Source organism: Plecotus auritus (assembly GCF_963455305.1).
Source record: "Plecotus auritus genome assembly, chromosome: 1".
Lineage (NCBI taxonomy): Eukaryota > Metazoa > Chordata > Mammalia > Chiroptera > Vespertilionidae > Plecotus > Plecotus auritus.
In genome coordinates, this window is record NC_137770.1 from 73,586,758 (window position 1) to 73,700,660 (window position 113,903).

General features: G+C 42.2%; 1 protein-coding gene across 1 annotated transcript; it reads left to right on the forward strand.

Annotated features, from left to right (window-relative positions):
• Positions 1-736: 736 nt before the first annotated feature.
• Positions 737-108,976, forward strand: GPR176 (G protein-coupled receptor 176). The gene is made up of 3 exons (XM_080678303.1): positions 737-1,858; positions 100,331-100,583; positions 105,778-108,976. The coding sequence occupies exons 1-3, from the start codon at positions 1,687-1,689 to the stop codon at positions 106,898-106,900; spliced, it is 1,548 nt and encodes a 515-aa protein (XP_080534429.1). The 5' UTR covers positions 737-1,686; the 3' UTR covers positions 106,901-108,976.
• The last annotated feature ends 4,927 nt before the right edge of the window (positions 108,977-113,903 follow it).

A 113,903-nucleotide genomic window follows, 5' to 3' on the forward strand; every position in this document is an offset into this window, starting at 1 on the left:
ACTTAATTCTTATGAATTATTATTCTGGGACCGAGGCCTATCAGTTAATATGCCAAAGCCCTCAACCATGTCCTTTCACTTATTAAAAAAGAAACCCATAGCGGGGACTTCCATAAAGTCAAAATAAGCAAACCTTTATTTGTCTTTTCCTGTCTCGTTTCTCCTTTTCTTTTCCCCGATCCTTTCTGGGGATACTATACACGTTTCTTTTCCCACTTGGCTTCTCTTACTTTACCATTCCTTCTTGCTTAATTGGTTATCCCAGCTTTCCATCCTTTTGCATCAGCCCGCGATAAGTTGCTCCCTCCCAACTCTACATTCCTGGGATCCACCAGCCCTGAGTTATAGCGTACCTTTTAGAAATGAGACTCAATAAAAAAGGACCAAGAAACCGTGCATTGGATTCCTAAATTTCATCTTTCTCAAATGCACCTGCTACACCCCAGGCCTGACTGTGGAGCCGGAGTCTGAGCTCCCAGGCCAAGTGGCAGCGACGTGTAATTATAAGCCTCAGGCAGCCCCTGCGGATAAGGAGCAGCCACAGCAATAATAACGGGAGCGAAGCCTGGAAGAAGCCGCCAGCCTCGCCATCGTAGCGCTATGAGGATCCACCGCGCCTCCCACACGCTGAGCCGTAGTAATCACGCTCAGAAGTGCCAAGATGGCGCCGTCCCCGCCGCCGCCACGCCGTGGGGGAGGGGGGCGGGGCCGGGCGCGTCACATGACCCCGCCCCCCGGGGCCGCGCGCCCCCAGCAGCTCCAGGCGCTCTCCGGGAGTCCCGCGTCCGCGCAGACCGTGCCCTACCCCTGTAGGGGCGTCCTCGCTTGTGCCCGCGCGGCTGAGGGGCTCTCTCCCAGCAGCCGAGGGCCGGAGCGGCGTCAGGAAAGGGGGCGCTGTGCCGTGCAGAGGCAAAAGGGCTGTGGGACGGGTTCCGTGCAGCCGGCGCCGAGGCGGGTGGGGGTGGAGGTGGAGGTGGAGGTCGGGGGAGATCGCGCGGGAGTCCTGGGGGACCGCTTGGTGCTGAGGGCGAGGCATTTGGGGAAGATTCAGGGCATTCTGCCCAGGCCATGGGCGCCGTCGGGAACTCGGGGTTCCCCTCGAGGCTTCGACCACTTGTATTGGGCTTTTCACAGGTGTCCCATCGCCATCCAGCCTCGAAGCCAGCAGGATTGAAAAATGGCTTCAGCCAAATTGTCTCTTCCCTCTAAGGAGGGAGGCTGAGCCGGTCAGCCGAGGCGACTCGAGAGGGATGCCCCGACCCTCGAGGGCGTGGAAGGAGTAGAGGTTGGGATGGGCGGCGAGAGCGGAGAGTTCCCTCCTTTTACCATCAAATGCCTCCTTTAGTGTTTCCCTCTCCGCTAAGTGGGCTGGGCTGCGCTGACCACCCGGGAAGAGGGTCGGACCACGCTCGGCGGTTCTGACCGTGCCGCCTTCATGTGGGTGCTGACGGGACCCACGAGGGAACGGGCATGGGGCGCCGCCTCGCCTTTCTCCCTCCCCGCCTCCTAGGCGCTGCGGCTGGGGATGTGGAGTCGTGAGGGGACCCGAGGCTGCCCCGGGTTCTCCAGGACTCCTCCCGGCACCCGCGGGTCCCTCTGCGCCCGGGACAGGAGAGACTGACGCGGGGCTCCAGGTGGGCGGACGGGCGCGCGGGCGGCGAGCAGAGCCGGAGCCCCAGCCTCGCCATGGGGCACAACGGCAGCTGGGTCTCCCGGAACGCCAGCGAGCCGCGCAACGCGTCCGGCGCCGAGGCGGCGGGCGCCAACCGCAGCGCTCTCGGGGAGCTTGGCGAGGCGCAGCTGTACCGCCACTTCACTACCACCGTGCAGGTCGTCATCTTCATAGGCTCGCTGCTCGGTAAGCCGTCCGCCTGGGCGCCTCCCGCGGGGTTTGCCCCGAGGGCACAGGCGCCCATCGAGTCCCTATATGGCAAAGTGCAGGTAGTTGGAGGAGGTTTAAGAATGTCGGGGTAACTGCGGGGAACTTCAGCAGGGACGGTCCACTCCAGCCCCCCTCTGGAAGCCGAAGAGTTCTTCCGTGGGGCTTTCTTCCGGCTGAGGACCGTGCCCGGTCCAGGCGGAGGTCAGCCTCCCCATGCCGCCCTTGCGGAACGCTTCGGCATGGGCGCAGGGTCGTGCCCATCATTTCTTACTTTTCCAGTGCCAGGGCGGAGCGCTGGCCCGAGCTCTTGTTTACAAATAGCGGGGAACAAGGCTTCTGTTTTGTTGCTGATGAGGGATGTGTTTTCCTCTCTCATCTATTCCCTACATGTAAAATTATTTTGAAAGAGCCTTATTTTGCGTGTTTTATGGCTTGCTTCTTCGGAACATCGACCTGCTGGTAAACAACCCAGTGGAGTTAGACTTTGTTGCCTTCAGATATTTTTGAACACCAAAACAAATCTCAGTCTATTTCTCTACCTATGTTTTGTTTGAAATATAGAATAAAGACAGGATAAAAAACACAAAACACCACGTTCAACAGATTTAGTTATACTTGTTGGGAGAAGAAAACGCCACTGAATTGAAATGAGTGAAAAACGTTTGTCTCCTAGTGTGAGAGTTATCAGCACTTCTGGTAGCGACTCTTTAAGTAATAAATGATACTATCAGTATTCATTTCTGTTGAAGCTTCTTGAACATGTTGTAAATATGTGGCTTCCCTTCAAATGCAAATTCTCTGATGTTGCATTTATAATGATGTAAAAAGATTGTGATTATGTGTGATTTTATGGCCTGGATCAATCATAGATTACTTATTTGTAGACTGCTATGAATTTCCATGGAAACCAAAATAACTGACATAAAAAAGGCAATGGAAGAATTTTAAGTGTTTGAAATTTCCCTTCATAATTTCTCTGATTGTCATCATCCTGTCCCATTCTATCATAATATTTGTCTTCTACTTTTTGTTATGAGGGCATTTTCAGGAGTAGACCTCAATGTGACTACTGTATGTCTAGGTGTGTGTGTGTGTTAAAATGTGTTTTTATGAATGCCCTTATTTAATCTCTTTCCACATGGCACTTTGACATGCAAAAACTGCTTTTGTGGCTATCTCTAAACAGGAGATTTGATTTTCCCCTTGATCTTGGCTATGTCTAACTTGGCCTACTAGGAGGACATATTTCCCCCCCCTCCACATTACTTGGGTCCTCCTAAGAGAATTCCATTTGTTCCTTTTTATTTTCAGAAAAAAAAAGAATAAATATGTTTAAATGTCTAGAAATCAAAGATCAGAGAACTTGTGTAAAAGTGAAAGACATTTCTGATTTCCTTAAAAGCTTAGCTAAACATAGCCCTGTGTACTTGTTACTTACTGGTATTCTTGATTCATTGTTCTCTGAGGATTTGATGCATACAAACATATCTATGTAATTGAATCTTCCTGGTAAAGACAGTTGAGGCTCAGAGTTTAAGTTCCAAAGACATGTGCAATCAGTTAAAAGGCAAGTAAACTTGGCAAGTATAGTTTTATGAAGCTCAAAATATATGAAAAAAGCACATATTAGGAATAAAAAGATTTATCATGGAAGAATCTATAAGGCTGAAATATTAATGGAGGATGGAAGAGTATCTAGAATAGTATATGACTCTAATTTAATTTACTTGTTTTTCCCTGTTCTGGAGCATAGATGAATGAGTCCTTTTTTTTTCTTTAAATAAATTCAGATATACTTTCTTTATTCTCTAGAATTTTTCATTGAGATGTCCAGAGGCCCTCTATTGAAAATAATTCTGTGGGGGAAGGAGAATTTTTCCCCTCATTTCCCTCATAGTACTTCTGGCTGGTCTAATCAAATTGACATGAGACAGATGAATAGGACTAAATACCCAAATTTATTATGTATATACATACAGCGGTTCTATAAGAATAAGGGAGCTGAGGACAAATCAGGCAATTGGGGCGACGTGCCATCTTAAACTAAAGAGAAAGGGAGTAGTGATTTGGACTTCAAAAGAAGGTAGCTGAAGAGAACTCAAGAGTGTTGATTTCCAATGATGGTCCCTTCATGTAGGAAGACATTACCTGTGGACACTTTATGAAATTCACAGAGGGCCTTTATTTATTTACTAGAGGCCCGGTGCACAAAATTCATTCACGGGTAAGGTCCCTAGGCCTGGCCAGCGATCAAGGCCAATCAGGTTGGCGGGCCTCCCCACCTCCTCCTTCCCTTGCACCCTCAGCACCCTGCTGCTGCTGCTGGTTGCCTGCCATGTTCCATGCTGCCCCCTGGTGGTCAGCTCACATCATAGCGAGCAATCAAACTCCTGGTCTCCCAGTGGAACTCCCAAGGGGACAATTTGCATATTAGCCTTTATTATATAGGATTTTTTTTGTTAATCCTCACCCGAGGATATTTTTCCATTGATTTTTAGAGAGAGTGGAAGAAAGGGGCACACGCGCCCTATTGGGGCTGGGAATTGAGCCTGTAACTGAGGTACATGCCCTTGACCGGAATCAAATCTGGGACCCTTCAGTCCATGGTCCAATGCTCTATCCACTGAGCAAAACTGACTAGGACCACAGAGAATCTTTAATGAGCAAGGACAAGGAAAGTTTTGCTAATAGTGGATGGATGCTTCCTGTGCAATGTTAGGTACCCTTGACTTACCTGACAACATGGTTACTACCAATCAAGAATCTATTTCAGCCCTAACCAGTTTGGCTCAGTGGATAGAGCGTTGGCCTGCGGACTGAAAGGTCCTGGGTTCGATTTCAGTCAAGGGCATGTACCTTGGTTGCGGGCACATCCCCAATGGGAGGTGTGCAAGAGGCAGCTGATCGATGTTTCTCTCCCATCGATGTTTCTAACTCTCTATCCCTCTCCCTTCCTCTCTGTAAAAAATCAATAAAATATATTAAAAAAAAAAGAATACTACTTCAGCCTTACACTTATGCTGGGATTTATAGTTTATAACATATACCACATTATTCAATTATAATAACATCCTATCTAATAAAAGAGCAATATGCAAATTAACCATCACACTGCTACACCCACAAGCCACGCCCACCAGCCAATCAGGAGCGAATATGCAAATAAACCCAACCAAGATGGCTACGGCCACAGAGAGCAGGAGGGAGGCATGGGTTTCCGCGGCAATGGAGGAAGCCAAGCTTTCTGCCTGCCCTTGCCGGCCTAGCCCTCCACTCAAGGCTACAAAGTTTCAATGATAGAAGATACATAAAACCAAACAGAAATGGCGGCAGCCACGGAGCTAGAAAGAGCAGGAGGCTAGGGTTGCCCCTGGTGATGGAGGAAGCCAAGCTTTCCGCACACCCTGGCTGGCCCAGGCCTCCGCTTAAGGCTACAAAGTTTCAATTATAGAAGATACATAAATCCCCCCCAAAAATGGCTGCCACCTCGGAGCAAGCAGAAGGCTTGGTTCCACTCCAGGCTACAAAGTTTCAATTGTAGAAGATAAATAAACCCCAGATCCCAGGGCCTCCACTTGGGTCGCCAGGGGGCGTGGCCGGCCTGCAAACCACCACAGGCCCCTCTCCCAGGCCACCTCACGCCCCAAGGGAACCCCCACCCTAATCCCGGACACCCTTCAGGGCAAACCAGCTGGCCCCCACCCGTGCACCAGGCCTCTATCCTATCTAATAAAAGAGTAATATGCAGATTGACCATCACTCCAACACACAAAATGGCTGCCCCCATGTGGACACAAGATGGCCACCACAAAATGGCCAGCAAGGGAGGGCAGTTGTGGGCAATCAGGCCAGCAGGGGAGGGCAGTTGGGAGGGACCAGGCCTGCAAAGGAGGGCAGTTGGGGGCAACCAGGCCTGCAGGGAAAAGCAGTTGGGAGGGATAATAACTAATATACATATATACACTGAGTGGCCAGATTATTATGCGTTCAGAGATCATAATAATCTGGCCACTCAGTGTATATAAAAGCCTAAGCGACTGTTACAATCAAACAACTGGAATGACTGGTCAGCAGTCGCTATGATGTGCACTGGCCACCAGGGGGCAGATGCTCAATGCAGGAGCTGCCCAACCAACCTTCTCCGGTTTCTCCCCACAGCTGGCTGTCCAACCTCCTGCGGTCCCTCCCTCTGGCTGTCCAACCTCCTGCGGTCCCTTCTCCTGTTCTTCCCTCCTCACCCCCCGGCTGGCAGGCCCCAGTTGACCTGGCCCCGATCAGCTGGGCCCCAATCGGCTCGGTCCTGATCGGCCCTGATCATCTGCCAGGCCTAGGGATCCACCCGTGCACGAATTCAGGCACTGGGCCTCTAATTATGAAATAATTTAGGGACATTTTCTGTTTTTATTTTATAGCACACCCTTTTCCCCCCAAACGACACTGCTTTTCCCAAACAACAAGTGCACATTCACTGGCCAGCCTCCCTTCCAGTACTCATCAGAGTTCTTAGTTGTAAACAACAGAGCCTATTGTCAAAAGAAGGCATAGCTACAAAAACATTTAGTAAGAAAAAACATTTTACTTGCTGAGATGGACTGCAAGGAGTTCGGGCTTTAGAAGGATTCGCTTGTCAAATATAAAACAAGCATTTAAAAGAAAGCCACTGCAAGATTACAAGTTTACAGTTATTATGTTAGTTGTGGGGAAAAAGAAGCATTTAAATCACATTAGTGTTATAACCTCAAAGATTGTGTCATATCTTCAGCTATCAGCATTGCAAAAGTCAATAAAGTTAGAAAACAATAAAGTTTTTATTTGAAGTCAGTAACTTACAGAAAAGGCTCAAGATTTCATTTATTGTGAGGACCAGAACTAGATAGAGTAGTCCTGGGTCTTTTTAAGTAAATTCATAGATTTTTTTTTTTCCTTAGAGGATGGAAGGGAGGGAGAGAGAGAGAGAGAAACATCTATTGGCTATCTCCTGCACGCCCCCTACTGGGGATCGGGCCTGCAACCCAGGCATGTGCCCTGACTGGGAATCAAATCATGATCTCTAGGTTCATAGGTTGATACTCAACCATTGAGCCACACCAGCTGGGCCTGGGTGTTTTTAATGTGTCTTTATTTTGGGGAAAGAGCAGGGCTCAGAGACCAAGTGTTTGTTTTTCCTACTGTCTGTGGGACATAATGTGCATCTTTTTCCATAATGCAACAGGGAAAGGTTTTACTTCTACACCAAGTCTTACTTCTACACCAAACTAGCTGGTTTATGAAGAAAGAAATTTATTATAGGGTATTAGGTTGCTTTCAGAATTTATGGGAGAGCCTGGATGTCACGGAGCTAGGGACAGAGTCAAGAAATCTGTGTAATCATGCCACTGGCTCTAGCAGAAATCATGAAGCTGCTGTCATGTCCCACCAGTGAAGTAAGGGAGTAGACTCCAGAACCCTAGGACACAGCTGTCCCAGAAGCAGCAATGGCATCTGCCATCTCCCTGCATTTACGAGAAAACTTGATGATTGCACTCAGTCAACACCTCCCCTTAATCATGTCTGCTCTCTGATGGAGCAGCTGCTGGGCAGAACCCAGATCATGAACCTGTACTCTAACTGCAAGGCTGTCTGATAAGTAATATTTTTAGCTTTCCAGCCTGTGTAGCAGAGGGTAGCAGGTGGTTGAAAGATTGTGGAATGAATAGTGATTCAAACTGTAATCTACCTCATGTGGTTCCTTATGTGACTGCCCCACACAGTGCTCTGTATAACCCCACTCCCACCTCGAGAGATGGGGTAGGCACATGATCTAGACCTTGCTGGTCCCAGGATTTTGTTTCCTGTCCTCAGTGATTGGTCCAGGGATGGTCATAGAATCCAGGCTTGGTCAAAGTCCTTGACATAGAGATGCTGGTAGAGAAGCCCTATTTTTCCAAAAGGTCTGCTAAGCAGTGATAAAGGAAGCCAGGAGCTGTCTGCTTAGGAGAGAATAAGGGCAGAGAGAAAGGCAGAGGTGAGAGTGAGAGAAAGCAAGAGGTGTGGGACGGGGAGAGAGTGAGGGAGAGAAACCATCCTGATGGTATTGTTTGAGAGGTCCTGAGCCTGTATTTTCCAATTAGGTGAACCAAACCTCTTTTCTTTTTTTTCACTTAAATTTGTGTGAATTGAGTTCCTATCACACAACAGAAATATCCGGAGTGATATATATGTAGTATTTTTGTCACCATTCGTGTCCTGCCTTTATATAAACAAGTTAGACAGGGCCTGATGCAATGGAAGTCTGATGCTCAGGAATGAAAAGCAGCTGAAACCCAGAGCCCCAAGAATTGAGAGGAAGCTAGAACAAGCTGGTAACTGAAGAGGTGCTCACGGAAACTGAGGAGGACTCTAAGTCTGGCTGTGCAAAAGGTCAGGAGTGGGGGTCATACTCAGGCTGAGGGATGTGAGGGAGGTTAACCACCATAGGGTTGTCAAAAGCCTGTGCATTACAGGGCCCAGAGGAGGGTGTACTGGATTAGAAAACAATGGCAACTCTCCTGAATCAGTAGATAGCCTCTGATACCTTTTCTCTCTAAGGAAAACATCCTTTTAAAAATTATCAAGAGTCATTTACACATAAATAGTTGCTCAAGGTTAATAAATATGAAAACTTACTAGTAGTAACAACAACAAAAATTGAGCTGTGTTAGAAAAGGGAAATATTGCTATTGTTATATAGCCTCCCAGGGGATGATAATCTCAACAGCCTTTGGGTCATAAGCTGGTTTCCACTTTCCTGAGAGTTTGTAAGAGCTTATGAGAACTAAAACCTATCCTCCTCAGACTATTCCAAAAAGTTCGAGAGGAGGGAATACTTCCAAGCTCATTCTAGGAAGCCAGCATTACCCTAATACCAAAACCAGATAAAGACAACACAATAAAAGAGAATTACAGGCCAATATCCCTCATGAACATAGATGCCAAAATCCTCAACAAAATTCCAGCAAATCGGATCCAGCATTACATCAGAAAGATCATACACCATGACCAAGTAGGATGCAAGGATGGTACAATATCCACAAATCAATAAACGTGATACATCACATAAACAGATTGAGAGATAAAAATCACATAGTCATATCAATTGATTGAGAAAAAGCATTTGACAGAATCTAACAACCTTTCTTGATAAAAACTCTCAGCAAGGTGGGAATAGAAGGATCATACCTCAACATAATAAAAGACATATATGACAAACCCACAGCCAACATCATACTCAATGGGCAAAAACTAAAACCATTTCCCCTAAGAACAGGAACAAGACAGGGATGCCCACTCTCACCACTCCTGTTCAACATAGTACTGGAAGTACTAGCTATTGTGATTAGACAAGAAGAAGAAATAAAAGGCATCCAAATTGGAAAAGAAGAAGTAAAACTGTCCTTATTCGCAGATGACATGATACTGTACATAGAAAACCCTAAAGACTCCATCAAAAAATTATTAGACTTAATAAATGAATTCGGCAATGTAGCAGAATACAAAATTAATGCCAAGAAATCTATGGCATTTCTATACACCAATAGTGAACTTACAGAAAGAGAGACTAAAAAAACAATCCCATTTATCATTGCACCAAAAAAAAAAAAAAAATTAAGATACCTAGGAATATACTTCACTAAGGAGGTAAAAGACATGTACTTGGAAAAGTACACGACACTAAAAAAAGAGATAGAGGAAGACATAAACAGATGTAAGAACATACCATGTTCATGGATTGGTAGAATCAACATCATTAAAATGTCCATACTACCCAAAGCAATGTACAGATTCAATGCACTCCCCATTAAAATACCAATGGCATATTTCACAGACCTAGAGAATGAACTCTCCAAAAATTCATCTGGAATAAAAAAAGACCCTGAATAGCTGCAGCAATCCTGAGAAAGAAAAAGTAGGTGGGAATCTCAAAAGCAGATACCAAGCTGTATTACAGAGCCACTGTTCTCAAAACTGCTTGGTACTGGCACAAGAACAGACATATAGATCAGTGGAATAGAATAAACCCAGAAATCGACCCAAACCACTATGGTCAATTAATATTTGACAAAGGAGGCAAGAACATACAATGGAGTCAAGACAGTCTCTTCAATAAATGGTGTTGGGAAAATTGGACAGATACATGCAAAAAAATGAAACTAGACTGCCAACTTACACCATACACAAAAATAAACTCAAAATGGATAAAGGACTTAAACATAAGATGAGAAACCATAAAAATACTAGAGGAATCCACAGGCAGCAAAATCTCAGACATATGCCGAAGCAATTTCTTCACCAATACAGCTCCTAGGGCAATGGAAACTAAAGAGAAAATAAACAAATGGGACTACATCAAAATAAAAAGCTTTTTCACAGCAAAAGAAACCATCAACAAAACAACAAGAAAGCCCACGGCATGGGAGAACATATTTGCCAATGTTATCACTGATAAGGGTTTAATCTCCAACATTTACTGGGAACTCATACAACTTAACAAAAGGAAGATAAACAACCCAATCAAAAAATGGGCAAGAGACCTAAATAGATTTTTTTCGAAAGAAGACAGAAGGAAGGCCAAGAGACATATGAAAACATACTCAAAGTCACTAATTATCCAGGAGATGCAAATCAAAACAACAATGTGGTACCATCTCACACCCGTCAGAATGGATATCATCAACAAATCAACAAAGAAGTACTGGTGAGGATGCGGAGAAAAAGGAACCCTTGTGCACCGCTGGTGGGAATGCAGACTGGTGCAACCACTGTGGAGAACAGTATGGAGTTTCCTCAAAAAACTAAAAATGGAACTCCCATTTGACCCAATGATCCCACTTCTAGGAATATAGCTCAAGAAACTAGAAACACCCATTAGAAAGGATATATGCACCCCTATGTTCATAGAAGCACAATTCACCATAGCTAATATTTGGAAACAGCTTAAGTGCCCATCAGCAAATGAGTGGATTAAAAAACTGTGGTACATGTACACAATGGAATACTATGCTGTGGTAAAAAAGAAGGAATTCTTACCATTTGCAACATCATGGATGGAACTGGAGAGCATTATGCTAAGTGAAATAAGCCAATCAGAGAAAGATAAATATCACATGATCTTACTCATTTATGAAATATAATGAGCAACATAAACTGATGAACAAAAACAGATCCAGAGCCAGAGAAGCATGGCTCAGACCGTCAAACCTCAGAGGGAAGGTAGGGAAGAGTAAGGGTAAGGGGGAGAGATCAACCAAAGGACTTGTATGCATGCATATAAGCCTAACCAATGGACATGACACTAGGGGGGTGAGGGTATGAGTGTGGGGGGGGGCAGTGGGGCGATAAGGACACATATGTAATAACTTAATCAATAAAGAAAAAAAATCTAAAAAAAAAAGAAAGAGCTTGTGAGGAGGCCACCAGGTAACAACCTCACCACAGTCAGTTGTGTGGCACAGATTAAGTCCAGACAGCTGTCAGGTAGGTGGTTGGGGAATGAGTTGCTCATTGTTTTCTGCTTCAGATTTCACCATGGCCAGTGTCCATCTCTCAAGGTGGTCTAAGCAGAATATTTCTGGGTGTATTGGGGGGAGGTGTATATGTGTATCCTCAGCTGGTCCAAACACAGGGCATAGAGGGGAGAGCAAGAGCTTTGTCAGTACAAGGGCCAGACATCCAAGTACTGGAAGAACCTGGGCCAGACTCATGTGGGCTTTGCCATGTTAAATAGCCAGTGCTTAGGTAGAATGCACTAAGCAAGTGGTGAAAGGTGGAGAGGAGCAAAGCAGAGATATCCCCCGGAGCTTCCAAACCATTCTATTTGTTTAACATGTCAAGTTCAGTACCACTAAAGGCCATTGTTCTTATTGTTCTCTCTGCCCTGGAATGTTCTTCTCTAGATGCTTCTTGTGGCTGGCTTGTGTTCATCCTTTAAATTGCAGCTCAGATGTCACTTTTTCCAATACAGCTTATCTAAAGTAGTCCCTTTTCCACTTCTATCACATCTTCCTGGTTATTTCCTCTATAGCAGTTATAATCCCAGCTATTACCTTGCTTATTTGGTGTTCTGTCCTTCTCCATTAAAATGCAGAGCCTTGGGGACAGAGACTTTGTACTGCTGTGTCCCCAACCTCTAGAACAGGGCCTGGCATATAGTTGGTGCTCAGTAAGTATTGATTGATGGAATGAAATACTTGGGGGGAATGAAATAGAACAATTAATTAAATAGAACAATTAATTAAATTTTGATTTGCATAAGGCTTAAGAGCTTTCTGGAAATGAGCATGAATTTTGTCTATAGCCAGGATTCAGACACTCCAGTCATAGCCAGCAGCCTAGAGCATTGTTGACAAAAGCCAGATATCTGGAGCGACAGCTGGTCTCTTGATAGGAAATCCACAAGGACAGAAACTATAGCCTGATTTAAGTTAGAGTGAGCCTATGAAATGAGACAGGCAACATTTTGAACGCAGTAGCATAATGCGAATGGGGCTGCTTTTAGAGGCTTTTTGATCCTAGGCCAAGTCAGTTATTGCTAGAAGCAGCCTGAGGGCATGACCCTGCCTATGGGATAGTAGCTGAAAGGCAGTGTTGTCATCAGGGAGCTCCAGGTGGCATTTGGCTGCCTATCCTGAGACAGATGGATCCTACATGTGTGAGATCAGAGTGGTGCCCTTGAGTTTCTATCCTGGAAGCTCAGTGGTACAAGTAGGGATGTTGAATGAGGTCTGAAAACAACAAACAGAATATTTTAATTGTGCCCCCTAAAAGATATGTAAAAGTCCTACCCCAGTACTTTAGAATATGGCCTTATTTGGAACTAGAGTCCTTGCAGATAATTTACTTAAGATGAGGTCATACCGGTGTAGGGTGAGTCCTTAACCCAATGACTGGTATCCTTATAAGATGGCCAATAAAGATATAGACACAGGGAGAACACTATGTGATGAGGGCAGAGGTTGGAGTTACGCAGCTGTAAGCCAAGGAATGCCAAAAATTGCTGGCAAACCAACAAAAGCTTGGAAGAGTCAAGGAAGGACTCCTCTACAGGTTTCAGAGGAAGCATGGCCCTTCAACACCTTGATTTTGGACTTCTAGTTTTCATAACTATGAGACATAAATTTCTGTTGTTTTAAGCACCCAGCTTGTGGTACTTTGTTATGGCAGTTCTAATACACTAACACAGCCAACAAATATAGTGTGTCCCCAAAAGTGTGTACACGTTTTAGCAGCTGATAGCTCAATTTTGAAAATGAGATGTATTTTAATGAACACTGCCTTTATAATTATTCAAAATGTGTATATACATTTTTGGGGGACAACCCTATATTAGGTTGAAAACCCTGAGTTTTGTACAACTAAATGCAGTAGGTTTTACAAAAGATTCAAAGCATCTTCAGCTGATAGAATGTAAATCAGTGTAATAAAGGCTGATCATCACTTGTTCAAACCACTGGTGAACACACAGCTTTTGGCACCTTTTAAAAAAATGTACACTTTTTATTTTGTGATAATTGTAGATTCACATTCTGTTGTAAGAAAGAATAAAGAGATATGCTGTGTACCCTTTCCCCAGTTTCCCCTAATAGTACACGTGGCACCTGGTAGGTATGATGGGTACAGTGTCATAACCAGGATATTGACATTTCCATCACCACAAGGAGTCCTCTTGTTGCCTTTATATAACCACATCTACTTTCCTCTCGCACCCACCCCCTTCTCAGTTCTTGGCAACCACTAATATCATATCTATTTCTATAATTTTGTCATTTCACAGATCATTATATAAATGGAATAGCATAATGTGTAACCTTTTTGGATTTTTTTTTGTCCATATAATTTCCCGGAGATTCATCCAGATTGTTGTGTATATCCATGTTCGTTCCTTTTTATTTCAGTTTCATTAAATGACCTTGGATGAAAGTATGGATAATTCCACGGCTTCCCTGGTTATTCTTCAGTCATGAAACACTTTCAGTTTAATGTAGTAGTCACCCCTTATCTGCAGTTTCAGTTTCCAGGTTTCAGTTGCCCTTGGTCAGTTACCATCCAAAAATACAAAATGGAAAATTCCAGAGTAAACAGTTCATAGTTTTTAAACTACGCGCTGTTCTGAGTAGTGTGATGAAATCTCTTGTTGTCCGCTATGTCCCACCTGGGATGTGAATCATCCCTTTATCCTTTGTCCGGCATCTCTATGCTGTATACAGTCCCCACTTTTTACTCACTCAGTAGCCCTCTTGGCTATAAGATCGATTATTTTGGTATTGTAGTGCTTGTGTTCAAGTAATCCTTTTTTTTACTCAATAATGCTATATTTATATAACTTTTACTATGTATATTGTTATAATTGTTCTATTTTATTATTGGTTATTGTTAATCTCTTGCTGTGTCTAATTTATAAATTAAACTATCATAGGTATGCATGTATAGGAAAAGATGTAGTATATATAGGGTCTGGAACTATTCACAGTTTCAGGCATCCACTGGGGGTCTTGGAACATATCACCCACAGTTAAAAGGGGATTACTATACATAATATGTGCAGTCTGATGGAGTCAATGCACCAAACTTGATTGAAAATGAAAACTCCCCTCCGCACAATCCCCAGTCCAGGCCTGTTGCCTAGGAGAAGCTTGAAGTTGGGAAAGTCTGGTTGGCTTCCTTTCCCATCTTCAGCTTCTGGCCAAGGTTTCTTGGCCTTCCAGGGTGGAGCTAAGGTGGAGGAAGGAGATCGAGGGCTCGGAAATGCTGTACAAACTGATCCTATTGTAAGAAGCTTCAAGCTGTCTGGACGGTCACCAGTCTATCCCTTGATGGTGGTGCCCTCCTGTATTCCTGGTTAGTAGCTTACTTTGTCCTCAGCCCATGAATGCTGCTGGACCTCCAGCTTCTCCTTCCGGAGTGATGTTTGCCCCTGCAGGTGACCTCTTGGACAAGCCCTGATGTGACCTCCTGCCATTGGCCCACACCCAATGCAAGGGAACACACACACATCCTTGACTGGTAAATTCTGGGAGTAATGGCTGCCTGCTCTGGCCTCTTCTTTGAGCAGCTCATCAGCCCATCTCTTGCCCTTTCAGTTTCTCAGACCCAGTCAAAATTTACTGTGAACTCAATTGCTGGGGCTACACATCAAGCTGTCTGCATGGGCTTGTTGGTGCCCCCTTACTAGGCTTGCATGAAAAGACGGCACCTGTCCATTCTTGCCTGGGTGGGTAGGACATAGTGTCTACCCACAGCTCTCTCTATATTCTTTTATATCCTCCAGGTGGGTGAAGGTCCAAGTATTATAACCACTTGATCAAAACTTTGAAAAATTTGCATCTTTGATCTGACACCTTACTTTGGTGTACTCAATCTGTTGTATCTTGATGCAACCAGTGACACAATAGTGTGTTAGATTAGAACCACGTTTTTTTCTACTTTGAACTTATGACATAATTTTGTTCAGATTCTCCACATACGTCTTGACTTCAGCAACTGCTTTTGCTGGAAGCATTTTGGAGCCACCTCATAGACTTTTTTCAGGGCCCATCATCACTTCCAAGCTATGTGAATGAGCCACTACATCTTTTTTAAAACTCATGTGTGATGTGACCACTGAAATTTCAACCTGAGCCACAAGTAACCATTCTGATCTTATTAAAAAATATTTCTTGATTTGAGGGACAGAGAGAAACATTGATTTGTTGTTCTGCTTATTGATGCCTTCATTGGTTGATTCTTGTATGTGCCCTGATTGGGGATCGAACCGACAACCAGGGCACCATTCGGATTTCTTTAGGGGAAGTTTTCCCTATTTGTCTCATTGCCATTCACAAACACCATGACATAATCATTCATGGAATGTTTTTTAAAAAACATTTTTATTGATTTTTAGAGAGGAAGGGAGAGGGAGAGAGAAAAAGAAACATCGATGTGAGAGGAACATCAATTAGCCGTCTCCTACATGCCCCTCACCCAGGATGGAACCTGCAACCCAGGGCATGTGCCCTGACTGGGAATTGAACCAGCAACCTTTTGGTCTATTGGATGATGCCGAACCAACTGAGTCACGCCAGCTGGGCCATTTATGGCTTTTAAATAAGATATAAAATTTGCAGTTGTGAGTTTATACTCTCAGGAATGATGAATGATACAGTTGCCTCCTTTTTTACTTATTCTCTCAGATGACACTTATAAGAAGCCCAAAGTAATGTTGATTGAGGTAATTTTAGATAATTGTGCCTTCTCCAAACAAAATTCCAAATAAGTCATTACTTGTTTCAAATAAAGTAATTGAGAGAATGCCTTGTATTAAGAGTGACTTTGTATTTTCTGAGCAAGAATGTTTGAGGACACCTCTACCTTGTGTTAGGGGTATATGATATTTACTCTCTGGTTCCCTGGGCATCCCTGTGTGTGCTCATTTGCACCTTTAATTACAGCTACTTTTTGCTGGGGCCACCCGGGCAGTTTTGTAGGAGAAGAAACACTTCCAAAGGCTGCTAAATGGAAAGGAAAGAATGACTCTCTGAAGTCACCGTGAGTGTGAATTTAATTTCCAGGAACACAGAGTTCAAGCGAGACTCAAGCAGAGGCAAAGTAATCAAATTTCGCTTTCCAGACCCTTTCATTGATTGATGAGAATAGCACCTTTTGTATTTGTCCTGTTGTTTCTGTGGCCTTCTCCCAAGGCTACAAATCTTTAGCAACGATGATTCTACAAATTATCAGAAGCCCTAAAATGAAGCTTTCTGCCTCTGCCACATAAAAGACGGCAATAGGGACTAGCGAGTTAACTGCCTGTTTCTCAGCGGATGCTGTTAAGATTGGACAGGACTTTTTGTTGCAGAGTACCAAATCATTTTTCTTGTAACAAATCAGTGGACTCTAGCTGGTAAAGATCACAGCAGCCTCTTAGGAAGGGCAGATTCTAGCCTGGCCCTGCTGTTGAGTAGTGGGATGGTTGACTGTTGGTAAATCACTTTTCCTTACTTTGTGACTGTAATTTCGAGGCAGAGATTCTTAAACTTAGTGTTCATAAAAATCATCTGTTAAAAATGCACTTGCCTGAATTCCACAATAGAAATTTTGTTTCTGTGGGTTTGACCTGGGGTTTTGGAGTCTATATTTTTAATGAACATGCATGTGATTTTGATGCATGTGATTCACACTTTAACATTGACCTAAGGGATGCTAGCATTCTTTTCTTTTTAAAATATATTTTTCCATTGATTGTTTTTTTTAAGAGAGAGTGAAAGGAAGGGGGAGAGACAGAGAGAAAATAACATCGATAGGTTGCCTAGTAGATGGAGCCTGCCACCGAGGTACGTGCCCTTGACCGGAATCAACCCCAAGACCCTTCAGTCTGAGGGCCAGTGCTCTAATCACTGAGACGAACTGGCTAGGGCCCGGATGATTTCTAGTGTCTGTGGAGATGACAAGTGGTCATCTTCCAGGGAGTCAAGTAATGAGGGTAGATGTTAGGAGGATGGAAGGGAGAAGACTGGTTTTTTAAGGTAAGTGCTCAAGTCACTGCTCAAGCATTGCCTTCAGACAACTTATTCTTGTAGTGAGAGTGGTTGGGATGGGGAAAAGGTAGGAATTTAATTTTGGGGTTATTGGTACCAGTTCTTCCCATCTTTTAATAGTTAGTGTTGCTTAAGACTGAAGGTTGTATGAGACTAAGAATGATTAGTCAAGGCCTCCCTCTTCTCAAAACTGACTTAGAAACTTGCTTCACAATTTTGTGAATGAAATAACCTAATTTCCTAATTCTCCCCCTGTCAACTATCTCTATCTCAATCCTTATCCTATAAGTAATAACTAAATTATTTATTCAAAAAGGCAGGAGGGGGTTTCTGATGGTTGCCTTTTGAGTTATATCCTTTTATAAAAGGAGTGGTGAATTATGTGACTACTCCCCCTTATCTTTAGGTCCTCCTTCTCTACCTTTCAATCTAATATCTCATTATGGAGCTTCATCTGGAATACTTGACTGTCAGAAACATGATGGAACTGCCTGAAGCTACATAAATTGGAAAACACTAAGTCATCTTTCTACTTGATCTCTGCAGAATTTGTTAAAAATCACAACACTTTCATTGAAATTGAAATAAAAATTTTGGCAGAGTATAACATCTGACAGGGACTGGTCACATACCACTCCTACTGTTTGGGGTCCCGCTCAGCTATTTGGGTGTTCTACTTTCTTCTGGGACTTCTTGATACCTTAACAATTGTGGCCTGGAAATTCCACCCACTTGCCACTAGTATGGACTTCCCAGTGTCCCTGATATGCTTAAAGCCTAAATGTGTCCTCCAAATCTCCAGTATGTATGCAGTGACCCTCCCAAACTAAGAAACTAAGTCTTTATCAAGAGAGCCACAAGCAGTACACATAAGGTAGTCAAGGATCATTTTCATCTTGACACAGGGATCAGAACAGAGGGGGCAAGTAGGCAATCAGAAGGACCAATTAAGGGCTATTTGGTTTTGGGAACAGATGTGTCTGATTAGCATGCAAATCTCATTAGAATACAAATAAGGGAGAATGTGGGCAGTTTTAAAAGTACACGCCACTTCAATTTGGCCTGCTTATTAGGCCTTCTGATTGTTAATATCAGGCATCCTTAATTTTGACTATGGGATCTTTGTGTACTATCTCAAGTTATAGAAGGCAAAAGCTGGTTTAAATCTCCGCTGCCCCCTTTTAATCTTAACAGTTTTGTGTTGTTGGGAGTTTGGCATACAGGTTGAACTGAACTTACATATTATCCTATTGATTTCATGTTAACGTCAATATGTTGAGTCATACTGAATTAAGCATCTACTAAAACTCCTAAGGGTTTATTTCATGTACTGCTGTTATGCTTCTTTTTCATTATCCTTGTTTTTATTCAATTTAGGAGGTCCAGATTAGCACTTTAATTTTATAATCATTTCAATTTTTCTAAACTTAACTAAAATGATTTAGTTCTTTGTATCCATCTATTAATTTCTTTGGGGAGTGGGTTGATTATGCCATTATGTAACACTAGAGTCCTGGTGCATGAATTGGTGCACGGGTGGGGTCCCTCAACCTGGCCGGCAATCAGGGCCGATTGGGGCAGTCTCCCCCAGTCCCAGTCGGGGTGAATCAGGGCCGGCTGGCCGGGAGGAGGGACCACGGGAGGTTGGCTGTGGGAGCAAACTGACCATCAGGGGGCAGCTCCTGCATTGAGCGTCTTCCCCCTGGTGGTCAGTGCGCGTCATAGTGACTGGTCAACCAGTCATTCGGTCGACTCCATAATGGTCACTTGGGCTATATATATATATATATATATATATATATATATATATATATATATATATATATATATATATATATATATAATTGCTCCCAATGATACTAGCTACATCTCTTTTGTATCACCATCTGAATTATCAACAAGCCCTAGCTGCTTTGACTCAGTGGATAGAGCATCGGTCTGCGGACCAAAGGGTCCCGGGTTTGATTCCGGTCTAGGGTATGTACCTCGGTTGCAGGCTCCTCCCTTGCCTGGGCCCTAGGTGGGGCTCGTGCAGGAGGCAACCGATTGATGTGTTTCTTTCACACCGATGTTTGTCTCTGTCTTTCCCTCACTCTTCCACTCTCCCTAAATAATCAATGGAAAGTTATTCTCTGGTGAGGATTAACAACAACAACAAAATTACCAATAAAAAAGTCTTGAATAGTCTGGAGAAAGAAGGTTGTCACTAGAGATCTACAAATCTAGGTTAATTTCAATCCACTAGTCAAAACATTTTTGTAATAATTATTAAACCAATTATCAATGCATTAAATAGAACTATCACAGATTCCACATTTCTTGTTTACAAAATATTTTGAGACATATTATCAGATACTTTACTGAAACCTAGATGTCTACTGTAGGCTTACTGCTATAAGAAAATGAGAATCTGACATGATTTTATTTTTTTTTAGAGAGAGAGAGGAAAGGAAAGGGAGTGTGTGTGGGGGAGAGAGAGAGAGCAACATTGATGTGAGAGAAATATTGATTGGCTGCCTCCCATGTGCACCCTGATAGGGGATTGAACCTGCAACCTGAGTATATGCCCTAACCTAGAATCAAACTAGTGACCATCCCGGTGCCCAGGATGACACTCAACCAACTAATCCACACCAGCCAGAGCTGACATGATTTATTCTTAATGCATCCTTGCTGGCTTTTACAAATTGTGGTTATGTTTGGCCTTCCTGTCAATAATTTATTCTAGCATCAGGTTGCCAATATGAAGTTTGCTGTTATTTTTCTTCTTTCCCTTTTCCCCGTCTCCCATCTTCTGGTTCCTTTCCTATTCTCCATAATTCCTTACAGTTCTCCAGGGTTGTGTGGAATATTGCTTTTCAAGTTTCACTGTGTAAGGGTATCTGCTAGGGATCTTATTGCAATGCAGATTCAGATTCAGGAGGTCTGCGGTGGGGTCTAAAATTGTGCATGTCTAACAAACTTATAGGTGCTGTTTATCCTCAGACTATACTTTGAGTAGCTAGGAACTAGAATAACTGGTGTTCTAGATAGGAGATCTAGATTTGAGTGCTTCTCTGAAGCAGGAAGGTGGTCACTGGTGGATACTGTTCTCAAGTTCTTATTCCTACACTTACAAACTTATCAGCAGCCTTTTCCTCCAACAGTATTTCCCTGATTCCTTTATCTTCCATGTCTCTTGCTTCCACTGGCTCATTTGTCTCATCATTTTTGTGGTTCTCTCCCTCACCCCCAGCACCTTTCTTCTTTCTGTTTATAGTCAGGCTTCTTGGGAGAGCAGCCTTAAATCCATACTTCCATTTTACTTTCTCTCGATTATTCCTTATTCAACAACTCTGATCATGTCCCTCTCCTCTTTGGAACCCTTTTCTGGTTCCCCATATGCCGGGACTGAACAGCAGACCCTGAGCGATGGATGAATGGATTACTCTGACACACGTTTCTGTGAAAGAGAGGGCTAAGGGACTGCTTGGCTATAGCAACTAAGCAGCCCTGTTTGCCTGCCTCCTTAGGCTTTTATTGTAACAACTAGAGGCCCAGTGCATGAAATTCGTGCACTGGTAGGGTCCCCAGTGGCTGCTGGCTGCTGGCTGCCGGCCAGGGCTTCCCTCCCTTCCCCTGGCCAGCCCCGCCCCCTGGTCGAACTCTCAGATGACCTCCTGGTCGAGGGGACAATTTGCATACTATGCTTTTATTATATAGGATAGCTTGAACTAAAATTAACCTCTAGATACAATCATCAGGGTAAGTATCCTTGAGAAGACACATGCTTCTATGAGGTCGTGTCTAAGGACTAAACAGAGATTCCAGTAAAACACACAGGGGCTCAGACTTGTTTGGAGAAGTCAAGGCAGGGGCTGCTGCTTTCAACAAGGTCCCCCTAGAAGCCCCCGACCTTTCAGAGAATCCTCCTTATAGACTTTCTAACCAAGTCCTGTGCTTCCCCATACCCATAGTTCCTTATGGTGACATTCCACAACCTGGCTCCTGTTTTCCTATCCAGCTCATCTCTTGTAGGTCACACCAAGAAATTCCAAACTACCCATGGTTCTTAGAGCACATTATTCTCTTTCTAGTCTCCTTGCCTTAGCTTTTGTTATTCCTTTATCTATAAAAGCCCTTACCTGCCTTAATACCTGGCTAACTTCTCTCATTTGTCAGATATTCCTTTCACTCTGTCCTTAGAAATCAAAGTTCTATCTCTGCTTATATTTATTTGTATAACCCAACAATGATTGAAAGAAGGGGTGCCAGTGCTTTCCCCTTCCAGACTGCAGCTGAAAGTATAGAATTATTGTAAGGAGGTGTTATTCTGACATGATGGTGGTCATTCTTAGTGAAGGAATTTAAAGATAAAAAAGTCACTTGATAAAGTCACTGAAAATCTTATTTTTTAAAAAGGGGAGACTTAAACATCACTCTGTCAATGAAGAGGAAAAAGAATACATTTAATTAGTTCATCATTGTGTGAATTCGTCTAGCCGACCTATACAATATTCATTGTAGCTTCATGGGAATGAAGAAATAAAATAAAAATAATACTTTTTATCAGATGAGAATACTTTCACTAATGTGGTCCACAGAGACAGTGATGAATGATAAGGTTTTCAGATGATAACTCAGAACTCTGACAACACCTTGCATTGGCCACCCTTGGGAGCAGTGACAAGACAGGGTCACTTGTTGGTTTACAGAGTGGCCTCATGCAAATCACTACACTAATGGGAGTTTCTTGACAGTAACAGGGAATAGAGATGGAGAGCTGCCTGAAAAGATGCACACACTGAGGCCTTGTAATGGATTATTAGTTGATTATTTAAGCTATGGAGGCTTAGGACTTTAAATAAATTAAATCCCAAAGAAACTAGGCTGTGGCCAAATGAAAATTTTAATAAAATTTTAAAGTATTTCCCATAGCTGTAGGCATGATCTCTCAGACAACAAAAGTAATTTGTTATCAGATGTGTCATTGCTATTATGGCACTTGCAGATATGAGAAGGGAGGGCAAAAGGTGGAGGTTGAAGGGCGAAGAGACCTAAAACTTCACAAAATGTTCTTAATGTGTGTGTTTCAGAGATCAGTCTTAATCCTTTTTACACAATAGGTATCCTGTAAATATGTGGAATGATTATAAAAATGTGAAATATTTAAAATTCAATGTAGCACATACCTGTACTTTTATTAAGGAATTGGTCTTTGTAGTGCGGTTTTGTGCCTGCTGGATTACATTGTGTCCTAGATTCCTGTGACTATAGAGAACAGCATGCAAAAGAGAATAAAATTGTCACTTTCATTAAGGATCTAGCATGTGTTGATATAATTTCCTTTCCCCCAGGACTATGGAACTGTTGATGAATTACTTTTTAGCTGAAATGTCTGGAGTGGGAGCTCTGGTCTCCATTCGTTTTACTGCTTTCCTGGCCAGTCTAACTCTGGGTAGTGACTCTCTTGGTTTATGTTGCCTTTCAGCATAATACATTTGACTCAAACTGAACTCCTGACTCTTGAGAGGTTGCATCAGAAAAGCAAGAAACCACAACCAGAGCTAGAGGCAATATTTTAAATTATGAAAGCTCATAGTCATAATGGTCTGTTTTGTGAAATAGTACTAGATCATGACATAATTGTTCCTCTTTTGAGGATAATGTTCCTGGGATAAAATTAGGACTTTTATAAGATCAGTGTTGGGCAGTGGGCCACCGAGCTATAGAAGCAGATCATTCTGGGTGTAAGTCCTGGTTCTGCCACTTGCTAGCATTGTGTCTTTGGGCCAGCTTTTATTTTTTTTTTGAAAAAACTTTTTTCTCATTGTAAAATAGCCAAGAAATTAGAAAACATAGTTGTGAAGAAAAGAGTAATATTCATATAACATATGAGTATTTTCTCATATGAAACATGCTTTAAAGCACCATTTCATAAGTTTATATGGTATTTTATTATTTAATAATTCTTAATAGTTTTCAACATGGAGGGTGTGTCTTGATTAAGCCATGATGAACAGTGCTGTGATGAATATCTCTTAATTAAAAAATAATCTTTGCCCAAGTTTCTTTTTCAATGGGATAGTTTCCTAGGAAAGGTTTTGCAGAGTTTTGTTTGTACATTTTTTTATATTTGTTTTTGAAGCAAATATTTATATTTGACTAGAGGCTAGGTGCACGAAATTCGTGCATGGGGGTGTGTGTCCCTCAGCCCAGCCTGCACCCTCTCCAATCTGGGACCCCTCGAGGGATGTCCGACTGCCCGTTTAAGCCCGATCCCGGGATCGGGTCTAAACGGGCAGTCGGACATCCCTCTCATAATCCAGGACTGCTGGCTCCCAACTGCTCACCTGCCTGCCTTCCTGATTGCCCCTAACCGCCTCTGCCTGCTAGCCTGATCACCCCCTAACCACTCCCCTGCCAGCCTGATTGATGCCTAACTGCTCCCCTGCCAGCCTGTTTTCCCCTACCTGCCCTCCCCTGCCAGCCTGGTCACCCCTAACTGCCCTCCCCTGCCAGCCTGGTCACCCCTAACTGCCCTCCCCTGCAGGCCTGGGTGCCCCCCAACTGCCCTCCCCTGCAGGCCTGGTCACCCCTAACTGCCCTCCCCTGCAGGCCTGGTCCCCCCCAACTGCTCTCCCCTGCAGGCCTGGTCGCCCCCAACTTCCCTCCTCTGCCGGCTTGGTCACCCCTAACTGCCTTCCCCTGCAGGCTTGATTGCCCTCCCTTGCAGGCCTGGTCCCTCCCAACTGCCCTCCCCTGCTGGCCATTTTGTGGTGGCCATCTTGTGTCCACATGGGGGCAGGATCTTTGACCACATGGGGGCAGCCATCTCTTGTGTTGGAGTGATGGTCAATCTGCATATTACTCTTTTATTAGATAGGATAGCGGCCTGGTGCATGGGTGGGGGCCAGCTGGTTTGCCCTGAAGGGTGCCCCGGATCAGGGTGTGTGGGGCCTGTGGTGGTTTGCAGGCTGGCCACGCCCCCCGATGACCCAAGTGGAGGCCCTGTTATCTGGGGTTTATTTATCTTCTACAATTGAAACTTTGTAGCCTGGAGCGGAGCCAAGCCTTCTGTTTGCTCTGTGGAGGCAGCCATTTTTTTTGGATTTATGTATCCTCTATAACTGAAACTTTGTAGCCTTAAGCGGAGGCCTGGGCCAGCCAGGGTGTGCGTAAAGCTTGGCTTCCTCCATTTTCGGGGGCAACCCTAGCCTCCTGTTCTTTCCAGCTCCGTGGCTGCTGCCATTTCTGTTTGGGTTTATGTATCTTCTATCATTGAAAGTTTGTAGCCTTGAGTGGAGGCCTAGGCCGGCAAGGGCAGGCGGAAAGCTTGGCTTCCTCCATTGCAGAGGTTCCTCCATTGCCGGGGAAACCCAAGCCTTCCTCCTGCTCTCTGTGGCCGTAGCCATCTTGGTTGGGTTTATTTGCATATTCGCTCCTGATTGGCTGGTGGGCATGGCTTGTTGGTGTAGCGGAGTGATGGTTAATTTGCATATTACTCTTTTATTAGATAGGATAATTGAAGCAGAGAAAAGGGTAATTTAACTGTATCATAATGCTGAGAGGATTTGGGCTAATATATACAAAGCAGGTGGCACAATGACTAGCAAATATTGTTAAGATTTTTAGTCTTTGCTTTAATGTATCCATTGTCTGTACCGTATCATTAAGTGCTCAACTGCCCTCATTATTTCCTGAAAACAGAAAATAAACTTTTACTGAGTTGTATGTGTTTGTTGTGAATATAGAAGTTGTGTGTGTGACTATTTAGCCTAATGCTCTTTTCCTGACAACTACCTTAAAAACTGCCTGTATAAGGTGGAAGGTAGAGGAGAAAGGCAGTGCTGTATTTATTATGTTTATTTCTTTTGAATTAAAAAACAAACAAATAGGAAATTATTGCAGTCCATTGAAAGCTTGGCCCAACTGCCCATTGTCTCTATATTGATTTTTAATGTAGTGTCAAAGCTTGTAATTCACAACTGGGTGAATTTAATGTGTATTTTAGTTATATGTGTGTTGACTGATAGGAGAAGCAAAAGAGGCATATCAATATTCTCGATATGCCAGATTTTCAGTGTAAATATAATTTGAGAACTGTAAACCACTTCAAGAGAAGGCATAGCCCTGGCGGATGTGGCTCTGTTTGTTGGGCGCTGTCCTGTGCTTCAAAGGTTGTTAGTTTGATTCCCAGTCAGGGCACATGCCCCGGTTGTGGGCTCGCTCCCAGTAGGGGGTGTACAGGAGGCAGCTGATCGATATTGTGCTCTTACATCCTTGTTTCTCTCCTCTCACTTCTTCTCTCTTTAAAAATCAATAAACTATTTTTTTAAAGGCATAAAATGATAATTTAAATAAATGAATTAAGAAACAATGAAACCTTAAATCTGATTTTTTACATTTTCACACATTTACTACATAGAGCATGACTATATTAGCTTCTTGGGGCTTCTGTAACAGACTGCCACAACCAAGTGGTTTAAAACAACAGAAATTTATTCTCTCACAGCTCAGGAGGCCAGAAGTCTAAAATCAGGATGTTGGAAGGGTTGGTTCCTTCTGGAGGCCCTGAGTGGAAATCTGTTCCGTGACTTTCTACTTTCTGGTAGCTGCCCACATTCCTTGGTTTATAGCTGCATCACTCCAATTTCTGCCTCTGTCTTTAATGGCCTTCTTCCCTGTGCCTCTTCTCTGTGTGTCCTCTCTTCTTATAAGGACACTAGTTATTGGATTTAGGGCCCACTCTAATTCAATGTGACTCATTTTATCTTGATCACATTTGCAAAGATCCTATTTCTAAATAAGGTCACATTCACAGCTGGGGGTTAGGACTGAACATACCTCTCTAGAGAACACAATTCAACCCACTACAGTGGCAAATGCATTAAGTTCCAATAGAAACTCATAATTTCTCCTTTCTCCCCATACCCTGCTAGCTTTCTAAACCACAACTTTATCAAGTTGTGTTACGTAACTTAGTGATTTCCCTTTGCCTACTGTATTTTTGTGTAAGTTTTCTGCTTGGCTCTATCTTATCTACCCAAGATGATTTCTTATTGTAAGAAATCATTCTCCTTAACCTTGAATCTTTTTCTTCTCTCTTTGTGCTGTTACCCTTGCATGGAAGGCCTTTTTTTTCCCTCTAAGTGAATCTTCTCATTCCTAAAGGCAGAGATTGTGCTTTATACATTATTTTCTGTAGCACCTAGCCCAGTGTTAGCACATTTATTGTGCTCAATAAATATTTTTATTAACTTTCTGATAAAGTAAAGGAAATTGAAAAGCAAATTAAATAATGGTTTAATGTGCTTGAATTCCAGAATTCAAGTTGCTTGAGAATCTGTCCATCTTGATGGCTTAGGTTATTCAGGTAGACTGTTGTTTTCTCTTTCATTTAAAACTTCTACCTGGAGTATCAGCATTATATTTTAGCCATATTCTGGTGCTGTAGCCTATTTTGGTTCAAAAATAGCATAAGGAGATGCTCCAGGCATATCAGTTACTCTTAAGAAGTTTTTGTTATTTATTGTTGACACTGAGTTCAGGGTCTGGAAGGTAATTTCTTAATTGGTGGTATGATATCTGAACACGTAAATAAGACCAGCTTTGTAATTTGTTTTACTTTCTTTATTATCATCATTGTTACATAGCTGGAAAAGATTTAAAAGGTGACCTAATCTAGTCTTCTACCTCTTCAAAAGGGAGAAGGCCTATAGCAAACTGACTGCTTTCTCCCTCTTGGGTTCTATTGTATGCCACTAAAGTCCACAATTGTAAATTTGAAGGACATACTCTAGGGTACCAAATTTATTCTGTGGCCCTTACGGAGGTCTGGTAAAGCCCAATTCATCCATGTTCTGGTGGACCTCAGGTCCAGTTCAGGTTTCTTACCATTAACAAGCCCAAAGCCACTAAGTAGGTGGGAGCGGATTTATGTTTCTGGTTTTTCATGAACTAAAGGGCAAGAGCCAGTGGTTTCCTTTGTCTGAGTGGTAGTGAACATGTGTATGTGTGGTGTTTGTAGCTAGAATGAATAAATATTTGCTAAGCAAATTAACTGGTGGCTGGCACACAGTAAATGCTCTAAATGTGTTTGAAAATAAATAGTATAATTTATAGTCAGAATCAGAGTATATGATTCTATACTTTGCAGTTCAAAAGAGCTCTTTGCTTAGCATCTCCACATTCTCTCAGTGGGTTGAGACTGAAGCTCATCTCCTTAGTGTCCATTCACTCCTGTTGTATAATTCCTGTCTTTGCTCAATTAACTCTCATTAACTGTAACTTTATGTAAATGGAAATGCCTTCCCAGAGGAGCCCCTTCAATTTTCAGTGCAGTCTCTTTATAGAGCCCTCCATCTTGGAGTTGCAGGGACCCTGAGCCTTGCGGAGTCAGGAGCATTGGCACTGTGCTACCACAGGTGGGGGTTAAAAATCAGAGAAGGTAAGGCTCTTATTTGGAGTTCCAGTTTCCTAACTAATACAGAGGAAGTGACTATTGATTACAAGCCATTACTTGCCTCATTAAAAGTTAATGAGTCAATTAGAGAAAGACAAATACCATATGATTTCACTTATAGTATATGTGGAATCTAAAAAATAAAATATATTAACAAACCAAACAGAAACAAACTCATAGGTACAGAAAACATTTTATGGTTGCCAGATGGGAGGGGGCATGGAAGAAAGGGTGAAAAAGGGGGAAGAATTAAGGTGTACAAATTGCAGTTGTAAAAACAGTCATGGGTATGTAAAGTATAGCAAGGGACTGTACTCAGTGATATTGTAATAACATTGTATGGTGTCAGGTGGGTACTGGAATTACAAAGATCACTTTGTAAGATATATAAATGTCTAATCATTATGTTGTCCACCTGAAACGTATACTATGTCAACTGTAATTTAAAATAAAAAGATATTAAAAATAGTTAATGAGTTAGAAGCTTACAGAGTAGACAAGATTCTGGCAACTGAAATCATGTCAAAGAATTGTGGCCTATATCCCTAAGAAGGGTCAAAGCTCTTGATGGTAGAACTCAGAGAGAAAGATGATATTCATGTTCCTTTGGAAGAGAATTTAGGATTCTTAATAAAGAATCTCATATGTTTTCTATTGAAAATCACTGAGGCAGGCTTACTCATAAATAGTTGGTGTGATTTGTGGGGTAAGATTTTTCTCTAGAAAGGTAAGTTCTCAGGAAACTCAAAAGCTTTAGATAAGCAAAAACAGAAGGAAAGGAGACAGAGTTCTTTTTGAAATTAACTATATGATGCTGCATAAGTTCTGCATGGGGTTGCAGGGCTCTCCAGATCCTCTGCCCTGTTATTTTTTTACCTGTTGAATAAATTATTCATTCTCACACAGTATGTAATGATGCTGCTTCCTTACTCAGCATCATTATTGCAGCAAAGGTGGATTGAGGACCATTCACCTCTCTGTGTTTGTCTGGAGTATGCATTACTACGTTCTTGCCCAGGTCTTCATCTTCCTGAGAAGCAAGGACCTACACATTCATCATACTGGTTTGAATTTTAATTCTTGACTATTATTTTGAGCCAAATGAAGAAAACCCAGGCCCTTTTCTAGTATGAGGAGCCCACACAGCTGCTTTGGAATGACAGTGTGTCTCCAAGTATGGATTTTGGATTACCAATATCATAGTCATCTTTAAAATACCCATTTCTATACTTACCTGGCAGGGGAGATACCATGATTACAAGGAGGTTTTCACAGAGCGAGGCTTATTCATTGCACTCTGGATGTGCTGACCCCTGTGATTTCCCCAAATGAGGGGAACTCAACTGCATAATTTACAGTAGTGGGGAACTGCATTTGCAGTCTTCCCTAAGAAAATAAATTAAATACCAATTCTTATGATGTACCCCAAACCTACTGAACCAGAGTCTCTGGAATGGGACTTAGGAGTTTGCATATTTAATAGGTTTCTCAGGTGAGTCACAAGCATAATAAAGTTTGGGAATCACTGGTTTAGACTCATAGATTTTAAGGAAATAACCTCAGAGTTCCCTTGGGGTCTAACCTAGGTCCCATTGGAACAAATGCAGCCTGTCTGGCCTTGGAGGTCAGCCTGGGGAAGGTTTGGAGCCTCATTTTCCCCTTTAAATTAAGACACCACACAATCTGGTAGGCCAGTAAGGACAAAGCCCCTTCCCAAGGGTATTACCATTATGTGACAGGCTGCTGTTAGCAGGTCCAGGTCAATTAGCTATTACAGCTGAAGGTGGTTGCAATTATTTCGTCTTCAGTTTCTAAAGTTTAGTTCTGCTAACATTGTGTTATGAAACCTGGACATTTGCATTATAGTTGACAAAAAGATTAGTCTGAGTAAACACTTTTTGTGCCCTTGGCTCATGCCTTGTCACTCTAGTATCTGTGTGCCCAGTGTGGCTTTTCTCAACTCCATATCTTAAGAAATCATTCAGCCTCCACACTTAGACCTAAGTTTCCAGCCATTTGGCCCATTGTTAGGGGAAAACAACACAGACATTTATAATTTAGCCCAATGCTGTCATGTTATAGATGTGAAAATCAAGATTGGGGTTCAGGGGTGAAGTGACTTATTTGGGCATGGACAGGCTGTAACAAGATCCCAGATCTTGCCATTTTTTTCCATGAGTATCCTTTTCTTCTTGGGCTGCCTCCCAGTAGGAAGGATGTGACCCTGCAAAATTCTCTGCTGAGTCTTACTGTTCTTGGCAGATAAAAATAATATTCCCATTTCTAAGGATATATTGTGTAGTGTTTCCCTGTGAGAGCAGGGATATTGCTTTGAATTGTCTATTCAGCCTGAAATTTGGAGAAATTGTGTCTTTCCTCTGTGTCTTGTTCTACCTCCCTGAGCGCTTACCTTTTAGACGAGAGGTGCAGTCCTTGGCTGAAATAACCTAGGCCAGGGGACTGCCCTCAGTGCCTGTGAGGGCAGGTGTGGTGTAATTATCAAGTCCTGTGATAATTGTGCCACAGTTAATGAATTGGATGACTTGTCTCTAAATTACTTTGGAGACTTACAAGTGATTTATTTTAGTTAATGGGCTGGAGCAGCTGCCAAGGAGCAAGGCAGTGGGGGATGGGTTTAGTTTTATTTTGAATTCTCTGTTCCTCCTTACCCCCTCTTTACCTGATTTGCTTTGGAGACCATCCTGGTTTATAAAAGAACACACTCACATTTTTACTGTGGAATTAGCAGGAAAGCATTTACCAAACAGAGCAAGTACTAGAGGGTTTGTTGATTCCCTCAGAGGATGCAGTGACTATGTCTTCTTTTCAAATGCTCTTAGTAGTTGTTACTGAAGTGATGTTTCCTAGACTGGTCAATCCTTTGGGGAAGCGGTAACAGGTCAGTCAGGAAGAGTAGATTTGATAGGAAAGAATCAGGAACTTAGAACTATTTGTTAGAGGGAAGAAAAACCCTATCGTTAGTAGGCAGTTTGAAGTTTGAGTCAATGGCTTCTGACTTGTGAAGTTTGAGCAAAAACCTAAAATGTCCTTGCTCATGTAGCAGCTACTGCTTGTTCCCTACTTAGTATACATCCTCTTATTATTCCTCATTTAAAGGACTCTTACTTTGTCTAGGGCAACAGTATGCCAGATAAAAATACCTTAGAGACTCCCTTGCAACTAGGGGTACCCATGTTAACCCAGGTCTCACCAGCGAGTTGTAAGTGGAAGTTTACTGGGTGGAGCTCTGGGAATGCCATTTTTTCCATTGAAAAGGGACAGACAAACCTGTGGCTTGCCTTTGCCCTTGGCCCTGGCCCTTTCTGCCTAGTAAATTAGTGCCATGCCTAGGGATGGAATGGCCATCTTACAATTATGAGGACACAAGCCACGTGCTCAGATTGGCAGAGTAGGAAGCTAGATGTCTGGGTCCTTGCCTTGATGACTTTGAACAACTGTTCCAGTCTTCTTTTGGACCTCAGGTTACATGAAAAAAACAAACAAACAAGCAAACAAATAAAAAACCCCTTTCTTAGTTTAAGCTCTTGTAGTTGGATCTCTGTTATATAAAGTCAAATACAACTTTGGGAAACTGCTGGTTAGGTGGTCCTTAGACATGGTATTTGTAATTAAAGTCTAAGCCAATAGACAGTTCAACTTAAGAGTTGGACATTTTAGATACAGAGAGATTTCCATCTCTGTTAGATTTGCTTTGTTGGAAGATATAGAAACTTGCCAAACGTTGTTCTGCCTAGAGCAGTGCCTAGCAGCCGTCAGGGATTATGCACACTGCAGCCCAGTGTGGAATAAGGATTGCTTCAAAAGTAAGAGCAGTTAGGCCCTAGCTGGTTTGTCTCAGTGGCTAGAGCGTTGGCCTGTGGACTGAAGGGTCCTGGGTTTGATTTCGGCCAAGGGCATGTACCTCTGTGTTTCTCTCTTATCTCTCCCTCTCCCTTTCACTCTCTCTAAAAATCAATGGAAAAAATACCCTCAGGTGAGGATTAAAAAAAAAAAAAAAAAAAGTCAAAGCAGTCCAAAGCCCGCATTAGTGTGACTCCCTTGTCTTAAGAGGGATGAGCCCTAAGGGCATGACTGCTTTTTTCCTTTCTCCTTATTTTACTAAAATAGAAAGTACTTCTTTATAATTAGTCCATTAGGAGTGGCAGCAAATGTGTGATAAGTCTGTCAGTTTGGGAAGTTAGAGAATTTAAATTTAGATCGAACCTATGTCCAGAAATAATGGTGTGATTTCTCACCTGAAGAAAGGGTCAGTGTTGCATCAGATGCTAAGTCTACAATTTTATAACAATATCTCCCTCAAACTTGCCATTTAGTCTTCGCAAAGATTCTCTGTAGCTTTTTCTCAGTAATGCAACAGAAACTCTTTTGGTCCTGAATGAGAGGACCAAGAAAATCAGGATAATTACATTGCTGACATTTGCCACTTGAAACCATGGAGCTGCTCCTTCCTGACATTATCTGTGCGGATCAGGAATGCTTTGAAGTCTCATCCCTCATTTCAGTACTTTGTGTGAACATCTTGGCAGTTAGAGTACTTCTCAGGGAAACAATCCATCTAACACTCTCTGCCCATTTTTTTTGAAGAGCATGTTGAGAAAACAAATACTTAGCTGCAGTGATTTGATTCTGTCATAAACTTTTTTTTTTTTTTGCAACACTGGGTTAAAATTAGGAGGCATATTGTGTCATCCATTGTAGTGACTAAAGCAGTGTGTGTTTTGGTATAAAGGTAAATTTTCTTTTACTCACTGTGAATATATCAGTACAGATCTTAATGCACCTTTTCCAATTTTCATAATAGCTTCCCCAAAAAAAGTTATTAAAGAAAAAACCTTGTCTTTAGATTGGATTTTTGGTGATAGAACAGAGTTTTTAAGTACTTTTCCCTCTGATATGTTCCATTTCTAGGCTAACTGATATGCCTACTCTGAGCATCATTGATTTCACTTACTGTGAAACAAACAACATGCTGCTGCACATATGATTGTAATTATTCTTCCACATTGCATACCATTGGTGTGCAATGCCCACCATTTTATTTGTTATTAACCTGGTCGCTGGTTTTATGAGTTTTTTTGTAGAGTAATCTTTATTTGTTTTATATGAGGAATGCAACTTAGAGTAATGCTTCTGTAATTTTGGTCTATTTTCTGCCCTTAGTGAGAAAATAAGCCAATTTCATATGGGAAAACATTATTTTATATTTGTTTTGGAAAAACTTAGGAAGTTTGATAGGGAGGCTACTATGCAGTTTTTGAAATTCAGTTTGAAAATGATGTGAAAGCTTTGACTGCTTCAAGCTGCTCTTTGGATAGGGCTTATGACAGAAACACACTTAAAAATAGACTAATTGTCTAATATAATCAAAATCTTAGATATCCCTTGGCAGTTGATAGGACTTCCTTCACTTGCGTGAAATCATTTCCCTTATATATTCACATTCTTGCACTAGAATGAGGCTCATTGTTTCTATTTAAAATATTATTGAGTTCTCATATTTTTGTTGCTATTTATGCCTTAATGAACATTTTTAAACCATCTATTCATTTGTGTAAACTGGGGATAAAAGGTAACACATTAATAACAGTGAAAAGTGCAAATTTCTTTTTTTGTTGTTATTTTTCTTAATCCTCACCCGAGAATATTTTTCCATTGATTTTTAGAGAAAGTGAAAGGGAGGGAGAGAGACACAGAGAGAGAAACATCGATATGAGAGAGACACATCGACTGCTTGCCTTTTGCACGCACCCTGACCTGGGCCCAGGATTGAGCCTGCAACTGAGGTACCTGCCCCTGACCAGAATCGAACCAGCAACCCCTCAGTCCACGGGCTGAGGCTCTATCAACTGAGGAAACCGGCCAGGGCATAAGTGCAAATTTTATTAACAAACAGCAACACATAAAGGTGCCAAAATATGTTAGCAGGGACCGGCTGCACCAAGTATTGTTTTTAAGAGTATGGTGAGTGTGGAACACAGCACTATTATTAAGAACGTAACAGGAATGCCATGAAAAATCCTAATCACTTTTGCATTTCAAATTTGCAAGGCACATAAGAATAAACTCTTTTCTCCCAAACTGCCAAATTGTTACTAGACCATTTGAATGATTGATTGCCTAAGAACCCTATTAACATAGTAGCTTATGTCATGCCTTTTATTTTTATTTATTTATTTTTAAAATATATTTTATTGATTGTTTTACAGAGAGGAAGGGAGAGGGATAGAGAGTTAGAAACATCAATGAGAGAGAAACATCGATCAGCTGCCTCCTGCACACCTCCTACTGGGGATGTTCCTGCAACCAAGGTACATGCCTTTGACCGGAATTGAACATATATATCTATATCTATATCTATATCTATATCTATATCTATATCTATATCTATATCTATATCTATATCTATATCTATATCTATATCTATATCATCTATATCTATATCTATATCTATATCTATATCTATATCTATATATGGCCCGGTGCATGAATTCATGCATGGGTGGGGGTCTGACCAGCCTGGCCAGGGGGAGGGGACATGGGCGGTTGGCCGGCCTGCCTGCTGGTCGAACTCCTGGTTGAGTGGACAATTTGCATATTAGCCTTTTATTATACAGGATATACACTGAGTGGCCAGATTATTATGCGTTCAGAGATCATAATAATCTGGCCACTCAATGTATAGTAGTTTCAGTTTTGCAAGATGAAAAAGTTCTAGAGATCTATTGCACAATCAAGTATATATAATTAACACTACTGTGCTGTATATTTAAAAGTGATTAAGATGGTAAATTTTATGTTATGTGATTTTTAACCACAATTTTACAAGCCTTAAATTGAAAAAATGCCAATAACATTTTTGCTAATTAAATAAATTATTGAAACTGGTCACAAAGACCACTCTTTTTTTTTTTTTTTTTTTAATATATTTTATTGATTTTTTACAGACAGGAAGGAAGAGGGATAGACAGTCAGAAACATCGATGAGAGAGAAACATCGATAAGCTGCCTCCTGCACACCTCCCACTGGGGATGTGCCCGCAACCAAGTTACATGCCCTTGACCAGAATCGAACCTGGGACCCCTCAGTCCGCAGGCTGACGCTCTGTCCACTGAGCCAAACCGGTTTTGGCACAAAGACCACTCTTAATTCCTTGGCTCTTAGACTTCAAAGATGAGTGATACTATTCTGAAAACAACAATGGAGTTATAAAAAAGAAATCCACACAATAATAAATATGATTGAATGAACACTGGAGTGAACACATGATTTTGATAGTGGATGAGAGGATTTTTAAACAAAAGCATCAAGTCCTGGTAAAGTCTGGGATATAGTATGGTGAGTTTCAGGCTCTCCTTAGCCAAGAATTAGCTTCTCCAGTATGGTGAAGACTGAGGAAAGCAGGCACCTTTTCCTCCCCTGCCCTGGGCACTCCAAGTGCTCCTGCCTGGATGCATTCTCCATGTCTGTGTCAAGGAGAACAGAAACAAGGGTGGCTGCCCTCGTCTCTATGGGAAAAAATGAGACACAGGAGAGTTAAATGACGTGTTAGCACCACACATAGGGTCAACTGCAAATATTCCCAATAGAGTGTGTTCTCCTCCAAATTCCATCCCCTCTGTGATGTCATTTGGGGATGTCTGTTAGAAAATTACTTAATTTATCATCATTTTCTAGTAACTGACTACATCCCCTGTAGTTGGCTAAATCTGGGCAATAAAAAAGAAAGAGACCTGAGGGCTCAGAACACAGGCTTGCCTTCACATGAATAAGAAGCTGAAGGGGATTTCAGGATAATGCTTCCCTGTGTCCTGAGGAGCCTGGCTGACTCTGCATTTTTGTATTTACATTCTGTTTTTTACAATATTCCCAATGCCAAAGCTCTATCTGAAAATGAAACATAAATTCTTAATTATTATTATTATTACTTTTAAATATATATATATTTTTTATTGATATTTTACAGAGAGTAAGGGAGAGGGATAGAGAGCTAGAAACATCGATGAGAGAGAAACATCGATCAGCTGCCTCCTGCACACCTCCCACTGGGGATGTGCCCGCAACCCAGGTACATGCCCTTAACCGGAATCGAGCCCCGGACCCTTCAGTCCGCAGGCCGACGCTCTATCCACTGAGCCAAACCAGTTTCGGCCTTTTCTTAATTATTACAAGTACTGGACACTTTGAAATATCCAGAAATTGGTTCCATTTAGAAAGCAGGAACCAAGTGGATCAGCTGAAGGAATCAGTACCAATTAATTACCTTGAAGAAGAGAAACCCTCCTAAGGGACATTCTGATGTAGTCCTGATTGCAAGCATTCTGTTCATCGTGGCCCCAATAAATCCCTGAAATGTCCCAGGAACTCTATTTTCAGTCAAGTGTGACTGAATGAAGTCAATAAACTCTAGATGGAAATCCTCCACTCACCTTATCTAAGAAAAATATCCACAATCTCAACAGCTAGCAACCATGATACAATGTAGCCATGGAAGTAAATATTTTCAAGAATTAGATAGTATAGAGTTACTTTATGTATGATATAATTTAATTATAAAGTTATATGTGTCAACCTGACAGTAACTGTACCTTTAACAAGGCTTTGCAAAAGAAATATCTTAAAAAAAAAAAACATAGTGAAAAATCACCATTTGACACTCTGCACCCTTTATAATTGAGCTAAACAGTGTACCCAGCAGGAAATCTGACATCAGTTCACATCAAAGAGACATCGGTTAGCTGTCAGTGGGAGAACTTCTATTATTCACTTCAGAAACTTCTCATAATAATACTGCAGACATGTTTCACACACACAAAAATGATAACTGTACATTAAATCTTACAGGATAACTGTTGCAGATATTTAGATTCACTGTTGGGCATTCTCCCTTTGTTCTACGTAATTGTTTAGGACACTTTTCTCCCTGGAGGACCCTTTAGGAACTCACCATTCCAGGGGCTGTGCTATAGACTAAATGTTTGTGTCCTTTCCAATCACATATTGAAACCTAATATGATGGTATTTGGAGGTGGAGCCTTTGGGAGGTGATTAGGTCATGAGGGTGGAGGCCTGATGAATGAGATTAGTGCCCTTATAAGGGACCTGGAGTGCTCCCCCGCCCCTGCCGGTCCCTTCCACCGTGTGAGGACACAGAGAAGATGCCTGTCTATAAACCACAAAGTAAGCCCTTACTAGACACCAAATTTTCTGGCGCCTTGATCTTGGACTTCCCAGCCTCCAGAACTATAAGAAAGTAATGTATGTTGTTTGTAAGTCACTAGACCACAGTATTCTGTTATAGCAGTCCAAATATACTAAGATAGGCTGTCTAACTGCTGACCCTTTTGGCTTAGTCCCTATTTCTGGCCCTGCCTCTGCCCTTGCAGTGAGAATTCACTTCTCCTAATTTGACTCCCCTGTGTTTAGCACTTATTGCTCCTAGTTCTTTGGGTAACACACCCATGCCCTTAGAAATAGAGCACCTAACCTCGTTCTTCAAACACACACGCACCCAACACTGCATATGTGCATACACACACAATCTGAAACTAATCTTCTTTCCATATTATTTCCATACTGTTTTGTTTGGTGGGTTGGGTTGTTTTTTTTGTTCCATATTTTTTGAACATCAATTTTCATACCACAATATAAAACCAAAGGTAAAAAAAAAACCTCCGGAATTTGTAAAAACACTCATGTTTTGCCAGTCATTTTGCTAAATGTAAAAAGCTTTTCCTATAGGAATATAAGGTAAGAACTTTTAAACATGGTACTCTATCAGGTGATATTAGTGATGATGTTCTCCATGATAAGGAAAGCAGGTTCACTGGTGAATTTGCTGGTTCATATGAATAAAAAATCACAGAGGTGAGAATCAAATAGGTTCTAAGAATCTTTTCCAAAAGTCAATGAACCACTACATTTAGTTGCAAATCACAAAATTCTATAAATAACCCATCTGGTCTTCAAGCAGATGTAGCAGCTGTTGTGGTAAAATCATTCACATTTGTTTATGATTATTCAGTACTAATGAAGGCTCTGATATAATTTTTGTGATCATCAAATGAGAACTGATAAGTTTTACCACATTTGAATAAGATGTCTGATATTTATGTCTGCTCTTGAAAGGATATGAATAAAATCTCAATTGCCAAAATTTAATTTTAACCCTTAAATTAATTTTTTAATTTAAATTTTCAAAGATCCCTGAAAAAAACTGAACCAAAACTTGCTCTTACTTAAGGTTATTCAACATTATAAAGAGATCATAACTTGCAACAGATTTTCAACAAGCCCATACAAGATGAAGAATATTAAATTAGGGTCTAATGCAGCAGTCAAAAATAATTTTTGAGATGTTTATTTTGTAGATCTCATCTAGCATGATATCAAAGAGTAGGGACATTCTATAAAGAAAAAGTGGATACTGAAAAAACATTCTTTGTTAAGAGCCTTTCATCTCTTACTACCAAGGTAAGGTGGAGAGTGGAGATGTAGGAATATATTTCATTTCAAAGTACACACACACACACACACACACACACACACACACACACACTGAGTGGCCAGATTATTATGACCACCCCATCAGTACCATCAGTACTTCGTTGGGCCACCTTTTGCCGTCAATACTGCGGCGATTCTTCTTGGCATTGACTCCACGAGATGTTGAAAGGTGATGAGAGGAATCTGACACCATGCCTGATGAATAGCACTGTCCAGTTCTGTGAGATTTGATGGTTGTGGAACCTGATGGCTCTTTTAACTTCATCCCACAAATGCTCAATTGGATTGAGATCTGGTGATTGGGGGGCCACCTAAGCAAGGTAAAGTCTCCCTCATGTTCTTGAAACCACTCCTGCACAATACGAGCACTGTGGCATGGCACATTGTCTTGTTGGAAGAAGCCATCTCCATTGGGATATGCCATCAACATGATAGGATGAACTTGATCAGCAACGATACTTAGGTATGTTGTGCTATTCAGATGTTGTTCCACACGAATTAAAGGGCCCAAGTCATGCCAGGAAAACATGCCCCAAACCATAACACTGCCCCACCAGCTTGAAGGGCTGTATTCATGCATGTGGGGTACATGCTTTCATGCTGTTTCCGCGAAATTCTCACTTTGCTATCTGCATGATGCAACTGGAAACGTGATTCATCGGACCACATGACTTTTTTCCAATGCTTGACTGTCCAATCCTTGTGTTCCTGTGCAAACTGGAGACATTTTATCTTGGTAACTGCAGACAGCAAAGGTGTTTGAACAAGCCTTTGGCTTCCATATCCCATACGATGCAGTGTACGGCTAATTTGCCTACAAACGTCAGGTGGTCGTAATAATCTGGCCACTCAGTGTGTGTGTGTGTGTGTGTGTGTGTGTGTGTGTGTGTGTGTGTGTGTGCGCGCGCGTGCGCGCACACGCGCGCGCCTAATATGCAAAGTGTCCCCTCGGGAGTTCGACTGGGAGACCAGGAGTTCGATCGCTTGCTATGACGTGTGCTGACCACCAGAGGGCGGCACAGAATGAAGGAAGGCCTTGGCCAGCAGCTGGCAGCCAGGGAAGGGAAGCCCTGGCTGACAGCCAGCAGCCGGCAGCCGCTAGGGACCCTACCCATGCACAAGTTTCGTGCACTGGGCCTCTAGTTTCTGTAGAAATACAGTAGAGCATCCCTCCCTCAATGCAGGTCTCACTCCCTTTAACAGACAGTATGCAACAGGTAGTGTCCACCACATGCTAAAGTTACCCTCCTCATCACCTTAACCTCAGGCCCCTTTCCTAACACTCTAATGTGGTTCCTCACTGCTCTCTGGATAAATGCTTTAAACCCTTCTCCAAGCTTCCCTCAATGAAGCTTTCCCTTCATTTCAAGGGTATCTGCACAAACTCTTTTCTTTTTTAAAAAATATATTTTATTGATTTTTTTACAGAGAGGAAGGGAGAGGGATAGAGAGTTAGAAACATCGATGAGAGAGAAACATCAATCAGCTGCCTCCTGCACACTCCCCACTGGGGATGTGCCCGCAACCAAGATACATGCCCTTGACCGGAATCGAACCTGGGACCCTTCAGTCCGCAGGCCGATGCTCTATCCACTGAGCCAAACCGGTTAGGGCCAAACTCTTTTCTAGCTATTCAAATGTCCAATGCCTGGTAGAGTGGCACCTTTTTATAACATGATATACTAGAAACCAAAGAAGTTGAACTACCTGGAATCTAACCTATTGTGCTTTGTATTCAAAACAACTACATTCATCTAATATCAATACCATGCTATGTACTGATCCCTCCTGAGTTACCCAAAAGTGAAATGGAAAGGCACTCAGAAATAAATACTGATTAGCACTGCAAATGAGACTGCTGTCAAATGGGCAAGAGCTAATGAAGCTATAATTTATTTCATCCAATTCAGCATTTATTTCCTAAGCACTTGCAAATATACAATCCATTGAGTTGGGCTCTATGGAAAAAAAAGATTCCCAAAGTTAGAATATGATGGTGGCAGAGGCATGAAAACAACTCAGTAAACTGAGTTGATTTAAATATGTTTTTATTGATTTTTCAGAGAGAGGAATGGAGAGGGGGAGAGAGAGAAATATCGATGAGAGAGAATCATTGATCAGCTGCCTCCTGCATGGCCCCCCTTATTGGTGGCCCCCCTTATTGGGGGTTGAGCCCACAACCTGGGCATGTGCCCCAACCAGGAATCAAACCAGTCCTCTTGGTGCATGGCATGATGCTCAACCACCAAGCCACACTGATCAGGTTCGGTAAGCTCCTTTAAGGCTGGAAGAAATGCGTTGTATAATAGAGATACAAACCACACTGCAGGAGACGGTATAAAGTCTGACTTGGTGGGCCTTGAAGACTCTATACCTTCTCCTTCCTCCTGCAGAATAGATTAGGACAGATGGAATGTTCCTTCCAAATTGAAGGAGGATACAGTCAAATACAGAGAGAAAACTAATAGTGCATGATGTATGCAAGAGGGTGAGGACTATGAGAAGGGGGAGCACCGGCTCACTATTGGCACAATAGGACATCAAGTTGGCAAGGCAAGATGAGACCCAACTGTTAGAGGTTATAACTGACACACTTCATATAGGTAATAAAATACCAGGAAATTACTTTTTATTATGTTACTACTAGTAGCCCTGTGCACAAATACGTGCGCCAGTAGCTCGCTGCCGCCTTTCGGTAGCTCTCCACCTGCTGCCCCGCCCTCCTGTAGCTCTCTCCCTCCTTCTGCCCCCTCCCCTCATAGCTTGCTGCCCTGTCCCCTCCTATAGCTCTCCGCCGCCCGCTTGTAGCTTGCTGCCCCACCCTCCTGCTGATCCATGATCTGGTTGTTACATGGTTGGTTGTTACGCGTCAAGGTGTAACGACCATTTGCACGTTACATCTTTATTATGTAGGATTGCTGCTACTATTATGACAGAATGTGTGTATGTTTAATCATAATAGAATATAAATAGTGCTTTATTTTTTAAAAATTTGACGACAGTAGGAAAATGGTTTGTAGACAGAAAATATCAGAAAAATGAAAACTGTTTAGGAGTCCATTATAAAGATGCACATTCTGACAGCTAACACTTCTTCAACACTAAGCACTGTACTTGTATTATCTCATTTAACCTTCAAGTCAACCTCACAAGGTAGGTAAATGGTATCAACCTCATTTTCTAGCTGAGAAAAATCAGGATCAGAGAAGTAATTTGCCCAATGTCATAAAGCTAATAGGTGGGAGTATCAGGTTCCCAATTCAGGAGCAACTCCTGAGCGCAAGTTTTTACTCCATTATATCTCGGGTGACAAAGACTAGACCAGGGAGAGGAAGGTAATATGGAAAATATTTTTGTGGTAGAATCAAATGGACTTTGTGCCAGATTAGATTTTAGAATAGGGAAAAGAGAAAAATCAAATATGACTGAAAGATTTCTGGTCCAGATGTCTGCAGGTAAGAAGGTATAGAGTCTTCAAGGCCCACTACAAAGAAGATGACAGAGTAGGACTGAAAACTCCAACATTGGCTGCAGCAAATGCAAAGCTACTGAATTTCTGAGTCTCATGAGTCTCTTGCTTTGTACATTAGCACTTCACTCTGAGAAACTAACCAGCCAGGCGCTAATGTTTTTCTCACTAAGGATAGTCAGTGGAAGGCCTATCTCAAAGTGGACCAACCAAGTGGGATGCACTGACTTCTAAGAGCAACTTGTACCTGCACCGCCATCACCAGCCAGCCAACCCCCACAATTACCATTAAGTTCATTTAGTTTTCATTTTTTAATTTTCATGGTCCTCCTTTTGGCCAATCTATTCATTAACCAGATCTTTTATTACCAAGCAAAAAATGCAAAGCCAGATGGTGACATTTAAACTGATAAATATGTCCCTTGTTAAGTTGTTCTGATTTAAAGATTTTCCAGGCCAGATGTTAAAATTACTGGGGAAAATGAAATCTGGGAAATAAACTGGCCATGCTTTTTCTAAAACCAAACAACATGAGGAATTCAAAATTTACTATTTAAAGGTTAAGTCCCAAGAGGATATCCCAAAGTCCCAAGTGACATATTTAAGTTTTCAGTCTCTAAATGTGTTTCAACCAAATAGGTGGATGATACTTCAAAGCTTTAACACAAGTCATCTTCCTCTTCTTTTCATTGATTTTCCTTAGAATTGGGCATCTTTTTCTAAAACACATACCTGTAGTGGTAATAATCCCCCTTCTTAATGACTCCCCAAAAGTTGACAGCCCCTAAAGCAGGGGTCCTCAAACTTTTTAAACAGGGGGCCATTTCACTGTCCCTCAGACTGTTGGAGGGCCGGACTATAGTTTTTAAAAAGAACTATGAACAAATTCCTATGCGCACTGTGGGCCCGCGACGAGTCGGCTGCTAAGCAGGACAGGCAGCAGCACCTGGCGGGCTGGATAAATGTCCTCGGCGGGCTGCATGTGGCCCGCGGGCCGTAGTTTGAGGACACCTTCCCTAAAGAGTGACATCAGGCATTCAACAATGACTCCTCACATGGATGATTTGCTAAGGAGAACAGTCCAAAATCCTGTGAAACTATCCATTTTCACCAGACCAAGACTTCTCACGTCTACTAAATTAATATTAGGCTAATTGGCATTCATTTTTAATATTGATTGAACCCATCTTGAGTAACAAATTCCAAAGTTTTTCTACTTCAATCACTTTTCTTTCATTCTTTCAGTGTACTGTTAACTCCATAGGGATAGTAGTTGGCATATGTTATATGACTTTGTCCTTCAGAAACATCCTGGTGTCAAATGAGTTATCTCTTGCACACTTGCAGAATTCATCATTGTCTCTCTTTTTTAAAAAATCTTTATTGTTCAGATGATTACAGTTGTTCCTCTTTCTTTCCCCCATAGTTCCCCTCTACCCGGTTCCACCCAACCCATACCCTTACCCCCCTGCACTGTCCTCATCCATAGGTGTATGATTTTTGTCCAGTCTCTTTCCGCAGCCCCCACACCTCTTTCCCCCTGAGGATTGTCAGTCCACTCCCTTTCTATGCCCCTGATTCTATTATATTCACCAGTTTATTCTGTTCATCAGATTTTTTATTCACTTGATTTTTAGATTCGCTTGTTGATAGATATGTATTTATTGTCCATAATTTTTATCTTTACCTTTTTCTTCTTCTTCCTCTTCTTAAAGAATACCTTTCAGCATTTCATATAATACTGGTTTGGCAGTGATGAACTCCTTTAGCTTTTTCTTATCTGTGAAGCTCTTTATCTGCCCTTCAATTCTGAATGATAACTTTGCTGGGTAGAGTAATCTTGGTTGTAGGTTCTTGCTATTCATCACTTTGAAAATTTCTTGCCACTCCCGTCTGGCCTACATAGTTTCTGTTGAGAAATCAGCTGACAGTCGTTTGGGTACTCCCTTGTAGGTAACTAACTGTTTTTCTCTTGCTGCTTTTAATATTCTCTCTTTGTCTTTTGCTCTTGGCATTTTAATTATGATGTGTCTTGGTGTGGTCCTCTTTGGATTCCTTTTGTTTGGGGTTCTCTGCGCTTCCTGGACTTGTAAGTCTATTTCTTTCACCAGGTGGGGGAAGTTTTCTGTCATTATTTCTTCAAATAGGTTTTCGATATCTTACTCTCTCTCTTCTTCTGGCACCCCCATAATTCGGATGTTGGTACACTTCTTGAAGTTGTCCCAGAGGCTACTTACACTATCTTCATATTTTTGGATTCTTTTTTCTTTTCCGGTTGTTTTTTGCTTCTTTGTATTTCAAATCTTTGACTTGATTCTTGCGATCCTCTAGTCTGTTGTTAGATCTCTGTATATTATTTTTCATTTCAGTTAGTGTATACTTAATTTCTAGTTGGTCCTTTTTCATATCCTTGAGGATCTCACTATATTTATCAGCCTTTTCTAGAAAATTCTTGAAAAACCTTATAACCGTGATTTTGAACTCTATTTGCTTTCCTCCATTTCTTTCATTTGTGACCTGTTTCGTTGTCTCCGCATTTTGGCTGCTTCCCTGAGTTGATAGAGTGGCTTTGTGTGCTAGGTGTCCTATAGGGCCCAGTGGCTCAGCCTCCCCAGTTACCTGAGGTGGACACTCTTGGTGCACCCCTTTGTGGGTTTCACTAAATTTGTTGTAGTTAAGCCTTGATTGTTGTTGGTATCACTGGGAGGAATTGACCTCCAGGCCAATTGGCTGTGAGGATCAGCTGTGTCTATGATGGGAGAACTTCTGTGCTGAAGACACCCTTATGAGGAAGGACTTGCTTCAGTGGGGCTTTGGTGCTCACTGAGTCTGCCCCCTGAGTGTGTCCCTTATGGATCTGAGGAGTTGTAATCTGGATGGTCCTACTCTGACCCCTGGGTACACTGGCTCTTGGATCTCCAAGGAGGTGCTAATTTAGCCTCTGCCTGAGGCCACCCAGCAGGAGCTACAGAGAGATCTGCAGATTCCTCTGCTTTTTTTGGGTTTTGGAGGTGCCCAGATGAGGCCCAGCTCTGAAGAAATGCAAGCTGCTGTCCAGCCTTGGGCCTTCTTTTGGATGTTCTGGGTCTCTGACTCAGCTACAGTTTGTTAGGTAAGTTTAGAATTCAAGGGACCAGGCCATTCATATGCAAAAGCCTCTGTGCACAGATGGGTGGGGCGGAGTCTCAGGGCAGAGCAAACAGCAGTGACTTCCCATCAGCCCTGCCCTAAGAGGCCCCTGGGTCTCAGTGTCCCGCGGTAATCACTGCAAGCACCTCTGAGAGAAAGCCGCCCTCGAGTTCCACCTGATTCCAGACAGCCCAGTTTCTCCCATATGAGTCTGGGTCCCCAGAGTCTTGCCTGGAACTGGAGTTCAGAGCAGTCGGGAGCTTTTGTCTCCCTCTTGATTGAAAAAGCCAGCCGCGTGCTCAGTTGCCAGGCCCCTCCGCGCACGTGCCTGCGTACCTCTGTCTTCCGCACCTCTGCCTTCCGCACCTCCTCTGAGTCTCAGTGTGCTTTTCTCTTTCCTTCTAGTTGTAGAATTTCCACTCAGCCAGTCTTCCTGTGGTTCTGGATGATGTCCATTTTGTCTTTTAGTTGTAGTTTTGAAGTTGTTGTGCAAGGCGGCCAGTTCAGGTATTTACCTATGCCGCGATCTTGGTTTCTCCTCTCATCATTGTCTTTTCAGCTTTTATCATCTTTACTTTCTTAAGAGCCAATGAAAATTGGAATAACAGAATGCTGCTTCTTACCCTCAAAACTAAGTGCAAGCCCAGCAAACATTAGTCTACCATGGACTAACAGAAAGGGAAACCAGTACACAACCAATACTGCCATCTGTTGGTTGACTTACTTTTGTTTCCACCTATCAATGTCAGTTTTATATCATTCCTAAATATAGCTACCCCCCTTTTGAACCTGGTAAAAGTAAAATCAACCATTTCTGAAAACGTATTAGGTTACTATGACAACAAGAATTTCAATATCCATTGTATCGTAATTTGTTTGGTAAGGTTTGTTTTCAGAGAAATCTCTTTGCAGAATACACACTAGATGGACAAATATTTTCATCTCTCTTAGAGTTGACATTTTAAAGGCATTCCTGGAAAAATGCATATGTTCTCACACATAAACAAAGTTGAAAAATTCATAAATATTTAGCTTTTCAACACTATACAGTTGACCCTTGAACAATATGGGTTTGAAATGCACAGGTCCACTTACATGTCAATTTTTAAAAAATATATACCTAGGAGAGAGTTAGGAGGGGTGGGTGGCTGGGAGGGATGGACCGAGCGTGGTGAGTGCATGCAGCAAAGAATTAGACAGCAACTTACCTACTCTGAAGTTTTCTTCAACAACAAAAGAGTTGAGTGAATCTGTTTACATTTAGAATAATGTTTTTTTTCTTCAAGAGACACAATTGCAATAGCATTTTTTAGATTTTATCCAAGAAGTTTTTTGGGCAAAATTCTTGGATCATTTTTATGTAGCATGATTTTCTTTGGGATGCAAATTTTAAACAGTCCTTTAACATGAACCAACAATCTGGAGCACACTGAAGGGCATCTAAAATGTGGCTTGAAAAACTGCACTAAAACCCACTAAAAAGATGTGAAAACCTGATTAGGGAAACCAGTTAAACCTAACACCCTGCCTTGTCTGGAATCACCACCTCTCCCCTCCCAGACTAACTTTACTGTGAAATCGTACCACATTCCAAGTCTGAATTTTTGGATTCAGGGCGGATCTTCCATGACTGTGGAAGAACACATAGATCTCCCTGGCTTTCTCACCAAGTTGGCAACTCGTGCTAATGCTGGAAATATGATTGCTTTTAAACCTGGTCCCTTAACCTTTGCTAGGATACAAGTGTGAGAGCATCATGCCCCACAGGATCACTGCATAGTCCTACTACAGTATTTTGAAGTAGCCCTCCAAATACTTAATTTTAAGCAAAATCCCATGGCTGCACTTTTAAGGTTTTCTTAAAAACATGTGTATAGTCATCAATGAGAAAAAAAAATCTGAACAGCATACTTGAAGAATGTAATATTCAAACTCTCAGTGCTTCCTTATGGTTTCTAATAGGATTTATTATTATTATTATTATTATTATTATTATTATTGGGTGGTTTGTGTTTTTTTTTTTTTTTTTTTTGAAAGGGTTGGGAGGGTCTTTTACTTTTCCTTTGACATAAAGAAGTGGTATTTTTAAATGAAAATAAATAAGTAAATATCTGTACTGTTTTCAATCTGTGGCTGGGAGTCTACTGATGCAGAGTGCTATTTGTATGCACCATCTATTCCATTTTATAGAGAGGACCTGTGCTTCTGTGGATTTTGGTATCCACAAGGATCCTGGATACTGAGAGAGAATTTAAGTTTTAAAGGAGTCAAAAGTTATATGGGGATTTTCAACTGAATGGGGAGGTGACCCCTAACCCCACACTGTTCATGACCAACTGTATATTTATAGGTAGTATAAAGGATTAGAAAGACCACTGCATCAAGTGTCAGCAAACAGAGTCTTACACAATCCACCACTCTATAAGCTTAGTCAAATCCTGACTCAATTTCTTCACATATAAAATGAGATTATAATGCCAATCCTCTTAACTTAATTGGTCTGTTGAAAAAATAAAATGAGATAACATGTGAAAATATCCTGAAAACTGAAGTATGATTTTAAAAATGGTCTCATTATCATATTGCTCAACTCAGAAATGTTTCTCACACATACACATGCAATCTTCAAGTGTCATCAACTGATTTATCTGGTATGTATTTTTTGCAAATATTTGAATCAATTCTATATTCCTTCCAAAGTTTAACTTTTTAAAAGAGTATTTTTTAAAATAAGGAATAGTACTAGACAGTGGAATAAAAATAAATGCTTCAGTTTTCAGACACACCTATGACCCCTTTATGGTCCTACTAACATACATTTAAAATTGATATTAAACATGTAAAATAAATAATAGATGCCACACTCCATTAAGGGAGAATTGCAGGAACCTTTTTTCCCTTTGAACTTAGGCAATCTCATTACTAGCACTCTCTTCAGCAAAGAAATTCAAACCAAATAAAACTGGATTTCACATACCTCTCTCTCATCTTCTAGAATCCTATTAGATCAGTGTGGGCTGCAGTTCTCAAAATGGTTTTCTACCATCTGTTTAGTGCTTGGGATATAATGTTAATGATATTTATGTTCATTTTAATGATATTTATACTTTAATTTCTATTGCTATTGCTATTATTATAGAACTAGAGGCCGGGTGCACGAAATTTGTGCATGGGAGCGGGGGAGTGTCCCTCAGCCCAGCCTGCACCCTCTCCAATCTGGGACCTCTCAAGGTATGTCCGGCTGCCCGTTTAGGCCCAATCCTGGTGGCAGTCGGACATCCCTTTCACAATCCAGGACTGCTGGCTCCCAATCACTCACCTGCCTGCCTGCTTGATTGCCTCTAACCGCTTCTGCCTGCCAGCCTGATTGGTGCCTAACTGCTCCCCTGCCATCCCTATTGCCCCGAACTGCCCTCCCTTGCCGGCCTGGTCACCCCTAACTGTCCTCCCCTGCCAGCCTGGTCACCCCTAACTGCCCTCCCCTGCAGGCCTGGTCCCATCCAACTGCCCTCCCCTGCAGGCCTGGTCCCACCCAACTGCCCTCCCCTGCAGGCCCAGTCACCCCTAACTGCCCTCCCCTGCAGGCCTGGTCATCCCAACTGCCCTCCCCTGCAGGCCTGGTCCCTCCCAACTGCCCTACCCTGTTGGCCTGATTGCCCACAACTGCCCTCCCCTGCCGGCCATCTTGTGGCAGCCATCTTGTCACCCACATGGGGGCACCCATCTTTGACCACATGGGGCAGCCATGTTGTGTGTTGGAGTGATGGTCAATTTGCATATTACCTCTTTATTATATAGGATGGCCTATCAAGTCTCTCATCAAAACTAGCATATTTTACTAACTTATATTCTGGTGGGAAACTTTTGCAGTTGCCAGGTAGATCCTCTAACAATAATGGACCACAGTATTTTTTGTCCCCTCAGGTAGTCTTGAGAATGGGGGACTGGAGTAATAATTCTTTTTCTTTTTTATAAAATAAGGCAGATATATTTTATTTGTTTATCCTCACCAAAGGATATGTTTTACTAATTTTAGAGAGAGAAGAAGGGGAAAAAAGAGAGAGAAACATTGATGTGAGAGAGAAACATCGATCAGTTGTCTTTCATACATGCCCCAACTGGGGATCAAACTACACTCCAACCAACTGAGCCACCCGGCCAGAGCAACAACTATTTCTTCAATTCACAAATAGAGTCATATTTTCCAGTTCTAGAGCTTGGCTGTCTTATCTGTTTTATTTTATTTTATCCTATTTTTCTTGTGTATGTGTGTGTGTTGTTGTTATTGTTGTTTTGTTAATCCCCACCTGAGGATATTTTCCCATTGATTTTTAGAGAGAGTGGAAGGAAGAGGGAGAGACAGAGAGAGAGAAGTATCAATGTGGGAGCGAAACATCATTCAGTTGCCTCTCGCATGTGCCCTGAACAGGGCCAGGGATTGAGCCTACAACCAAGGAACATGCCCTTAACCAGAATCAAACCCAGTACCCTTCAGTCTGAGGGCCAACATTCTATCCACTGAGGCAAACCAGGTAGGGCTATCCTATTTTTCTTAATAAAACAAAAGTCTCACAAGAAAACCCAATGACTGAGAACACCTAACAGAAATCCGTGTTGGTCCTTAGTTCTATTTATATTCTCTCTTCTTTTATTTTTTAGTTTGTTGTTTCATTGGGCCTGGAGATATCTCTTTTATCAACGTTACTGTTGCCAGGAAACATAAAAACAAGGTAGAGAACAAAAGCTAAGACAAAATAGGTTTATCTTCTCCCCTCACCCCATCCACACATATATATTCAAGTAAACATCCCTAAACATACACTCACTTATGATCATGTTAACCCAAATCCAAATGCAGAAAAACACAACAGATGCCCCATTAAATGTAAGCAAATACTTTTCTAAATATCATTGCCCTTTACCAAATTATCATCCACCTATGAACGAAGTTACAGGTGTACTGAACCCATCCTCCTGGTTCCCAAATCCATACTCTTTCCACTACACATGCAGTATTTCCTGATAGAGGTGTTCAAAAAAGTTAAACAGGTGTATTTTCCTTCACTACAAATACTTCTTGCCTTTAGTTATGAAACCACTTTGAAGATCATTGGATCATAAAGCTCACCATTAAAACAAAGAAGAGAAAGACAAAAAGTAAATGACTAAAGTGAGTTAGAGAAGGCTGGCTAGCTTGCTGAAGGGCTATCCTTTGAAGTTCTGTGAGCAGAACACTCAATAAATCCCTGTGTGTTTTGGCTCTGAGGACACAGTCCTTCCTGAATGTCACAAATAGGGGAAAATGAGAACAGGCATTGCTGGATATACATGTATGTGGCTATGCCTGAAAGGTGGTCCACCTTGGTTGAGATTAGAGTGAGAGATTATTGAGTACTGTAGAAAACTAGAGGACAGATGGAATCAACCTGTAATCTCAGAGACCATCTGGCATCTCTTCACTTTAAAAATGAAGAAAGGGCCCTAACTGGTTTGGCTCAGTGGATAGAGCGTCGTCATGCGGACTGAAGGGTCCCAGGTTTGATTCCGGTCAAGGGCATGTACCTTGGTTGCGGGCATATCCCCAGTGGGGGGTGTGTAGGAGGCAGCTGATTGATGTTTCTCTCTCATCGATGTTTCTATCTCTCTATCCCTCTCCCTTCCTCTCTGTAAAAAATCAATAAAGTATATTTTTAAAAATGAAGAAAGGTTAAGTGATTAGCCCAAAACCACAAAGCAGGTTACAGGCAGAGGTAAAACTAAATCCCAATTTCTTAGCTCTCTGTCCAGTGCTAAAACCTTGAACAATTACGGGAATGCTTCATGGAAAAGACCACCAACCTCTTTCTGTGATGTTGGATGAATATAGTCACAGAAGCAACACATCTCTGACGGTACAATCAGTGATCATCAGCTGATTTTTAGTTGCATATAAAGAAACTTTTTTTTTAATCCTTGATATTTTTTTTCATTGCTTTTTAAAAATATTTTTTATTGATTTCAGAGAGGAAGGGAGAGGGAGAGAGACCTAGAAACATCAATGATGAGAGAGAATCATTGATGGGCTGCCTCCTGCACACCCCACACTGGGAATCGAGCCTGCAACCCCAGCATGTGCCCTTGACTGGAATGGAACCCAGGACCCTTCAGTCCACACGCCTACGCTCTATCCACTGAGCCAAACCAGCTAGGGCTCCATTGATTTTTAGAGCGAGTGGAAGAGAGAGGGAAAGACAGAGAAATACGGATGTGAGAAAACACATTGATTAGTTGCCTCCTGCACAAGCCCTGACCAGGGCCTGGGCCGGGAAGGAGCCTGCAACCAAGGTATATGCCTTTGACTGTAATTGAACCGGGACCCTTGGGTCTGCTCTATCCACTGAGCCAAACCAGTTTGGACACACATAAAGCAACTTTATCCCTTAGATCTATTGAAATCTTGAGGCAGTTAATTCCACCACATTTCACATCCTTGTCATATATCTAAAATTGTACTCTTTTTACACTCTCATCCCCACATTGTTCAAGACTTTCTCTTCCTGACCTTGTTCTCCTTAATCCCTTTCCTTTTCTCCTCTTACTGTATTCTCTGGAACTTCTATTCCATGGGTAGGACCAACACTTGGCAATAGCCTGTCTCCTTCAAAGACTATTCCCTGCTGCTTTGGGCCTTAACTAAAACCTGCTTCTCCACTGGATACTGTTCACTCTCCTATGCACTCCACCTCAGGTTGGGAATTGGGTCATTAGATTCCTCACTCCCCATTCCTACACCTAGGATACTGCCCTTCCACATTTATGTAAACCTTGGCTCCTTTAAAGCTCATATCATCTGGCTATACTTCCTTTCACTCTGTCTTTGTTTCTGTAATCTGCAAGCCTCCAGGTAACTCCTTATTCACTGAAGATTTTAGCACCTGACTCACAATCCTTACCATTATCTAGGATAATTTCTAAGTACTATCCAGGTGGCCAGACCCACAATTCTTGTGCCCATCAACTCCAATGAACCTGAATTTCTCTTTGCTTCACTCAGTCACACAGTGAATACCCTCAACTTTATCATCACTCATAATTTCTTTGGCCCTGGTCATTGTGGCTCAGTTGGTTGGGCATCATTCCGTGAACCGAAAGGTTGCCAGTTCGATCCCTACTCAGGGCACATGCCTGGGTTGCAGGCTCAATCTCAAGTAGGTGGTATGCAGGAGGCAGTGGATCTGTTTATTTTTCTCCCTCTCCCTGCCTCTCTCTCTAAAAATCAATAAAACTTTAAAAAAAATTTCTCTGACTAGGAAATCTTAAACTCTGACCACAGCTTAAGGAAGAAACTTAACTCTCTCTTTACTTTTTCACCTTCCATACACTTCTGGATAATCTACCCCTACTACTCTTGAAAATATTCTCTCCCAAGTCATGAATCCATTTTTATTTGCCAATTCAGTGGACATTGTTATAGTCTTTCTCTGCTGGGTTTGATGTCATTGATCACTCCCACCTGAAAATTCTCTGCTCCCTTTGTTTCTGGGCCACTTCATTGCCACAGTTCTCCCACATCTGGGACTATTCCTTCACTGTCTACTTCACAGGAACTCCTCTTTAACTTGCTTTTTAAAATGCTCTCTCAACATACTCTCATGGTTTGGTCATCTACTCTGAGGACTTCTACATTTATACCCACAAGCTTTAGATTCTTATATCTAACTGGGTATTCCATAGGCACCTCAACTTGTACCAAACTTAATACCTTATCTCTTATACACCTACTTTATACCACCTGCTTCTCCCCCTGAACTCAATCTCTCTCTCTATTGATGGCACCACCACAGATACCCAATCTAAAGACCTCAGCATCATCTTCAACTCTACCTTAACCTAACCTTCATCTCCATATCTGGTCGGTCATCAAGTCCTAACAATCGTAGCACTTATATTTCTTGAATTTATCACCAGCTCATCGCCATACCCTCATTATATCTTACCTAGAATTCTATAACAGTAGAATTTTCATAATTGGTCTTCCTGCTTCTAAGCTTATCCCATTAAGTCCATTCTTCAAACGGCCAACAGAATGATCTTACTAAAATATAAACCTTCACCTATCCCTGCCCTGTTTAAAACCACTCTGTTGCTCCCTGAGGCTCAGAGGACAAATACCAAGCTTCTATCCAGCCATGTTCAGCTTTGTGGGATCCAGCCTCCAGCCTCACCTTTCACCACTCTCTGCCTTGTAATTTATGCATAGGCACTCTGAACTACTTGTGATTTCCATGTTCCATGGTGTGCTTCTCACTGGCATATCACCAGCATTACACTTAGCACAATGAGTAACTATTTGTTTATATTTCTGTCCTTCCCAAAAGACTATGAGCTGATTCCCTAAGGTAAAGGACTATATCTATTTACCTTCGGCATCTAACAAAATGGTTGGCATAGTTAGTACTCAGTTAATGTGGAATAGCAAATAGACAAACTTAGAAACTTCCTATTAAAAGGTATGACATAGCCCTAAAAAAAAAAAAAGTACACTGGCTCCTGGATCTCCAAGGAGGTGCAAGTCAGCTACTGTCTGAGGCCACCCAGCAGGAGCTACAGCAAGATCTGCAGATTTTTCCTCTTTGCTTGGGGTTTGGAAGTTTTGGAGCTGACCCAGCTGCAGTTTGTTAGGTTAAGCTGAGATAGGGCAGGCCATTCATATTCAAAAGCCTCTGTGCATAGCTAGGGTGGGTTTGTAAATTGGGTGGGGCTGCATCTCAGGGAATCACTAGGGCGTGGCAAACAGCGATGGCCAACCAACAGATGGCAGTATTGGTTGTGTACTGGCTTCCCTTTCTGTTAGTCCATGGTAGACTAATGTTTGCTGGGCTTGCACTTAGTTTTGAGGGTAAGAAGCAGCATTCTGTTATTCCAATTTTCATTGGCTCTTAAGAAAGTAAAGATGATAAAAGCTGAAAAGACAATGATGAGAGGAGAAACCAAGATCGCGGCATAGGTAAATACCTGAACTGGCCGCCTTGCACAACAACTTCAAAACTACAACTAACAGACAAAATGGACATCATCCAGAACCACAGGAAGACTGGCTGAGTGGAAATTCTACAACTAGAAGTAAAGAGAAAAGCACACTGAGACTCAGAGGAGGTACGGAAGGCAGAGGTGCGGAGGGCAGAGGTACGCAGGCACGTGCGCGGAGGGGGCTGGCAACTGAGTACGCAGCTGGCTTTTTCAATCAAGAAGGAGACAAAAGCCCTAACCGGTTTGGCTCAGTGGCTAGAGCATCGGCCTGCAGACTCAAGGGTCCCAGGTTTGATTCCGGTCAAGGGCATGTACCTCGGTTGCGGGCACATCCCCAGTGGGAGGTGTGCAGGAGGCAGCTGATCGATGTTTCTCTCTCATCGATGTTTCTAACTCTCTATCCCTCTCCCTTCCTCTCTGTAAAAAAGCAATAAAATATATTTAAAAAAAAAAAAAAAAAGAAAAAAAGAAGGAGACAAAAGCTCCCGACTGCTCTGAACTCCAGTTCCAGGCAAGACTCTGGGGACCCAGACTCATATGGGAGAAACTGGGCTGTCTGGAATCGGGTGGAACTCGAGGGTGGCTTTCTCTCAGAGGTGCTTGCAGTGATTACCGCGGGACACTGAGACCCAGGGGCCTCTTAGGGCAGGGCTGATGGGAAGTCACTGCTGTTTGCTCTGCCCTGAGACTCCACCCCACCCATCTGTGCACAGAGGCTTTTGCATATGAATGGCCTGGTCCCTTGAATTCTAAACTTACCTAACAAACTGTAGCTGAGTCAGAGACCCAGAACATCCAAAAGAAGGCCCAAGGCTGGACAGCAGCTTGCATTGCTTCAGAGCTGGGCCTCATCTGGGCACCTCCAAAACCCAAAAAAAGCAGAGGAATCTGCAGATCTCTCTGTAGCTCCTGCTGGGTGGCCTCAGGCAGAGGCTAAATTAGCACCTCCTTGGAGATCCAAGAGCCAGTGTACCCAGGGGTCAGAGTAGAACCATCCAGATTACAACTCCTCAGATCCATAAGGGACACACTCAGGGGGCAGACTCAGTGAGCACCAAAGCCCCACTGAAGCAAGTCTTGCCTCATAAGGGTGTCTTCAGCACAGAAGTTCTCCCATCATAGACACAGCTGATCCTCACAGCCAATTGGCCTGGAGGTCAATTCCTCCCAGTGATACCAACAACAATCAAGGCTTAACTACAACAAATTTAGTGAAACCCACAAAGGGGTGCACCAAGAGTGTCCACCTCAGGTAACTGGGGAGGCTGAGCCACTGGGCCCTATAGGACACCTAGCACACAAAGCCACTCTATCAACTCAGGGAAGCAGCCAAAATGCGGAGACAATGAAACAGGTCACAAATGAAAGAAATGGAGGAAAGCAAATGACTGGATATAGGGTTCAAAATCACGGTTATAAGGTTTTTCAAGAATTTTCTAGAAAAGGCTGATAAATATAGTGAGATCCTCAAGGATATGAAAAAGGACCAACTAGAAATTAAGTATACACTAACTGAAATGAAAAATAATATACAGAGATCTAACAACAGACTAGAGGATCACAAGAATCAAGTCAAAGATTTGAAATACAAAGAAGCAAAAAACAACCAGAAAAGAAAAAAGAATCCAAAAATATGAAGATAGTGTAAGGAACCTACAACCAAGATTACCCAGCAAAGTTATCATTCAGAATTGAAGGGCAGATAAAGAGCTTCACAGATAAGAAAAAGCTAAAGGAGTTCATCACTGCCAAACCAGTATTATATGAAATGCTGAAAGGTATTCTTTAAGAAGAGGAAGAAGAAGAAAAAGGTAAAGATAAAAATTATGAACAACAAATACATATCTATCAACAAGTGAATCTAAAAATCAAGTGAATAAAAAATCTGATGAACAGAATAAACTGGTGAATATAATAGAATCAGGGGCATAGAAAGGGAGTGGACTGACAATCCTCAGGGGGAAAGAGGTGTGGGGGCTACGGAAAGTGACTGGACAAAAATCATACACCTGGATGAGGACAGTGCAGGGGGGGGTAAGGGTATGGGTTGGGCTGGGAACCGGGTAGAGGGGAACTATGGGGGAAAGAAAGAGGAACAACTGTAATCATCTGAACAATAAAGATTTTTTAAAAAAGAGAGACAATGATGAATTCTGCAAGTGTGCAAGAGATAACTCATTTGACACCAGGACAAACTAAGTCATATAACAGATGCCAACTACTATCCCTATGGAGTTAACAGTACACTGAAAGAATGAAAGAAAAGTGATTGATGAAGTAGAAAAACTTTGGAATTTGTTACTCAAGATGGGTTCAATCAGTATTAAAAATGAATGCCAATTAGCCTAGTATTAATTTAGTAGATGTGAGGAGAAGTCTTGGTCTGGTGAAAATTGGAGATCCAGAAGCCAGTGTACATAGTGGTCAGTGTGAGAAACCAGATTTCAACTCCTCACATCCATAAGTGACACATTCAAGAGGCAGACTCAGTGAGCACCAAAGCCCTACTGAAACAAGTCCTGCATCATAAGTGTGTCTCCAGCGCAGCAGTTCTTCCATTATAGACACAGTGGGTCCTCATAGCCAATTGGCCTGGAGGTCAATTCCTCCCAGTGTACCAATAGCAATCAAGGCTTAACTACACCAAGACTTTACACTCAGCCCACAGGGGGTGTACCAAGAGCGTCCTCCTCAGGTGATTGGGGAGGCTGAGCTGCTGGCCCATATAGGTCACCTACTACACAAAGCCACTCCATCAGCACAGGGAAGCAGCAAAATGCGGAGACAAAGAAACATGTCACGAATGAAAGAAATGCCAAAGAAATCAAACACATGGAGACTAAACAGCATGCTATTAAACCATGACTGGGTTACCAGAGAGATCAAAGAAGAAATAAAAAACATCATGACAACAAATGACAATGAAAACACTACAATCCAAAATCTATGGGACACAGCGAAAGCAGTCTTGAGAGGGAAGTTCATAGCTCTACAAGCCTACTGCAAAAAACAAGAAACAGGGGTAATAAATTACCTAACCCAACAACTCAAAGAGTTAGAAAAAGAGCAACAAGAAAAGCCCAGTGTAAGCAGAAGGAAGGAAATAATAAAGATCAGAGCACAGATAAACGACATAGAGACCAAAGAAACAATACAAAAGATCAACAAAACCAAGAGCTGGTTCTTTGAAAGGATAAACAAGATTGATGAACCTCTAGCCAGGCTCACCAAGAAGCAAAGGGAGAGGACCCAAATAAACAAGATCAGAAATGAAAGAGGTGAAATAACAACAGATCCCGCCGAAATACAAAGGATCGTTAAAAAATACTACGAACAACTCTATTCCAACAAACTGGACAACCTGGAGGAAATGGACATATTCCTAGAAAAATATAACCTTCCAAAACTCAATCAGGAAGAATCTAAACAGCTCAACATGCCAGTAACTATGGAAGAAATTGAAGCAGTCATCAAAGAGCTTCCGGCAAACAAAAGCCCGGGGCCAGACGGCTTCACAGGAGAGTTCTACCAAACATTCAAGGAAGAACTAAAACCTATCCTCCTCAGACTATTCCAAAAAATTCAAGAGGAAGGAACACTTCCAAGCTCCTTCTATGAAGCCAGCATCACCCTAATACCAAAACCAGATAAAGACAACACAATGAAAGAGAATTACAGGCCAATATCCCTCATGAATGTAGATGCCAAAATCCTCAACAAAATTCTAGCAAATAGGATCCAGCAGTACATCAGAAAGATCATACACCATGACCAAGTAGGGTTTATCCCAGGAATGCAAGGATGGTTCAATATCCGCAAATCAATAAATGTGATACATCACATAAACAAATTGAGAGATAAAAATCACATAGTCATATCAATTGATGCAGAAAAAGCATTTGACAAAATCCAACACCCTTTCTTGATAAAAACTCTCAACAAGGTGGGAATAGAAGGATCATACCTCAACATCATAAAAGCTATATATGATAAACCCACAGCTAACATCATACTCAATGGGCAAAAACTAAAACCATTTCCCCTAAGAACAGGAACAAGACAGGGATGCCCACTCTCACCACTCCTGTTTGACATAGTACTGGAAGTATTAGCCACTGCAATTAGACAAGAAGAAGAAATAAAAGGCATCCAAATTGGAAAAGAAGAAGTAAAGCTGTCCTTATTTGCAGATGACATGATATTGTACATAAAAAACCCGAAAGACTCCATCAAAAAACTAACAGACTTAATAAATGAATTCGGCAATGTAGCAGGATACAAAATTAACACCAAGAAATCTATGGCATTTCTATACACCAACAATGAACTTACAGAAAGAGAGACTAAAAAAGCAATCCCATTTTCCATCGCACCAAAAAAATTAAGATACTTAGGAATAAACCTAACCAAGGAGGTAAAAGACCTATATGCGGAAAACTACAGGACACTGAAAAAAGAGATAGAGGAAGATGTAAACAGATGGAAGAACATACCATGTTCATGGATTGGTAGAATCAACATCATTAAAATGTCCATACTACCCAAAGCAATCTATAGATTCAATGCACTCCCCATTAAAATACCAACGGCGTATTTCACAGACCTAGAAAGAACTCTCCAAAAATTCATCTGGAATAAAAAAAGACCCCGAATAGCCACAGCAATCCTGAGAAAGAAGAATAAAGTAGGAGGGATCTCAATACCAGATTTCAAGCTGTATTACAAAGCCACTGTCATCAAAACAGCCTGGTACTGGCACAAGAACAGACATATAGATCAATGGAACAGAATAGAGAATCCAGATATCGACCCAAACCAATATGCGCATTTAATATTTGACAAAGGAGGCATGAGCATACAATGGAGTCAAGACAGTCTCTTTAATAAATGGTGTTGGGAAAATTGGACAGATACATGCAAAAAAATGAAACTAGATCACCAACTTACACCATACACAAAAATAAACTCAAAATGGGTACAGGACTTAAATATAAGACGGGAAACCATAAAAATACTAGAGGAATCCACAGGCAGCAAAATCTCAGACATATGCCAAAAGAACTTTTTCAGTGATACTGCCCCTAGGGCAATGGAAGCCAAACAGAAAATAAACAAATGGGACTACATCAAAATAAAAAGCTTTTGCACAGCAAAAGAAACCATCAACAAAACAACAAGAAACCCCACTGTATGGGAGAACATATTTGCAAATGGTATCACTGATAAAGGTTTAATTTCCAACATCTACAGGCAGCTTATACAACTTAATAAAAGGAAGATAAATGATCCAATAAAAAAATGGGCAACAGACCTAAATAGAAGCTTTTCGAAAGAAGACAGAAGGAAGGCCAAGAGACACATGAAAACATGCTCAAAGTCACTAATTATCCGAGAGATGCAAATCAAAACAACAATGCGATACCATCTCACACCTGTCAGAATGGCTATCATCAACAAATCAACAAACGACAAGTGTTGGCGAGGATGCGGAGAAAAAGGAACCCTCGTGCACTGCTGGTGGGAATGCAGACTGGTGCAGCCACTGTGGAGAACAGTATGGAGTTTCCTCAAAAAACTGAAAATGGAACTCCCATTTGACCCAGTAATCCCACTCCTAGGAATATATCCTAAGAAACCAGAAACACCAATCAGAAAGGATATATGCACCCCTATGTTCATAGCAGCACAATTTACAATAGCTAAGATTTGGAAACAGCCTAAATGCCCATCAGCAGATGACTGGATCAGAAAACTATGGTACATCTACACAATGGAATACTATGCTGCCGTAAAAAAGAAGGAATTACTACCATTTGTAGGCACTTGGATGGAATTAGAGAACATTATGCTAAGTGAAATAAGCCAGTCAATGAAAGAAAAATACCACATGATCCCACTCATTTGGGGATAATGAAAAACATTATAAACTGATGAACAAAAAGATAGTTACAGAGGCAGTAAAACATCAAACAGACTGTCAAATTACAGTGGTAAGGTTAGGGAGAGGTGGGGGAAATAAGAGATCAACTGAAGGACTTATATGCATGTATATAAGAGTAACCAACGGATGCAAAACATTGGGGGGTGAGGGCATGTATGGGAGTGGGGTGGGGGTGGGGGGCAATGGTAAGATATGTACACATATAATACCTTAATAAAAATTTGAAAAAAAAAAAAAAAAAAAAAAAAGAAATAAGTGAATATTCAAGAAAACTTAATTGTACTGGACAAAAACCTGTTCCTGAAGTATTAAATAAAAAATTTTTATTGATAGTTCATCTCATAGTAAAATTGCTTAACATGCAATGAATCCAAAGCAATCATATTTCTATGCAAAAAATTAAAAGTTATCAAGACTGCATTAAAAAATTTCCAAAAGCCTCCTAATATTTAAATCAGAAAAGGGGGGATAGTGGAAAAATATGATATGTGGAGAAATAAGATCCTGTAAATAAATTACATCAAGAAATTTTTACCTTGAAAATTAATTTTCATTTGTAATACTGATAGTAAGACACCCATGAAAAATCACATGGTGTCAAAATAAGCCAAAGGAAAATTGTTTGGGCAAAAAATGAAAAAGGATCCCAAGTCAAATTTATAGAAAAGAATTCTTTTATTAACCTTTGGTCGAGAATATGTTTGTATATTTCCAGAAAACAACTCCAAGACCATGTGGATTCCTGCAACAACAGATCCTAGAGAGGAGCTGACAGGACTGCTCCAGCCATGAAGACAAGAGGAGAAACCGTCCAGAAATGAAGACACTGAAGATGCCTTGCCATGCTAGCAGTCAGCAGCTGTGCGCCGCAGCAGGATGCCCAGGACCAAACCAGAGATGGTTGGACCTGCATTGCCACCGTTTGTCCACCATCCAGAACTAGCATATCATTGCTGACATGTATACATAAGGAGCTGTTGGACATTGCAATTGGGACTCAAAACTGTTGGATATTGAAATTGGGACACAAGGAACTGTTGGCCCAGAAAGAAACTTACTACAGACTGATTCATTTGCCTCTCAGCATAACCACTATTGCTTGTCTCATTTTTGTTCTCATATGTTTATTTCTAGTCTGTAGATGCAAGATTTTTAAGGAAAAAAAAAAACGGGGTATATGTTGGAAGCCACCCATTGCCTTCACTAGCAGAGAGGTGTGGACAATGAACCCGGAAGGCTGGTCAACCTTGAAGCACTGAAAGGTCAGAGCCAACCACCCACTGTTTAGTTGAGACAATGGTAGCTAAAGCAACCTCCACTTTTTAATCTTATGTAAATCCTTGCTGATTGGCTATTACTGGAATTGCCTGCCTAGAGCTATGGGTGGATCCTAAAGTCTTAATAAAAGGGATTGCAAGCCTAGAGTTGGGCTCCTGCCTGGCCCCCAAAAAAAAAAAAAAAAAAAAAAAAAAAAAAAAAAAAAAAACGAATGAAAGAAATGGAGGAAAGCAAACTACTGGACGACATAGAGTTCAGAACCACATTTATAAGGTTACTCAAGAATCTTATAAAAACCACTGAGGAACTTAGTGAGACCTTTAAGGATCTTAATGAGAATGCCAAAAAAAAAAAAAAAAAAAAAAAAAAGAAAAGGACCAGTCAGAAATTAAGCATACACTGTCTGAAATAAAGAATATACAGAAATTCAACTGTAGATAAAAGGACCCCAAGAATCAAACCAAAGATCTGAAATATGAGGAAACAAAAAACACCCAACCAGAAAAACAAAAAGAAAAAAGAACCCAAAAATATGAAGATAGTGTAAGGAGCCTCTGGGACAACTTTAAGCATACCAACATCCGAATTTTTGGGGTGCCAGAAGAAGAGAGAGAGCAAAATATTGAAAACCTATTAGAAGAAATAATGACAGAAAACTTTCCCTACCTGGTGAAAGAAATAGACTTACAAGTCCAGGAAGTGCACAGAACCCCATACAAGAGGAATCCAAAGAGGACCACACCAAGACACATCATAATTAAAAGGCCAAGGGCAAAAGACAAAGAGAGAATCTTGAAAGCAGCAAGAGAAAAACGGTTAGTTACCTACAAGGGAGTACCCATGCGACTGTCAGCTGATTTCTCAACAGAAACTATGCAGAGTGGCAAGAAATATTCAAAGTGATGAACAGCAAGAACCTACAACCAAGATTACTCTACCCAACAAAGCTATCATTCAGAGTTGAAGGTCAGATAAAGAGCTTCACAGACAAGAAAAAGCTAAAGGAGTTCATCACCACCAAACCAGGATTACATGAAATGCTGAAGGGTATTCTTTAAGAAGAGGAAGAAGAAGAAAAAGGTAAAGATAAAAATTATGAACAACAAAATGACATCAAATACATAACTACCAACAAGTGAATCTAAAAATCAAGTGAATAAAAAATCTGAAGAACAGAATGGACTGGTGAATATAATAGAATCAGGGACATAGAAAGGGAGTGGACTGACAATTCTCAGGGGGAAGGGAGTGTGAGTGGTGCTGGAAGAGATTGGACAAAAATCTTACACCTATGGATGAAGACAGTGGCGGGGGGTAAGGGCATGGGGTGGGGTGGTGTGGGGAATCAGGTGGAGGGGAGCTATGGGGGAAAAAAAGAGGAACACCTGTAATAATCTGAACAATAAAGATTTATTTAAAAAAAAGAATTTTCTAGAAAAGGCTGATAGATTTAGTGACCCTTGAGGATATGAAAAAGGACCAACTAGAAATTAAGCATACACTTACTGAAATAAAAAATAATATACAGAGATCCAACAGCAGACTAGAGGATCGCAAGAATCAAGTCAAAGATTTGAAATACAAAGAAGCAAAAAACACCCAACCGGAAAAGCAAAAAGAAAAAAGAATCCAAAAATATGAAGATAGTGTAAGGAGCCTCTGGGACAACTTCAAGCGTACCAACATCTGAATTATGGGAGTGCCAGAGGAAGAGAGAGAGCAAGATACTGAAAACCTATTTGAAGAAATAATGACAGAAAACTTCCCCCACCTGGTGAAAGAAATAGACTTACAAGTCCAGGAAGCGCAGAGAACCCCAAACAAAAGGAATCCAAAGAGGACCACACCAAGACACATCATAATTAAAAGGCCAAGAGCAAAAGACAAAGAGAGAATATTAAAAGCAGCAAGAGAAAATCAGTTAGTTACCTACAAGGGAGCACCCATACGACTGTCAGCTGATTTCTCAACAGAAACTATGCAGGTCAGACAGGAGTGGCAAGAAATATTCAAAGTGATGAATAGCAAGAAATATTCAAAGTGATGAATAGCAAGAACCTACAACCAAGATTACTCTACCCAGCAAAGCTATCATTCAGAATTGAAGGGCAGATAAAGAGCTTCGCAGATAATAAAAAGCTAAAGGAGTACATCACCACCAAACCAGTATTATATGAAATGCTGAAAGGTATTCTTTAAGAAGAGGAAGAAGAAGAAAAAGGTAAAGATAAAAATTATGAACAACAAATACATATCTATCAACAAGTGAATCTAAAAATCAAGTGAATAAAAAATCTGATGAACAGAATAAACTGGTGAATATAATAGAATCAGGGGCATCGAGAGGGAGTGGACTGATAATTCTCGAGGGGAAAGGGGTGTGGGCGGTGCGGGAAGAGACTGGACAAAAATCGTACACCTATTGATGAGGAAGTGGTCGGGGGTGGGGGTGAAGGGCACAGGGTGGGGTGGGAACCGGGTGGAGGGGACCTTTGGGGAGAAAAAGAGGAACAATTGTAATCTGAACAATAAAGATTTATTTAAAAAAAAAAAGAATCTTCTAGAAACCACCAAGAAACTTAGACCTCTGAGGAACTTAGTGAGACCTCAAGGATCTTAATGAGAATGCCAAAAAAAATGGAAAAGGACCAGTCAGAAATTAAGCATACACTGTCTGAAATAAAGAATTATATACAGAAATCCAACAGAAATGAGACACCCTGCACCCTGAGTGGTGCAGGAAGAGATTGGATAAAAATCTTACACCTATGGATGAGGACTGTGCCGGGGGGTAAAGTCATGGGGTGGGGAATCAGGTGGAGGGGAGCTATGGGGGGAAAAAAGAGGAACATCTGTGATAATTTGAACAATAAGGATTTATTTTAAAAAAGTGACTTTCTTAGGTTTTACATATAAGTGACATCATATAGTATTTGTCTTTCTCTGTCTGACTTATTTTACATAGCATAAGCCCTCAAAGCTCACAAACACCAGGATTTCATTCTTTCTCATGGCAGAATATAATATTCCATTGTGTATATACCACATCTTCTTTATGCGTTCATCCATTGATCCTGATTTCAATTCCTTTGACTATAGACCAAGAAGTGGATTGCTGGATCTTATGGTAGTTCTATTTATGTATTTGTTTCTTTAAATCTTTATTGTTAAGAGTGTTACAGATGTCCCCCTGTATTTTCCACATTGCCCCCCTCTACTTGGTTCCTGCCCCTCCCCAAGCCTTCACCACCCTATTGTCTGTGTCCATAGGAAATGGATATATGCATATAAAATCTTTGGTTAATCTCATCCCGCCACTCTCCCCCTGCTTCCCTCTGAGATTCATCAGTGTGTTCCATGTTTCCATGCCTCTTTTTCTATTTTATTAATCAGTTTATTTTGTTCATTAGATTTCTTGTTCATTTATTTCGATTTTTAGATTCATTATTGATAGGTATGTATTTATTGCCATTTTATTGTTCATATTTTTTATCTTTTTCTTCCTCCTCTTCTTAAAGAATACCCTTCAGCCCTAACCAGTTTGGCTCAGTGGATAGAGCGTCAGCCTGTGGACTGAGGGGTCCCAGGTTCAATTCCGGTCAAGGACATGTACCTTGGTTGCGGGCACATCCCCAGTAGGGAGTGTGCAGGAGGCAGCTGAATCAATGTTTATCTCTCACTGATGTTTCTAACTCTCTATCCCTCTCCCTTCTTCTCTGTAAAAAATTAATATATATACCCTTCAACATTTCATATAATCCTGGTTTGGTGGTGATGAACTCCTTTGGCTGTTTCTTGTCTGTGAAGCTCTTTATCTGACCTTTAATTCTAAATGAGAGCTTTGCTGGGTAGAGTTATCTTGGTTGTAGGTCTTTGCTATTCATCACTGTGTATTTCTTGCCACTCCCTTCTGGCCTACAAAGTTTCTATTGAGAAATCAGCTGACAGTTGTATGGGCACTCCCTTGTAGGTAACTAACTGCTTTTCTCTTGTTGCTTTTAAGATTCTCTCTTTGTCTTTAACCTTTGGCATTTTAATTATGATGTGTCTCGGTGTTGGCCTCTTTGGGTTCCTCTTGTTTGGGACTCTTTGTGCTTCCTGGACTTGTAAGTCTATTTCTTTGACCAGGTAGGGGCAGTTTTCTGTCATTATTTCTTCAAATAGGTTTTCAGTATCTTTCTGTCTCTCTTCTTCCGGCACCCCCATAATGCGAATGTTGGTATGGTTGAATTTGTCCCAGAGGCTGGTGCTAGTGCAGGTGTTGGGCCTCAGGTTTGGGGCATGCTGACTCCAGCTGCTGCTGTTTAAGAGATTTTAGCAAAGTCTGAAGCCTGAGCCAGCACAGGCTATTTATATGTAAAAGCCACTGCAAACAGCCTGGGTTGGGCTGCAAATTGGATGGGGTGGCATCTCCGGGAATAACCAGGGCAGAGTGAACAGTGTGGGTTACACTGATGGAAACTCAGATATGACTGCTGGTCAGCTCTGCCTTAGGGGGTAGGTCCCTGCACAGGAACAATGACCCCTTTGAGCACACCTTTCTGGGAGAAATCTGCTTCCAAGTTCTTAACCCAATGCCAGACAGTCTAGTTCCTCCCCGTATGTCCCTGAATTCCCCCAAAGCTGCCGCCCAGTGCTGGAGCTCAGAGAAAGAAAGACCGTGTGAATTTGTGTGCCGGCCATTAAAGAGGAACATCTGGGTCTCCAGCAGCCTCCCTGTCACTCAGCCACAGTCCCCACTGGGTTTTACAGCCTGAGGTTATGGGGATTGCTCAGCTCTGGAACCCTGGGCTGGGAGCTGGTGTAGGGCTGGGACCCCTGCTTTTCACAGGAGGCCTTGGAGAGATCATTCCAGATTTAGAAAAAACAAAACATGCTGCACGTGGGTTCCAGCTCAGCCCATTCTGTGCCCCAGACCCTCCTACTAGTCTCAATGGGCTTTCTTCTTTACTTGTCTAGTTGTAGGACTTTCATTCAGTCAGATTTCAGGTTGTTCTGAATGATGGTTATTCTGTATTTTAGTTGTAATTTTGATGTGGCTGTGAGTACAGGTGTTTACCTACACCACCACTTGGTTCTCCTCCATGGTAGTTTTATTTTTGATTTTTTGAGAAACCTCCATACTGTTTCCATAGTGCCTGTACCAATTTGCATTCCCACAGTCAGTGCATGAGGGTTCCCTTTTCTTCCACACACTCACGAACACTTGTAATTACTTGTCTTTGTGATGATAGCTCCTAATGGGTTTATTTAAATACTAGAGGCCCGGTGCACGAAATTCATGCATGGGGGGCGGGTGTCCCTCAGCCCAGCCTGCACCCTCTCCAATCTGGGATCCCTCTCACAATCCAGGATTGCTGGCTCCCAACTGCTCGCCTGCCTGCCTTCCTGATTGCCCCTAACTGCTTCTGCCTGCCCGCCTGATCACCCCCTAACCACTCCTCTGCCAGCCTGATTGATGCCTAACTGCTCCCCTGCCAGCCTGTTTGCCCCTAACTGCCCTCCCCTGCAGGCCTGGTCACCCCTAACTGCCCTCCCCTGCAGGCCTGCTCACCGCTAACTGCCCTCCCCTCCAGGCTTGATCGCTCCCAACTGCCTTCCCTTGCCAGCCTGGTCCCTCCCAACTGCCCTCCCCTGCTGGCCTGATCGCCCACAACTGCCCACCCTTGCAGGTCTGGTCCCTCCCAACTTCCCTCCTCTGCCGGCTTGGTCACCCCTAACTTGATCGCCCCCAACTGCCCTCCCTTGCAGGCCTGGTCCCTTCGAACTGCCCTCCCTTGCTGGCCATCTTGTGGTGGCCATCTTGTGTCCACATGGGTGCAGGATCTTTGGCCACATGCGGGCAGCCATCTTGTGTGTTGGAGTGATGGTCAGTCTGCATATTACTCTTTTATTAGATAGGATAGAGGCCTGGTACACGGGTGGGGGCCAGCTGGTTTGCCCTGAAGGGTGTCCCGGATCAGGGTGGCGGTTCCCTTGGGGCATGGGGTGGCCTGGACGAGGAGCCTGTGGTGGTTTGCAGGCCGGCCACGCCCCCTGGTGACCCAGGCAGAGGCCCTAGGATCTGGGGTTTATTTATCTTCTACAATTGAAACTTTGTAGCCTGGAGTGGAGCCAAGCTTTCTGCTTGCTCCGTGGCGGCAGCCATTTCTGTTGGGATTTATGTATCTTCTATAATTGAAACTTTGTAGCCTTAAGCGAAGGCCAAAGCAGGCCAGAGTGTGTGGAAAGCTTGGCTTCCTCCATTGCTGGGGGCAACCCTAGCCTCCTGCTCTTTCCAGCTCCATGGCTTCCGCCATTTCTTTTTGGGTTTATGTATCTTCTATAATTGAAACTTTGTAGCCTTGAGTGGAGGCCTAGGCTGGCAAGGGCAGGCAGAAAGCTTGGCTTCCTCCATTGCGGGGGAAACCCAAGCCTACCTCCTGCTCTCTGTGGCCGAAGGCCATCTTGGTTGGGTTTATTTGCATACTCGCTCCTGATTGGCTTGTGGGCGTGGTTGTTGGGTGTAGCCGAGTGATGGTTAATTTGCATATTACTCTTTTATTATATAGGATGTACTCCAAGTTGCTTTTCCATGATAGTTTGGAGCTGATTACACCTGCACTTTTAAAAAATCTGATACACTACTAGCATATACTTGTAGCACAGCTGGTTAACTAAGTATATAATCTCTGATCAAGAATAAAAGCTAACAGGCACATGTGGGATTACCTTTTGACCTTGTTGGCATTAGCAAACACATTTCCTAGTAAACCATGTTTGATTTTATACTGCCTTAATTAATAACTGACTAGTTGGCTTTATAAGCAAGTTACTCAGGAAATAACCAACAGCTTGTTTTGCAGTCTTAGGATCCCTTTTTGACTACTACAGAATGCTGGACTTGATTTTTGAAATACTGGCTAAGATTCTAATCCCAGATAGCAAATAGATGTCAGCGCTCTTACCAACTTCATTTGATTGGTGGAAGCTGCCTGGAATGCCGTGTTGAGAAAGATTTTGAGGTCTTGTACTGGGACCAGAGGTAAAGAGGGCTGTGGTAGATTTTCATTGTTTAGCATGAGTGAGAAAGATGGTATATGTGTTTTACATGCTCTCTGGGGCCATTTGGAAACTTAAGAAACCATTACCTTCATTATTCTTTTCCCTATTTCTCATAATATTATAGTTGAGCAACTTCATCATGCATTTTACTTTTCTGGGCTGTCAGGAAACACTAGACCAGAAGAATAAGAACAGCATGAAATAAAGGAATAAGTAGGTCCTTTCTTTCAGGATATGCCAGTAGATCATTGTTCCTGGTGGGCTGAATCTGATTACATGGGCTTATGATACTCCTGGGCCACAATACCAAAAGGAGACTGTTCAAGGGCAGAGAGCAGCCATGGGAGCAATTAGGGCAAAGTTGGAGATTCTTTTTTGGTCTTGGTCTTCAGTCACTCTGACATTTTAAAAACTAAACACATCTGAGACAGAAGAGATGACTAGAAATCGCACCAAATCCTTCATGTGCTAAACTATATGTTTTTTAAAAAAAGTGCTACTCTAAGTCTATGTTCTGAGAAAACCAATTTGGTGTGTGAAATTGAAGTTGCTATGGCAACAAGGGGCTGCAGCCCACTGCCTTGTGCTCCTAAGGAAAATGAGTTGTTTATGAAGAACCAAGTCCTGCCTTAGAGAAAGAGTTAACCCGGGTTGTGTTCCTTTAAATGCCAGGTTCTTGTCTTGAGCTTCGGAGAAAATAGTCCTCCAATTCCTTTAACTAGGTGAAGCATCTGTGACTGACATCAGGAAGAAAACACCTAACAAGAATATCAGTTTGAGTGTAAAACAATATTTTAAGTAGACGGTATGAAATATTTTGTTTACAACTTCATAGTAAAGAACACTGTCTTGCTCTGGTATTCAAATTATTTTTTTTCTACATTTTATTTTATTTTTTAAATTTAATAAATCTTTATTGTTCAGATTATTACAATTGTTCCTCTTTTTTCCCCCATAGCTTCTCTCCAACCAGTTCCCACCCCACCCTGTGCCCTTACCCCCCTAACCCCCCGCACTGTCCTCATCTATAGGTGTACGATTTTTGTGCAGTCTCTTCCCGCACTCTCCACATCCCTTTCCCCCTGAGAATTGTCAGTCCACTCCCTTTCTGTGCCCCTGATTCTATTATATTCACCAGTTTATTCTGTTCATCAGATTTTTTTATTCACTTGATTTTTAGATTCACTTGTTGATACATATGTATTTGTTGTCACTTTGTTGTTCATAATTTTTATCTTTACCTTTTTCTTCTTCTTCCTCTTCTTAAAGAATACCTTTCAGCATTTCATATAATACTGGTTTGGTGGTGATGAAGTCCTTTAGCTTTTTCTTATCTGTGAAGCTCTTTATCTGACCTTCAATTCTGAATGATAGCTTTGCTGGGCAGAGTAATCTTGGTTGTAGGTTCTTGCTATTCATCACTTTGAATATTTCTTGCCACTCCCGTCTGGCCTGCATAGTTTCTGTTGAGAAATCAGCTGACAGTCGTATGGGTGCTCCCTTGTAGGTAACTAACTGATTTTCTCTTGCTGCTTTTAATATTCTCTCTTTGTCTTTTGCTCTTGGCCTTTTAATTATGATGTGTCTTGGTGTGGTCCTCTCTGGATTCCTTTTGTTTGGGGTTCTCTGCGCTTCCTGGACTTGTAAGTCTATTTCTTTCACCAGGTGGGGGAAGTTTTCTGTCATTATTTCTTCAAATAGGTTTTCAATATCTTACTCTCTCTTCTTCTGGCACCCCCATAATTCTGATGTTGGTACGCTTGAAGTTGTCCCAGAGGCTCCTTACACTATCTTCATATTTTTGGATTCTTTTTTTTTTTTTGCTTTTCCAGTTGAGTGTTTTTTGCTTCTTTGTATTTCAAATCTTTGACTTGATTCTTGCGATCCTCTAGTCTGCTGTTAGATCTCTGTATATTATTTTTTATTTCAGTAAGTGTATGCTTAATTTCTAGTTGGTCCTTATTCATATCCTCAAGGCTCTCGCTCAATTTATCGTCCTTTTCTAGAAAATTCTTGAAAAACCTTATAACCGTGATTTTGAACTCTATATCCAGTCATTTGCTTTCCTCCATTTCGTTCATTTGTGACCTGTTTCATTGTCTCCGCATTTTGGCTGCTTCCCTGAGTTGATAGAGTGGCTTTGTGTGCTAGGTGTCCTATAGGGCCCAGTGGCTCAGCCTCCCCAGTTACCTGAGGTGGACATTCTTGGTGCACCCCTTTGTGTTCTGTGTGCACAGTCTTGTTGTAGTTAAGCCTTGATTATTGTTGGTATCACTGGGAGGAATTGACCTCCAGGCCAATTGGCTGTGAGGATCAGCTGTGTCTATGATGGGAGAACTTCTCTGCTGGAGGCACCCTTATGAGACAAGACTTGCAAAAGCCTCTGTGCTCAGCTTGGATGGGGAGGAGTTTCAGGGCGGAGCAGACAGCATTGGTTTCCCATCAGCCCTGCCCTAATAGGCCACTGTGTCTCAGTGTCCCGTGGTAATCACTGCAAGCACCTCTGAGAGAAAGCCGCCCTTGAGTTTCGCCTGATGCCAGACAGTCCAGTTTCTCCCCAAATGAGTCTGGGTCCCCAGAGTCTTGCCTGGAACTGGAGTTCAGTGCAGTCGGGAGCTTTTGTCTCCCTCCTTCTTGAGGAAGCCAGCCACATACTTAGTTGCCCGCCCTCTTCACGCGTGCGCCTTGGTACCTCTGCCTTCCGCAGTTCCTCTGAGTCTCAGTGTGCTTTTGTCTTTCCTGACAGTCCAGTTTCACCCCGTATGAGTCTGGGTCCCCAGAGTCTAACCCAGAACTGGAGTTCAGCACAGTCGGGAGCTTTTGTCTCCCTGCCGCTTGAGAAAGCCAGCCACATACTCAGTTGCCAGTCCTCTCCGCGTGCGCGTCTCAGTATCTCTGCCTCCTACAGCTTCTCTGAGTCTTAGTGTGCTTTTCTCTTTCCTTCTAGTTGTAGAATTTCCACTCAGCCTGCCTTCCTGTGGTTCTGAATGATGTCCGTTTTGTCTTTTAGTTGTAGTTTTGAAATTGTTGTGTGAGGCAGCAGTTTAGGTGTTTACCTATGCCGCCATCTTGGTTTCTCCTCTGGTATTCAAATTCTTGAAGAAATTTTAGAAACAAGCTTTTCCACTCAGCAGTGCTTCCTTTCTGGTCTTTTCAGGCATATGTTTTCTTTATTGATTTCACTCAGAGCAACATAGCCTGTGTTGAACCTTGGAAGCTCTTCATGTGTAGGGGTAATTATTTACATCCAAAGTGTGATTGTTTGTCAAGAAGAGGATAAACTAATTAAACAATGGTCTCAGCTCTCATATATTTCTGGAGAACAGATTATTCTTCTTCATCTCAGTAAATGACACCATTATCTATATAGATGTACAAGTAAGAAACATAGGAGTCACTTTTGATTATTTTTCTTTCCCCCTCTACAGATTATCTATCTGCAAATACTATTGATTATGCCTTCACAATATATTCCACATCTGAACACTTCTCCTTTTTAACTCCCACCCTGATAGTTTTAGCACAGTCATCTCTTACCTGGAGGACTTAATGTTCTCTTAACTGGTTTCTCTCTCACTATTCCTGCTTTTTAACATTCATTCTCCCCGCAGCTAACAGGATTTTACACACACACACACACACACACACACACACGGTGGTACAAAAGTGGGTGTACAAAAGTAGGCTTACAGTTGTGAGTATGTGAAACACAGTTTATGCTTGTGTTATTATTTATTAACTAGAGGCCCAATGCATGAAAATTCGTGCAAGAGTAGGCCTTCCTTCCCCTGCTGCCAGCACCGGCTTCCGTCCGGCACCTGAGACCCAGGCTTCCCTCCTCCGGATCCCGGCAGGCACCCAGGACCCAGGCTGGCTTCCCCTTGGCCCCAGCTTCATCAGGAAGGACGTCCAGTCTAATTAGCACATTATCCTTTTATTATTATAAACTAGAGACACGGTGCACAAAATTTGTGCATGGGTGTGTGTGTCCCTCAGCCCAGCCTGCACCCTCTCCAATTTGGGACCCCTCGAGGGATGTCTGACTGCCCGTTTAGGCCTGATCCCAGTAGGATTGGGTCTAAACGGGCAGTCGGACATCCCTCTCACAATCCAGGACTACTGGCTCCCAACTGCTCCCCTGCCTGCCTTCCTGATTGCCCCTAAATGCTTCTGCCTGCCAGCCTGATCACCCCCTAACCACTCCACTGCCAGCCTGATTGATGCCTAACTGTTCCCCTGCCAGCCTGTTTGCCCCTACCTGTCCTCCCCTGCAGGCCTGGTCACCCCTAACTGCCCTCCCCTGCCGGCCTGGTCCCTCCCAACTGCCCTCCCTGCTGTCCTGATCGCCCACAACTGCCCTCCCTTACAGGCCTGGTCCCTCCCAACTGCCCTCCCCAGCTGGCCATCTTGTGGTGGCCATCTTGTGTCCATATGGGGGTCAGGATATTTGACCACATGGGGGCAGCCATCTTGTGTGTTGGAGTGATGGTCAATTTGCATATTACTCTTTTATTAGATAGGATAGAGGCCTGGTGCACAGGTGGGGGTGGGGGCCAGCTGGTTTGCCCTGAAGGGTGTCCTGGATCAGGTTCGGGGTTCCCTTGGGACATGGGGCAGCCTGGGCGAGGGGCCTGTGGTGGTTTGCAGGCCAGCCACGCACCCTGGTTACCCAAGCAGAAGCCCTGATATCTGGGATTTACTTATCTTCTATAATTGAAACTTTGTAGCCTTGAGCGGAGCCAAGCCTCCTGCTTGCTCCGTGGCCACAGCCATTTTTGTTGGGATTTATTTATCTTCTATAATTGAAACTTTGTAGTGGAGGCCAAGGCAGTCCAGGGCTGCGGGAGCTTGGCTTCCTCCATCGCCGGGGGCAACCCAAGCCTCCTGCTCTCTCCAGCTCCGTGGCTGCTGCCATTTTTGTTGGGATTTATTTATCTTCTATAATTGAAACTTTGTAGCCTTGAGTGGAGGCCTGGGCTGGCCAGGGTGTTTGGAAAGCTTAGCTTCCTTTATTGCTGGGGAAACCCAAGCCTCCTGCTCGCTCTATGGCTGCAGCCATCTTGGTTGGGTTAATTTGCATACTCGCTCCTGATTGGCTGGTGGGCATGGCTTGTGGGTGTAGCGGAGTGATGGTTAATTTGCATACTACTCTTTTATTAGATAGGATTACAATTTACTGTTTCTTCCCTTTGTTCCTTCCATGATGCTGTTCAGCCCATTCATTGAGTTTTTTATTTTGATATTAAATTTTTTCGGTGATAAAATTTTTCTTGGTTTCTTTTTTTATATTTTCTGGATTTTTTTATTGTGCTGAGACTTTATTATTTATTTTAAGAATGTTCATAATTGATTATTGGAGCATTTTTATGATGGATGCTTTAAAATACTTGTCTAATAATTCTAATGTCTGTATTCTTGGTCTTAGCATCTTTCATCTTTTTTCACTAATTTTGAGATTTTCATAGTTCTTGGTACAATGAGTGATTTTAAGTTGAAACCTGGATATTTTGGGAATTATATTATGAGACTCTGGATGTTATATATCTCTTCTGTTTTGGTTGTTGCTTTGTGACACCTCTGTGACAGGGAAAGTGGGTGTGCCTCTCTGTTACTGTAAGGTGAGGGTAGAGGCCCAGATATCCCACTCAGCTCCTTTTGATGCACACAGCAGGGGAGCTGGTAGCGTCATAGCTGAGCTCTCCACTAGGCCCCTACTGACACCTCCCTGGGTGTGAGGGGTAGAAGTGCCACATGACCACTCCCTTATGACCTTTGAGGACCCCATGGGAGGTGTTGGCCTTATTGCTAGGTGGTGGGGAAAGTCTTGAGTCTGTACCACATCCTTTCTGATACCATTCTGGTGGGGGAATTGGGGTGTCCCATTAAAACCTGGTGAGGCTGGAAGTCTGGGATCTCCACTTGACATTTCTCAGCATGGATATGGGTGGAGTCACAGTGTTTTCTGTGCCATTCGTAATTGTCTAAAAGTTTTCTGACTTGTTAGACTGTCCCTTTCCTATTCTTTTGCTAAAAGGAAGCAGGATTTTTTGTTTGTTCACTTTGTTTTATTTTTGTCTACTGTATGCCGATTGGCGTTACCAGGTTGCTGGCTTTTTCAGCTCTAACTTTGGGATATGTGAGGCATAATGAAAACCCAGAGAATTCACCATCGTGTCGTTCCCTGGTCCCAAGGTTTCCACTTCTTCTCTCGTACATGGGGGGTGGGGGGACATTGCTATCTGAAATTACTAGTATCCTATTTATTTGTTAACTAACTAGTTATTCTCTAACTTCTAGATCTTACCTAGTGGGAAAAGTAGGTTTAGAGTCCATGAATGGGAAACTCAGTTTCTTACTTGTAATAACTGGGTTTCTGCTTCAGACTCTGCAGAATGAGACTTACCTGAGAGCAAGGAACCCATGTTACTTGATCTCTCTGAGCTCTCTGGCTAGTCTTCAGAGCTATGAGTTTTCTATTTTGAACCAGAATTTGTGGGCCTGGGCTTGGTCTGGAAATGGCCTATCAGTGGGTGGTGTCCTATCTGAGCCTGCCTCCCTCTCTGTCTGAGGTCCCCAGGGAGCTGCTTCCCTGGTACTGGTGACATACATGCTGAGGAGCTGGCCCTGGGATCTGGTTAAAATTGGGGGAAAGCAGAGGAACCAACCCATCTCAGTTTGCTCAGGATTTTTCTTAGTTTCAGTCATGAAAGTCCTGGGAAGACCAAGATAGTTGGTCTCCCTAGGAGAGTCAGAGTCATCTCAGCACCTTTCCCAGCTGGATTGGGATGGAAGAGGTTGAGAGGAAGTTGAAGTGGTTTGACATAATTGCTGGGCTGTCCAACTTTGATTCTTCAATTCCTTGTACTGTTGAGGCAATGTTTTAGCATATGTTCTCCTTAAGACAACAAGCCAAGGAAAATGATGGGCACTTCCTGGCCAGGATCTTATGTGTCCTATAGGTTTTTGCTCAAACTCTCACCCGATGTATTTTTTTTTCTTCAGTGGAGGAGGTAGGTTATGGGGAGGAGGTAGGGACTCCCATTGGGTTACCAGGAACAATTTGAAAGAATTGGCTTTCTTATGTAGCCTGTGTCTATGGTGAGAACCGTGAGTGCTATCTAGTTGTGGTTTGGATACAGAGTGAAAAGCCAAACTGACAGCTGTATAATATGACTTGAGATTAAATACATATTTTATAGCTGTGTTTCCTAGTGGTTAATCCAGTGTTTCCCAGTTACTTTGTTTAAGATCACCTGGGGCTTATTAAATACATATTTGTAGGCCCAGCTCCACACACTATGAGTCAGGAGGTTTGGGGAGGGGACCAGGAAACTACATTTTTATAAGCACCTCATGTAATATTCATGAATCCTGACATTAGAGGACCATTATTCTGTTGCTCTATACTATTTAGATGATGTTCTGAAGATATTGGGAGAAATCAGCATCTGATTTTACTTTTTGTGACAAAGGCCATGAAAAAAATATTTGGGACCCTGGGGTCTTTATTACATACACTTGATCCTTAAACAGTGTGGAAGTTAGGTATGTTGACCTCTGCCTGCACTGTTGAAAATCTGTGTATAACTTTTGACTTCCCAAAAACTTAACTACTAATAGCCTACTGTTGACTGGAAGCCTTACCCATAACGTAAACAGTCGATGAGCACATATTTTGTATATTAAATGCATTATATATTATTTTTATAATAAAGTGGCTAGAGAAAATAAAATGGTATTAAAATCATAAGATAAAATACATTAACTGTGTTTACAGAAAAAATCCACATATAAGTGCAATTCAAACCCATGTTGTTCAAGAGTCAACTATTATTTTGCTAATTGTGTAGCATTAGGTTTGGGTAAAATTTAAAAGAGCAATAGTAGCAATCCTCCTAACACCTCACTGATGCCATTCTATCTACTTTTACAGTGGAAAGAGAGAAAACTTCAGTGGAAAGGGACAGGATATCTTCATAGCTGTTTAACAGTTTTGCTTTCAGCTTTACAAGCTTCCCCTAGAATTGAAGGGAAAATTAAAAGAGGGAAATGAGTCAAAGTCATAGAAAAGAAGATAGCACTTGCTACCCTGTGTTCTGAAACTGGGCTCAATTCCCAGGAGATCTTTAAGCTATTTTTTGTTGAAGTCAGCATTACCCCCTTCCCCCCACCTTAATCGCACCTGCAGCCATCAGATGTCTGGTATTTTAAAAATAATATCTACTGTAGAGAGAGATTTATTTCATTATAAATCCAGATGACATGTTAGCTTGGAATTTGGCTTTTTTCCTACCTCAGGCAGAGTTATGCTTATGTAATAATTTTTTGCACTATGGTATGTTCAAACTCCAGATGTGGGCTAACTTGCAAATTGTGATTCTGGGAATGGCTGTTTGATTCAGTGTAACCGGGGCTAATCTGGGGCTCTGTTTCAGTTGATAGCAACTTTCATGGTAGCAGTGGTGTATGGGGTGGGAGTGGCTGTATATAGGCCTTGTAATATTCAGGATTAAATTGAGGCTTTATGTGAGTCTAACAATGGTCCAAACTAAGGATATTTTAAAAATGATTTAGAAGTATATTTTTTATTTATTATAAATTACCTCATAAATACATACTAGTGAGGCCATTTCATTCTGACTTTGGTCCCCTACTTGCAGGGCATAGCCCTCTTCAAATTCAAATGGGGCACCTTGGCCAGTGTGGCTTAGTTGGTTGAAGCATCATCCCATACACCAAAAGGTGGTGGGTTTGGTTCCTGGTCAGGGCAAATACCCAGGTTGTAGGTTCAACCCCTGGTCAGGTTGGTTGCGGGAGGCAATTGATCGATGTTTCTCTCCCCACCTCCTCTAAAATAAATTTCAAATGGGGCATTTCACACCTGCTCTCAAAAGTCTGGATGCCCCTGTGACCTGTGACCACCACATTTATTTCCTCTTCCATTTCAACCATCAGGCTCTGATTCCACATCTGCTGGTGCCCTCTTCATCTAAATTAGATCTTCATACTTTTCTCTAATTTTAGATTACCTCCTTCTTCCCTCAACTTCCCAGAAATTTGTCTCTTTTCATCTCCCTGTGATCAAGGCACTGGATAGAGTTTCTCATAAAGTCTCTGAATTTCTCTTGCTTGAACAAAGGGGCTTGGGCAGAAGGTATGGGACTGGGGTCCTCCTAATATAGAGGAGTCATATTATATGGTGAGTCAGGAACACCATATCTCAGTCAGATGATAAGAGTGTGAACTTATACATAGCATTAGGTTTGGGTAAAATAGCAATGAAAGTGACAGCATGAAGAGGTAAAAATTTGTTCTGGAGGTATTGTCATCTGGTGAGGAGCTAATGACTCTGATTATCAGTCTTTTAGCACAGATTGGCAAACACATATGCATTGTCATAATTAGCATGGCAACTAGGATGATTTCATAGATATTTGCTTCAGTTAACTTGGTAAGGAATGAAATGATAATCTCATATAAAATAATTTTACAGTGACTTTCTTAGGTATCACAATATGTCATTGTTTAAAGCAGTGTGTACTTCCTAAAATGATAATCCATATTTATCTCTGGTATTAAGTTGTATCTCTTTGTTATTAATTATCAATAAGCAAATTATTAATTATATATCTTTATTATTTATTTATAAAATTTATTTATTATATAAAGAAAGCACTTTATACATTATTTATGCTCAAGTCTCTCTCTTCTTCCTTCTGTGTCATTTCTAGATTTCTATCTTCGATATCATTAATCCTTGCCTCCATCTGGTCTGCTTATTTCCTATGCTAGTTCATTCTTGATTTCTTTTATTGAGTTCTTTATCTCCTGAATTTGTTTGGTTCTTTTTTAAAGTTCCAATCTGTTTGGTAAAGTACTCGTTTTGTTTGTTGATTTGTTTTCTGTGCTCATTAAACTGCCTATCTGTATTTTCTTACATCTTTTGAGTTTTTTCAGAACTGCAGTCTTGAATTCTCTATCATTTAAATCACATCTTTCCATGTCTTTAAGTTTGTTTTCTGGATATTTTTCATATTCTTTCTGAGCTGCCTTGCTACCTTGGTTATTTATGGTATTGGATAGGTTCCTTCTCTGTCTAGGCATCTGCTTGTCTCTGGATTTTTATATGAGACAGAAAAATATTTTTGTGTTGCTTTAGCTATTATTTCATTTTTAGCCAAATCTAACCATAAGTGATACAATGATACTACTCTTTAGGAAGGGTGATTTCATACTTTCCTCAAGCTTATTTTAGGGGCTAATCATTGTTAAGGATAAAATATTCCTCTTTATTTTTTAAAAATGTTTCTTTGGTACAGTCTTCTTCTGTTTGTTCTTGTTCAAATCTCTAAAAATGGGGACCAGTTGGTTGACTTCTTTCTTATAATAGAACTAGAGGCCTGGTGCACGAAATTCGTGCATAGGGGTGTGTCCCTCAGCCCAGCCTGCACCCTCTCCAATCTGGGACCCTTCAAGGGATGTCCGACTGCCCGTTTAGGCCTGATTCTCCCAGATCGTGCCTAAACGGGCAGTCGGACATCCCTCTCACAATCCAGAACTGCTGGCTCCCAACTGCTCGCCTGCCTGCCTTCCTGATTGCCCCTAACTGCTTCTGCTTGCCCGCCTGATCACCCCCTAACCACTCCCCTGACAGCCTGATCACCCCCTAGCCCAGCCATGGGCAAACTACGGCCCGCGGGCCGGATCCGGCCCGTTCGGCTGTTCTATCCGGCCCACGGAGCCGAAAGAGCAGAGGGTTCTCTTGCTCTCCCCTCCGCTCCTTTACTTTGAATTTATATTAGTTCACACAAACACTCCATCCATGCTTTTGTTCCGGTCCTCCAGTCCAGTTTAAGAACCCATTGTGGCCCTCGAGTCAAAAAGTTTGCCCACCCCTGCCCTAACCACTCCCCTGCCAGCCTGATTGATGCCTAACTGCTCCCCTGCAGATCTACTCACCCCTAACTGCCCTCCCCTGAAGACCTGGTCCTTCCCAACTGCTCTCCCCTGCAGGCCTGGGTCCCCCCCCCCAACTGCCCTTTCCTGCAGGCCTGGTCGCCCCCAACTTCCCTCCTCTGCCAGCCTGGTCACCCCTAACTGCCCTCCCCTGCAGGCTTGATCGCCCCCAACTGCCCTCCCTTGCAGGCCTGGTCCCTCCCAACTGCTCTCCCCTCCTGACCTGATCGCCCACAACTGCCCTCCCTTGCAGGCCTAGTCCCTCACAACTGCCCTCCCTTGCTGGCCGTCTTGTGGCGGCCATCTTGTGTCCTCATGGGGGCAGCCATCTTTGACCACATGGGGGAAGCCATCTTGTGTGTTGGAGTGATGGTCAATTTGCATATTAATCTTATTAGATAGGATAGAGGCCTGGTGCATGGGTTGGGGCCAGCTGGTTTACCCTGAAGGGTGTCCTGTATCAGGATGGGGGTTCCCTTGGGATGTGGGGCGGCCTGGGCGAGGGGCCTGTGGTGGTTTGCAGGCCAGCCACGCCCCCTGGCAACCCAAGTGGAGGCCCTGGTATCTGGGATTTATTTATCTTCTATAATTGAAACTTTGTAGCCTTGAGCAGAGGCCAAGGCAGGCCAGTGCTGCGAAAGCTTGGCTTCCTCCCATCGCAGGGGGCAACCCAAGCCTCCTGCTCTCTCCAGCTCTGTGGCTGTTGCCATTTTTGTTGGGATTTATTTATCTTCTATAATTGAAACTTTGTAGCTTTGAGTGGAGGCCTGGGCTGGCCAGGGTGTTTGGAAAGCTTGGTTTCCTCCATTGCTGGGGAAACCCAAGCCTCCTGCCCGCTCCGTGGCTGCAGCCATCTTGGTTGGGTTAATTTGCATATTCGCTCCTGATTGGCTGGTGGGCATGGCTTGTGGGCGTAGCGGAGGTACAGTCAATTTGTATATTACTCCTTTATTAGATAGGACTAGAGGCCCAATGCATGAGATTCTTGCAAGAGTAGGCCTTAGCAGCCCTGGCTGCCTCAGCCGCCCTCACAGCCCCAGCTTCATCCAAAAGGTCTTCCAGACAGTCATTCTGCTGTTAGTTCCACTGTTGGGCCATTCAGTTGATTTGCATATTACACTGCTATTATTATAGATCTTTGTGGATAAGATTTTTGTTTTGCCTTAATTTTATAGCTTTTGTCAATCAACAGATTTAGAACTTTAATTAAAGTAATTATTTTATGAAAAATATCATAAATAAACTTTTTTTTAAGTAAGAGAATTGGCTGTGCTAGGCTTGGAGTTCAATTTATGCCTGCAATTTGTTGTTAGTAGATTTTAACAAGCTTGCTCTTAGAAAAATGAATAAACTGTTTGCTGAACTGTGTAAGGAGTGTAAGAACAGAAAGATTGTACTTATAATATGTGGGGAGAATTGGTAGAAAATGGGCTTTGCATGTTGTGTTAGTGAGAGAGAGAGAGAGAATACCTTCAAAGCAAAAAGCTTCACGTTTAATGGCTGTTCTGTTCTATAAATTCATGTGAAGTAACAGGCTCATCCAGTGAGGGAGCAATGTCATATTCCTCTGGTGCATGAAATTGGGGCATGTGTCTGAGATGCCAGACACATTTCTGTGCCAGCTGTCTTTATACTCTGACTTAGTCCTGAGACTACATTCCCTGCAAAATGGTCACTAAAAGCAACCTTTAAGGGGGACTGTAAATACATTTTACAATTTCCCTTATTTCTGTGCCCCACACCTTCAGGCACACACTGCCAGACTCACTTTAAAAAACTTACACAGCTTTATTGAGATACTAGAGGCCCAGCATGTGAAATCGCGCATGGTAGCCCACCGCTGCTCACAGCCCTGCTCACCCGCCTGCCACCCCACTTTGCTGCAATTGGAGCCTGTGGGCCATGGGGGAGGGACTGAGAGGTGCTCAATGCACCTCATGGTGACTGGTCATTTGGTCGTCCTGGTCTTCACGACACTGGCTTTTTATATAGATAATGCACTCACTATACAATTTACTCCTTTAGAGTGTACAATTCAGTGGTCACAGCGTTGTCCAACCATTACAACCATAAATTGTGGAACATTTTCATCACTCCTGAAAGAAACCCTGTATTCATCAGCATCCCTATTTTCCCTAGTTCCCTACCCCCACCAGCCCTAGGCAGATACTAATCTACTCTCCACCTCTAAGAACTTGGCTATTATGGATGTATCATACAAATGAAATCATATAATTTGTGGTCTTTGGTGACTGGCTTTGTCACTTAGCATATGTTTTTGAGGTTTATGTATAATATTGTTACAGAAAACTGGAGAAGAACCAAGCAATACTTAGAGAGATGGAGTTACATTTATTACACGTGGGTCCAGAGGAAAATGTCTCTCAAATTCTGGGCCCCAGCATGGAGGAATTTTCCCTATTTATATGTTTTTACCTTCTTTGTCTCCCAAATATGGGGTGTTTCTGGCCCCCTTTGCAAGTTCTTAAAGAGCCCTTATGTGCTGAGGCCTTGAGACCTCAACCAAAGGCTTGGCCTGGTGCCAGTACTGATAATTTCATCCAGGGAAGGTTTAATGGCCTCTCTGAAGTGGGAGTAGTCTTATTTTCCTTATTATTTAAGCAAGCAAGCATTTACAGAAGCCAAATAGCAGGGTTAAAATTTCAAACTGCAGTTTTTATATAAGATGGATGCTTCAATATAGCATATATCAGAACTCCATTTCTTTTTATGGCACATAATATTGCATTGTATAGACATACCACATTTTATTTGTCTATCAGTTGATGAACATTTGGGTTGTTTCCACTTTTTTATTATTAAGAATAGTGGCTCAGTGAACACTTGTGTACAAGTTTCTGTGTGGACGTGTTTTCATTTCTCTTGGTTATATACCTAGGAGTAAAATTCTGGATATGGTAGGCAACACAGTGGTTCCCTGCTCAGCGAGTAGAGAAAAGACTGACTGAGGAATTGGTCCATTTTGTCTTTGAGGAGGATATTTAAAATCTTTATGTTGGAGTTGTAAAGCCAGGTTACCAAGGTTTTGGGTGAAGTAGGGACAGTGCTAATAAAGTCAAAGCAGTAAGTGAATATTTAGTAATAAGTAGTAAAAATGAATTCTATTGTGTAGATCTGATTTTAGTAGCTATACTCATTTTAATTTTGAAAAATTTCATTTTTCAATTACAGTTTACATTTAATATTATTTTGTATTAGTTTCACATCTGTAGCATAGTGGTTAAACAATCATATTTTACAAACTGTTCCCCCCAATATTTCCAGTACCCACGTGGCACCATTCATTTTAATTTTTGACGAGATTCTGTCAAGCAAATTATGGTCTCATGTCCTTCTTGGATGTGTCCTAAGTTCATTCTTCGCTTCCATCCTAGGATGAGTCACTTTACCTTGCAAACAGTGGCAACCTCACTTTCCAGAGTATTCCTAGATTCTACCCTAGAGCCGTGGTAGGCAAACTGCGGCTCGCGAGCCACATGTGGCTCTTTGGCCCCTTGAGTGTGGCTCTTCCACAAAATACCACGGCCTGGGCAAGTCTATTTTGAAGAAGTGGCGTTAGAAGAAGTTTAAGTTTAAAAAATTTGGCTCTCAAAAGAAATTTCAATCGTTGTACTGTTGATATTTGGCTCTGTTGACTAATGAGTTTGCCGACCACTGCCCTAGAGCATTGATTAGGCTTGTAAACTCCTTGTTTCCTGTGCACCCATCTCACCTGGAACTGTGGCATTCTTTCTGATCTCATAGCTTCCTTCCTCATGCCAAATTTTCATAGATCCATCCCACCTGAGTCAAAATGGTTTCCAGTGACACATCTTAGGAGTCTGTCTCAGTGTCAGGTGTTGTCTCTTCCTGCAGAGGCAGCGTGGTGCAGTGGTTTACATCGTAGGCTCTGGAGACTGATTGCCTGGGGCGGAATTCCAGTTGCGTCATTTCTTATTTCTATAAACTAACCTTTCAGTGCCTTAGTTTCCTCATTTGTGAAATGGGGTTAAATAGTACCTATCTCTTGGAGCTCTTATAAATCTCACATAATATAAAGACTTAGTAGGTGTTCACTAAATGCTGGCAAGTGTTATGCCCAGATTTCGTGATCCCCAAAGACCACCAGGGAGCCGAGTCCGATGCAAAAGCAGAGAGCCTTTATTCGAGCTAGCTCGAGCTCCCCGTCCACCACACTCGCCCACGCAGCGGCAGGAGGCAGAGAGAGAGCCCCAGGCCCCAAACGCGCTGATTTAGAGGGGGCCTGGGACAGGTAGGAGGGGTGAGGTAGTGTGGCCTCTGCTGATTGGTCGGGGTCAGGTTGCACATGGGGCCAGGGCGCGGCTTACTTTCCTCTTGCATTTTTATTGGCTAATTCAAAAGTGTGGGTTGGGCTCTTGGAGAGGTTCTAGGGCGGGAACCTGACTCCACGAGGTGGAGGACATGGAACAAAAGGAACATGGAGTTGGTCTCTCCCTGCCCTTTCAGCAAGTAGTATCATTCTTTCTAATGTTAGCACACTATATCAGCTTACATTCCAGTTGCTCCAGCCTAGACAAACAGGTCCACATATGATTCGGTGGTGGTGGGGAGGGGGTGAGGTGGTGGTGGGAGAGGCAGTTTTGTTATATACGAGTACTTATCCAGGTCAAAGAGCCCCTGCCTTCAGGAGCCTCTGCCTTCAGGTCCTCCTGGTGGAAGCTGTAGTGTGTTTGCCCATGGGGCATGCCATTGTCTTCTTAAACTCCTAAGTGATTCTCTTGCTTCCTTATAACAAGGGCAGGCATTTTCATTTTATTGGAGCAGAGGAAAATCACACTTTCCTGGTTACTTGTCCTGCTCTCCAAGTTACTTGCAAGAAAGCATGTCTGGCACCTTTAAACCCTGCTACTCTCTCAGCTAATGCAAGTCTGTGGCCCCCTCTTGGTCCAGGTGGGCTGCCCTTTCAGCTGGCAGAGGGCCAAATCTGGGCTGGTGCTCACCCCCTGCTGCTCAAGAACCAGGAAGGAAACCTGCGAGCAGCATTTTAAGAAAGCAGGAAATGCCTGTGCCCCATCCACCTCTTCATTCAGTGCCGTTTCCTCACTTTATTAGGTTCTCCTTCCCAGACAAGGTGTTGGCATCAGCAAGATGCATGTCAGTCAGGCCAGGAGCCCAGGGCCTTTCTCACATTCTCAATACAGACACCTACCTGTTCTAGTTAAGGAGGTTCCTCCCAGCCTGTTCGAAAGCAATCAAAACATGATCTCCTTTCTATACCCCCAGGTGTTAAGGACCAAAAAACAACTTTAAGAGTGTTTGTATTTTAACAACAGACTTTTGGATATAGAAAAATTACTCCCTGAAGGTAACATTTTCAGCATCATACCAGGATGGCTAGTAATAGAGGTGTGTGTTTCTGTGTGTGTATAAACATTTTCCCTTACACTTCTTTAGTTTAAAAACAAATTAAGTTACACACATTTATTATGCCATCCCCCAATTCTGGTTTACTTGAGGTACTCAATATTGACAGCTTGGGATGTATCTTTCCACATATTTCTCTGTGTTCTATAGGAACATCCCACAATTTATCCTAATGATAAACATTCAGCCTGTTTTAAATTTTGGGGTCACTGTCAACAATCCTTCAGCAAACATACTTGAATATACAATCTTATCTATTGATTCTTTTATTTGTAGGATAGTTTCATAAAAGTAGGATAACTCAAGGTACATGCATTTAATAGATACTGCCAAGTTACTTTCCAGATATATAGCCATTTACTTGCTCACCAAAAACACATAAAGATGTTTGTATCTTCCTACCCCTTAATACTGGGTCTCATACATTTTATTTTATTTTTGCCACAGACTGTTCTCAGCTGTGATTATTTTAATTTGCATTTATGCCATTCCCTTAGGATGCCCCTGTCAGTGGTGAGGGTTCTTTCTTAGAGGCTGGTCCTAATGGCACCTTTGCAGCTCCCCTCAGGCCTCCACGGCTCAGTTTTCTCCAGGTAAGAGCTGAAGAAGCAGCTTCAGTGAGTACAATGGATTTTAGTCGTAGGAGCTGATGAGCACGGTATGAATTTCAAACTATCAAAAAAGATGGATATCATGTAAATGCCACTAGAAAGGTTACAGGAGTGAGGAGGAATGAGTAGATAACGTATGTGTACAGATGCTGTGGGTGTTCTGGCTTCACCCGACTCCGCAGTGGTCACCCTGTACGCGTGTGCCTTGCTCTGCTGTGCTCTTTGCAGGGCCTACAGCAGCTCCTGCAGAAACGGAGACTTTCCAGTGGCTAGCATTTTGGGTTTAGAGAGAGGAGCACATGGAGTGGAGTGGAGTGGTAAGGACTCTCCAGAGCGAACAGCTTCCAAACCTTTCTTACACCCTTCCTTCTAAAACTACGTCCATCTTCCCGTGTGGTCTCCCTTTCCTAAGGTTTTTCTGGCTCTTAAGCACCCCTCAACCCTGTTTACTTCAGCTATGGAAACCTCTCAGCCCTTTTTTTAAGAAGTGTCCTTGGCTGAATAGTGAATGAATGTCCTTGGCTGAATAGTGAATGAATTTTTCTAAAAGTGACTTTCCAGGTGAGATGTGAGTGGGTATAGTGTATGGGATTCTTTGTTCAGAGGGGCCTCAAGAGAAGAGGATTAGTCAGTCATGTCGCTTTTGATTAGGAAGGTGATCAGCATCGCGAAGGCCCCAGGGGCCATTTGACTCTACAGTCGGGACAGCTGGGCATGGACCCTTCAAGTGGACAGCTTGAAAAATAATAAAAAGTACACCTAATTCATTGAAATCCTATTAATTTAATGATGTGAAATATTTAATTGTCATGTCAGATATATGATTCTGCTTTTATTTGAGTAAAATTAAGGATTTAAGTTTGAATGGTAGAGGTAAAGAAGAAGTGGACCAAAATTTTATATAGCTAATATTTTTCTAATGGAAATAATATACATGCAGATTTTCTTGTTTTTTTAAAGTATATTTTTATTGATTTGTAGAGAGAGGGAGAGAGAAACATCAATGATGAGAGAGAATCATTGATTGGCTGCCTCCTGCACGCCCCCTACTGGGGACCAAGCCTGCAACCCGGGCATGTGCTCTGACCAGGAATCAAACTGTGACTTCTTGGTTCATAGGTTGACCCTCAACCACTGAGCCACACCAGCCTGGCAACATGCGGGTTTTCATAAATAAACAAAAAATAAATGTGACTTTCTATCTTTCCTTCTAGTCGGCACCCTTGATCTGCTCTGCTGTCTCACTCAGATTGGATGACTCTTAGGCCAGAGCTGTGCTATAATCCTGGGGACTTTGTTGTGTATTGTAGCTTTCCTCTGAGGCATAAGGTTTCCTTCTTTTTCTCTCTCCTGTCATTCTTTCTGCTCATTCAGCATGCTATGAAGCAGGCACCCCAGTGCAATACATGCTAATACTCTCGGGGGTGTTTTTCTCCATAAGGCAGTGAATATAATCTGGGAAATAGCACTGATGTATGAGAGTCTGCCTGACTCAAGTAATTACAGAGCTTATGACTAGAGCAGCATTCAAACCCAATCAGCTGGATTACTTTTCAGAAATGTTACAGAAATCCATTCTGAAAATGATGCCGTGCAAATGATGCCTTTTGTATGAAGCACTGGGCACAGAGACTGCTCCTTCTGGGTCTTCATATAACCTCTCACCCACTGATTGGCAAAAATCATTGAGAAGTGATAGCACCTGCTGCAGGCAGGCATTTTGGAGGAAAAGGTCGGACCTTTTCCTTCAAAACGCATACCTCAGAGTTACTGTGGGTTTGGATCCAGAACATTGCAATAAAGTGAGTATTGCAATGAAGCAAGCTGTAATCTTTTTGTTGGTAGAGGATCTTGCCTTCAGTTTGTAAAACAAAACAAAATGCAATATCTATTAAGCACAATAAAGTGAAGCACAATAAAACAAGGTATGCCTGCTGAAGGAAATGAGAAATCAATATCACAGAAATAGAAACACCAGAAAATGAGCATATATGTACAACAATATTTATCACAATATTGTTTATAATGGCAAAACCTCATAAAAGCAAATGCCCATTTGGAGGACAAAGACTGAATAAACTGATATATTCACATCATGGATTTTCTCACTATGTATTGTATATATCCTATATAATAATCCTATATAATAAAGAGGTAATATGCAAATTGACCATCACTCCAACTCACAAGATGGCTGCCCCCATGTGGACACAAGATGGCCGGCAGGGGAGGGCAGTTGTGGGCAATCAGGCCAGCCGGGGAGGGCAGTTGGGCGGGACCAGGTCTGCAGGGGAGGGCAGTTGGGAAGTGACCAGGCTTACAGGGGAGGACAGTTAGGGGCGACCAGGCCAGCAGGGGAGGGCAATTAGGGGTGACCAGGCTGGCAGGGGACGGCAATTAGGGGTGACCAGGCTGGCAGGGGAGGGTAGTTAGGGGCAATCGAGCCAGCAGGGGAGGGCAGTTAGGGGTGACCAGGCCTACAGGGGAAGGAAGTTAGGGGCAATCATGCCGGCAGGGGAGCATTTAGGCATCGATCAGGCTGGCAGGGGAGTGGTTAGGGGGTGATCAAACTGTCAGGCAGAAGCAGTTAGGGGCAATCAGGCAGGCAGGCAGGCAAGCGGTTGGGAGCCAGCAGTCCTGGATTGTGAGAGGGATGTCTGACTGCCCGTTTACAGTGGGATCAGGCCTAAATGGGCAGTTGGACATCCCTCAAGGGGTCCCAGATTGGAGAGGGTACAGGCTGGGCTGAGGGACACACCACCCCTCCCCTGTGCATGAATTTCGTGCACTGGGCCTCTAGTATAAAATAAAATTTTATATTTGCAAAAGAAATAATAACAAACCACCATTTATGTCAGTAAATGCTGTGTATATGTTTATGTATCATTAAATAATGAAAATGGAGAAAGATATGTTCATATCAGTTACTTAAGAAATTAGTGTACAGCAAAAAGAACATGTGCAAATGACATATCATTTATATAATGTTATGTTTCTATGCAGAAAGAGATGTATTAAGAGATGGTGATCAGGATGTTAATCATATTTATTTTAAGGTGATTTGATTTCAGGTGATTTTTCTTTGTTTCCATACTTTCTAAATCATTTGAATTTATAACAGTGAGCATGTGTTTAAAAAACAACTCAGAAATAAACCAAAACTATTTTCAAGGAAATGAAGAGCTTGTGATATGTAGCCAGAATCTTACTTCTAGGTTCCCTCAAACTTGGGGTCCAAGTAGGATCCTATATAACTAGTATGCATAGAGCTCACGGGATATGCTCCTTCTGTGTGCATTCATTTTTTTCATTTATTTATGGTCAACAGATATATACTTAGCATTCATGATTACCACGTACTGCTCTAGGCATTTGGGCTGTAGTGGTAGAAATATTAGATGAAGTCCCTGCCCTCATAAAGCTTATGAATTAGTGGAGGTTGGCACAGATGATTAACTAATTCCCATTATTGTAAGTACTGCAAACAGGAAGTAATCAGCATGATAAATATCAGGAAGGCCTGCTTTGGATTGAAAGTGGTGGTGGTCAGGGAAGGTTTTTTTGAAGAAGACCTGAAGAATGAGGTAAACTTAGAGAGGATGGGGTGGAAGCCAGAAGGAACAGTCACGTGAGGGCAAGAGAGCTTTGAAATTTTGGGGATTCAAGAGAAGGTACATAGGGACTGCTCCACGACTCACTCTAGGGGACACTGTTCACATTCAAAGTCATAGACATGTATTCATTGTAATTAAAGAACAGATGGTAGTGAAGAGGAAGCTTTTCTAATTCTCACATGAACCAGTGATTGGGACAGGCTGGACTTTTGGCTTTGTCTTAATGAACAATGGGAAAGCAACAGAAGTTTTCAAGCGCTTTAAAAATAAGCATTTTTTTGAGACAGATAATACTGGAGGTCAGGGGAGATTGGGAAAGAAGGTCAGCAGTTTAGTTTTTGACATACTAAGTTTGCAATACTTGTGAGAGTCCTATGTGGAAAGGTTGGGTAGGCATATGGGTATCTTGTTGGTATATGGATATCTGGATCTAGGGCTCACATAAGAGGTGAGGTGATGCAATAAACATGGAAGCCATTAAAATTTGGGAAAGGTCAGTAGTCTAACATAGTCTGGGGAGGCTGGGGGAAGACATGAGAAGGACTGAGGTTGAGCCCTGATATAAGAGGAGAAGCCAGCAGAAGATGCTGAGAAGTGGCCAAAGTAGTAGAGGAGAACCAGGAGAGTGTTCTCTGGACATAAGTGTTATGGCAGTTCCTAATGTCCAACTGGGAAAAAACCAAGGCCTTGATCTGGTTAAGGTCGTCTCATAAGGTAAATGTGGATGCTGCCACCATCAGGCCCTCACTGCCACCCCACATCTCTGATCTCCAGGGTTACGAACTGATGTGCCTTGACTCCGGCTTTTATGTTCCTTCAAATAGCCACTTATCAGGGCAAATGAGGGCAACCCACATTTTGCCAGTCGAGCAGCTACATTTTCTGATTTCATTAATTTTATTGCTGATGCAAAGAAGTCAAGCTGATAAACATTTTTAAAGGACTATCAGTTGTTTGGTGTTCACTATACTTCTGAGAAAGTCAGAGAAAGAGTAAACAGATTTGCTCTTAGGAGTTAATAGGACTGCATCCAAGAGAAAAGTTTAAAGGATTTTTATTTTTTATTTTGTAAAGGAAGGGTAAGTAAATCTAACACTCTGAAGAAACATTATTTTGTGGTTGCTCAGTGAGTATTGTGAAACCTTTTGTGACTTCTAGAAATAAGTCTCACTAATTTATAGTTGCATAATGATCAGTAAAAATAGTTTAAAAATACTTAATGATACATAATAGTACAGTTATTTAACACTTACTATGGACGAGGCAGTGTTTGGCACTTTTTATATGTTATCTCATTGAATACAGCAGCCTTGCCAGGTAAATTTTAGTCTACGCAGTGTGTCTAAATGGCAGACCTGAATACATAACATAAAACAACAGACGTGTGTTATCTCAGTTTCTGTGCACCAGGAATTTGGGAGCAGCTTAAATAGGTATTTCTGGCTGAGGGTCTCATAAAGTTGCAGTTACCTGAAGGCTTGAGTGGGACTAGAGGATCTCCTTTCAAGTTGGCTCACTTGACAGGAGATCACCCGGCTGTTGGAAGGGGGCCTCAGTTCCTCATCCAGTCTCTCCACAGGCCTTCTTGAGTTTCCTTAAGATGTAGTCTACTAGCTTTCCCCAGAACAAATGACTCAAAGCGATTAAAATGGAAGTGGTAATGCCTTTAATGACGTAGCCTTGGAAATCTCACTGCCATTTCTGATATATCCTATTGTTTATATGTCAGCCCTATTGGTTACGGGAGAGGTCTACACAGGGATGTGAATACCAGGAGGCTGGGGTCATTGGCCATCTATCTTGGAGGCTGCTTACCATAATAAGGGCCTTAGGATACTGCTTTTCCCAGAAGTCTTAACAATTAGCAAAAACTTATTTTCTCTGTGTAAAACTTACATAGTCCTATCTGGAAACAAGGAAAGTGTAGATGATTCTTCTGGTTCTTTCTATCCATATGAGTGTATAAAGTCTATTTGGTGTTGAAAATGTTACCATTTTATTTCTATTAAAGAATTTCAGAGTTTCTTATTGGAAAAATGATGATTTTAAATGTTGCAGCATGTCACTGTTCCCTTGATAATTGTATATATGCTCACTTTTATTTCTTATCTGGGGTAATACTAAAATTAGTTGGCTAATATTTATTAGCCAATGTTCTACTGTTAGCCATGGTATTTGGGTGCTTAAACCTTTATAAGAATAATGTCAGGGGCAAGACTAATTGAAAATGGAGCTTAGTGGAAGTGAACAGATTTTATATTTTATCTTATTTATTTCATCCACATTGAATCATTGACATTGATTGCACTATGAAAGCCAGTAATTTGCAAACCCACAAAGTGGAAAATTGATATTTCACAGGATAGAAAATTCTCCCCTTGCCTTTTGTTTTCTAATGGGAAGATAAGCAGTCACATCTCACTGATCTTAGTGCTTTAAATAAGCTAATAGCATTTCATGCAGATTTTATTTTGAACCAGCAGGAAAATTGCATGGTAAGTAACTCAGTGTTCTCAAATCAACTAATATTAGAGAAAAAGTGCAGGATTTGGAAGGTGGTTATTCATGAAATGCTAAAACATTAGTAGATTTCTCTTCTGTTTATCTGTGTCACTATAGTCACCATAATCACAAATCCCGGAACCTTAGAACATGATACAAAGCAAAGGAACCTTTTGTCCAGTTTTCACCATTGTGACTAATGAAGATGCAGGCCCAGAAGGCCTGGATTTCCTTAAATGTCACTGGGAAATGTACATACAAAATGAGGCGTGGCATGGGAGGTAAATGGAATTGAAATTATTCTCCATGTTATTTTGCTCTTGATATTTGCCCTCTTCTCTCTCACTCCATCCTCTGTTACTACTTGAGGGAAACAGAAGAGGAAAAAAGAGAAAGAGAAGTATTAGAATTTTCTTTCTTAAAAATATTATTTCTGCCCACACACATACATGCACTTCATTATAGGTACTTCCAAAATCATGTTACACCTGCAAGGCCTGTAATTACAGCTTGCTGGTTTAGTTCTTGCCTCACAAGCAACTATTTTTCAAGTTTAAGGTCTAGACCAGGGGAGGGGAACCTTTTTTCTGCCAAGAGCCATTTGGATATTTATAACATCCATTCGTGGGCCATACAAAATTATTGACATAAAAATTCGCCTGCTGTATTTGGTTGAACATTTAATGAACTCACCCCTAATGCCTTGGCAGGGCCAGACCAAATGATTTCACAGGCCATATACGGCCCGTGGCCGGACTATCTCAGTTATCAAGCTCCTTCCTTGTTACTCATGTTACTTATTTTGCCTTCTTTTCTCCACTCCCTCCTTCCTACGGAGTTCTTGGCTAGTATTTTGTCTGAGAATTTATTCAATTTTCTTATGTTGTCAGTTGGCTATGATGGGCTGTGTGCAGTCACTCATCTTTTTAATGCCTCTGTGTTCTATCCTCAGCTTTGCAGTGACTTTCAGATCCATCACTTTCTTCCAAAGCCTTCTCTGCCTTGGCCATGTGTCTTTGGCCCTGTCCTGGATCTGGCTGCCTCTAGCTCTTATCCCATCTGCTGCTGCAGCTCTTTTAGCATCAGCTCCTCTACAGCCACCTTCTGTTGCTGGCTTTCTTACTTGCAGAGATGGGAGAAAGTGGTGAAGGAAGCAGGGAAGTATATTCTAGAGCAGATTTGACCTCCACGAAGTAGGAGAGTGGTCTGAAATCTATTAGAAGAACTAAAATACTCTTCCTTGCTCCTCACACTCCAGCCTCTCCCCTTTCTCTTGCATCTCTGCCCAAATTCAGCTAAAGAAGTAGGAATGGAATTTTAAACTTTTAGTTAATGTCATTGTTAGATTGTGCCAGATCATTAGGAGTAAGAGACACCCATTTCCAAAATCCTGTTTCTCTACTTCATATCAGCTATGCTGGGTCTGGGTCCCCCATGGACTAAAGCAGAATTTGACTCACTTTCCTTTCTGAGACCTCCAATTACCTTACCCTTATGTTCTTTGGAAATTTTTCCAACATCATTTTCCCTTTCATACTGCATAATTATAGTTACTGGAACAGAGAGAGTAGCATAATAAAGTGCATGAGTATTCTGTGTACGTTCACTAGACTAATTATAGTATAACATGATGGATCATTGCTGAGTGTCTCTCTCCCAAGCTGCTCTGACACTGTGTGTTGGTAATGGGGAGATAGTAAACATTCAGCTTGTTGATCAAAGGCTGTTGCCATCAGTAAATGCACCTACAAAATTGAGTATACAAAAAAACCCCCAACAACACACACACCAATTCTGATCATTCTTATGAAGTAATATCAAACTTCAGGCTCTTATTTATTCATGTACTTAGGTATTCATCAAGCAACTTCTAGATATAAAACTGGTGCACATGACAGTCAACAGAATTTTTCAGATAAGGTTCTTCTCAGGCTTCATAATTCACCGTATTTTAGGGGAGAAATGATCCCTCTGGGCTAAATGCAATTTGAATGGTGCAGAAAATATGGACCCTGCCTTCAAAGATTACATGAGCAATTTAATATAGGAAGGGCCTCTCAGTGAGACGGCCTGTATAGTAGATATTTAGGACAGTGAACTACTTCTCCACTCAGTCAAGAATGGCTTGTTTGGATGAGGATCCAAGGGGAGGGTGCTTAATGAGAGAGTTAGATAACTTATTTCCTCCTTTTCTCTGGAAGCTTTCTCCATACACCTATTGAGGAGGAAATGAAACCTGTGCTTATTAAAGTGTTTCAGCACTGTCAGTTCATTGGGGCTCATATCCTGAGACTCTTGCCATAGCTTTTTAGAGAATAATATACCTGTCAGGGAGGTTAATAGACTGAATGTGAGAGATCAGAGAGCAAGGTATATTGTGAAGCTATGAAAATCTAGTTTTTTATGGAAAAAAAATTGAGTAGTCAAAGAAAGGAGTGTCAGCAACTTCAGACTCTGTGTTTCTTCCTTTTTACTTTATGCATCTGTGTGTTTCTGGCTGTGTATGTTAAGAGATGTGAGAGATTGAGCTAATTTCAGGGACTTGATGACTTCCATGAGAGAGCCCCAGTGGCTAAGGTTACTAGGATCTTTTTGTCTTCATTGTGCTACACATTTTCTCTTTGGGGGTACCATTGTTCCTAAATATAAGTGCATTTGTTGTAGACTCACCTAAAACCCTTTGTGTGGCCTCCCAGGAGCTGACTGGAAGAGGCTATTGTTGAAGTCTCTTTATATATTCTCAGGTATTACAAAAGTGAATCCTGTTAATATTTTATCTAAATTATTCATTGGGAACAAGTATTCTAAGGAGAAACCATCAGAGGTTAGATTGGGGATATATATTTCATAAGCTGCTTTTCATTCAAAGTAACTATGTAAAATTCACCATGAATTTTAATAGGCTTACTACATAGCTTCTTCCTGCTAATTCAGTTTTTGCTTAATTTGGATCTCCTGTATCATTTCAGAAAAACCTCTGGAATAAAATTAATTTTAACTAAAATAACATAGTTTTCTCATGCTAATAGTGATCAGCTTAAACAGAGTTGGGCAGTATTAGTCTAATCACAAGTTACAGCAAATTGACATTCATTAGTGAGGAAGAGGCTCAAATGTTTAGACTGAGAGGAAGAGCAAATTGTATTGAAAACCATTAGGCACAGCTCTCTGGCTACAAGCTGGTTTCCTGCCCCCTATTCCTATTGATGGCCATAATTCTGATACCAGGGGCAAAAAAGCTCTACTTACCACCTAACCAGTGTTTGATTCTCTGGGTAGTTGGGAAGGTTACCTGCATATATTAAAAGTAGATTTAAAAAATCAGAATAAGATAGCATCTTTTAAAGAACTATTTAAACTTTCCTTTGGGAGTGTGAATGTTGAAACTCAACTTTTAATATTGGTGCCCCCTACTCCAGGTTCACAGAGCTTAATTATCAGTATGATCTTTTTAACCCTCTAGCCACCATTTGCCTTCTCTACACTGTTATTTATTCCCCTCTTGACTTTCCTTCCCTCTCTCTCTTTAGAAGGGAGTTTTGAGGGTTTTGCTTGGGCTGCAGATTTAAGGATTCAGAGGAAAACATAGATTTGACTCTTAGATTTACAGGTTCATTCTATTCCATCAGGATGCTGAAACTTTGGGTATTAAGTAGTGGGGCAGCCAGAGATCCTATCTTAAAGGGTATTGTTTGATGTTGAGAAGTTTGGATTTGCCTTTTCTTAATGGCAGTAGGGGACTATTGAATGCTTTTGCTAAACTGAGTAAGTTACTTTTGTGCCTCTATACTTCTTTAAAATGGATTTAATTAATCAATCTCACACTTTTTTGTTCTCTGGCAAATTTTTTTAAACCAAGTCAGTGGCACAGTGAACTGCATCTGAATCATTTACTTTAGCTTTTGTGTTTACATATCTATCTAGTTTATAGCACATATTATTTATGAGCCTGGGCTACCTTTTTGTTAAATAAAACATTGACCTATTTGTATTTTTTTAACCCAAAAGGTTGAATTTATTTTTGTAGTAATAGTGGTGTTGATTTCCATTGCAAACACGGATGTTCCCTTAACACTCATTAAGACCGCATCACACTCTATAGTATTCCAAAAAGGAAGGTGAACTATTTTCAAAGGCAATAAATAACTTTAACAACAAAGGATATAAATATCTCATGAAACAAAAAGTCTCTAGTCTATGAATGACTTGTGGATGAATATTTTAACAGGATCAACCTTTGTTTCTTTGATCCTGAGGTTTCTACTTTTGAATGTCCACTCCTGGCATCTGCAGTAAAATGCACAGCAGCTGGGTTACAGAATGCAGTTACCATCCATTCAAGCAAACCTTCAAGAATAGCTGTTTTGCCTGGCCGGAGTGGCTCAGTGGGATTGAACGTTGCCCCATGGAAATAACATAGCCAGCCTTCCTTAGTTTAGCTTCAGGTTCTTAGTAGCAAACGGAATTAGGCTCCAGATACCTCCTAGAGTTTTATAATTAGTGGAAATAAAATGTGATTATAGGAGTCTCAGGTGATTCAGTAATTACCATTGAAAACAAGTTTCCTTATTCACAAGTGCGGACATACTAAAAAAATGTATGATTTTTTTAAGCTATGAAAAAGTATGCCTGACATAATAGAGGGGGGAAAGAAAGATAAGAGAGTAGAGTATGAGGGTAATGATGGAAATCAGTTTAAGTTTCAATAGAATCTATGTGCATGAGCAATCTTGGCCCACAGCATGTCCCCTCCTCTATAATGAATTTTCCTGTTTCTTTGGATACTCAAAATGTTTTGTTCAGCATAACCTGCCAAATTACAAAGATTGACAGTGATGAAAGAAAAAGAAGCTCCAAAGAGGTCTTGATTTATAGCAAAGAAGGGTTGCCTTTTTGAAAAGTCCCTCAATAGATGGAGATACCCTGATTTTGACAACTGAAGATACTGGGACATGTGCACTCTCTTCAAGGCAGATTTCTTTCTTTTTTTAAAAAAATATATTTTATTGATTTTTTACAGAGAGGAAGGGAAAGGGATAGAGAGTGAGAAACATCGATGAGAGAGAAATATCCATCAGCTGCCTCCTGCACACTCCCCACTGGGTATGTGCCTGCAACCCAGATACATGCTCTTGACCGGAATTGAACCTGGGACCCTTCAATCCACAGGCCGACACTCTATCCACTGAGCCAATCCGGTCAGGGCAAGGCAGATTTCTTTAAGGCTATTTCATTTTTAGATGGTTACCAGAATTTAAGTCCTGTTTGTAAAACTGAAGTGAGGAAAGATACGTCAGCCAGATTCGAATCTGTGCTTCAGTGGAAAAAGGCCAGGAAAAACAATTCCCCAAATCAGTGGAGCTTCACATTATTATTGCTCCATCACCTTGGTGACAGGATAGCTTGAGGGGGCCGGAGGTGGTGATATGAGTAAAACAGCTCTTCTGCTGAGTCAATGTGTGTACGTATATATTCACACAGCTGATTTCATCTCAGTGAGGCAGCTACTGATGTGAGGAAAGTTAAGTAGCGAATTTCCTAGAAGCAGCTGTGGCCTACTTACCTAAACACAGTGGCTATTTTTCCTACTTTGTCAGGCAAATAAGAAGTAGCTATAGAATATTGTGTTTGAAGAGAGACCCTTGACAGTGAGTTATGCCAACATCTGAGGTGCAGAGGCAGCTCCATGCAGTGACTGGCTACAGCCTGGAACCTTGCTGTCCCCTCGCCTGGTACCACCATGCTACTTCTGAGTGAGGCCCAGTTGTTGGCTCAGTTCATTGGAGGGCATTCTCCAAGTGTATGCACAGGAGGTAGCCATATCCTTGGGTCATGACTAACTGGCCAAATTTACCTCTCACCAGGTAAAAGCTCTACTAGTAGAGTAGGCTGCCCTGAATACCTGAAGACTTGGTCCCCGTGAGCCTTGGGGATGGTGTGTGGTGGCGGTATAAACTGTGTGGAAGAGGTTTTCTGAAACTTTAATCTGGGGGCCAACTGTATCTGGGGTTTTTGTTACAAATGCAGGTTCCCAGTTCTATACCTTTTTACTGTGATTCAGAATGTCTGGTATAGTAATTCTGAGGCACAGTAAGGTTTGGGAACTACTGACTTAGAATATCCTCACATGATATCTATACTACTAATAAAGGAATATGCAAATTGTCTGGGATGCCATCACAGTAACAGTAATGACTGAACAGCAGGCTGCATGGGCGACCAGGCTGGCGGGGGGAGCAGTAAAGGGTGACCAGGCCGGCGGGGGGGGGGTAGTTAGGGGCAACCAGAGTGGGGCAGTTGGGGGCGACCAGGTGAGGGGGGGAGCAGTTAGGGGCAATCAGGCAGGCAGGCAGCTGAGCAGTTAGGAGCCAGCGGTCCCAGTTTGTGAGAGGGATGTCTGACTGCAGGTTTAGGCCCGATCCCCAGCCTAAACCGGCAGTCGGACATCCCTTGAGGGATCCCAGATTGGAGAGGGTTCAGGCTGGGCTGAGGGGACCCCCTCCCCGTACACGAATTTTGTGCACCGGGCCTCTAGTACTTATTATAAAAGGGGTCCTCTTACTGCAGGGATTTTTTATTATTGCTTGTCCCCTTATCTTACAAATTCATTTATTCAACAAACATTTATCAACTGCCTGTTGGGTGTCATACTGAGCAGGACAGTAGAGTTATAACATGACCAAGATTGACATGGTTTTTATCTTCATGAAATGAAGGGGAAATAAGTAAACAAATTAAAAGTTATGATTAGTGCCGAAACCAGTTTGGCTCAGTGGATAGAGCGTCGGCCTGCGGACTGAAGGGTCCCGGGTTCGATTCCGGTCAGGGGCATGTGCCTTGGTTGCGGGCACATCTCCAGTGGGGGGTGTGCAGGAGGCAGCTGATCGATGTTTTTTTCTCATCGATGTTTCTAGCTCTCTATCCCTCTCCCTTCCTCTCTGTAAAATATCAATAAAATATATTTTTTTAAAAATTAAAAAAATAAAAGTTATGATTAGAGTTATGAAGGCCACAATAGGATATTATAATAGACTATAAAATGGAAGGAGGAACAGTGAGTATCCTATATAATAAAGAGGTAATATGCAAATTGACCATCACTCCAACACACATGATGACCGCCCCCATGTGGTCAAAGATGGCCACTCCTATGTGGACACAAGATGGCCACCACAAGATGGCTGGCAGGGGAGGGCAGTTGTGGGCGATTAGGCCAGCAGGGGAGGGCAGTTGCGAGGGACCAGGCCTGCAAGGGAGGGCATTTGGGGGCAATCAGGCATGTAGGGGAGGGCAGTTGGGGGGGACCCAGGCTTGCAGGGGAGGGCAGTTAGGGGTGACCAGGCCAGCAGGGGAGGACTTAGGGGTGACCAGGCCTGCAGGGGAGGGCAGTTAGGGGCAGTCGGGCCAGCAGGGGAGCAGTTAGGCATTGATCAGGCTGGCAGGGGAGTGGTTAGGGGTGATCAGGCTGGCAGGCAGAAGCGGTTAGGGGCAATCAGGCAGGCAGGCAAGTGAGCGGTTGGGAGCCAGCAGTCCTGGATTGTGAGAGGGCAGTCGGACATCCCTCGAGGGGCCCCAGATTGGAGAGGGTGCAGGCTGGGCTGAGGGACACACCACCCCCGTGCATGGATTTTGTGCACTGGGCCTCTAGTTTAAAATAAAAAGATAGAAAAGGTCCTCTTTGAGGAGACAGCAATTACATTAAGACTTAAATTCAAAGGAACCAGACATATGAGGAGCATGCGAGGCAGTATAAAAAGACATGTGCAAAGGCCCTGAGACATGATCAGCCTTGATCCTCTTTAAAGAAAAAGCAAGGCCAAAGTAACTGGTGTCCAGTGAACCAGGAACACACCTAGATCACCTAGGCTCTTGAGGATCAAGAGGAGACAGATTGAGAGGTGTGGGGAATCAGATGCGTAGTTAGAAATAGGAATTTGGAGTTGAGAGGAGAGGCCTAGTTTGGGACATGACTGTGGGAGTCATCAGCATTTCAATAGGGAGCCACCTGAATGGGTAATCTAATCTAGGAAGAGGTTTTGAAGAGAGGATAGATAAGGGCCTGGTAAAGAAAACTAGGAATAGCCAGGACTTGGGAGAGGTGGGAAGGTAGGAGGAAAACCAGGAGACTATAGGTCTGTGGAAGCCACGAGAGGAGGATGCTCAAAGAGAGCTAGTCAAATGTGTCATTTCTGTTAAAGGTCTAGAACAGCGCAGTCCTGTATGGGAGCCACCAGCTGCATGTAGCTATTGACCACTTAAAATGTAACTAGTGAAAATTGAAATGTACTATAAGATGCACATCATGTACAGCTAAGACGAATACAATGGTATATGTCAATTCTATTTCAATTAAAGAAATACACACCAGATTCAAAGACTGAGTTCAAAAACAGGAATGAAAAATATTTCATTACTATTTTTTAAAGTAGTGATTACATATTGAAATGACAATATTTGGGATATATTGGGTTAAATAAAATACACTGTTAAAATTTTACCTGCTTTTCATTTTTTAAAAATATGGCTACTAGAAAATTTAAAATTGCACCTGTGGTGTGCATCCTATTTCTGTTGCAGAGTTTGGCAATGTGGAAGTCATTTGCAAACTTGGTGAGAGTAGGCTGCCTGAGACTAAGTAATTCCAAGCAAATTGTTTATACTTAGAGGAGACTGAATCAGCATCGTAATATTAGTAAACAAATGAATAATTATGATAAGAGCTATGAAGGGCCACAACAGGATATGCCTAAATTAAGTAGCAAAACTCACCACTAAATTTTTTTCCAGAATTTTTGAGATGTATATAAATGATTTAAATGATTTCACATAAATTGACAATATAATATGTAAGTATTTAATTTAAATCCTTTGAAATCAACTCTGAAATGTTGTTTTTCAGTCTTTTTTAACCTGTGTTTTCTTTCCTTTTTTTTTTTCTTCTTTTTTTTTATTTAAAATTTATTTTTATTTATTTATTTTGTATATCTGGCCAGGAAACTTCATGGTGTTATGGTCAACTTGCCGCACAACCGTGTTCAAATCTGTCACTAACAGGTTCATTAAAAACCTGGCCTGCTCGGGGATTTGTGCCAGCTTGGTCTGTGTGCCCTTCGACATCATCCTCAGCACCAGTCCTCACTGTTGCTGGTGGATCTACACCATGCTCTTCTGCAAGGTCGTCAAATTTTTGCATAAAGTCTTCTGCTCTGTGACTATCCTCAGCTTCCCTGCCATTGCCTTGGACAGGTAAGGTCAGGTAGCCAAAAGCCCAATTTTTGAAAGTATATTGAAATACTGGCATCACGAAGCAAATGGGAAATAGTCATTATTCCACTATTTTAGTCTGTGGTCAGCAGAAAGAGAATGAATTGCCAGAACAGATACCTCACACAAGACAGGTGGACTTAACAGCAGCTATGGAAAATAGGACCATTGAAAAAAGATGTAATATTGGGAGTCACATCCTGATGCTGGGGCAGAGCTACTGGAGCCTGGTGTAGCTTCTGCTTGGTTGGAATTGGTGGTATTTGTGTTGCCATTTGCAGTAGATAGGCTCATCTGATTGATAACGCCACAATTAGGGTTCTGATGTAGGACAAAAGCATCTCTGGAAGAACAGGAGAACAATTCAGTGTTATTTAACAAAAGATTAGATAGTCCAATTGGACCTGGCCAGAATTCCTTTGGAGGATTTATTTCCAAGGCCTTATATTGTGATGGTTGTTGTTTTCTCTTCTCATCCTCTTTAGGAGGATGTTCATTTGGAAATGAATCTTACATTTTAACTACTACATACATAATTTGATCAAATTTATCGGAGTTTAAAGGTCTTGGTAATCAACAGCCTCCTGTCTTTTCCCTTTGTTGCTAGTGTATCATGAATACAGTTGACATAATAATACAGAGAATAGAATTAAATAAGAAAACAAGAATTGGAAAGTATTTTGTGCCCATGAGTACTTTTGATTTCAAGATTTGCAGAGAAGTTGCTTGAAGGGATAAGATTGGCTGGCTCTTCTGACTTTACACCCTATGATAAATTTAACTACATTTTAGATGAATTTGGAATTTTTAAATGCTTTGTTCATTCAAAACATGCTTACTATCTTAATGACCTGTGAGAGTATGGATTGCAGAACCCATTTGTGGAGTCACTTTCAGCCTCTCAGGCCTAGAACCTTGATTTCATTAGCTGCCTAGTGTCATCTGCATGGAGGGACAAGAGTCATACAAAGCCCCTGCATATGAGGAGAAGTTGTTGGCTTAAGAGAGGGAATTCTGGAGTCAGAAGTCCCCTACATTGCTTTTTATGGTGGGTGGCTTTGGGCAAAGTGGCTTAATCTTTCTGAGCCTCAGTTTTCTCAGCAGTAAGAAGAATTAAATGAATTATTTGTGGCCTGTGGTTGGATAGGTTGCACCAATGTTTGCCTCTCTTTCTCTAGGCTTTGCTTCTAATTGGCACATTCTTCTTTAGATTTATTGTCTGCAATCATTTTACCATCAGATCTTGCTGTGAGCCACTCTAGCTCTTTAGAATTTTCTCACTAGAAACTCACCATCCACAGGATCAGACAAGGCAGGTGCCACAGACCAGGCTGGGGTTGTGTGTGCATTCATCTTCATTGGGGTCAGTCACTTAGCAGATGCAGCTAATAGTTGCTTTGTGGCTATCTAGATTTAGTGGGCAGGACTCTATTTTCTTAGGAGAAAAATTATCTAGATTTCTATTATTTTTAATGTTTGCAATTAATTTGCATTAAAAATATTATGTGGAACACTCAAATTCCTCAGCAAGCTAAATGTGTACCATACAATGCCAGTTTGCCATGACTATCTACAGTAACTTCGCATGTCTCTTCCATACTCAACAACAGACCTTTGAATATCTGGAAAGAACCATTGCCCAGCACTGGAATATCACAGTGAAAAGTCAGTTACATCCTGGTGATGCAGTTACAGCCCTCATGAATTTTGCATTGAGCCACTCTGTGTTTAAAGGAGGTGTCCTTCCAACTGCCCCTCGTACTACCTGCTTAGTGAGGTCTTAAGTCTTAAGAGACCACATTGTGGACTTTTCTCAGAGTTTTTAAAACAACATTTTTATTGAGGTACAATTTATGTTTCACAAAATTCACCTATTTTAAGTGTACAAGTCAATGAATTTTAGTATCTTTATAGAGTTATACCGCCATCAACACAACTGACCTTTAGAATAGATTCATCGCCTTAAAGAAAAGCAGCCTCATGCTTATTACACTCACTCTCCATTCCCACCCAGACCTAGACAACCACTAATATACTTTCTGTCTCTGTATGTTTGCTAGTTTTGGACATTTTATGTAATGAAGATTATACAGTATGTGTTCTTTTATGTCTGGCTCTTTTGCTCAGCATAATGTTTTCAAGGTTCATCCATGTTGTAGCATGTATTAGTACTTCATTCCTTTCTTTCTTGTAGTTTTATTGAGATATAATTGACATACAGCACTGTGTAAGTTTAAGGTGTACAGCATAGAGGACTTGAATATATTGCGAACTGATTGCCACAGTAAGTTTAGTTAACATCCATCATCTCATCTATATAATAAAAGCTTAAGCAACCGTTACGGCAGAACAACTGGTCGCTATGATGCACACTGACCACCAGGGGAAAACACTCAATGCAGGAGCTGCCCTCTGGTGGTCAGTGTGCTTCCACAGGAGGAGTGCTGCTCAGCCAGAAGCCGGGCTCACGGCTGGCGAGTGCAGCTGCCACGGTGGGAGCCTCTCCCGACTCTGCGGCAGCAGGTGCAGCAGGCTGGGACGAGCGTGAGCTGCACAGTGCCCAGGCCCGATTCAGGCTCCTCCCTGGCCGCCTGCTGCTTGGCGCACTGCTACATCTCCCAAGGGGTCCTAGACTGTGAGAGGGCACAGGCCAGGCTGAGAGACCCCCGCCCCTAGTGTAGATATAAAAGAACAATTTTTTCCTTATAAAGAGAACTCTTAGGATCTACCCTCTTAACTTTCTTCATTATTTTTTATTGGTGAACTAGAGGCCTGGTGCATAAAATTCGTGCACTGGGGGTGGGGGGGCGGGTGTCTCTCAGTCTGGCCTGCACCTCTCACAGTCCGGGACCTCTCAGGGGATGTCTAACTGCTGGCTTGTGGCTGGTTGGCCTTCTGCTGCTGCATGGCTTGCTGCTTGAACTTCAGCAGCTGCTGCACATGTATGGGTTGGGCCACTACAATCTGTCCTGTGAACACCATTGAGTGGGTGAGTCAAGTGCGGAGGCAGGCTCACCCTGAGTTCCCTGCACTTCTCTGAGTCACTGAGTTGTTCAGACTGACTGCCTTCTACAGAGAACAGCACTGGGATCAGGCCTAAGCTGGCAGTTGGACATCCCTCTTGTAGTCCAGACCCTTCAGGGGATGTAGCAGTGCTGAGCGGCTCCCCCTGTGGGAGTGCACTGACCACCAGGGGGGCAGTTCCTGCATTGAGCATCTGCCCCCTGCTGGCCAGTGCGCATCATAACAACCGGTTGTTCCAGTCGTTTTGCCGTAACGGTCGCTTAGGCTTTTATATATATAGATAATAGTCCTTTGTTTGGCTGTACCACTTTAGTTATCCATTCATTAGTTGGTGGACATTTGGGTTGTTTCCATTTTTTATTACTATTGTGAATAATACTGCTATGAATCCTGAAATTTTTTAAAGAATAGAATTCAACAAGAGTGAGAACACATTGTTTTGAATACTTTTCTGTTATACCTAGAATCAATGCAATAATAGCTGTAGGTTATTTCTGGGCCCTTGGCCTTAGAGAGGAAAATATGCTAACAATAAAAAATCCTTTCTTTCCATCAGACGATCTACTGTGTACTTGCCATTATTTTTTTTGTAAAGGTAAACAAGTCCTTTTAGTAGAAAAATAAGACTGGTAGTATCCTATTTTATTAGTCAGAGATACAAGTTACTCGTAAACTTACGTATGGTGTGCATGAAGGTGAAGGGAAAATGATCCTTTCTCTCACTTCTTTCACGGATATTTGTTTCATGGCACTGAATCAGCAAGTTAATTGGGAGGCCACCTACACTTCCTGCATTATTTTCTAGAGGTTTATACACTAACAAAATTACGTATAATGAGCCTGTGTTGCAGCCTATTTCCCAATACATAATGGAAGCAAAAATGCCTGGAAGCCTGGGTTCGTTATCTGCCAGTTAGCAAATAAGAATCAGAGCCAGGGGACTCCTGAGCATGTTTTCATGCATGGGTAGAAACCTTTATCTGTAAGTCAGAGAAATAAGATGGAGAGCATGCATAACCTATGTATTTTCCTCCCTTTTTCCCCCTCCCAGAAAGATATCTAGAACGCATTTCATCGTGCTCCATACATCTCTGATCATCTGTTGTGTTTGCATCGTATCTCCCTGAGCTGGAGCATTCTCCCCCAGCTTGTCCCCTGCCAGACTCCACCACAGTGCCACCTTCTCTTGACATTTTCCCAGGTGCTCCCTTTCCCATACTCCCTTTGTGCATACCTCTAGTAGACCCATCCCTCCTCATTTATAATTGTTTGTTTGCATGCTCCCCCCCACCCCTGCCATTAACTTTAGAAACATCCCTGTGTATCTTTTCTTCTTTTTGTAACTCAGTGCCTAACACACAGGTGGTGCTCAGAAAACGTGTGACAGGAAAGCATTCGTGTTTAGTTGGCCTCACGCATGAATGAATGTTAACAGGGTTGTAAGGGTGACTCCTGCGTTAGCTGACTGCAGTGACGTGGGCAGAGCTAATCTCTGATAATCACCGCAATTCTGATGGCTAGTGGCAGCCCTTTCCTGACAGATGTGGCTCTAGGGTCAGAAGAACTACTCAGTTCTGCCAAATCATTGCTGATATGGAAGCAGGGTGCGTTCTGAATTCTGATTAGGTGGTTATGGAATAATCAAGTTAGGCTTGAAGGAAAAAAAATTTTTAACATGCAGGCATTTTAGACCTATTATTTGCTCTTAGAGTTACTAGGAGATTATCACGGGGACAATAGCTATTGAGCAGGCATAATTTTTGTCAGTTGATTTTGTGGAAGGACTTTGTCAGAGTCTATCCTTCATATTGGATCCTGCTCTGAGCAGCTGTAAGAATATATCCATTTTTTACAAATTAGCCTTACACTGAAAAATAGATGTCTTTACGGCAGATGGAGGCATCCTTTATATTGAGAGCACTCTTTGGAATTTAATCTTGGTAGCAAAATTATAAAGCTAGTTATGAATTGTACAGCAAAGCCCTCAAAATTTAAGGTCTGGCTGCCTAATTCCCCCAGTGGTTCCCTTTTTCTTAGGCAGAATAAAAGAACTTGACCCTTTTTTCCATCTCTCCTACTTTTGGTAATAGAGATTCCCCTATTTAAAGCATATTTTCTCCTGTGAAATGAATTTTATGTGTGCATTTTGCAGGTACTACTCAGTTCTCTATCCTCTGGAGAGAAAAATATCTGATGCCAAGTCCCGGGAACTGGTGATGTACATCTGGGCCCATGCAGTAGTGGCCAGCATTCCAGTATTTGCAGTGACCAATGTGGCCGACATCTATGCCATGTCCACCTGCACCGAAGTTTGGAGCAACTCCTTGGGCCACCTGGTATACGTTCTGGTCTATAACATCACCACGGTCATTGTGCCTGTGGCTATGGTCTTCCTCTTCTTGATACTGATTCGACGGGCCCTGAGTGCCAGCCAGAAGAAGAAGGTCATCATAGCAGCGCTCCGGACTCCACAGAACACCATCTCTATCCCCTACGCCTCCCAGCGGGAGGCCGAGCTGCACGCCACCCTGCTCTCAATGGTGATGGTCTTCATCTTATGTAGCGTGCCCTACGCTACCCTGGTTGTCTACCAGACTGTGCTCAACATCCCTGACACTTCCGTCTTCTTGCTGCTTACTGCCATTTGGCTGCCTAAAGTCTCTCTGCTAGCAAACCCTGTGCTCTTTCTTACTGTGAACAAATCTGTCCGCAAGTGCTTGGTAGGGACCTTAGTACAGCTACACCACCGGTATAGTCGCCGTAACGTGGTGAGTACAGGGAGTGGGCTGGCCGATGTCAGCCTGGAGCCCAGTGTGCGCTCAGGAAGCCAGCTCCTGGAGATGTTCCACATTGGGCAGCAGCAGATCTTTAAGCCCACGGAGGATGAGGAAGAGAGCGAAGCCAAGTACGCTGGCTCTGATGACCTCCAGGCCAAGGAGATACTTAGCACCTGCCTGGAGAGGGAGCAGGGGCCACAGTCTGCACCCCCTGTGCCACCCCTGGGCACTGTGGACTCTGTATCCCAGGTGGCTTCAGCAGCCCCTGTGGAACCTGAGACATTCCCTGGCAAGTATTCCCTGCAATTTGGTTTTGGTCCTTTTGAGTTGCCTCCCCAGTGGCTCTCAGAGACCCGAAACAGCAAAAAGCGGCTGCTGCCCCCCTTGGGTAACACCCCAGAAGAGCTGATCCAGACAAAGATGCCAAAGGTAGGCAGGGTGGAGTGGAAGATGAGTAGAAACAATAAAGTGAGCATTTTCCCAAAGGTGGATTCCTAGCAGGGATTGAAAATCCCCGGGAACAGCAGGAAGCTCCCCGACTCCAGTCTGCCCTTCACTCTGGCCCTGTGATTTGTATGATCTCATTGCAACCAGAATGGGTTGACTTTTCCTGTCTGGGCCAGATGCTTTTGAATGAGAGGGAAATCTATATAAAATCAATGTCTTTTTTACTGAGGGAGTATATATATTTATCTCAGTGATTCATGTCCTTAGTAAAGTCCATGTTCCTCTTTGTGGAGACAAAAGTTGGGCATTGTGGACCGGGTCTTGGGGTGGGTACCCCATGTGTGTTTTCTGGGGATCCTCAGTTCTCTGAGTCCAGCAGAGAATACACGGAGAGAAAAAGCATCCATGAGCTCAAAGGAGCAGGGCCACTCCAAGGGAAGCCAAGATAACTATGGAGTGGTGTGGGCACAAAGAAAATGCCTATTTGATGGACTTAAGTATGATTGATCTGTACCTTCAGGGAAGACAGGGACTTGGCATTTGACACCTTTTCTTTGGAAGGCCCGATCATATGTCTCGCATTTTCTCCGATGCCTATCATCCCTTTCACTGGGATGTGGATAAGGAATGGCCCTTCTGCCCCCATTTGACAGACATGGCAATAGATGTGCCTCATGGTAAGTGAGACGATCTATCCTTGGTTAGCCTGACAATCCCAGGCATCACTGTGGCCTCAGAAAGACATGTCTGCAGTTTTGGTTGGAAAGCACTGCAAGCTCTTTACTATGTCTTTCCCCCCTTATTTTATTTGTTTTATTTTATTTATTTGTTTTCAACAAATGAGAGAGAAGCTTCGAGGGGGAGAAGAAAGACACTAGTCTTGTCCACACACTAGTCTTTTCTCTTCCCACTTGATCTCACCTGAAAGGTGCTACATATCAGTCATTAGAAGTAAAGTATACTGAAAAAAATGATCTCATGCCAACTTTTGTAATTCAGAGGTAATTTTAAAATGCAAAGTTAGTGTAAACTGGGTCCCCTGGAAACATCAAGCTAAACTGCTTGATTAGGAAAGGTGGTTCTGCCCAAAAGGGTGGGAAAGGCTGACAAAAATCGTCCCCTTCTGAGGAGGGCTCCAGACACTGGCTGGCCAGTCTCATTTTCAGTCCATTTATGCAACTGTGATTTCTCCCTTCATTTTGGACACAAAGGAGGAACAGAACAGGGAAAAAGAATTAATCATAAAACACCACGGCAACATGTAGTAGCCCAGGTGAGCTCTCCAATTCCTCTTTCCCAGGGAGGTTTTAGCAGGAGCCAGAGTGGATGGAAGAGGGAAGACAGTGTCCTCATGACTAGACCCTGGGGGCTCTCCCAGGCAATTCAAGTCCCCTCGTGCATTTCACCAGGCTGAATTCAAACTGCAGAGGACACCTTACTCTTACTGAGTGCAAATCAGGTGCCCGCGCTCTGCTCTAGGGCGTTTTGTTTTTGTTAATAGTGTGCAAGGGAGCCCATCCAGTGCCTTGAGAAAGCCTGGAGGAAAGTGGGCCTGCTCACCGCATCTCAAAGGCCATCCTTTCCTTAAACCACACTGGTCCTTGTCCCTTGGAGGCCGCGCAAGACTGTGTAAGGAGTCGCTGTTTCCTCTCCTCTCCTGAGTGTGATGTCTTATAAACCCTGAATGTGAACCCAGACCCTTCCTCTGTGTTTTGTCTCCTCGAAGTGTTGTGTGCTCGGGGACTGCCCCTCTCTCCCCAGAGCCTCTTCCTCTGGACCCTCTGTGCATGCCATCTGCAGCTCTTTGCCCTGATAGTTAATACGTGGCCCTTCAAGCTTATCTTTCAAAACCTTCACAATTGTTACAACTTTCGTCAAGGGGAAACATAATCTTGTCAGAAAAATTGTGTCTACTTTAGAAGAATCTGTCAAATGTAGCCACTTTGGTGTCGTTCTGATAATATGTATGTACAACTGAATAAAATCGGATGAGGCAGAATTTGGTAGGTATTTCTTCTGTATGTTTGAAGCAGATGGTTGACTTCTAACAGGTCATTGTCAGGTGTATTTCTATACTCTCTGAAGCATTACATTTTAATAAAAAATTGAAAAGCAGTTTCTGAACTCAAAAAAGATTGTATGAGCTATGTATTTTTTGTTTCTTCTTTTCCCTCAAGTGTCAGTTACCATCTGAACCTCTGGCTTCCTACATGATCTCAAAGGAAACGTATTTGTTTTCCCCCATAAATACAGATGGCAGCATTGCAGTAGCATATTGTTGCAAATTCAAAAATAAATTCCCAAAGGAGAAAATGCAACATTTAAGTGAATGTCACAAACATGTCTCCATATTAAATTGGTGGAAAGACTGCTCCCTCTCCAGGGGAGACTGGGGTACAGCCTTCCTCCTCCCTCACGTGGTGGCGCTGATAGCACATGGCTAGGACCCTGGGCTTCGGGGCCAGTTGGCCCGTGTTTGAGACCTGGCTCTACCACTGACGGGCCTTATGACCTGAGTAGATGAGGTAACCTCTGTGTGTCTTGATTGTCTCTCTGTAAAATGGGAAGATGATTACTGTGTCAGAGTCTTTTGCCCCAGCTCGCATACTTCACCTCTGATTGGAGCCCCATCCTCAGTGGGCCACTGCTGGCTGCACCCACGCCCTTCCCGGAGAGCAGTCGTGGCCTTGCTTTGCTTTCTGCCCCGTGAGAACTCCCTTGCTCCTGGATGACCCCTGGTCAGTGTGCCATGGGAACCAGTGGGTAAATGTCCCTGTCCTGCCCTGCTGGGCAATTGTGAGAGGCATCTGTCCATATCTCAGGCAGTCAGGCAGAATTAAGTCCCTGCTGCCCACAATGGTGTCTCAGTAATGAATTCTTACTGACTTCCTCTTCCTTTCCTGTTTGGGTTTCTTTAGCCCAGATTCATGCCCTCAGGGATCACCTCCCCAAAACACTACCACATAAAGCCTTTGTCTCAAGCTCTCTTTTCAGGGGAATCCAGTGAGACAAGAATATACCTCATGGGGCAGTTGTGAGGATTAAATGGGATCATCTGTGTTAACATGATTCCTGGCACAAAGCAAAGATCTATCAATATTAGTGCTTATCCACTACGTTTTTTTTTAAAGTGGCTAGGGGGCTTAATTGGAATGGTTTCCAGAAAATTACATTAAGCTGGTCACTCCAATATTAATATTCATAATAATAATTTGAGGCAGTACACAATGCTGAAGGACTATTTGCATCCCTGAAGAAAAAATACCTATGTAAGCTAGACTATTACTTAACCAAATAATTCTCAGTTTAAAAAAAAATGGAGGGGGGGGGATGTTAAAAAGAATGTTCTACTTTGTTGTAAACCTATAAGGCAGGTTGTGAATATGAGTGAGCACAATTTTCTATATTGTGAAATATGAGGCAAGCGGAGTAACTACGGGCACATATACAAATCAACGTGGCCCCATCCATGGAAAAGGAACTGCAAGTTAATCACTTGGTGTGCTAAATAACATCTGGAGCTCAGGCACAAGTTTGATTTGACTGGACAGGGGAACGGCTGCTCCATCTCAGGTTTGGGAGTTCAGAGCTCTTGGCAGCCCCTCCCCAGGATGAGAGGCTCAGCGTGCACAAGGCTGCTGCTGCTGCTGCTGCTGCTGCTGCGAGCAGGAGCTGAGATGCTCAGGAAAAAAAGCTTATTTTATTAGGCTGAACTTTGGGGGAGGGGAAGGGTTAATACTTTCATATATTGTGGTCTACCGATATAGTAACATACAATGTAAATCAATAGCATAGCAAAGGGATTAACTTCCCCCAAATAGTTGTAAACATTTAGTAAGTTTATATTAACCTCTTGTGCTATGTTAGAATTCTGTAGCCCAAAGAAAAAGGATTCATGGTTACCGACCTGAGAATATGTGAATAATACAGGAATTGAAATCAATATTAATGCCCAGGGCAGCATCAAAAGCCTTTTTTTTGTGTGAGCTCCTGGCTTTTAAAAGAAACTGAAATGATCTAAGATTGTCCATACACAAGGTTTTGGAAGCTAAAGTATCTCCCCTACAGTATTTTTTGGTTGTATTGATCAGAATTTAGTGATTACATCTCCTGCTTCTTACATTTCTTTCTGCATGCTTTTTCATTACAGTCTATATACAAAAGGTAATACACACACAGAGTAGGTAATAGAGTGACGTGATGTACATTTTAAGGCAACAGGTGAGAAAATACAACATAGGTGGGATAATGCCTTTGAAATATAAACCATATTCCCTCATGCATCTCATTTTTCTTCCCTCCTTTGCCTTGCTCTTCACATTCACATGCATTACCTCAGGGAAGTGGTGAGGGTGGGGTGGGTAATGATTGTCAAAAGTTGGGGGGTGCTACTGGCATCTAGTGGGTAAAAGCTAGGGATGCTGCCTAAACATCCTACAGTCCTTCCACAACACCGAATTATCTGGTCCAAAATATCAATAGTGCCAAGGTTAGGAAACCTTGGGTTAGCCAAAAGTTTGAGATGGTTGGAGGAGGGTGGGGCCATATACCCTCAGTAGGAAAACTTCCCCAGAATTGAGGATAGTTGAGAGAAGAGATAAAGGTGCCCTCATGCCTCCCAGGCACAGCCCCAGGGAAGCAGCAAAATAAAGACTTGTGCTAATTGCAAAGGGAACCTGTGTATGCCCAGCTTCCCTGTTTGTGGAGCCCAAGTGTAGAGTCTGGCAGAGTCCAGACAGCCAGGGCCTCGCAGGCTGGCTCAAAGGTATTTCCATGCATGTTTGAAAGAAAAAGAAAGCTTCAAGCCCAAAGGTTCAGGTGGACAGGAAGGATGGGTGGCTGGATTAAATGGGGCAAGAGATGACCATGTAGGCAGTGACATCGAGGACAGGTGTTTACACACGTATGTCCCCACAACACCATGTTAATGTGAGAGAGAAGGATACTTAGACTGTCTGAGCTTATTTCTATTATCCCACGATCTCAAAATGAAAATTGAGCTATCACATACACACACACAAAGGAAATGATATTTTTACACTGAATTTTTTAAACCTTGAATGGGGAATTAGGCTTTAAATCCCCTTTCAACTCTGAAATTTTATCCTTCTATAGCCTATTGTTATTCTACATATTTAAACATGTTTACAAAACTTTTATAGTTTATTTTGGCTTTCCCTAACAAAATTCTCAGTTCCCCTTTGCTTTTGCCTTTTCATGGAAGAAATGTGATGTAAACAGGTTTTATATTAAACTATTCTAAGGTCCATGTAGAATTTTGTTTCTCTCAGAGGAAAAGTGTATGATTATTTAAAATGATGAGAGAGAAACCTTTCTTTGTCACCCTGGCTCTTGAAAGAGAATAGTAGGACTCTCGCCAGTTTTAAATATAAATGAAATAATGGCAACAGATCTGGAGAAACTGAGAGAATTGAAACTGCATTGAAAAGGAAAATGTACCTAACATTTTGATCAAGTTTTTCACTGGTTTCTTGGGAGTTGATTTTGGGAAAGTAAGGCTAATACATTTTGTCACTGTGAAGATTATTCTGAACTTTTATATGAACACATGCCATAAGCTGTAGCAGGTGCCATTACCCCGTAAACATCCATTTCCTTCCTGCTTCCTCACAGGGTTCTATCCCAGCTCCTGGTAGATCCTGGTTAGTGGAAACTAATCAGTGCATAGTACTCCCTTGGTGACTCATGGGTTGGGAGTACCTATGTCCTCGGAGCCCAACTATCAGGTTACAGGAAAGATTTCTATTCCATGAATGGTTCATGAGTGCTCCACTCCTGCTAGATATGAAGGAGGAAGCATGTAGACCAGAATTGTTCTACTGGTCGTCTTATGTGTAAAACATGGTGGTCAATAGATTTTCCTGATGTCCTGGAATTGTGGCTGAAATCCCACAGCTGAGGACAAGAAGTGTTTAAAATTCTCACATATATATATGATTAAGAAGCAGAATGTGCTCTGCTGCCCCAACCCCCTCTACTTTCCCCCTACACATCCAGTTGAGGGAAGGATTGTGCAAGAGAATAGTATCCTCATCTACCATGACAGGTTGCGATCAAATTACATCCCAAACGGATAATTCACAAAAGAGTAGAATACACATATTATGTAGAATGTGGAGATGTGTGAATGCCAAAAGAGACTGCTAAAATTAGTGCAGGTCTTTGTCTCTGGGACTGTTTTTGTTTATTTATTTTATGTAAGCCCCTTTGTTCTATTTAAAAAAAATCTACATGTATAGAAAAAAAATTAACTTTAAAAAGCTTCTGAATTTTGCAATGCACCATCAGACTAAACCAAAGAAAAAAACAAGAAACATGCATATCTAAAGGAAATTGAGAAAACAAGGCAATTTAGGCTTTCAGGGTCAGAGTAGCCAATGGCTCTTTGCTGATATACTCAAATGATGTCAGTTTATTTAGCTAATTCATTTGGTTTGGCTGTATGAACTAGGGACTTTAGGCTGTTCTGAATTCTAGTTTTTCCTCCATATCCTCTGAATAACTAACAAGAAGTATTTCTTTTTTAAAGCACTTTTAAGAATTATTACTACTTTTTATAAGTTTAATGTAAATAATGCTAGTTTGCTTCAGAAATTCTTAGAATTAATATAATATTTTAGATAAATATGTATAAAACATTGAGTTTAATGAATTAAAATATCTTGGACTTGGTTTTTTATTATTTATGTTTCCATCTACTTAAAAAATATCTAAAGTAACTGCAAAAAAAGTGAATGCAATATAAGTACCTTTGCATTAACGATTTCAAACCATTAGACTATTACTTAGACGATCTTAATTTATAATACTCTCTGTCTTAAAATTTCTTCCCTTGGTAGCATTTGGCTTCTCATTGCCTGCTTTGTATTTATATATGATTGTATCACTGGAGGATATTAAAGCACAGCCCACAGACTTCTGTAGGAAATGATATGATCTCTATTTTGCAGATGGGGAAACTAGAAGCACAGATGGCCACATCATTAGCCCTAAGAGATGAAGCATGTTGGAGACAGTGCTAAAAACAGTACAG

Coding starts and splice junctions, on each gene's coding strand:
- GPR176 (XM_080678303.1), top strand. CDS start 1,687: ATGGGGCACAACGGCAGCTGGGTCTCCCGGAACGCCAGCGAGCCGCGC. Junction 1,859..100,330: donor CTTCATAGGCTCGCTGCTCG/GTAAGCCGTCCG, acceptor ATATCTGGCCAG/GAAACTTCATGGTGTTATGG. Junction 100,584..105,777: donor CCTGCCATTGCCTTGGACAG/GTAAGGTCAGGT, acceptor TGCATTTTGCAG/GTACTACTCAGTTCTCTATC.